Genomic DNA, 132,741 nt, shown 5'->3' with positions numbered 1-132,741 from the left:
AACACTTAGAAACGCCAGGATCTGTGTTCTGTTGATCTGACCCCAGGCAAAACAAGGCTCTGGCTGGGGCTGTTTTACATCTGATCATAGCAGAAGAACAGCTCCCACACAGCCTTATTTGTAGCTTTTTATCTCACTGTCCAGCTAAGTCAATCAATTGCTGCAAACTGTGTTGTGCTGCAGGGTAAAGAATAATAGAGAAATATTCAGCCAAACTGTACAAATGTTCCTCCTGCTGGTGTGTGTCTGTATGGGAACAGCAGCCCAGCCCCTGCTTGCCAGGTAATGCCACTGGTCCTTGGCAAGGCTCTTACAGCTCTCCAGTTTCAGGGGGTAAAACATAACAAGAGCCATCATTCACCTCAGGAAGCATCCACGGAATAATTACTCCCTCCAAAACAATTATATCTGCAAAATGCTCCTTTTCCTCAGAGGGAAAATCCTCGTGGAGGCTGTTCCCAATTAAGGTTAATATATGCCTCTATTTCTTCAGGAGAAGGGTTGTTCTGGTCCCCACTGGAACCACTCAGAAACTTTAATGGTCTTTGAGGCCAGCCCAGTGACAATGTGTCTTCATTAGTGGTAGGAGTGCTCCCTTGCTTCAGTTTTGTCTGAGGTTTGGATGCTTATCCATCACACTGTGGCATGCTGGGGACAAGAAATTGGACATAAATTTATGGCAAGAACTGAGATTTCCTACAATTTGGCCGCGCCTCATGCCTGATTCAAGGGCTGCATGGAGGATGGCATTTTCAGTAACATTTGCTCTGGTGACACTGCTGGGACCAGCCCCTGCCTCCAGCTTCAGCGTGGCTGGGAAATCACAAAATCATGGGGTGGTTTTGGTTGGAAGAAACCTTAAAGCTCACCTCAGTCCACCCCATTGCCATGGGCAGGGACAACTTCCCATAGAGCAGGGAGCTCCAAAATGGGGCTGGGCAGCTCAGCACTGCTTCTGGACACACTCCAGCATCCCCAGCTGTCAGCTGGTGCCCTCTGGGCCACCACAGGAGCAGCACATTCTCCTGACTCATGGGCACACTGAAGTCATCCTCTGTTGAGTTTTGGGGGCTGGAACTGCCAAGGGAGGGGAAGGAAAATAATAATTATGCAGCAATCTTTCTTGCTTTATACCTCTGCAAAATAGCTTTGGGCTGATTTCTGTGTCAGTAGCCCCAAAACTACATCTAAGGGTCCTGGGACGAGCAGGGATTTTGTTGGGTTATTTTTTTAAATGGAATTATTGTTTAATTTCAATGCCATATTAAGCAAACAAACTGCCAGGCTGCTACCCTGCAGCAGAGTCACTCTTACCAATGCCTGGAAAATTTGAAGACAAATTTCCTCTGACTTTCATGGGCTCTTTTATCACCTCGTCCATGCTTTCATCACCCTGCTTATGTTTTCCTGTATATCCCATTACTGTTTACAACAAACAGGGTGCAGTTGTTACTATTGATCACCAGTCTTCTTTCTCTCACACACAGAGTTCTCTCCCTCTCCCTTTCATCATACAGTTGTCAATCTCTACTCTTACCCTGGTTTAGCTATTGTACAAGCTTTTCTTTCTATTTTCTATTATTCAGCAAATGACTCCTCTAGATTGAATCTGTGCTACAAAATATCTGCAATGTGCTGGTACCTGAAGTTCCCCCTAATTGTTCCAATGCTGTGGTTTCCAAAGCTTTGCTCTCTTGCCATGGCTGTCTGTGCAGCATTTCACACAGGATTGCAATTTACAGGATTGCTTTTCTCAGCTCCTCCAGCAGAGCAGAGTTTCCTTCCAAAATATCCATGGCTCCTCTCGGCATCCAGGTGCCTGTAGCACATTATAATGAATGGGGGAAATAAGTCACTTGTGAGCTGCAGACAGATGAAGGGGTTGTGCCAGCCTTTAAATCACCAGAGCATCTAAATGTTTGTTAAAAACAATAATAAGCACCCTCTCATCAAATGTAGTACTCAAAAACCTATTGGATTTTAATCAAATGAGAACAAAGGCAGCACACAGTGACTCCCATTCATCTCGAGGCATCTTAATTCTGGCTCCAAATATTGCTGAAAGTGAGATGAATGGGAACTGCTGACACCACTGGCAGAGTCAGCTCTTGGCTCCTGATCACTCTCAGAGCAGCTCAATCTCTAATGCCCACCCATCACAGGGTTTGAAGGGAAAGCCTGTGCCTTGGAGTAATAGAGACTTCAACTTCTTAATATAAATGTGCAGAATTGAGCCTCCATCTTCATCCAGCCTTAACTGTTTTGGTGTGTGCCTCTGTGCAATATTCCATAATACCTCCCTGGAAAGGGAGCCACCATGACCAGCCTGGTCCAGGTGCTCCCAGGACAGGGCTCATCCCTGCCCTCCTCATGTGCTGGGCTTTACACTGGGTCTCTCTGCAGTGGGACAAGATGAACATTGTAGGGCCCTTCCAAGTGAATTCATTCCATTCCATTCCATTCCATTCCATTCCATTCCATTCCATTCCATTCCATTCCATTCCATTCCATTCCATTCCACTCCATTCCATTTCCATTTCCATTCTGATAAACAAGGAGCTGCAACCATTTCTACACAAAACATCCCAGCTGGCCCTGAACACCCAACCGAGTCACGTCACACACTTCAAGAACTCTCTTACCTCCAGATCCACCTCTGCTGACTGTAATGGGTCTGGGCTCTCTGGGTGTGCAGCCTGCTCTGAAATACACCTGGGAGCTGGAGGGACATTTGCAATTTGGGATCTAGGTAGAATATGTTGAAGAACAACCAGGCAAAAATAACATTGAGGCTGCTTGGACCACGCTGCATCAGCACAAGAGGGATCCCACTGAGAATTCCACCCAGCTCCACCAGGATGGGATCGCACTCAGCACTTCCATCTGTCTGAGCAGTCATTTCCAAAGCCTCTGAGTTTCTCTGTGCTCAAATGAAAGCAACACTTGTGGACTATAAACCAGTAGTTGGATTTTACAATATCTGTGTTGCTTATCAAACTCCTGAACTCTGTGAGAAATATGAGAAACACATGTGAGAGTTGCTTGTGAATATACAATGAAATTGTTCCTTTCTGAGCAGCAGAGCTGCTTACCAAATAAATGAATAAAACAAAGTATTCCTTCTTAACATGGAACTTACATCTTTAATAAATATCAGCCTTATGTTCTCATGAGAATCTCTATTATACAACTCCCTTCACTGATTCATGTATTAATACCATTTTGTATTAAGCTGGTACATAATTGATGATATGGAAGTGTTTTCATATAACAACTCCTTCACTGCATAATATAACCCACTTATCATATTTTCAGCTCAAAATTCAGAAAGTTCACACATGCATTATACACTAAAATGAACACATTAACTGTATAAAAGTACAGTATATCATTTGCAAATTGCATGCAAACCAAAGTAAATATACAGTACTAAATGCTGACTTTGATACAGCTCATGTTGAAAGGCATAAATCAGCTAATAGAAAAAAAAAATTTTGAGCTCAGTTGAATGGAAAAATCCCCTGCAGGAAACAAGACCCAGCCTGGTGATTTGGGTGCAACCTGTGTCCTGTATGGCTGTGATTAACACGTGTTACCCATTCAGAGACAGGACTTTCCCCCAGAAAACCAGTCCTGTCTTTCAGTACCACTCACTAGAAGCAGGTGAAATCCCCAAAGAAATTTGACCTTTAGGTTTAGGACATTATTGGTTTGTTTTGTATTCTTTGGCCTGCATTTGTTTAACAGGATTTAGCCATACTTCAATATCTAATATGGTAAAATTACCTAAGGCTCAGAAGGTTGCTCTGTTTTATAAAACCTGTTTAAAACGAAGCCCAGGAAGACAGGGAAGGAAACCTCCTTCCTGCCAAACAGCACAACAGGGCAGTGACAGCCCAGACCAGCAGTCCCTGTGTTTACTTACAAGCTTTCCATCCTGTGGAGCTCCTTTTACAGATGCTCAGGCAAAACCATGGATATTGGAGAGCTCTCTGGAATAAAGAAGGTGATGGTTTGCAGGGGGAGCACATGTCACTTCAGCCATACCAAACAGAGGGCGAGTTCATTTCTGGGCTGCTGCTGTGTCCCAGCCTGGCAAAGGGACACGTGAGATGCCACTGTGGGCTTGTGCCAGCACAGGACTGGCTCCCAGTTTTCAGACACAGTTCAATTCCCTGTTATCTCCACAAGGGGAAATGGCTTTAAACTGAAAGAGAACAGGTCAGGTTGGATATTGGGAAGAAATCCTTCACACTGAGGGTGGTGAGGCCCTGGCACAGGGTGCCCAGAGAAGCTGTGGCTGCTCCTGGATCCCTGGAAAGGTCCAAGGCCAGGCTGGATGGGTCTTGGACCAACCTGGGACAGTGGAAGGGGTCCCTGCCATGGCAGGGCGTGGGACAGGATGGTTTTTAAAACCTCTCTATGATTCTGTGCTGCACCATTAAAAATATAACAGTCCTGAATCTCCTGGCTCTCCCCCTCCATCCACCACAGCACTGACTCATCACTCCTCTGCTGTCAGAAAAGGTGCTCAGGACCCCGGGTTCCCTTCCAGCTCCCTTGGGCAGGTGAGAAGCCACACCACCCAACCTTTTACCTCCCTGCCCTCCAAGTGACCTCTCACTTCCCAGCCCCTGCCTCCTCTGGGCAGTGAAACAAGCCCTGCTCCAGCGACAGCGTGATCCATTATTAATCCAGCATCTCTGCATCTGGGACTCTGAGGCCAAGGCAGAAATAAAAAGACAGCAGCACAGGCAGGCTGGGAGTGCAATCAGAGCAGCGTTTGTAATTTAATAGAGCTACCTGGAGTAATGCTGTAATCTCAAACAGCCTTCCTAAGTTCTTCAGAGAGAGATTCCCTAAATCCTCAAATCAGCTACAAATATATAGTTGCATTACTACCATGGATTTAAATGCCTTTGAAGTCAATAGGGAGATTCATAGGGATTTTTTACAGGCTTATGTGTTACTTACATATATACACACACAGAGAAATACATATATATATATGTGTATATATATATAAATCTCCCTAGGGGTTTAATCTGGATTAAGAGTCCCTGAGGAACTCATAGCTGAGACCCTAAGGAAAGGCACAGTCAGAAAGCTCTCTGACTGTAGGGTTTTATTATAATGCCTTTTGAACATAGTTTTTATTCCATTAACCACCATCTTTCTTTCCTTTTGTCAAGGCAAGAATTGTCTCTATTCTGTAATGTAGACATCACCAGCTCAGAGTATGTTCCCAAGAAGGCCAATTTAAACACTGACAAGAAAATCACCCATTCCATTTGGACAGAGAAAAATTGTATTTCTCCAGCTGGAAAGGAAGAAAATCCTGCCATGTCATCTTAATCAGGTTTGCTGGACAAGTCAGGGAAAGATTGAGGCTTTGCCAAAATGAGGATCAAAATTATTGGAAAAAGTAAATGAGTTTTATTTGCTTGTATCATTGCACTAATTTTCCCAAGGCCCTGGTGCTGCCTTGGTGCAGAAGCAAGGGCAGCTGGATTCTTGCATTACCTGCACAGGTTCACGCCCAAAGCTGGGCTGGGTCACCCATTCCTTTTTCACCCCCTGCTTTTATCTTGCCCATTTTTCTCCCTTTCTGCCCCATGGCACTATTTCCCCCTCCTCACCCTGTACTGAGCAGTTCCTCCTCTGCCTCTCCTCAGCTCCTGCTGGTGCTGGGGATGGCCCCAGGTCAGAGCAGCCCCAGCCTCATCCCAGCTCTGCACAGGTTCCAGGCAGGGACAGCCACAAACCCCATGGAGCAGAACCCCGTGAGACACCAAAAGACAGAGGGCTCAACAGACAAAAGGCAGCAAGGCAAGAGGCAGGGTAAAAATAAACCCAGGTGTCCTTTGGAGGGCACAGATCAGATCAGAAGCCTCTGACATTTTAACTGACATCTCTGAAAGCTTTTCCAAACCAGAGAGCAACTTGCTGTGGAAGGGGGAAGTGTTCCAATGGGGAAACATCCTTTTTTTAAGTCAGTGAAAAGGATGGTATTATTAAACATTTTTGTTTCATACTAATTTGGGGATAAGGGATTAAAAGTAAATTAAAAGCCTGGTTTGCAGTACAAAGGCTGTTTCTCACCTCAGTGGTTCTGCCAGTTGGGAAGCAAATCTTTTCATACAAGTCCAGGGTGGGTTTAGCACACCAAGCCCTGCTGCTTGCTCTCAGCAGTGGCCAAAAATCCTGTGGGAAGCCACAGCACCAGCATGGACAAGGTCTGCCATCACTGCAGGATCTCAAAAAGCTCTGCTGGGAGTCACACAAGGCTTAACCCCCAGAATTAGGCACCACTGCCATACAAACACAGGGAAAGGGTAATATAAAAAATCAGCTGAAAATCCAAGTGTATTTCTTTAACCAGATAATTTAAAATTTTGGTCTATATTTCATTGTTTCAAAGCAGAAGGAAAAAAAAAAAGAAAAACAAAACAAAACTAAAGACAAACAACAGAAAGTGCAAATGTAGACCAAGAACAAAAGGCTGAGGTGTGTGTCTAGTGGATGAGTAAAGCATGAGTAAGGAGTAAGAAACCTCAAGCTTCTTTAAATGTCCTTCTATTGCTAATTAAAACACTGTGCAGAATTTCCCATGGGAAGAATTGTGGAACTTGAGCCTTGCAGCACAATTCTGATAGAGGGGTAGGACACAACTGCCTCCCCCTCCAATAAGATCCTCTCCCACATTTCTTTCCACCACGCTCTCTCAGTCCAGCTTCCCACACACCTCACCACACCGTCCACCCTTTCAGTGAAGAAATGTTTCCTCATATCCAATCTTAATCTTCTCTGCCATTTCTTCTTATCCTATTGCTTGTTCCTGGGAGAAGAAACTTCCCCCCAGCCTGCTACAATCTTCTTTTGGAGAGTGAGCAGGTCCTCCCTGAGGGTGCTTTTCCCCAGGGTTAACACCCCCAGCTCACTCAGCTGCTTCTCATAAGACTTTTTGGTACAATTTGCCCCAGGGATGTGTCATGTGCAGGATTCTGCAGGTCAGAATCATGGGGCACCTTTGCAATCCTCTCTCTCTGCTCCCAAAACCCTGACCCAGTGCAGCCCTCCTGGCACAGATCCTCTCCTTCCCCCCACAGCCCTGCTCACCAGTGGTTTCAATGCACAAATCCCAACCTCTGCACTTGCTGGAATAATCTCGTGTCATGTTCCCAGAGATCAGACAGGATTTATTCCTAGATGAAACTCAGCTGATAATAAAAAGCAAAGTGATTAATCCGCTCACACCAGCCATGCAACACCCAAAGCCCGTTACTCCTGCTGGCTGGAAGGAGATATTGGATTGAATCAGAAGGGTCTTTTAGCTCTGTCTTCTTGTTGGAGTTAGAAGCTGCATAAAAATGTGTAGCCAGGGTTTGTGTCCCTGCATCCACCACCTGACTGTTGGTGACTGAGCCTTTGCAGTAAGAACAGGAACAAAAGTCAGGATTCAAGTTCCCTCTGCTACACTTCCATTTAGTACCAAGATCCCAGGTCTAGAAATAAGGCCAGTCCTGATTAATCATGTAATTTTTTTTGTCTTGAATATTCATTAAACATCTCTTCCCTTTGGGCTCTGAGCTCTGTTTCATGCCTCTCCCTGGTTAATGGCTCACCAGCTCTCAGTCTCCCCCTCTCCCAAGCTGATGTCCCCCCCGCCTCCCTCCTTTGCCCCATCTTTCATCCTCCCCAACATGGACAGGCTGTTCCTGGGATCTTGGCACATCCCCACAGCCTTGCCACAGTCCCCAAGGGAGATCCCCATGCCCACAGGCTGGGCAGGATGCAAGGCAATACCCTGCAGCATTTACTGCTCTTCTGGTCATGAAAAAGCTGCACCATAATAGTTTGGGGGGCACAGATGCTTTGAAGATTGGTGTAGCTTCTAACACTTGTGGTTTTGTACCTCTGTGCTGAAAAAACTTTGATTTCTCCATAGGAATGGTTTAGATCTGTCAAAACCCTGTGTTTAGCTGCTGGTTTAACCAGCAGGGACTGGATTTTCTCTCCTTTTCTGTCAGAGGGTTTGATGAGAGAACTGGTATCAAGAGGATCAGCCAGAGAGTGATGATAATGCTTTTAGCATCTGAGCCAAAGCCCACTGCCTTCAGAGAAAGCCTTTTCATTGACTTCAGTGGAGTTTGATCAGCCTTGTGCCTCACACAGGACTGGGCAGGCTTTGCTTTGAACACAGCTTCAGCATCAGACACCAAAGTTTCCAAAGGCCACCAAGTGGCCTGGTCACAGAAGTTTGAGAACAGGCAAAGGAGAAAAGAATTATTCTTTTTCCCTGAGTTATTCTTTTTCAGTTCCTTAAACACCTTTCTCATGCCTCTCTCAATATATTTCTTTTTCAAGTATTCCCCAGCATCTCCTAAAGCATCCAAAAAGAAAAAAGACATCGACTCATTTTTAACAGATGTAAAACCCAAAAGATTTTGTATAAATAAACAAATAAATATAAGAGGAGTAAAGAAAGTGAACACAAAAAAAAAGACAATTAAATGCTTTGAGAGGTTGACAGGAAGGCATTAGTTGAACTCCTCTCTCACACAGCCTGAAATCTGCTAAATGCACAGAACGCAGTTCTGCCCGTCTCTATTTATTGCATTATGCATAAACTCTGCTATCTGGGGAGACGAGCAGATCCTGACACGCTGTGACAAGCTGCCAAAGTTCCTGCAAACAGGAGGTTCCTGAGCAGCCTCCCTGAACGAGGACAGCCCACACGTGCTGCTAATGAAGGAGCAACCCGCCTCCCTCGGCGCTCAGGAACGCGGCGACAAACGGGGATGGAAAAACCTGGCAGTGGGAGCAGCACTGGAGCAGAGGATGGGATCTTCCACACCTCTCAACAGCCATTGTTTCTGCTTGAAATCAGAAATTAAATGAGCAGTCACCATTGCTGCTGCCTGAAATCAGAAATTAAATGAGCAGTCACCATTGCTGCTGCCTGAAATCAGAAATTCAATGAGCAGTCACGAGCCTGCACCTGTGACCATCCAAGGGGTTAAACTCATTAAAATGCTGTTTGACTCCACGGTATTTTTTGGGGATGAGACCACAATTCCCTTCTTAGGTTTTCTGCCTCGTTACACACTAAAAACTGAAAGCTAATTAGCAGCTTGCATAAAATGCAGGAGGGATGAGGGAAGGTGTGACAGAGACAGGTGGCTGTCACCAGGGAATGTCTCTTCCCATAAATGCTGGTGCCCATTCACAGGCTCCAGGAAACCTTGTCCCTAAGAAAACAAATGCCAGCTGCAAAGCACGTGGTGTGTGCTCTGCTCCTCTTCAGCAGCTTCCCCTTTGCACCCCCAGTTAATTACAACTTTGAGGAATAGCAGCCTGTAATCATGGACGTGCAAACTCATTTCTCTTTAAATGAAACCTGGCTAACGGTTGAGTTTTACTGGAACAATTTTTAAACAAACAAGCTCTGAAAGTTAAAAGGAATCTTAAACTCCATTAAATAATACAGTTCCTTCACAGGGATTTCTCCTGGGAAGGGATGTCTTCGATTCAAGTGCCATGTTATGACAAGCATGACAGACTTGATAGCGATCTGTTCCAACTCATGACATTGCCTAAATTAGGTTAGATAGAATCTGTGCAGGCTTCCCAAGGAAAGCTCCTCTGGGTGAAAGCACTATTATTTTTATTAATGGTATTGAATTATGATTTTCTTCTCCTAGGAAATCATAAACTGTGTTGCTACACAGTACTACATCATGTAATGTATGTAGTACATGATTCCTTAGTAGGGGTGGAAACTGTCACATTTGCATACATTAGAGCCAGAGTTGTAATCAGAATGTGTTTTCCCGCTTCCTTCATTGAATATTTATGGATTTCTTTCCCACTTCCCCCTCTGCTGCACATGTCTCTCCTTGACCTGGTGTCTTGCTCCATCTCGTTCAGGCTGTGGAAGGGCTCGTGCAGAGCCTGGCTGCCTTTCAGGCTGCTCTGAGCCTCACCCACCTCCATGCACATGCAGCCCCAGCCTCAGCCATGTGGAAAGACAGATGGAGGCACAAAGCAGCTCCACTCCATTGCTGTGGGCTCAGGAGCACATCAGGCCGGGCAGCTGCTGGTGGCACCAAGGATGCTTGCAGGTAAACAAGGAGATTTTAAGGTTGTAGCAACACCTGAGCGAGCCTGGAAACACCACAGGGTAGAAAGGCACAGGGTGATGCCTTCAGTGCTGTGCCTCTGTGTTCAGTACATTCCATACAGTTATTTCCAAGGGCTCAGCTCTCTAAAGGTGCTCCTGAATCGCTGAGGCTTTACTCAGAAATCCTATTTAGCAGCCCACCAAGCAAACTCATGCCTGCATTCTTCCACAGCTTTGGTGGCTCACATCTTGAATTTAAAAAGAGTCATTCAAGTGCAAACACAGAAGACAGACTTAAAGGATTTGTTCTGAGCTCACATGAGCATACCTGTTTTCCCATCAAGACAGGAGACTGACACCCATCTGTAATTTGCAGAGGAGCTGGGGCCATCTGAGCAACCTGGACAAAGGAAAGCAGCAGGTACACAATGCCACATGTGAGCACTGAAACAAAGCAGCAAAGCTGGAAGACTATCAGGAAGATCAAGAAGCAGAAGAAATTCAAATTGCTTTTGAATGCTATGAAACAACAAGAAGTACATAACATTCTAAGAAAAATGCTTGGATCTCAAGTACACAAACCCACTCTTGGTCCATTTTGCTAAATACAGTGTCTGCACCTGGTGTGACAGCACATCTCCAGTCTCCCCTCCAGATACAGTCTGTGCAAGTGCCTGAGCTTAGGGGCAGAATGGGAGCTGGGTGAGATCCCTGGCTCCTGCTGGAGCACTCAGGTGCTGCCCAAGGCAGGATTTGGGATGTGCTCCCAAGCACATTGGTGCTGATCAAAACAGAGTAGACCTTCCTGATGTCCATCATGCTGGCAAGGCTCAGCCAGGTTAAGAGGAGGTTTCACACCATGTGTCAAAAACCATGTGTCAATAATGGGCTGCACATTCAGAACTGAATTATTGCCCCTGCCAGGAGGCTAGAGAGAAACCAAGAGCATTCCTTACAGGCTCAAACCAATTTAAGCTCAGGTTGCCAGAGTGACACGTTGTTATTTCTTAGCTGAGAGATGGTTCAAGGCAAACTTGAGCCCTGCAGGCAGCCTGTGGGCAGCCCAACACACAGCCAGGGGCTCCTGCGTGGGGCTGGAGCACTGCAGGCTGGAGGGCAGTGCCTCCAAAAGGACACAACAAGATCTCCGTGCTGCCACAGAGAAATAGTCTCTGCCCCAGAGAGGATTTATAGCTGGGCTGCCAGGGAAGAGCTGCCTTTAATGAAAAGGAGCAGAGAGGGTGGCTGCAGAGTGAGATTCATGAGGGAGTGCAGACAAGGAGGTGGCAGTGCATGGTAGTGCAAGGGTTTTAATACATGACCAAAGATGTACTCACAGCTGAAAGATGACCAAGTGGCTAAAAATGCAGGGAAACATATGGAACCAGTCCTCTGAGGAAGAAGGTTTTTCCTGGGATGAAATTAAAGAAATTTCCAAGTCCTCACAGTAAAGGGAAATGCAATGACAGGAGCATGGCACCTCTCTGCTTCTTAAAATTGCAGAAATAGCTCTGCAGAACTGGTCTTTGTGCTGAAGAGCAGTTGCAAAACTAAAAGGGAAAACAAACTTTAAAAAGGATGTTGCAATTCCTGTGCCATTGGGAAAGGCACAAAGCAAATAGCATCAGGTGGTTTTGAATTTGTGACAAGTTGATGGTAAAAAAAAATACGAAAAGCATCTTGAGATAACTTTAACCTCTCTCTTCCCACATGAGACACTAGTCACAATTATCTAATAATTATGTTACAGCCATTTGCCATTCTGGGAAGGACAGACACTGTCACTCAGCTGCTGCATTCATCCTGGAAAATCATTCATGCAATGGAAACAAGGAAGGACCTGGCTTTAAAATGCTATCCAAACTCACAGTGCCTAAAGCTGGAGGAATCACACACCACTGAGCAGACACAAGCCCTGAGTTCCCACCCAGTTCAGGTCAGATGCCCCTGCAATCCCAGGGTATAGAAAAATTTGCTATTGTATTGGATCATGGTTTTTCAGCTGTTAATCAGCAGACTGCAGTGCTGTTAATCTAAGATCTTTATGAAAACAACATTCTTTTCAAATAGAACTCTATATTTATGGCTGATAAGTGTCATTTGATCATTTTTGTAAAATTAAATTTAAGTTCATACTGCATGCTCTCCAAACTACTCTATAAAATTACACCTAAAGCAAAAATTATATAAATAATAGACAAACTGATACAGTCCTTAGCCCTTAAAAGTACTGCATGGGTATTATTTAACCATGATATATGCAAACAAAATGCAAATTAAATGGCAGTGGGTGTGGTATATATGCAAATTTCAAACCCTCCCCAGTCCCAATTTCCCCTTCATGAACTGCCTTACAGCTATAACTCAGAATTTATAAGCCTCTCAGTTTCTAATGCAATCTCTGTCATGGGAATGAAGCAAAAAGAATGGAAAAATGATACAAAGTCAACCTGCTGCCTTAGGCCCTCTTCCTACCCAGGGATTTGCCACCCAAGGAGAAATTGGCTTGCAGATGGCCAAGCAAGGTGAGGCACAGGAAGGTGTGGGACTCCTGAAAAACCCCGTGTGCAGTGGACACCTGGAGCTTTCTGTGTCACCCAGCAGGGAGCTGAGAACTTGAGGGCTGGAATTCACACATGGGCAGCACCATGGACAGAGAGCTGGAATTCATTCACACATGGGAAGCACCATGGACAGAGCTGGAATTCATTCACACATGGGCAGCACCATGGACAGAGAGCTGGAATTCATTCACACATGGGAAGCACCATGGACAGAGAGCTGGAATTCATTCACACATGGGCAGCACCATGGACAGAGAGCTGGAATTCATTCACACATGGGAAGCACCATGGACAGAGCTGGAATTCATTCACACATGGGCAGCACCATGGACAGAGAGCTGGAATTCATTCACACATGGGAAGCACCATGGACAGAGCTGGAATTCACACATGGAAGCACCATGGACAGAGAGCTGGAATTCATTCACACATGGGAAGCACCATGGGCAGAGAGCTGGAATTCACACATGGGAAGCACCATGGACAGAGCTGGAATTCACACATGGGAAGCACCATGGACAGAGCTGGAATTCACACATGGAAGCACCATGGACAGAGAGCTGGAATTCACACATGGAAGCACCATGGACAGAGAGCTGCCCTGCTGCTCCTTGCAGCAGCTCATGGGGATCCCTCACTGTGGTATTTGCTGGGTCTCTAGGACGAAGGATGAATTGATGAATTTGACTCTATGTTCTTAGAAGGCATAATTATATTATATTATATTATATTATATTATATTATATTATATTATATTATATTATATTATATTATATTATATTATATTATATTATATGCTATACTAAAGAATAGAGAAAGGATTCAGACAGAAGGCTAAAAGATACTAATGAAAACTCATGACTGACTCCTCAGAGACCAACACAGCTGGACTGTGATTGGTTATTAATGAAAAACAATTCACATGTTGGATAAACAATTTCCAACCACATTCCAAAGGAGCAAAACACAAAGAAGCAAACAGATAATTATTGTTTTCATTTTTCTCTGAGGCTGCTCAGCTTCCCAGGAGAAGAAATCCTGGTGAAAGGATTTTTCCAGAAAAAATGACAGTGACACCTGACCAAGGGGAAGCCCTGCAGCTGCTGTGCCCCTCACACCCTCAGCCCTCTCATTTCCACCACAAATATCTCACTTTCCCACGGCACAAATTGCTTTCATCAGCATCTCCCCATGGCTTCAATGCAATCTGTCTCCTTGTTTCCCAGCAATAATGTGAAATGACAAATTCCATGAAGAACTCTATCACACCTCTACCTAGAGGGGATATTTTTTATGTTGCTAAGGCCTAAGTGCCTGGATTTAATTTCTATAAAGACAGAGCCCAGGTGTTTGGACAGAAAATATTCTCCATTTCAAACCAAATTAATATTTTGGAGAGTCTTCACTGCTAAGGTGAGAACTGGCAGTAGAAATGACCTGTGCTTGGGGCACATAGGCCAGTATTTTTCTGGAGGAAACATGAAATTCATCCTTTTGGCTGACCCACCTGCCACTGACACAGGACATCATCACACTCACCCAGCACTGAAGGAGAAATGCCAACAGCTTGAGCTGAGCCCTGTACTTCAAACCCACACTGGTCCCAGAAGGAAATTTTCCATATGCTAGTCTGACAAAGCATTACAAGTGTTCTCCTCCATCTCTCCTAACACTTGAAGGCCTCCCTGCCTTTGACTCCCTTTAAAATTTTCTTTTCAAGCATTTATTTGAGCCTTCTCTCAAAGGCCGTGGGACTTTCACCCTGTGACAGCCTCACTGTGTTTTCCTCAACAGCTTTACAGTGGCCTTGTTTCCCTCCAGGGCCCTCACCAGGGAGCCAAGGCATCACATTTAGTTTCAAGAGACTCAGTAACAGAGGATCTGTCTGCCAGACAGACTCAGACTTAACAGATTTTTCCTTCACAGTTTCAAAAGCAATAGGACAAAGCAGCCCCTAAGTCTCTCCTTCACCTTGCTCCTATCTCACACTACAAAAGGAAGTTGGTTGTTTCTCATTCCTTTATTGGGCTCACTGCATTTGTCCTCAAGACCTTTCCCTGAGGACAAACCTAAGTACACACCTAAAGGACAGAAATGAAGGTTTTCCTCATCCCACTGATGGAGGACTTGGAGAGGGAGCAGAGCCAAACACACAAGGCAGGTCTGTAAGTCTGTCCAGTTCAGTTCCAGGACTCCCAGCTGTACCTCACCACTCACAGTCCTGGCCACTGAGTGGATTTGCTGACTGTTACTACATTTTCTGCTTTTATTAGACCTTCACAAGCCCCACAGACTTCACAGTCACAGCCATGTAGAAAGGAAACTTAGTATATAGAGCAGAAACAGGGCTCAGAGTACAGAGGACTAAATAATTAATTTTGGTTCTGAGAAAGTACCTCAAAGAAGCACAAATGAGAGCCTATTTTTTAGTTCAAACTCAGTGAGGGCAAACTTTCTGTTCCTGGAGACTGGGAAAGTTGCTTTTTCCCCTGTGAACACCTTTCAGAGATAGCACAGTTTCTCTGAGCCCAGAGTAGCCTGAAAATTTCTGCATGAGAAAAAGGTATTTGAAGAAGAAATCAAGGAAAAATGCAGCTTTGAGCACAACGTGCTTGAAGCCCCATCCACTGCAAATAGAACACCCTAATTTGTGACTGCAAACCTGGGAGTAACACGATGATCAAAGGCAGTGTCTGATAGTGCAGTACTTGTGACTTGTTCCTGTCTGTTCTGTTCCCACCTAATTATCCCCTCCTGAAGTGAATGGAAAATAGTTTAATCTGTTTTTACAAAGCTCTTTCCATCAAATTAGCCAGTGAGGTACATGATGCAGTAACTGCTGGTAAAACCTACACCTAGGAACAACCAAAGACAGAGAAACCATCTCTCAGTGTCTCGGTTTTTTATTTGACAAATTTAAATTTAAGGGGAGGTAAGGGAAAAGTGTGCAGGAAAAGGCTCAGCAGACAGCACCTTGCTCTGGCACACAGGTGCCAGGATGGTGGTGCACATACAACACACCAGCTCCTTTATCCCTATTGATAGAAACAAACAAACCAAAAAACCACAGCATCTCTTTCTCTCCCCAGTCCTCTCTCTGCCCACAGGAGCACAGGTTTTCCATTTCTGATGGTTAAACTCCACCAAGGCTGCTGTAACACAGGATGCTGTCCTCAGCCCTTCCAAAACTTCCTAAGGAATGCTCCCTCATACCAGGGATTACACAGCTCTGGTGAGAATCCCACAGCTCCTCAAGGATGGAGAGAGCAAGCAGTGTTTGGGTTAGCAGGGTTTCCCACCATTCAGGAGTGTCTCAGCCTGTCCTCTCCCTTGGAAGGAGCAGCTCCTACCCAAGGCATGGTCTCGTTGGAGCATGAGCAGCTCCAGCTCTGGGAGCTCTCATTAGCAGCCAGCTCTTGCTTTATCAGCTGCTGTTAGGCTGCACCTGTGCTTTGGTCTCCTGAGTCTGTCAGAGTGATAATCCACTTGACATCTCCTCAGTCTCCTGTACATTTTATGGTTTTATGGCTTATTCCTCTCTACCATCACTGTGTACGTGCACTTCGGGTGGGCTGACCTTCAGAGGCAAAAGCTGCTGTTGGATAACTACACCCATAAATCCAGCTCAGCCTCGTGTCCTGCTGATCCCTCTCCAAGCTGAGCCTAACCCAGGCCTGACTGAAACTCCTAGGAAACCTCTGGCACCAGACATTTTCTCCTTTATCCTCTCTTCATGCTTCTCTGACCAAGTAAGCTGTAGTGTTACTAAGCTTTCCATCTAAAAACAATCCTTCCTTATTTGGAAATAAATTTAAAGCAGTGAATTAGGTAATTATTGAAGACAGTTCCACAAGGGGACAGAAAAGGTTACCAGCCTGTTGCCCTGATCCCAACAGAGAACCACATCTTCTTAAACTATTCATGAAAGGCCTTCTTTAAGCTCTTTTGAGAGTTTTCAGGGGTGAACCCTGCTGCACTTGTATTTAGACACCATTTTTAAATTATTCACATGGTTTAATCCTTGCACAGGTTTTCATCTCAATTCTAGGTTCATAGAGTGAATCAAATCAAAGATCATTATATTTGAGGGGGTGCCAAGGGCTGGTGTTTGCTTTAAACAGGTGCATAAAATACACAAGACACTGTCAAAACAAGCTGGGAGTCTCTTTGTCTGCACTTTTCAATCTGAAAAGATTCCAAACTATACAGCACAAAACACACAAAGTTGGAAAGCAACCTGTGGGGAGAAATAATGAATAAAACAATTTGATGCATTTCCAATCTGACAAAACAAAGAAACATTCTGAGCAGCAGTTCTAAGGGATAAAAATAATCCAGCTTTTCATTATATGTGTTAATTTATTCTTTACATATTTTTAAAAAACACTGAATTTTTAACTTGGAAACCTGCTATTCCATCTCACTCTGAGTGACACTTGGGCAATACACAGAGAAGCACTGGTAGATCCAAGCACTGAGCATGGTGCATTTGCAGTTACTAGCAACACTTGCTAATTTAGCAAAGGGTGGGGCTTTGCTGAATAATTGGTTTTCCCAGCCACAGATGGCCATCTCCTTCCACCCACAGCTCTGGCCTTGGTGGCATTGGTGGGAGGAAGGGCTTTGAGCATTTGACTCTGTCACCTTACAACAGCAAATTCTTTGACCTATACTTTGATTTGTTAAACCAGTTGCACCCAGTTGAAAAAGAAATGCAAATCCTGCACAGAATCCAGCAGAGCAGAGAGAAGCCAATCCCACTAGGGCTCAGGAAATAGAAACCACCAGGATGGAGTTGCTGTGATAGCAGCGCCCTAAACCTTCTCAAATTGCCCAAAATATTTCTTCCAACTTCCCCATTTGCTGAATCAGTTCTGAGGACAGTTGCTCATTCTGCAACACCATTGAACAGAGCAGAAAGGGGGGAAGCCTGACTCTGTCAGGTGACTGCAAGATCAGGTGCCAATAAACCAAGTCAGACTAGGCAGGATTTCAATTTGGCTGCTCATGACTGCCTCGCTGAGACATGACTAAATGCTGTAGACTCTTGGAGAGACACCTCTCTCACCTTTGCTCCTTCTCATCACAAAGTCTGGGACACATTCCACACTCTGGGATACATTTTAGTACATACCAGATGAATGAAGAGGGGTTAACTGTTCCTCAGTTTCAGATGCAGAAAGTATTCCTGCATTGAATAATCAGATTTAAAAATAAACACATGAAGAAAACCCATACAGCAAGAAAATGAGATTATCAGCATCATGTTCTCCTCCAAAAAGAAAGACTTCTGACTCTCTTAATGAAATTATAGATCAGCTGCCTGCCACGACATGGAAACTTCATATGAAGACATTCAGCTGGCATGTTATTATCTGGATTTTCTTATGAGGTGAACATATTTTGCATCACATTTTTAATGCAAAATCTGAAATCTTATATTCTGGAAGCACTAGGAATTTCAGACTCTGTTGGAATTATTACCAACTAATGAGAGCAGAGATCAGAGGTTAAACTACACACCAGCATGGCTTAGAACAACTGAAACTGCTTTGCCTTTCAAAGAAGCCTCAACTTGTCCTAAGTGAGCAAACCAGTCAGAAAAAAAACATCACTGTGTATTTTCTTCTATTGTTTAGATGCCCCCACTCTGCCTATTCCCTTTATTCCTACCAAGAAGGTCACCCCACGAATCTGTAAGCCAGCAAAACAAAAAGTTGTGGAGAAGTGTCAGCTTATTAATCAAGTACATATGGCTCTCCCTGGAAAAGAAACTTCCACCTACAACCAAACTGATGTCTGTGTTTCTGTGCTCCAGAAAAGTTCTTTTTTTTTTTCCCAAAAAAAAAAGCCAGAATTCAAAATAAATATTCCAAAAGTCAAGTCTTCTAAGTCCTTCTCTCAATGATAAATAATTTCTTCAACCTTTTCAAAAGCTGATCCTTGACCTTGAAGATTCTGAGATGTGTTCTCCTCTTGATGCCTGCCTCCTCCCTGCCAGCTGGCTCACTTTGGCCAACATCCTGCCCAGAACAGGGCTGCAGCCCTTGAAACAGCACAGAGGGCTCTGCTGACACCCAGGTCTTGTTGTCACCACCTCCCTTCCACTCCTAAATTAGTCTGCAGCCTTTGATATAAAAATTGAAGAAACATTTCATAACAATAACACAATAACATAGCAATAATAGAAGTAGACAGTTCAACCCCAACACAGCTGCTGTCAGTGGTGCCCAGCAAACCTAAGCATGGGGACAGGCTCTGTTCTCCCATCCTTGAACAGCCCACAGACACCCATGTAACCCTTCTTCCTCTCTTTTAACTAGGAAGGATGGCTGGGAGAGATGGAGAAGGTGCTGCAGGCTTGCTTAGCAGCAGCCTGCAGAGGACAATGGCCTCATTCTCCACACTCTCAGCACACCAGAGCACCTCCAGGAGCTCAGCTCTTGGAGAGGAGCAGATGGCTTGAACTGCATCCAGGGAGGCTGAAGTGAATGAAGGCAAGCACAGCCAAAATGCAGGATGAGGGGAAGGATTTCTTTTAGCAGCTCATGGAAATGTCGTTTCCCCCTCTGTGGAAAAGCACACTGCTCACATTTGTCAGGGCTGTGCCTTGGGTCTGACACCTTGCAAAGTCTGGCTGCTTAGGTGGCATCAGTAATCCATGAATTTGTCACCTCTGGGCTGGATTATAATAACTCAATGTGTTTTGAAACTCAGTGTGGAAACTGTACACCAGCTCCAGCTGGTTGGGAATGGGGAACAACTGCTTGTTTGATGGCTTATGTTGCCAAGGGCATATCTGGTTTGTGCTCAAGTCTTTCCCATGGCTCCCAGCCAGTATCTGATGCCAGCTTAAGGCCCTGGTTCTATTTTTCAAAGCAATTAGTGTCTCAAGTTCCAACCACATCAAAGTTTGAATTCTCATCCATGAACCCCCATGGCATCTGTGAGATTTTGAGAGGTCTTAAAGCTCAGAACAAAACACCTAGGGGAGCTGTGAAGAAAATAAGGTGGGTTTTATCAATAGCTGTGGAGTATTTTTCTAGGGGGTATGAGGCAAGTCCTGACTCTGGTACACTTCAGGCATATTTCTTTAAAGTGGATTTACTTCCTGACCTAAATTCACAACCCAGATAACTGTTTCATGCCAAAACTCTTCCCAAAGCCCTCAACATATCAAATGCCACGAGTTCCTACTCCCATTTGGAAGAACTACAAAGCCCATTAGCTCACACTGCCACTGACCTTGCCCACAACATACAGATGCTCCAGCAGGTTAATACCCATAGAGAAAGTACAGCAAAGCAAGAGCAGCAAGAGTGTGCTGAATGCTTCAACCCATCCTTGACATTTTTTTAGATGACAGACCATACCAGAGAGGAAGTTAGAAATTATTTCTATTTGGTATAAACCTACCTTCTCACATCTGGCAGTTTTGCAGCTTCATCAGATGAATTCTTTTGTTCCATTCCTATTACAAATTACAGATAGATTTGGGAGGTTTGTTATTTACTCCTCCAGGTTAAGCACCTTGACAAGAATCCAGGGTGATGTTATCCTACCTAGCACACCAGCCTGCAGCCAGACTGATTTGTCTCCAGTATCACCTAGTGGAATTACCAGTTTGTTTCCTGTGAAAGCTTGGTTTTCCCCCTCTCCATAATTTTAAGAATTACAAAGGGATGTTCTTTTGCAGATGAACAGGATTTTATACATGGCATGTGTGTCAAGCAGACTTTAAAATGCAGTTTCTTCAGGAACTGTATTTTTTCTACATGGCTGTTTACCTCAATAATTCTCCTGCTGTTTTCCCTCCCTTCCCAGTGCATCCCTCTCCTCTTGAACTTCCTCAGCAACAAGTCCTGCTTGTGGTAGATGTGATTCTCTTGCTGTTCCCACCAACATCCATGACATCTCTTGTTAAAAAACAAACCCAGAGTAGCACAGGCAACTCCTCACATTCATCATATTCTGCCCTTACTCAGACAAGATTAAAGACCCCTCAGTAATTAAAGATGGAAGGGTGTCATTGAAAGGCACAGGGAAGCAGGGGAAGGTGAGTTATCCAAGCAACACATCCATGAGTCTCTTGTCTCTTCTGACCCCTTGTTCTGAAGGCTGTTTGTAAATCAAGATTAATGAGAAGAACAGCACTTAAGTGCACCTGATCATAAATCTGGGAGAGTTAGTACACTCTCTGACAAGATTAATATATTTTATATCTGACACTGTCTGTGAAACATTCTGTGCTCAATTTACTACCGTCTCAGACCTGAAAGTGGAGCACGGATTTCCTTGCAGAGCAAATTTCACTTTTTGCCAAGTGTTTCATTTGCAACTCTGTATCCATTTTCATTTCTCTTGAGGTTATTTTCATTATGAAATAAACTTTTAATATAATTCCAGTATAATTATACATAAACCAACATATTGGCAAAAAGCCACAGAAGAGTGCTGTTGGTTAGATCATTAAAACAATTTGGGAATTTTTTGAGGAAACATCAGAAAATGCCATTTCACCTAATTCAAAACATTGCAAATGAAGAATTGTTCAAAAATTTGTTAGCTGGAGAGAAAAAAAAATGTGTAACCTAAACTACTTTTCAATATACTTTTTTACTTGAAACAGACTGAATTTCACATAGACCTGCTTTCTTCCTTTGAAATTTATAATGATCAGCAAATACTTCATTTACATTTTAAAAAGTCTGAACTCAAACTGCAGTAATTGCAATTTACTGAAACAGGTTTTTTTCAACTAAGCCAGCTCCTCCCTTTAAATTCCCTCAGCTGATGAATAAGAATGGTTGAGATTTTGGGTTGCTGTCTTAATTTGAGATAACAGCACTTTTCAAATCTTGAATTTCTCAGCAGTTAAGAAACCATTCCCATGGTGCCATAACAGCCACAAGGACTCTACAATAAATTGTAGCAGATATTCAGATGTCCAGAAGTTCTTGAGCATGATCAGTGGACATGGTGATGATTAATTAGCTCCTCAAGTTCTCTTTGGTGGGCTGAGCACAGCTGGGATCAGCATCACACATTGCAGAGAGAATTGTTTTGGGCAAGGCCACACCAGCTGCAATGCCAGTGTGACACAACACAAAACAAGCAGAGGTAATGCCACCCAACTCATCCCTTGTAGCTGAAATATAATAGAGCAAGGAGAAATGGGATTCAGTCCAACTGAAGGAACTCCTCACCACTTGTTTCCTCCCAGAGCTGCCCCCAAGGTCCCAGTGAGTGAGCCCTAGTCATGAGGGGCTGGTGGCACATCTCCTCCCATGGCCATTCCCTCCTCCCAGGGCTGCACTCATGCAACCATGCCAGGAAATACCTCCTGTCCCCTGTTGAACCAAAATCAGACCTAGAGAATAACCAGAGGGCTCAGTTTTATTCCTCTGAAGAGCAACCAATGCACGTAGAACATCCATCTTCAGGATGCTCCTGCAATTCACACCACAGCTCCTGTGGCCTCCAGGCTGACACATGCCACAGGAAGAACACACCTGACACAAGGCAATTTCCCTCCCAAGGCTCATCCCTGTTCCCAGCTCCTGTCTTTAACCCTGTTTGATTCCCCTTTGCACAAGCAGCCCCGCTCTCACCAGTTCCTGCCCTCTGACACTGCATTCCTAAAGGCAGCACCCCACAAAAAGTTTGCTTCTCGTTATATTTCTTGATCTTCACTGCCACTGTCACCTCCTCCCACCACACCATATGTTTCCTCATCTCTTCCCTGCTGAGCAGTCTCTGGTCTCTGAAATCTGACAGCTGAAGTGACCTCCCCCTCCTGGTCCCCAGCCCTGTCTCAGCAGAAGTCAGGGACTGCAGTTGGCACACTCTGCTCTCCTCAGGAGCACACCTGCAAACAAGGGTAAAAGCACGACCTCATTCCACCCTTAATCAGCTCTCTCTCCTGATGCTGTGGGGGTTTTGGGACACAGAGGTCTTCTGTTATTTGGCTACAGAGTGTTTAAGCAGGTTCTCTCACCTGGTTGGGGTCACTGGGTGCTTCACAACACAGAATCTGCCCCCAGTATTACTGCAGACTATCCATTTCTAAAGCCTTGTTGTCACATTTTTCTCACCAGCACCACAGAAGAGCTTCTGCCATAGTGTGTGAACTCTCAAAGAGATTCTCAAGAGACAAGGTCACAATTTCACCCATATACAAACCAGTTACTCCTGTTCGTGCTTCAGCTCCATAGCCAGGACTGAAATAAAGCAAAGTCAAGTTCCTAATCTTCCACAGTATAAAACACCCAGCAATCAGAGGCTTATTAGCAGATAATGATTTACTTTCTACCCACCAGTTATTTGAAAAGATCACCCACTCTCCCTGTCTGAAGTATCATCAGGGTTTCTCCAAAAGTCTACTCCATTTATCATTAGGGGGATTTACACTGTAAACAGGACAACTGCATTACTAAGTCTAATTACCCTGAGAAGACAAAGCACCGTGTGCCTACACATCACCCTGGAATTAGAAGTCCAGGTAGAACAGGAGAGAGGCTTTTAATTAAACAAAGTCAGTTTCCTCTCACGGAAAGCCTACAATTTAATTTAAGCACACACAGAGGAAGAACAGCAGGTCAAGCATCTTCCCCATCTCGTGAACCTGGAGCCTAGTGATTGCCACACACTGCAATCATTCCTACCCACCTGCCTCACATTTCTCTTCAGGAGTATTTCATTCTCTTCTTGGCTTTCTTTCCTTTAATTAGGAGTAAGGAAAAGGTTGTAGTGACTTCATAGCATGTCAGATTTAATCTGCATAAGACCCCACCACATGTTGGGGGGATGTGTGGCAGGAGTTTTTAATAAAGGATTACAGAATGCACCTGCTGTGGCTGAAATATTGTGAGCTTTTTTGAAGCTCTGGGAGGCCTGCATAGGGTCAGCTTTGACTTGAACATTTATTACTTATCAACCTTTGGCATTGGTATGGAGTCTGGAGCATGGTGATGATATCAGCTGATTTAAATTGCCAAAAAAAAAGTGCTCAGGTTGTTTGTACAAAACCAGAGAAGTGTTTGTCTTAATGCCTGCTGCAGAGATGGGTAGGATTCCTCTGCCCCAGACAACATTGTGTTTTTTTGCTCCCAAATGTCATCAGATAATGACTTTTATGCCAACAAGTTAATTGCAAAAGCAAAGCAATGAAAATATATACTGAACCACAGTCACGTATTTTCTACATTTGCTTCCAATTTAATGTAATGAACAGAGAGTTCTGTGAAGGAAGATTGCAGATGCCATGGAAAATAAATGCTGTTTCTGAGCAAAACCATCATGCAGCCAAATGAGCTGCCAGCTCCTCTCTTCTTGTGCCTCTTGCACTGTTCTCTTCTATCTTCTACAGGGTGGGGGGTCAGTCACCTTCTCCATGTGAAGGAGCCCAGCCCAGAGCTCCCCAGGACACACCTTTGGCCAGGTGGTGCAGGTGTGGGACAGGTATCCTCACTCCAGCCAGCTGCAGCAGCTCCACACTGCTCAGGCAGGTCCAGGATTGCTGGGACAGCACCTGCACACTTTCCTATGTGTTTGAGATGCCTCACACTTGAGATGCTCACACTTCCTTCCCATTTTCTGGTTTTGAGGTGATCTGAGCTAAGAAAATCCCGCTGTAGAGCACTGCTGGGATGTGCAGCTGCAGTGCCTGGTTCAGCAACTCTGGCACTCCGAGCAGAGCCAGGAACCAGCAGTTACACAGCCCACCTCCCCAGGGCTCAGAGCTGGACCAAGCACACCAGGAAACAGCCCCCTTTGGAGTGTCAGGTGTCTCCTTTTGGATAAATCACTTGTCAGCTCATCGCTCACAGCTGCCAGGGTGCACCAGACTATTTACTGCATCCCAGCCCTGTGGTTCTAATGGCTCACAAAAGAAGTGAGAGACATCCTGAAAATACACAGAGCACTGACAAGTGCTAATGGGGCTGCTCTCCTGCTTTAAAGCAATTCTATTAACACATTATGCTGCAACTGAGGGTAATTATTTCCAAGGGAAATGGCTCCATGACCCAGGATGGGCTCTCCTAATGGCGATTAAACTCACATGTGACTAATGCACAGAAGACATTAACTGAAGTTTGAGGATTTATTAAGATTTGCAGACACATCTCCAGGGCCACAGAAGACAGTCTGCTTGGGTTGCAGAAACCAAATACAAAGTAAGAAAAGTTGGCTCATAAAGCTGAATAAATTAATTTCAGATTTTTCATAATACTCTCAATTATAAAGGAATGCCTCTGCAAATCCAGCATTTTATTTAGTAAGCACATGAAAATGAAAGGGTTGTCACTCATAATATGTAATAAATGTAATAAAGTATTGCATTTCACCTTCAGTTAACACTAACCTACAAAAAGTGTTTGGACAACACTCTCAGGCCCATGGTGCGATTTCTGGGGCTGTCCTGTACAGGGCCAAGAGTTGGACTTCAATGATCCTTGTGGATCTCTTCCAACTCAGGTTATTCTATGATTCCACCAATAAAGATTAAGATAATTTAGAAAAATTAGAAAGGGGTTAAAAAAATGGTGTTTACATTGTTTCTCATCTAGCATTGTCTTTCTCTGCCTTCCTGCAATCTGATGGCAGCACAGCATTGTGCATTCAATCCCATTCAATCCCTGCCATGCATATAAGCAAAATACTGATAAATGGGATTCTCCCTGTTCCTTTGCAGCACCCAGCTGGCTAAGCCAGTGCTGGAGAAGAATGAAAACCAGCAGCTGATTCCTCTGCCACTGGAAAATCTCCACCTGTCTCCCCCCTGACACTGGCTCTCCATTACATGCCAGTCATGCTTTCACCTGCCCCTGATGCAAATCCATCCCAGCAGCAGCTATAAACAGGGCCAACAGAAAAGTGATAATGCAACTTCTGCTGTGCCATGCATGCTGCAGCTCAGAGTAACAGCCTTACCAGCAGCATGAAAGGAAACCCTTCCAGGGCCTTCCACAGTGAGCTCTGCCACCACAGACTGCTGAGAGGGTACCAGTGAGCCACCAGCCTCCCACACCTGTCAGGGTGGCTCTGCTGTGTCAGGATGGCAGCTGGTGGCAGCTACAGAGCAGTTGGCAAACCTTTAGCCCTTTAGAGGAAACCATTCTGCAGCACCTGTCTGTAAGAACCAAATGCTCTCATGGAGAGTTTCCCCGGCTGCACAATACTGTAAACGTTCCTGAAGAACAAATTGTGCTGTTTTGAAAGGATAAATGACTCTCATCTAATTCTGTCCATGCAAGAGCAGTGCAGGAGGCTTTAATGACTATCTCTCATTGCCTTTTGAATGTGTGTTTATGCACAGTTTGGATATAAGGAGTGGAAGGAAAAGGAGAACAGAAATGAGGAAAATTTAGATCTACATCTCAGGCTGAATGAGCATAGCAGCAGCTTTTACCACACAGCCAAATTTTCCACTGCCTGTAAAGCCTCACAGTAGCTGCACACAGTCAATATTTGATAGACAAGTTGGCTAAGCTCTTACATCTCACATTACCTGCTTGCTACACAGCAGACTGGCTTGTAGGCAGTTGGGCTGCAGGAATCCACATTTGGGAATCACCAGTCTGGCTTCCCCTTGGACCTGTGCCCTGGGGACAGGATGGGAACAGCCCTGGCTTCTTAGCTCCCACTGTCACAAGCAATAGAGCAGAGGGGGATAGAATTGCCTTCCAACATTGATGGAGAACCTTTGGGCTCCATCATTCATGCAGGATTTCTATGGATAAAGGTGCCCACCAGGATATCCACTGCATTTACCAACCTAGCTGCATTTATTCAACCAGTTTGGCACTGCTTGTGTGTCACAGCCTGCAGCTGGATCTCAAACACAATCTCCATGGTAGGACTCTGGCTAGGAGCAGCACCAAATCCAGCATTCCTCTCAAGCTGGTGACACTCTCTCCCAGCCTCCTGCCTGGGCAATCCCTGAAATCAGCTGAGAGCCAAATGCCAAAGGTGCAGAACTGGACATTGATGAACTTGACAGATTAAAAAAATTTAAAAAAAAATTTAAAGGAGTGACTTCATCAATCATCAAATATTGATTTGTCCTAGATCTGAGAATACAGGGAATCACACTCCAGAACATAATGTGCAGTGGGAAAAAAACATTAAGAAAGGAAATAGTTCATAATTTCACAGGCTATATATATGAATAGCAGATCTATCTATCTATCTATCTATCTATCTATCTATCTATCTATCTATCTACTTATCCAGCAAGTAAAACACAATTGGTAGGCTCAATAATGTCATTCCTTCATTAAAAGCATCTCTAGAATCTCCAAAGCAATCCTTGAATTGGGCCTCCCATAAGGGAAAAAAAAATATTGTTGGAGAATACAGAAAACATTCCTGCTTCTTTCAGCTTGTCTGACAGAACATAATTCTGCACACCTATGGATCAGCAGATCAATGATCCAGGAACATAACTCTGTTGAAATATTCCTGATGTGGTGAGCATTAATGGCTCAGAATAGGCCTATAGGGTCTCACCCATCAGTGCACCTGCAGCAATTCAGAAAACTGTAGCATCTCTGAAAGTGCCATCAGCCCATTAAACCACAGATCTACAGAAGTACCTCTCTCTAAAGGAGCAGCAAAATCTGATTTGATTTGGCAGACTCAAATAACCTCATCAGAGCTATAAACTAAAATATCTTCAAAGGTGCTTATGGGGGCTTTGGAGCGTGTTGAAAACCCCACACCTTTTGCATGCTGTGAATCCAGAACTCCAATGGGTAAACCAAGATTCCATTCATGAATTCATGTCAAAACAACACAGAAAAACCTCCCCCCATAGCCCAGCCAGCCTTCCCCATCCATCAGGGTCTCTCCCCAAAGGGAGAACATCCAAAAGGGATTGGATTTGTGCCATCACTGCTCAAGGGTACAGGGGGGAAAAGACACAACATTTAGAACTATACTCAATCCATATTTAAAGGTTTCCCTGCAAAAATGCTTACAGATATTTGGATAAAGCCTCTCTAAAATAGAAACTAAAATATTGATACATTAATCATAAATAAACATGTACCACAAATGCAGCTCTGTAAGAAGAGGCCTGAAAGGTATTGTAAACAGCTCAAAAAATTTCTCCTTGCATGAGCTCCAACACTCCAGATTTGTTTGTTGCTAGGCTTAATTTTCATTCATGTGAAAAAAAAAGGTTTTGCTAAAAGCATGCAAATATTCCTATGCTTCATAAAAGAAAGTTCCTTTTTTGACATGATTACCCTAACCTAATTAAAAACTGTGCTTGTCACATCTTGGAAAATTAACTGTCTTCACACAGGGTGAATGCTATCATTTCAAGAGGTCACAATAAATTACTTATAAACAAGAAAACAAAATTAATTCCTGATCTAAGCACCAAATTCTTTACAGACCTAATTAAAGAGCAAAACAGCATCCTGAAGTGACTCTGAACAGAAATCTGCAGAATAGAAATCTGTGTGTTTAAGGGAACAACTCAACACATTTGGGAAAGAGATGGAAAGCACCAAATGAATAATATAAAAGATGAGAGACAGGATTTTATGCAAATGTAATATGAATATCAATACACCCCAACACTAGAAGAGTGAGTGCATCATTATTGTGGAAACTGGGGAATTGGCTTTGTTGTCATTCAATGCCAAAAATCAGTGCTCAGTATCCTTTTCTCATGACACTGTTACAATTCATAAATTATTAACTGGAGTCTTTTGTAAAAAGTTCCTGTTTACAAGGTTACTCTGTAAGTTAAAATGTTTGTTTGCCCTCAGATCTCTACTGTAAAGCATCTGTGGGTAGATTTACATGATGAAGTTGACAGATTTGTATTTTGACAGTACATCTGTCATCCTCGCTTCCCGTGTCAAGGGGTCAGGTGTGCACTCGGTGTTATCAGGTGGCTCATTAGTGTCCTGTGGGATGTGCTACCTTGTCTGCTTTGCTTTAAGTGACAAAAACCGTTCTTTCTAGCCCTTGCTGCAGGAATTCACATCCCCTCTGCAATTGTTTGTGTTTTCCTGCTGTCAGAAGATTGGGTTCTTAGTACATGAACAGGGAGAACGTCTCTGGACACAGCACCATGTGGGGGCAGAGCTCAGTTCTTTCACACACCCCCTGATCCATCTGAGGGTGTGAGTGCCCCCATGGCCTCTTCTTTGCAAGGCCTGGAATCCACATTTTGACACTCAGTACAGCCACACTACATCTTGCACCATCCCTGTGTAAAAAATGCACATTAAGGAGAGCCAAGAAGCCCTGAGCTCACTGCTAACCCTGGGCAGGCACTCGTGCTCCCTGCAGGGGCAGCACCTAATCCTCAGGCTCTGAAAGCCATGGGCTACTGCAGGAGCAAGCAGTTTTCCCATGACTTTCCAAAGGCCCTGTAAAAGTTGTTGAAAGCAGCAGTACGTTGCTCTGCTCTTCCTGCACTATTCCTCACGGATTTGCTAATGCCTCCTGCTGACTGCAGGCACATCTTCAAAAGGCAGAGAGAGAACATCATTGTGCATTCATCTGCACCCCTGTGAACTCATCAGCTCCAGGAGTTCCACAGGAATCCCAGTGACAGCAGAGTTTAGTCCTGTGAATAGCAGGGCTGTTTTACAAAGCACCGATTTTATTTTGTTGGGAGTTAGAGTAATGCATTTTACATTGATTTTACCACTGTAGTAGATTACTTTGTGAGCTACTTAATTTAAAGGATAAGCAAACAGCTGACAATTTTGCTTGCAAATCACTTGTTCTGGTGAATTTTAAGCAATGGGAATATTTGTCGAAAAACGTGGTAAAGAAAAAATCATCGTGATTCTGTAAACTGGAAAATCACCCAGTGCATGATGAGCTTGGGTGGATCTGCAAAGTACTGTACAGCAGATAAATAGATTCTGTACCTAATTTTGTGCTGCCTTTTAGGCTCTTTTTCCACTGCTTTAATGTTCATCTCCTTCTCATGGTGGCTCATGGATGGCCTCGTAGATGTTCCTTTAAGTTGCATGAAAATTATTTTGCAATTTATTGTGGCTCTCTAAGGCCTCAGCCATATGAAGGCCACAGGTTAAGAGTCCTTGAAATGTCTTGAATAATACTTTGTATCAATAACAAGAAGTGTCTTGAGGTAAAGTTATCTTACCCATGTCACATTGCCACTCTTCTGGCACACTGAGAGCGTTTGTGGGGTTGGATGAACTTTGCCCCTCACAGATTTCTTTTCATGTCTGAGCCAACCATTCCCTGTAGTCAGAAGACCCAGTAACAAGTTTCCTGACTGGAAGGCATTTCTGTGAAAAGCCTCTCTGGTGGTTCAAAGTTTTTTAAAAAAATGGAAAAAAAGTACATCCACCCACAACCTTGAACTGCAAAGAACACAAGTCAGGATTCTATAGCCAAGAGCCATGAATGGGAGCCCCAAACCTTCACCCAGAGAGAGCACTAAAGAGCAGAAGGGATGCTGAATAACTATGATTTATACAATTTTGTGTAAATTCCTATACCAACCCATGCAACTTCATGGCAGCATGGATTGTGATCAAGTGAAGCTCAGCTCCAGTAAGCAAACAAAACATTTGTGTTCCTGTTTCTCTGCTGGAGGCTTCAATGCATAAACACTAAGCATGTAAGTGGGGCCAGTACTGCAAAATTTCATCCAAAAAGATAAAAAATTACATCCCAAAATTAAGAAGTCACTGCTAGTGCTGGATTATACAGTGTCCCTAAATAACCCAAATGAGGCAGATACAATGCAGGTTATGGCTGAGACAGAAAACTGAGAGAGTTAAGAGAACTTTAAATCAGCAACCTTCACAGCAGCCTGAGGTACCTCACTTTGCTTTATAACCACAAGGAAATATGGTACCTGCATTTCAGCTAAAGCCCAGTGTCCTGATAAGATCACTGCTTCACCACTTGTGATCTTAGACATCTTCCAAAATGGAAAACTTACATTGGCTAGAAGAGATTTATAAATCTCTGAGCTTCAGCCCAGAAAAGTCTACAGACTGAAGGTGCAAGCATTTTCTTCTCTGTTATGGAGTGGGACAGGAGAGTGAAAACAGAGCTGATTTTCCAGGTAAGTCTCCTTCATGCCTGCACCTTTTACAAGTCATTACATCTCAAAAGACCAGAAATATATATTCATTTCCAGAACCCATCTTGGGCTGGTAAAATGCAACAGTGGCTTTTCACAGGCTTGAGCCTCCACATTCAGAGCAGCCTTAGTGATTTTCCTGGCAACATTTCACTGACTGTCATTTTGCATAAATGATTGTAATAACAATATGCTACCAATAAAACATGCTACCAAAACTGCTCTTCTTTTGAGTGCATGTGATTTCTAGGTATTAATGGGAATGTCACACTCATACACACAGAGCACAGCAGAATGGCCCCTGAAGTGTTTTCACTCAATTTCTCCTGGTGGGTGACTTTGTCCTCATAACCATAATAAAGCTGTGGTACTTTATAAAATGCAAAAGGTCTCCTGAAGGTTGGTACATGTTGTTATTCTAACCCCCATTTGTGAAATTTCATGCAAATTACAAAAATCTGGTAACTGAGACGTATTCACACAGCAGAGATCTAGACTCTAAAATACAAGCTGTTAACTCTGCCCAGGCACTTTTTTTGTCTTTTTAAGTAACTTTAACAGCAAAAAACATAAAAGAAATTATTTGGAGATATGCTGCTTATTCATCAAGGCAAAGTCATCATTTAGAAAAAAAGCTCCAAGGTTTATCATTGTTTAGTTAATCCTGCTCTTGAAAATGAGGTTCTGAAACTCTAAGGTAACTGAAGTGAAAAACAGTACATACTTCATGTTTTCAGGTGTAGGATTCTCATTTCCAGGCAGGGAGAATCCCTGCAGCCTTAACCTTCAAAAAACCACCCTCCTGAACATAACCAATATATTCCAAATTCCAAGGTGAGCACATCCATTCTGAGTTTGTCCAGAATTATTACCCCAATGCATTGCTGAGAGACACTGTGCTGGAAAAAGCAGTTCTTTAAATGACAGTACTACAGTTTAGAGGTACTAATTTATCCCAAATATTTGTTACAGGATCATCTCTATCTCCATAGATATAAAGGCATCTATTGTTATGACAGAAATCTTAACTGTTCTCTTACCTCAGGGTCTTTTCAGTCTGCCAGCAAACTGTGAGTCTTCAAAGTAATTTTCTATTGTTGTAGGTTTGTTATAAACTAACCCTTGAGAAAATTTACAGCAAGTGTAAAAAATTTATCCAGTCTCTTTAGATCCAGATTTGAACAAAAATCCTTGAAGATAAGACTTAGAGGTAAATGGAAAATGGAAAAAATCTATCATGTATTTAACAGAGTTGTAGGATGCAAGGGAAACCTTGAAGGGAGTTGTATTATGATAATTTAATTTCTAGATAAATAAAATGCCATAGATCTAGTTTAATCTATATATTCAAGCATTTATTTTGATACCACAGATATTTCCTTATCTAACTGGAGAAGAGAAGGATGGTGGTAAGGAATGGCTGAGGGGTGAACAGTGGCACTTCCTGCCCAAAGTGAGACAGGATGGAGATGGAGCTCCTCACCAGTCAGTCCTGGCAGTGTTCAACACTCCCAAGAACCAGCAATGGCAGATGCCAAATAAAGCACATAATTCTGGCAATCTGTGTTAAAAAATATTCACCAAAACTGCAAGGAGGGCTACAAAGACAGGCAGAAGGGAGAAAAAAGGCCATAAAAAAGCCACAGTTATTTTATGCCTACTCAAATGTCACCTGGAGGTAAGGAAAGGCATCAGGGTCATCCTGATGAGGGACAAAAAGAACACAGTTAATAAATAAGATAAAGGTATAATCAGAAGATGAATCCATTCAGCTTGGATATTAATATATCACCAGAGAAGTGAGTGTCTGCAATAATCTTTGTTTGACACTGCATGGAAAGACACTGATTGCCACTTTCAGAGCAAGAGGATTTTTCTCTGAACCAGCACAGGAGAGTGTCTGTCCAAACAAAACCCTGGGTGTGATGAGCCACAGGATTTGGCCCCCAGAAGCTCAACAGTGGGAGCAGCCTGAGGCTGCAAGGAGCTGGTGAGGATTGCTGCTTACCAGAACTGTTCGTCCAGAACCAGCAGGGAGACACAAACTGCTCCAGAGAGAGCACACCAAGGATCTGAGGCACGGATCTCTCTCTTCCACTGGCAGAGCAGCTGGCACAGATTCCATTCTGCTGCCTCTCAGCAGCAGGGCAGAGCTGGTGTCAGATGCCAGACAACAGCACTGGAAGCAGCAGCAATGCTCCAAAAAGAGAGGCAGGCACACATCACAGCCCCAGCGCAACGAATCAGAAAAGGCTGTAAATCGACCCAAGATCCTCTGGAACAAAGCTCCTTTAGGAATAGAAAATCTCTGCCATGGGCTGGGCTTCTAGGAAGGCAAGTCATTCATTTGGGCCATATTTCATAATCCCATGCTACCAAATTTATGTTGTAGTTTCCCCCTATCCTCAGTGACAGCAAAAGCATCTTCCAGGGGCCATTTCAGGGTATGTGACATACTGCACCCCTTTGGGGTAGGACTCAATTACAGAAGTTCTGGTTTTGTTCTCAATTCCACCACAAATCCAGTATATGACCACTGGAAAGTAACTTGTTTTCTTTGTATTTACCTTCAAAAATAGACAACTTTTCTCTAAAACTCTTTTTTTTTTCCCATCTAGAACATCTCAGCAATGGTTTTAACTAAACATCACCATAGAACGCTTACCAAAATAAATAAATTCCAGTTACAGGTCAATACTGTACAAATAGCAAATGAAAAGGATCTTCCCTGATGACACCAGGAATATATATGCAGAGAAACAATAGAAATAGTAAAGGTAATTTTAAAATTTAATCAGAAAATCAAAACAACGGAAAAATATTGGGAATGTAGAGCTCATTAGGGCAAGCAGAGTCTATTAATTGTTCAGCTGTCCAAGCACAGAAGAGAAAATCTCTTGTTTGCTTATCACTGAGTACAATGACCACTATGATCCCAGCTGTAATCAAATACACAATTGAAAGTGACCTAAACCAAGGAAATCAAAACCAAAAAAAACACAGGGCCAGATCCTTCCACCACTGACTCTGGTGGAATTAACTGGCTGAATGCTCCCACTCACTCCAGCAAATCAGAAGTTAATAATTATGATGACCCTGAACAGCTTCCCACTGCTGATGGGACCTTTCCCCTACACTAGAGAGCTTATGTACAATCACTTACATAAGTACTAGACAGCTTTTTTTTTTTTCCCCACCTTTCAGTCTATATAAAAATTGGATGTGCATTGTTACCCCAATATTTACATAAAGCATAACAATGACTTCTGTCTCTGGGTCACCAGCAGTTCATCTGCACCACTGCACTTCAGCCTGCTGCAATGTCAGGGGAAGCAGACTGGCTACAGCTTCACCTCTACCCTCTATTCTATTTATGAAGACTGATGACAAAAAATCTCTAACAGGCAAATAAGAAAAAGAGCATGAAATGCATCTACAATAATAGGGAACAATTATGTGTCTCAAAATGTCACCACTTGGAAATTCAGTCTGTCAAGGAACTGGACATTTAATTATTATAATCATTCTAAACAAGAACTAATTGAAACTGAAAATTTACTTTTATCTAGAATTTTGCTTATGAATTTTAAGTATGTTACCTATTAGGATATAACCAAAGCAATGAAAATCCAAACAAATTACTCCCCTTCCAGTAAGCCTTCCTTATGCAGTACAAGCCTGCTTTCCTTTTTTTGAGGCATCTCAATGAATATTTCTAGCTAATGGCTAAATTCTTTCTCATATCTAGATTCAAAGAGGCAAGGAATATGTATACTTTGCTATTCCCCTAGAGAATGGATTTATTTTAGGACAAGAAAAATTATGCCTGCTTTCAAATTTTATCTCTTCCTCATGCTTTCCTGCCATCACTTATGAATGTAAAGGTTAAACTACCTAGAACTATCTAAGGAAATAAATCTAATTGCACAGCTATAACCAAAGTTTGCCCTACAATAATTGCTACTAATTCTATAAGTTCCATCTTTTCACCTTCATACCACCTTGATAGGTTCTAAATTACAGTTGAAAATACACTAAGACATAATTTACTAACACAGTCCCATCGATTCACTGGGATCAGCTTTGTATTTTTATGTTGTACTGTATGCAAGAAACACCTCAGACAAATCCATAGAATCATAGAGGTTGAAAAGACCTTAGACATCATCTGTACCAGTTCTAACATCAGCATTTTCTTTCTATGATCCCCTAAGTTACATTCATGACCTAAACTCATTTAAAACAATTTTACATATCTTTGTGTCATTAGGAAAGTCTTATCCTTGGTGCACCATGAGAAGCTCAAGTGTGTTCTTCCACTGGTTTCGGCCAGGTCTCAGATCCTTGGGAATCCAAGGTGCATTTCAGGTAGAATCAAATCTCCCTGTTTCTTCTTGTGAGATTGTAATGTACCACTGAACAGCAAAATCCAGGTTCAGGAGCTGCAGCCACAGTTGAAAAGTTGAAAGCCACAGTTGCTGTCCCTTTTTCCCAACTCCTTTGCGAGTTCAAAGGGTGAAGGCAATAACAGCATGACAAAAAAGGGTCTCTGTGTGACAACCAAGGAACAGTTCCATGTGCCATAATTCTGGGAGTGGCCCTCTGGTTTAGCCTTGGCTACCGTGTTACCTATAAAAGAAGAGGAAAGAGTTACTTACACAGAATTGACCAAAAAAAGGATTATATCAAGTGCATTGTTACTGCAAGAGAACTGTGCACATGAATAGACAATAAATGAACTTGCCCCAGCCACACCTTTATATCAGAGAAGCAGAATCTCCAAAGAAATGTCAATTACATGTTATTTGACAGCATGAGGGGGATTTGCAGATAAAGAAATGGCAGTTCACCATTAAATTTGCCACCAACCTCTCCTGAACATCTGTTTTACTTTGCTTCATGTCATTCCCAACACCAATGCCTCCAGCACAAGTGTAGGATTTACATCCCAAAGGGCCATTCATGCAAACTGCTGCCCATTTCCCAGGGGTCCATCCTATGGGAGGGAATCAGGGAGCAGGCAGCACACGGGAATAAATTGTTCTTGCAGCAGAAATCTCCCCCAGGCAGCAGAACTCCCACAGGACCCTGGAGGGGCTGCAGGGACATGCTCAAGCTTTGATGTACACACAGGGCACAGCTCTGGCTGCACAGTGAGGAGGGTCCTGCTGGATTTCCTGTCCTGGAAATGGATGAGAACAGGCAGCTGGAAGGAGGAAAGCTTTGTCAGCTCTGCTCTGCAGTGCCTACATGTGTCACAAAACTAAACAGGCACTCAGCATAGAGAAGTTTTTATTTCCCTCCCTGAGGGAACTGACGGAAGATGCGAATTCCTCAGATTTGCACATTTTAACTGTCCCACTCAGACACTAACTGTTCATCTAAACACTGAGTCGTGTCAGCAGTCTCCTCTGCTTCAAATATTTTAGTCACCCTTTTTTTGCTTATTTTCATGGAATAAGAAGATAGAGGACTTAAAGTTGATTAAATGACATTTCCTCTTTCAGTGTATAATTAACCTGTGGAAGCCACTGTCCCACGTAGCACTGATCCCAGGGTCTTAAGAAGCTTTAAAAATTGATTACAAATTTAAATGGTAATGAGATGATCTCTGGTGCATAACACAGAAAAAGAATTAGTATGGAATGGATCTCAACTATTGTGTTTTAGACATAAGGCAACTATTAAACTGGAAAAAAATCATGGATGCATACACTTTCTGTAATTGTCCCAAAGGGTTTTGATGTGTTTGATTTGAGCATTCCATTGCTGAGGCTCACAGGTGGCTGAACAATGTGGGCTATGGGTCTGACAGTTGAAATAGCTCTCTTTGTGTAAAATTTTAATAACATACCTAAGAAATATTTTGTTTATTGATCTGAGACAAATCTTTGGTTCATTTCAAAATAAAAATATGTTACACCATCTTCCCTTTTCCCTGTGACAAGGGAACTTGTCTTTCCATTCTAGTTTCCTTACAGCTGTCCAGAGGAAGGAAGAGGCAGCTGCATGAATGAGGATCTGACAATTCAGACATCAGTGCCAACATAAAAGTCTTTGTTCTGCCCCCCACCCCTTGGGTATCTGTCCAAGGCATCAAGGATAATTAACCCTCACTCGAGGATAATTAACCTGACTCACTCTTCTCCAATAAAGCCCTTTTGGTATAAACTGTCAGCTCTCTTCTGGTATGTCCAGAGATGAAGTTGCCTTGTACAACATCTAGAACTCGTGCTCACCAGTCTCACCCTTCAGTGAGCACCCTTCAGGATGCTACAAGGCTACGCCTGATCTACAAATGAGTAGTTAAAAATCAGCTCTGGGAAAAAACTGAAAGGCTGAGGGTGATCTTTATCTTGCAGTAACTGAGTGCCAGTTATCCACATTGATTCCAGAGTTTGCAGACTAAATTCCAGGTGTAGTGTCCACCACAGGAGATCAGCAGGACCCAGGCATGCTATAGACTACATCTTTGGCACTTGATAAATATCACTGGCCATAGAGTCATAGAAAGGTTTGGGTTGAAAAGGTTCTTGAAGGTCTTCTAGTTCTAACCCCCCTGCCACGAGCAGGGATGCCACTTCCTTTGTGCAATGTCTACAGACCACCAGTGCCACACCACAGCTGCCCAAAACATCCAATTTCCTCTCATCCATGCAGAAATTAGTGCAGTTTTCACTCCTCAGAGCAGCCTTCACTAAACAACATTTGGTGACAGTATTGCTTATTAACTCAGACTGTAAGCTAATGAAGAACATTCTTTCCCAGCTAGAAGAGGCTGTAAAGGGAAAAGCTGAGCATATGTCTCTCCTTGCTATTGCCTGCTAAAGACTCCTGGTTTATGATGTATTTAGACATGCAGTTTGCTGTGACTTGTTGAACCTCAATGCACTGAACTCATTTTAAATTGCCAAGCAGACAGAGGACATGATATTTTCTCTCCATTAATTAAGAAATAAGATGACATAGCAAAGGGTTGGTTTAAAAAAAAAAACAAATCAGGCCAGCTACAGGGTCTGTAATTAGAAATATTCTGAACCAGCCTGACTTCTAGTGATGCTCAGTGTCATCAGTGCAGGTTCCCAACAACTCCCAAGCCAGACTAGTACTTTCAAAAGATAAAAGGCTGTCCAGCACAGGAATCTAAGTTTATGTGACAGTGGTAAAGATCTTGGATCCCTGTACTCAGCCTGCAAATTGAAGAATTGCTTGTGGAACATGATTATCCCTCTAGCACTGAGCACAATGAAACAATTTCTTTGGCTCACTGCAGACTGAATCAGGACCATTTTCAGTGTGACTGCAGGAGTGAAGGGGCAGCTCTGACCTAGTATTTCCTCTCTGAGAGCAACTAATTAATCACAGCTTTCCAAAACTTTGAGAAGGCCAAGACTGGTGCTCACACCCACAGATACAATGCAATAAGACCAATCAGCAGACTGGCACCTTTAAGTATAGGTGATCTCTGTACTTGCCTTTGTGGTTTTGACTTTATTTCCACTGCTGCAAGACCAACCTGAATAGTCTGGTAGTACTTTACAGTCCTCTCCATCCAAACAGGGGTTCATGTGACACCACCACTTCTGCAGGACAATGGAAGCTAAAAAACAAAGAAGCAGGAAAGAGAAACAATATCTTTTTTATCACTGTTGGGTTTTTTTGCAGGGAGGTTGTCTGTGCCATGTTCAATTAGTTGATTTCAAAAGATAAAATCAACAATGACTGGTTTAATAGTTAATTGCATGGAGTGTGTTTGAGGTTAAAAAGTGGCTGAACACTTCACCAGCTCTCCAGAAGGGTAAATGCCATATCCAAGTGAGAAAGAGGCAGGCACCACCAGAGACTGATTCCAACATTTGAATTGACCTCTGGAAGTGCCTTTCCATCTCCACAGACTACAAAAATGACTTTTCTCCTTCATTTGCATGCTTCAGTCAAGAACCTGCTGTAAGGGAGAATGAAGCTGAGGCTTCTTGTTTAATCCATACATGTATATGGGAGATTGGACAGAGAAATCCCAGTTTCTTCCTGCACTGGATGAGAAAATAGAATTGCACAGAGATGTAAACCCCAGAGGTGTGTCAGCAAATACTGCAGGTAAGAATGGGGAAACCTCTGGCAAGCACTAGAATATTGACTAAAAATCCATTTGCAGTCACACTGCCACTCCTGCAATATGTTTTGGAAGGCCACAGTTGTACACCTTAACTGGGCAAATTTATTAATTCTCTAACCTTAAGCCAATTTCTATTAAGACCATGCCTATTATTTTTAGAAATGTAGTCATGACCTTATAAACCTGCTGTTAACAACAGCACAAACACCTGCATGCATTTCTCAGTTTTGCTTTGTTCATGGCACTCATCAAATCCCAGAAAATTGTTATGAAATATATCAGTATACAATCCTACATAATCTATATTGGATTTCAAAATAAAATATGGCTTAAGATGTGGATTCAGCTAGTCTGCATTATGCTACTATGTGCACAAACTATTGAATCATATGCCTTAAAAGATAACACACTCAGATGAGATGAACAAAAATAATGGAGTCTACTTCTTGTAAAGCACTTTTTTCCCTTTTAATTTCAAGACATATTTGTTCTTCTGCAACCTTTAAATTGGGGTGTCAAGCAGGCAAGCTGACATCAGGATATTGCTGAAATGTTCATTCAATTACTTTTGTTTTGCACTTTTACTGAAAAGCATTATGAAAAAACACACTTCTGGAACACTGCTTTGGCTTTTATAGACTAAATATTTCAGTCATATAATATTACAAAAAAAATGTATGAACTTTCACCAGTCATCTGGGTCTCAGATCATTTGCATGCTTCAGTCAAGAACTTGAGTGATTGTGGACAAAAAATGGGTGAAACCTGACTGTGCTTCCTGGGAGGTGAGAGATCATTTCTGATAAGGTCAGTAAAGGTGGAGTGAAAAACACCCAGAGAAGATGGCAGCACCCAACAGGGCTCGGGGCACAGAGAAAAACAAAAAACAAGGGGGTGTGGGATGGAAGGAAGCACCATGATCCTTCCTGGAGCAGTGGGAATGAGGAATGGCAAGTCACAGGTCTGCTGGGGCAAGCAGGGCTGGGTGATTTCAGCTGGGAACACCAGGGACCAACCACAGCAGTGATCAACAGATAAACAGCAGAGACATTGCTGCCCTATTGCAAATTGTCACCACTACTGGATAAGGACTGAAGTTCAATAAAAATTAAGAAAAGCTACAAGCCAGTTGCTTTATAAATTTTTGTTTTGTTTTTGTTTTGTTGGAAAAATAATTATGTTATTTGGGTGTATCCTTTCCTTTAAACTCCGGGCAAATGAAACAAGCCTGCATTCAGGACAAAGGTGCTGGGAAAAGCCCCTAAATGTCTGTATGAGTCTGTAGTATGCAAAATGAAGACTCAAACAATTTCTTGCTTTCACAGTGTAGGAGTCTACTGAAGGGTATGTACAGAGTGGGAGAAAACACATCAGATCCTGAGGCTGAGGAAAGGGAGTTTCAGCTTCTGTGCTGCAGCAACTCACTCCAGTCCCAGATGCTGGCAAAAATAAGCAAAGCCTGCTAAAGCATTACCCTAAGGAGTGAGGGGGAATCAAAGGCTTCCACTTGAAAAGTCAAAATCTTACATTCATAATATTTTGTTGCACCTAATTGCAGCTATACTTGAATAAAAAAACCAGCTGTTAAAATCCTTCAGCAACTGTTGACTGAATCAAACTTCTGCAATATTTATATATTTCTGCCATAGAATGACAGTGTCACCTTTGCTGTCTTTGAGTTTAAAATAATGCCTGACTTCTACTATCTGTTACATGTAAAAGTATTTCTGCTATTTGATGTCACCTAAAAATGCAGAAGACACTTCTGATTTAACAAAAAAACTCCCTAAGAAAATGCACTGTTAAACTTAACTGTATTGCTGAATTATAAAGCATAAAAACACTGGGCATCTAAAAATTTTTTTTAAATCTACTTTTTAAAAATACCTGTTTTGACAGCTTCGTAATAGGTAAAAAAAAAATCAAAAAACAGATTCACGTTTACACAGAACACAGATTTACATAGAACATATTTACATTCACATAGAACACAGTTCTATGTCTGACACTAAATATTTCTGAATATAAGATTAGAATTGGACTTAGGAGCTTTTTGTTTTACATTTAAGTGAACCGGTTGCAATTTTGTGTGCAAAAGAATAAAAATGGGATCTTGCTTATGAATTAATGAAATGAGGGATTTTGGTAACTTTAATATTAAGAAAAAGTCTGTCTTAACATGAGCAGCAACCTCTACAAAAAATAGGCAAATTAAATGGTGAAATATTGATCTAGAGAAAAGCTCTCCATGTCAGATGTCCCAGCTCCATCTGCATTCCCAGTCTCAGGATTGCATTTATTATCCAGTGAATTTTCAGCCAAGCTACTAAGTCTTAAGACATCTGGAAGAGTTAATATCATAAGCTTGAATTTCTTGGCTTATGCTGCTTTCAAACTAGTTTTAGAGGAGAATTCTTCTGCGGGAAAAAATTAAGAAGTTTTATTGGCACAGACATGAAATGGACCAGCACATATATTAAGAGGATTAATTACACCAAGATTTATGCACAGGCTCATTATCATCAACACACAGAGATGTCTCTAAAATTAACAAAAGGAAGGATTACGCTTTTTTGAGGCAGTGGGAAGTCAGACATCAAGGAGAATAAACTCAAGCAATCTTAAGGAGGCAGGAGTGAGCAGAGGCTCTCACTATTGGAATATTTACCAATATAGCTGGACAGGATGTGACTGAGCTTGTCTGGCCCTTGGTGCTGAACCAAATAATGGCACTGTGGTGTTTCACCCCACAGACACCTTTGGCTGGCTGGGTGTGTGGTGTTTCACCCCACAGACACTTTTGCCTGGCTGGGTGTGTGGTGTTTCACCCCACAGACACCTTTGGCCGGCTGGGTGTGTGGTGTTTCACCCCACAGACACTTTTGGCCGGCTGGGTGTGTGGTGTTTCACCCCACAGACACTTTTGGCCGGTTGGGTGTGTGGTGTTTCACCCCACAGACACCTTTGGCCGGCTGGGTGTGTGGTGTTTCACCCCACAGACACTTTGGACTGCCTGGGTGCTGCAGCTGGGCACGTGGGGACAAGTCCAGGCCTGCAGGAGCTCTGGTGGTGCTGGGATGGAGCCTCCTCCCTTAAGAGGGTCTGCTCCTCAGGTTTTCCCCTGACAGAGAAGCTTTAAGGCAATGGTGAAGGAAAGGAGTCGGTTCTGATGGAGGGTTTGGATCCAGAGCTTTATTCTGGCCCAGAGGCCTCTGAATCCAGCACCAGCTCCAACAGAACTCTCCTTTGAACACCGGGGAGAGGGGCAGGGAAGGGGTAGGGAGCCACCAACCAGGTACAGGAGGGGAGGTCTCAAGGGACAAAGGACACCTGGATGGCCCAATGCCCCCCAGGGGTAGAGAGCATCCTCTGATTCTGCCAATCACTCAATGCCCTTCTGGAATTCCAGGACTGACAGACAGCGCTGGGAGGGGTCAGGGTGGGGAAAGGAGATGGGATTGACACACCTGGGAGGGAATCTTCAGGGGAGGGACCCGAGGTTCTGAGGTAAAGCCTGAAATCACAAGGCCACTCTCACCTTCCACACAGGAGGGCTGAGCCCGCGTGGTGCCAGCCACCTGGCCCGGGAAGCAGGAGCACTTCACGGTCTGGGAGCGCTCCTCGATCCGGTTCTTGTTGCAGCACCGGTGCACGGCCACCACCTCACACGTCCCCTGCTTCACCTGGTGCTGCCCTAACAGTCCCAGAGGTAAGGCATGGAGAGAAAAAACACATCAGTGCCTGTGAGAAACCATCAAAACAGGATGACTGTCGTGGTAGGGAGGAATGATGAGGAGGACTTCATCTTATTAGAAGGTGAAGCTTTCTAGAAGCTTTCTCCATGGCCTCAGGTCAAATGCAGTGTTCTCTTGGGAGTCAGTGTCTGCCAGCACAGAAAGCCTAAAATTCTCAGCAGCCAGGGTTCCAACAGGATCTGGATCATTCCCTGAGTTTATATACTGTTCTTATGAAATTAGTTTTTATAAGTAGTTTTCCAATCTATCTTCCCTCATCCTTACAAAACCAGACCAGGTTGGAGCAATCAGTTAAATGATGATGACAAAAAGAGCACACTCATCTTCCTTTGCTTTCCTGACATCCATCAGGTTTTATATTTAGATCTTTCCCTTCATAAATGGACACAGTGGATAGGATAATATTTAATACAAGAGAGACATCTGAAACAGTAGGGAAACTTTTGACACATCCACATGTAAGCACTGCTTGCTATGCTTGTCATCACAGACAGGCTGAGAACAAGGTAGGCTGTAAAGCTGTCAGAGATAGTCAAGTTTTGTCCAAAAGAAAAAAAAAAAACCTACCCAAACTGTATGGATTTCTTCAGTTCCCTCCCAGACCATTCTGAACAAACCTCTGATAAATATTGTGTCCTCCTGCTTTTCTCATGAGTCACTGTCCCCTATTTCTCCAAGATGATTTTTCTCCTACCTTTCTCTTCCTTGCTCCTGCCTTCACATCTCACCTCAGTGCTCCTTGCAGCTGATCATTTTCTTCCACTGCCAAACTTCCTCTCCATCCTGCCTAAACCTCCTCTCAGAAACTCCACTTCACAAGCCCCTCAGCTCCTTGCATAAAGTCATTTCCATGTCCTCACTCTCCTGAGCAGCCCTCAAGTGCTTCATCTTGCATTTGTCGTGTCTTATTTAGAGTAGAGCCTTGGATGACTCTTATCTGTGTTTGTAAAGCACCTTGTAAATTAACAGCACTACAGAGCAGGGTGAGTTATTTCATAAGAGAGACAGAGACAACACTGAGAATAACAAAAATAGTCACCATCAAAGCAGCACAAAGCATGAGAAGAGAGACAGATATTGGTGTAGGGGTGGCTGAAATCAAAGGCACAGAGAATAAAGAAATGCAGGGGGAAGGCAGAGAACTCTCCACAAGCAGACAATCCTCCAAGTGCCAAACCTCGGAGTTATCCTGCTTCCTCCTCCTCAACTCCATGTTTGCCCTGTTTGGAGATTTTTGTTTGGATATTTTGGGGTTTTTTGGTTTGTTAGAGTATCTGCTGCTAACTAACATCAGGCACACCTTCACAAATGAAATTTTCCTGAGGGATAAAGATCACTGTAACTTTTGTGCAGAAAATGTTATGACTTGATTAGTGTGAGATCTTAACTTTCAAAAAGAGTTAGCAATGCAATTTAGACATGTAGGGGGGTTCTTAAAAAAAAGTATTAAATACATACATATAACTTTTTTAAAAAGTTGGCTTGGCAGTGTTCCTTGCTGTGTATGTTTTGGTTTCACAAGTATTTCAAGCACAGCTGAAATACTTGTGAAAACTCTTCACTGCTTGAATTTTGTTGCCAAATTTGTATTCATAACAACCTCAATGGACAAGAAACTATGCATATTCAGTTTTGGAGTGGAAATGTGGTGTTCTACTTGAGCACTCAACTTTTTAAAAAATTATATCTACACAGAGCTTTTTGGGTTTTCTTTCCTTTTTTTTTCCCTGAGGACAAAGCTACACTACTTTTAAGCAAAATGTGCTACAGTAGAAAAATGTATAAGGTATTTTACAGCAAGTTGGCAAAATGCTGAAGACAACATAAAAGTATCTTAAAGAGCCACTGTAATAAGTTTATTGGCAGACTCTCACTTTTCATGCAAGTACCTAATAATAAACATGGAATAAATGAAAACAGCTACTAGTCAGGAGAACAGCAGCTTCTCTGTAACTCAATATGCAAAACACACAAAAAAGAAAGCAAATTTCTCACTTCATCCCAAAGTTCTTCATGTCAGGTATTTTGTTCCTCAAAATACCTGACATGACAATGCTTGGAGAAAAGGTGGCACAAGTTCTGACAGAAAAGATTTTCTAAAATGAGATTGTTATTTAAGAGAGGTTGTTAATTTATTTATAAAATAAATTTAATATTTAATTATCTGGTTTTTTAGTGCTATAGGTTGAATCAAAACTCTTTGGAGTAAACAGGAGAAAATTTCCATTGGTTTCCTACAGTGCCCACTGTGGTGGTCCTACATTCACTGGAATCAACAGCAGAGTTTCTATTCACTTCAGGAGAGCAAGGTCAGAGTCTGCTTGGTCTCTTGAGAATGAGATTTTATAAAGGAAGCAATAAAAAGCAAACATTTTGAGCTGCTCAGGCCACATATTTGTGTTTGCCATGTATCTCATCTGAAAAACCAAGTGGTTAGGCCTTGTCCTTAGGCAAAGTCACAATTCACCAGACATCAGATGCTGAGACAAGAGAAGAAGCCTTTTTTCCAGAAGGTACATCATAAGGATGGACAAGATCCAGCTTTGTTTAGGAATTTACTTGGAATAAACTTCCTCCCCAAGAGGGATTTCAATTCTACACAAAGAGGAGAAAACATTAATGCAGTGTTGAGACAGCTCTGTGCTGAGAGCAGTGGTTTTAAGGTTAAGGCCCTTGTATATCTGGGAGGGTGAAACCTCTGTTTCAACCCTCTGGGATCATCACTTGGGCTTCCTGTGCTTCTCAAGCTCTCAAAGTAAAATTGACCCACCAAACTCATCTTTGTCTCAATCCTAATCCCTGCATCATCCTTCAGGTGTATTTCCTCACAATGAAATTGGAGTAGAAAATGCTTTAGGAAATGCTTTGCAGCCCCTTCTTCCCCAAAAGGGCCCAATCTGCTTTAATTAGGAATGCTCTTTAAGCACAAGGTTTGGATGCAGCCAGTGAGACTCACCTTTCAGAAGGACCATCAATGGTCTGATAAATACACAGCACTTTCAAGCAGGCTGCTGGGACTTAGGAGGATATTTGAAACCTGTTGCCATGCAGTTCTAGCAGAAGTGTAAAATGAAATGAAACATAGTAGAACTGGAAGATGAAATGCTGTTAGACAAGGCTGCTCCCCAAACTGGCTCTGCCTGGATCCAGCTGCCCTGCAGCACAGCCTTCTCCCTTTCTCCTCACTGCCCTCTGCTCAGCACCAACCCAAACCTGGGCTATTTCAATTCCTGTCAGACACAGAGCAGCTGATGGGCAGCAAATGCAGCCTTCTCAAAGTGGCTGCCCATGGCCCAGCCTGCAGGGCAGAGCTCAGGGAGGAGGTGGCAGCTTCCTCAGTGGCTTTTCATGTCCTCTCTCTGCCATGCAGACACTGGCATGCATGGCACGGCTCTGTTTTGGCAGCCGGTCCCTTGGCAGGGCTGTGTGAGCACAGGGTGAGTACAGGGTGAGCTCTCTCCTCCTTGCTGTGACACTTGGGCTGGCAGGGATGACACAGTGACCTCGGCCAGCCCATGCTGCCTGTGCCATCACCTGGCAATGATGTGTTTGATGAAAATCCTTTTGCTGGGATTTTTCTCCTGAGAAGCCTCAGAACAGAAATGGAACCAATAACAATCTGCTGGCTGTGGAGTGTGGGCTGGAGATGGTTTAGCAACAGGGGCATCTTGGATTAGTGTCCTGTGCATTGTTTCTACTTGATGACCAATCATGGTCCAGCTGTGTCAGGGCTGTGAGAAGTCCCAGGTTTTTATTATTCATTCCTTTCCAGCTTTCTGATGTCTCCTTGCTCTTTTAGTATAGTTCTAATATCTCATTTTCTTTTAATATAATAGAGATCATAAAATAATATTTCAGCCTTCTGAAAGGTGGAGTCAAAATTCTCGTCTCTTCCCTTGTGCTGGGGACCCTCAAACACCACCACAATCAGCGGCCGAGTGGGTTTGTGCGAGCCTCTCAGGAACCCTCGGCCGGTCCTGAGTCGGCAGACACCGGGGGGGGAGGGCGGCAGCCCCGACACGGCCGACAGCGGGGAGACACTCTGTGTGTGCCCCGAGGGTACTGAGGGCACCTGGGCTGGGGGGAGACACTCTCTGTGTGTGCCCTGAGGGTACTGAGGGCACCTGGGCTGGGGGGAGACACTCTCTGTGTGTGCCCCGAGGGTACTGAGGGCACCTGGGCTGGGGGGACACACTCTGTGTGTGCCCCGAGGGTGCTGAGGGCACCTGGGCTGGCAGGGAGACACTCTCTGTGTGTGCCCCGAGGGTGCTGAGGGCACCTGGGCTGGCAGGGAGACACTCTGTGTGTGCCCCGAGGGTACTGAGGGCACCTGGGCTGGGGGGAGACACTCTCTGTGTGTGCCCCGAGGGTGCTGAGGGCACCTGGGCTGGCAGGGAGACACTCTCTGTGTGTGCCCCGAGGGTACTGAGGGCACCTGGGCTGGGGGGAGACACTCTCTGTGTGTGCCCCGAGGGTACTGAGGGCACCTGGGCTGGCAGGGAGACACTCTCTGTGTGTGCCCCGAGGGTACTGAGGGCACCTGGGCTGGGGGGAGACACTCTCTGTGCCCCGAGGGTGCTGAGGGCACCTGGGCCCACAGCGGGGAGACACTCTCTGTGTGTGCCCCGAGGGTGCTGAGGGCACCTGGGCTGGGGGGAGACACTCTCTGTGCCCTGAGGGTACTGAGGGCACCTGGGCTGACAGGGAGACACTCTCTGTGTGTGCCCCGAGGGTACTGAGGGCACCTGGGCTGGGGGGAGACACTCTCTGTGTGTGCCCCGAGGGTACTGAGGGCACCTGGGCTGGTCCCCTGTGCAGCACAAGAGACACCAGAGACATCGGTAGAAGAGAAAGGGCCGACTCTTAGCAGGGGTTAACCCAAGGCTTTATTAGGATCCCAAAGGAGCTCCTGCACCTCAGGGGCCTCCTGCCGAGAGCCCTGGGAGATGTGCCAAGGTCACATTTAAAGGGAGGTGGAAACCAAAAGTAGATAACATCCTACCAACCATTAAGTGACCCTAAGGGATGGATGCTGGGGGATAGACATATAGGACAGCGTATGGGGCAAGGCTTGGGGGGCTGACCCCTCGCCTCTGGCTGATCACTCGATGACTTGGACTGAAACTTCTGCATGGAGGGGATGGGATCTGAGTGATTGACAGAGAGCCAGGGTGGGGTTTGGGGATGATCTCATCCCGGGAGAGGGATAACACAGGTAAAGGGAGGGGGGTACAGTTTGGGATGAACCATTTGGGAAAAATATGGGGATACAAAACAAAATGACTTCAAAGTATTACAAAGTATAAAAATGCACTACAGCAGGTTTGCGCAGCACCAAATAAAACGTAATAAAATGCTTTAAAAATAGAAAGATTAAAAATAAAAATTAAATAAAATTAAAATAACAAAATTAATTTAAAATAAACGAAAAACAAAATAAAAACTGTAAAATGCTGTAAAGTGCTGTAAAAGTTCCATAAAAGGTAGTGCCGTAATCCAAGACCCTCAAACATCACCACAATCACCAGCTTGAGTGGGTCTGGGCAACACCAAATAAAATAAAAAAGCTTTAAAAATAATAAAATTAAAAAAAAAAATAAAATAAAATAAAAGTTTTAAAAATAGAAAAATTAAAATAAAAAAATAAAATAAAAGCTTTTAAAATAGAAAAATTAAAAATGAAATTAAATAAAAAATGAAATTAAAAAATAAAATTAAAAGCTTTAAAAATAGAAAAATTGAAAATAAAAATTAAATAAAAAATAAAATTAAAAAAATAAACAGCTTAAAAAATAGAAAAATTAAAAATAAGAATTAAATAAAAAATAAAATTACAAAAATAAAAAGCTTTAAAAATAGGTAAATTAAAAATAAAAATTAAATAAAAAGTGAAAATAAAAAAATAAAATAAAAAGCTTTAAAAATAGAAAAATTAAAAATTAAAAATAAAATAAAATAAAATAAAAGCTTTAAAAATAGAAAAATTAAAAATAAAAATTAAATAAAAAGTGAAATTAAAAAAATAAAATAATAAGCTTTAAAAATAGAAAAATTAAAAATTAAAAAAATAAAATAAAAAGCTTTAAAATTAGATAAATTAAAAAAAAAGCTTAAATAAAAAATGAAATTAAAAAAATAAAAAGCTTTAAAAATAGATAAATTAAAAATAAAGATTAAAAAAATTAAAATAATAAAATAAAAAGCTTTAAAAATAGAAAAATTAAAAATAAAAACTAAATAAAAATAAAATTTAAAAATTAAAAAAATGCTTTAAAAATAAAACAATTAAAAGTAAAAATTAAATAAAAAAAAGAGAAAAATTAAATAAAATCTTTAAAAATAGAAAAGTTAAAAATACAAATTAAATTAAAAATAAAATTAGAAAAATAAAATAAAAAGCTTTAAAAATAAAACAATTAAAAATAAAAATAAAATCAAAAATAAAAAAGTTTAAAAATAGGTAAATTAAAAATAAATATTAAGTAAAAAAAATGTTAAAATAGAAGAAAATCTTTAAAAATAGAAAATTTAAAAATAAAGATTAAATAAAAAAATAAAAAAGTAAATGTTCCATAAAAGGTAATGCCGTAAAGCGCGACTGTCGTAAAAGGTGCCATAAAGCGCGACTGTCGCAAAACTGCCGTAAAGCGCGACTGTCGCAAAAGGTGCCGTAAAGCGCGACTGTCGCAAAACTGCCGTAAAGCGCGACTGTCGCAAAAGGTGCCGTAAAGCGCGACTGTCGTAAAAGGTGCCGTAAAGCGCGACTGTCGCAAAAGGTGCCGTAAAGCGCGACTGTCGTAAAAGGTGCCGTAAATCGCGACTGTCGTAAAAGGTGCCGTAAAGCGCGACTGTCGCAAAAGGTGCCGTAAAGCGCGACTGTCGCAAAACTGCCGTAAAGCGCGACTGCCGCAAAAGGTGCCGTAAAGCGCGACTGTCGTAAAAGGTGCCGTAAAGCGCGACTGTCGCAAAACTGCCGTAAAGCGCGACTGTCGCAAAAGGTGCCGTAAATCGCGACTGTCGTAAAAGGTGCCGTAAAGCGCGACTGTCGCAAAAGGTGCCGTAAAGCGCGACTGTCGTAAAAGGTGCTGTAAAGCGCGACTGTCGTAAAAGGTGCCGTAAAGCGCGACTGTCGTAAAAGGTGCCGTAAAGCGCGACTGTCGTAAAACTGCCGTAAAGCGCGACTGTCGCAAAAGGTGCCGTAAAGCGCGACTGTCGCAAAAGGTGCCGTAAAGCGCGACTGTCGTAAAAGGTGCCGTAAAGCGCGACTGTCGTAAAAGGTGCCGTAAAGCGCGACTGTCGCAAAACTGCCGTAAAGCGCGACTGTCGCAAAAGGTGCCGTAAAGCGCGACTGTCGTAAAAGGTGCCGTAAAGCGCGACTGTCGCAAAACTGCCGTAAAGCGCGACTGTCGTAAAAGGTGCCGTAAAGCGCGACTGTCGCAAAAGGTGCCGTAAAGCGCGACTGTCGTAAAAGGTGCCGTGAATCGCGACTGTCGTAAAAGGTGCCGTAAAGCGCGACTGTCGCAAAAGGTGCCGTAAAGCGCGACTGTCGCAAAACTGCCGTAAAGCGCGACTGTCGCAAACGGTGCCGTAAAGCGCGACTGTCGTAAAAGGTGCCGTAAAGCGCGACTGTCGCAAAAGGTGCCGTAAAGCGCGACTGTCGTAAAAGGTGCCGTAAATCGCGACTGTCGTAAAAGGTGCCGTAAAGCGCGACTGTCGCAAAAGGTGCCGTAAAGCGCGACTGTCGCAAAACTGCCGTAAAGCGCGACTGTCGTAAAAGGTGCCGTAAAGCGCGACTGTCGTAAAAGGTGCCGTAAAGCGTGGATGTTGCGCTTTACGGCACTACCTTTTATGGACCTTTAATGGTACTTTACAGCACTTTACGGATTTTATTTTGTTTTTAATTATTTTTAATTAATTTTATTTTTTAATTTTATTTTTATTTAATTTGTATTTTTAATTTTTCTTTTTTTACAGCTTTTTTATTTTTTTAATTTTATTTTTATCTTTAATTTTTTGTTTTAATTTTTTTATTTTTAAAGCTTTTTATTTATTTTTTAAATTTTATTTTTATTTAATTTTTAGTTTTGATTTTTTTATTTTTAAAGCATTTATTTTATTTTTTATTTTTATTTAATTTTTTTATTTTTCTATTTTTAAAGCATTTTTTATTTTTTAATTTTATTTTTTATTTAATTTTTATTTTTGGTTTTTCTATTTTTAAGCAGTTTATTTTTTTACTTTTTTAAATTTAATTTTTAGTTTTGGTTTTTCTATTTTTAAAGCTTTTTATTTTTTTAATTTTATTTTTATCTTTAATTTTTAGTTTTAATTTTTCTATTTCTTTTATTTTTTTAATTTTATTTTTTATTTAGTTTTTAGTTTTGATTTTTTTATTTTTAAAGCATTTATTTTATTTTTTTTATTTCATTTTTTGTTTTAATTTTTTTATTTTTAAAGCTTTTTATTTATTTTTTAAATTTTATTTTTGTTTAATTTTTAGTTTTGATTTTTTTATTTTTAAAGCATTTATTTTATTTTTTATTTTTATTTAATTTTTTTATTTTTCTATTTTTAAAGGTTTTTTTATTTTTTAATTTTATTTTTTATTTAATTTTTAGTTATAATTTTTCTATTTTTTAAGCATTTTTTATTTTTTAATTTTATTTTTTATTTAATTTTTAGTTTTGGTTTTTCTATTTTTAAAGCGGTTTATTTTTTTAATTTTTTAAATTTAATTTTTAGTTTTGGTTTTTCTATTTTTAAAGCTTTTTATTTTTTTAATTTTATTTTTATCTTTAATTTTTAGTTTTAATTTTTCTATTTCTTTTATTTTTTTAATTTTATTTTTTGTTTAGTTTTTAGTTTTGATTTTTTTATTTTTAAAGCATTTATTTTATTATTTATTTCATTTTTTGTTTTATTTTTTTTATTTTTAAAGCTTTTTATTTATTTTTTAAATTTTATTTTTCTTTAATTTTTAGTTTTGGTTTTTTATTTTTAAAGCTTTTTTTTTTTTCTATTTTTAAAGCTTTTTTTATTTTTTAATTTTATTTTTTATTTAATTTTTAGTTCTAATTTTTCTATTTTTAAAGCATTTTTTATTTTTTAATTTTATTTTTAATTTAATTTTTATTTTTGGTTTTTCTATTTTTAAAGCGGTTTATTTTTTTAATTTTTTAAATTTAATTTTTAGTTTTGGTTTTTCTATCATTAAAGCTTTTTATTTTTTTAATTTTATTTTTATCTTTAATTTTTAGTTTTAATTTTTCTATTTCTTTTATTTTTTTAATTTTAGTTTTTATTTAGTTTTTAGTTTTGATTTTTTTATTTTTAAAGCATTTATTTTATTATTTATTTCATTTTTTGTTTTATTTTTTTTATTTTTAAAGCTTTTTATTTATTTTTTAAATTTTATTTTTCTTTAATTTTTAGTTTTGGTTTTTTATTTTTAAAGCTTTTTTTTTTTTTTTTTTTCTATTTTTAAAGCGGTTTATTTTTTTTTTTTTAAATTTAATTTTTAGTTTTGGTTTTTCTATCATTAAAGCTTTTTATTTTTTTAATTTTATTTTTATCTTTAATTTTTAGTTTTAATTTTTCTATTTCTTTTATTTTTTTAATTTTAGTTTTTATTTAGTTTTTAGTTTTGATTTTTTTATTTTTAAAGCATTTATTTTATTTTTTATTTTTATTTTCTATTTCATTTTTTGTTTTAATTTTTTTATTTTTAAAGCTTTTATTTATTTTTTAAATTTTATTTTTCTTTAATTTTTAGTTTTGATTTTTTTTATTTTTAAAGCATTTATTTTATTTTTTATTTTTATTTAATTTTTTTTATTTTTCTATTTTTAAAGGTTTTTTTTATTTTTTAATTTTATTTTTTATTTAATTTTTAGTTATAATTTTTCTATTTTTAAAGCATTTTTTATTTTTTAATTTTTATTTAATTTTTATTTTTGGTTTTTCTATTTTTAAAGCGGTTTATTTTTTTAATTTTTTAAATTTAATTTTTAGTTTTGGTTTTTCTATTTTTAAAGCTTTTTATTTTTTTAATTTTATTTTTATCTTTAATTTTTAGTTTTAATTTTTCTATTTCTTTTATTTTTTTAATTTTATTTTTTATTTAGTTTTTAGTTTTGATTTTTTTATTTTTAAAGCATTTATTTTTTTATTTCATTTTTTGTTTTAATTTTTTTATTTTTAAACCTTTTTATTTATTTTTTAAATTTTATTTTTATTTAATTTTTAGTTTTGTTTTTTTATTTTTAAAGTATTTATTTTATTTTTTATTTTTATTTAATTTTTTTTTATTTTTCTATTTTTAAAGCTTTTTTTATTTTTTAATTTTATTTTTTATTTAATTTTTAGTTTTAATTTTTCTATTTTTAAAGCTTTCTTTATTTTTTAATTTTATTTTTTATTTAATTTTTAGTTTTAATTTTTCTATTTTTAAAGCATTTTTTTATTTTTAAAATTTTTTTTATTTAATTTTTAGTTTTAATTTTTCTATTTTTAAAGCATTTTTTTATTTTTTAAATTTTTTTTATTTAATTTTTAGTTATAAATTTTCTATTTTTAAAGCATTTTTTTATTTTTTAAATTTTCTTTTTTATTTAATTTTTAGGTTTGGTTTTTCAATATGTTTGGTTATCAATACGTAGCTGCACGGTTGTCTGTTTTCCACCTCAAATCCTGCTTCCCGTAGGTGAACAGTCCTGTTAAGCCAATACCGAAGGAAATCAAACACACTGGCCCTGAGCATACAGCCCCAAAAACCTGGGGCTGCCTTTCAATTATCTTGTTTGACTTTTGAAGCAGTGACAGTGGTGCCCTGAAGTGCCAGGAGTCAACAGACACACTGCTGTTTGCAGAAGCTGAGATTAAGATGCCTCCTGAAATCAGCCCTGGGTTTGGGAGCTGTTTTCCTCTCACATTCCTCTTTGGCAGCTCCACGAGCAGGTGAGGGAAGGTGTCCCCTCTCCATCTCCTGGCAGGAGTGGGTTTAAAACAGCACTGCCACACAAGGGAAGGCAGCACTCCCCTCCCTCAGCCCTCATGCACAGCTCTTATGGAGTACAGCACTAAAAAGCCCCAGACATCTGCATGCATCATTTGCATTAATTGGATTGCCCTTGTAATAGTCTTTCCCCTCCTACATGCTCACATCGATATTTCCTCCTGCTTGTTCACACACATCCTGACACTTTTTATGCTGTTGAGCACCATATGAATTTCTCCTTAATATTCAGACACATCTGTGAGCAGGTGCTGAACAAATGCTGAGGGTTAAAGTGGTGCCTTTCAGTCCTGTTTTTGCCAGTGCTCAGAAATCTAGAGGATAAACACTTGTTTGCAGAGTGGCTTTCACATTTAAGAAAACTCACAGAAAATCTTAACCAACCCTAACTCATTCTATTCCTCCCCAGATCTACTGAAACCTGTTGTATCTGCATTCAGGTGCCCAACAACAGCAAAAAGAAAGAATATAAGAATCCTCTCCTGCATGTTTTAATATTCATCTTGCACTAAATAAACCTTCACCTCAGGTTTAAAGTACACTTAACATGCAGCTGAGATTATACTGACAGAAACACTCAAGAAATGCCTTAAAATATTTTATAATTGATGGATTCTCTGGAAGCCAAGTCATTAGAAGAGCAGGGAGTGAAGAGTTTTCAAAATGTGAAGATCACAGTAAATTAATTCTATGCTGGACACATCAGGAAAGCCATTTCAGGGAGAAATGCAGTGAGAGAGAGGGAGAAAAGCTGTGGAGAGCAAAGCCCATAAATTCATAGCTCATCACCTGTAAACCTACTCAGATCTGTGACTTCAGGGCTGACAGTATTTGGGGTTGAAATTCGGTTACATCTTCCCTTTTACATAAGAAAATCCTCCAGAGGGAGAAACATTTTCATCAGCAGCAGCATCTCAGGAAAGTCTGTCACAGAGCACCCTCTGCATACTGAAGGGAGAGCATGGGCCAGCCAGGCACAGAGCAGGACAGGGGATGGACACTGAAAACCACACAGCTCTGTGTTTCCTCTTATTAGCAGTTTGGCACGTGTGTTTCTATCCATATCCTAATTTCTTTACAGCTTTTCTTCCCCAGAAACACCAGTGCTGCTCTGGTTCACTAAGGACACTTTCTCTGTCTCCCAGTACAGGGCACAGACACAATGGGACAGGGCTCCCCTGATGGAACAACCTCTAGAATTCTTCGTGCTGTGAATTTTGCTGCCTTTCATAATGAGAAACCTACGGATAACAGCAGCCCTCAGGTGCCCAGGTCTAGAATGCTTCTTAATGACCTCAAGAAGTGGCCACATGAAGGTCTGTGACTATTTCCTTGTCATCTGTAGGATTTTTATCCCAGAAGAATGTGTTGTGCAGAGCTGCAAGGCAGCCCCCCAGGATTTCAGAGAGCACAGACATCTCTGAAGAACAAGAAAGTACAAACCAGAAAATTATTGGGCTTGGACATTACTCACAACACTTGTGTTGGCTTGTAGAGATGAGTCAATAATCACTACTGAACTGTTTATTCTCAGTGGTATTCTTAAGTATTATTCTTAGTACTTGTTTTTTCAACAAACATATTTGACAAGGCCTTATTTTCACTTTCTTCATAGAAGCCAGAGGGCAGATACCAATTAATACTTCTAAAACTCTTTGAAATGCTCAAAAGAAAAGAGGGAAATACAATTATTGTTAATAAAATATCAAACATGGTAGTGATGCACTTCAAAACCACAGGGAACATATCAAAGAAAGAAGGAGGCTTTCAGAAGGTTGCTAACCAATTCTGTCCACATGCATTTCATCTCTGTGACTAATTCTGATCACTCCCAGGGAGTGCTGTCTCAATGCAATATACATGCAGGCAGCATGCCTCCACCAGAAATCCTGAACAAACGCCTCTTTCTTCTCCTTTCTTGGCTAAGAAACATAAGGAAAAGATAAACTTAAGGGGAGTTTTTATCTCTGTTTCATAATCTGCCACCTCTGATGAAGAGAGCTACTATGCTGTGGAGAGCAGCAAATCTGGAGTAGGATGAGCCCAGCTCAGCACATTCCTCAGAAAGCCTCAAAAGCAGCAAGCTTGGTCTGCACAAAATCAACTGCATCATTTATTTAAACAGTAAGAGGATGGATGTCAATAGGAGAATGAACAGCTATGGAACTAAATATTGCAGACAACATTAAGAGAAACAAATGAGTTTAGAAGTCAGCACTGATGCTGTTTGGAAGAGGAAAGCACTTTAAGAAGCTTGGTGCCAGTTCATTATCTGCCTTCATCTCATGCTGGCTTTTGCTTACAAATACATGGGCATAGGAAGCACACACCAGAAGGCAAATATTGTTAGAAAAACACAAACATTAGAGGAAATAACACTTGCTATTTTTCATATTCTTTGCCAAACATATTTACAAGAACCAATCCGGCTCACAGGGCAGGGTTTTTTGAGGGGTAAAAGTGGAAAAGGGCTGTTTCTAAAGATGACAACTCTTCTCAAGAAAAGAAGCTAAAAGTCACTTGGAAAGTAAAATTTACACACCATGTTAGAGGCTGAGAGAATCAGCAGAGCTTTCTCCCTACTACCATTCCATCAGCCACTGGATATTTTTCATAATTTCACATTCATGTCACAAGTTTCTATCTTAGATGCTCTCCTTCTAGGGTCTACAGTACAGATATAGGTATACACACACACTTTCTCAGAGATTGTCTCTGAATATACAAATCAGTCCAGTTCCACTTTTAAATTTCAACCTTTTCACTTATGGGCAGTAAGGGAGTGCTCAGAGATAGTCCAGAACTGCCCCAAAAGCTCAGTTCAGCTGTTCTAGGAATGAATAGACAAGAAATATCTTCCCATAATCTGCCCATGATAGTAGGCAAAGTAAGATGTAACACACACACAAAAAAAAATCAAACAAAAACAAAAAAAAAAAAAGAGGAAAAAGAATCCTGTTTGCTAACCATTACTCTTACAACCCTCAAATACACTGCAGGATTGTGATTCCTAGTGCTAACATCTGTAAGAAAAAAGCAAGCAAAGATACAGCCATTTAACAGATGGAGGAAAAAAGGATGGAGCCTCCACAATGTGCAGGTTCCAAACCAAAGAGTTTTTCTCCCAATTTATAAAGTTACAGATTTTGTTCTCATCAAGACATTTGTGCTTTTTTTCCTTGTGGGAACCAGCAGTGTGGTATGTGCAAAATCACAATCGAGATTTTAATTGGGGAATCAGAGAACCAGCCCTGAACCACTTTAACTTGTTTCAGGTGAGAAGAAACAAAAATGGGATAAAAAAACAAACAACTCTCAAAACAAGCACCTAAGTAGAAAGAAACCCCAGGGGTACAGTGGGAATACCTCTATATCAGAAAATAGGTGAGTGACCTCAAACCCTGAGACCCAAAGAGTTAATGAAATCATAACCCTTCAGAGCAGGTGGAGGAAGCTGCTGACACAGCTGGAGAGGATCATGTAGCACAGTGAATTCTGTGCTGAGTGTCAGAGGCCACATCCATATGGAGATTAAAGTCCCCTGGAATAAGTAGCACAGGTGACCTTAGATCAGACACAAGCACAGAGACTTCTCCAAGGGATGAAGCATTAAATCTGAGTGGTCAATAAATCAAAACAGCTGAGAAGGTGCTGGAAATGCAGAGGGGAGGAGGGAAAAACTGCTGCAAATGGGAAGGCGGATGAAGGGTGACCTGGAAGCAAAAACAAATTAAAGCATGAACGTCTCTATCTGCCAGGGGACTTGCTGAAGTCAATCAATGAGGTCTTGATTGCTGCCTTTCAGCTGGGCACCAATATTCATCAGCTTCAAGCACACACATCACTTGTACAGACAAAATCCAGGACTTAAAACCTCATAAGGCACCTCAGAGCAAAGCAGTGTTAATAATTTCCTACGGGCAGCTTCCTGCTGTGGGGCTATTTTAGGTGAGGCAGAGGAGAAAATGCAAAGGAAAGATTTGGTTTTCAATCATAACTTGTAGCAAATGAGCAACATTGTGCTCTCTAATACAGAAGAATTTCCCAGGTGTCCCATTAACATTCACTCCCACTATTACACGTGGAGCACTATTTTTCTCTCATTTGTTCCTTCCTTCACAAATTTATCATGAGAGAAATGAAAGAGAATAAAACCAGTTCCCTGGAGAGATTTCTGCTTGCCTGGAGAAAGCAGGTACACACACATCCATACAGGCCAGGCTTATGGTTACCACTTTGTAAGCAAAAATTTAATTTTCTGCCTCAAGTGAGAGCTGATTTCCTCTTACAAAAGGGTTGTTCTTGCCATAGGAAAGCAAAAATAGCATATTTGGGACCACAAACCGAGAAAGGCAGTCCCATCCACATCAATAATGAAGCCATCCTGCCCAAGGTGTCACTAACACGGCCCTTGCAGGCACCAGGAGCTCACTGCCATTTCCAGTTGCCCTCCACACCCAGTCTCAGGGCTGTGCTTGATGTCTCAGAGCAGCTTATTGCTGCTCATCTATGGCATGACAGAAGTTCATTTAATAGTATCATAATCTTTAAGAAATTAAAAAAAAAAAAAACAAGAACAAAAAATCAAAACCTTTTAAGTCTGTCTCATGCATGCAACAAAATATATTTTGAGGATTAAGCCTTGTGCCTTTCTGAGCATTCCTTCAGCACCTGAAATATCTAATGATCATTTCAGGCTTACTTGTGTAAAACAAACATTTGTAATCTACTAAATACCAGAGGTATTTTTAACCCAGTTCAAGGTCATTCATCAGAAAAGAATGATATTTGTTTAGAGAATATGAAACACTAATTGTCATCTAAGTCATTAGGTTCCGCAGATTAAGTAAATGGAAGCTGCCAGAAAGCAAAGTAGATGTTTGGAGAAAAAAGCATTCTCTTCATTTCAAGTGAAAATTGAATCTTTATTCTCATGTCCAAATAGAATCAGTAAAACTGGGGAGAGCAACAAGGAAAGATGCACTGCACTCCATTTCACTACTCAAAACAGCTCACACTCACAAGGCAAAAAGACCTTCTGCTTTTCTGGGGTTTATTTTTATCATGCAAAGGTATATTTCCCTCCTTAAATTACTTTGATGGGACTGTAGAATAATAGGACTTTGCCTGAATTTGATAGTTAGTCAGCAAATAAACAATTATTCATTAATTAACCCTCATTTGGCAATCTGTTCCAGAAAGATCTAGACATAACTGTTATCATTGGATGAACACTTCTGCTTGTCCTGTTTGACATTCTTAATTTAAAAGACGGGCTGTGAATCCCTCTTTCCACTAATTGCTCTGTGTTTATTAAAATCATGGAGCAGCATTTGTTGCCAGTAGAAGAACTGTCTTTTGCAGAAACCAGAACCAGCAGATAAGACTGAATGTGAATGATAGATTTCACTGCAGAAGTGGGATGGGGTTTTCATGTGATAGGCAAATCAGGCAAATGGAATTCTGAGGAATGTTACAAGCAATCAGACCAGTTAATGCACTGGGCACCAGGCCACCAGCTCCTCAGCTTCTCTTTAATCCCTGGGAAGAGCCCTCTGTCTTGATCACCACTGATTAATTATTTTCAAAGTTTGTCTCATTTTATATCAGCTGTAATGATTACCTTGGGTTTATCTGATGGAATAGACAAGGAAAGCATCACAGCAGTCCAAATATAAGATCCAGCTGCCAGTTAAGCAATAACAGGTCATAAAACTAAATGGAACTAATGCATTTTTAACTCTGAGTGGCATGAGGACTTCTAAGAGGTTTCAGCATGTACAGACTCTATCCAACCTGGCTGAACAGTTAATTGAACTTAAATTGTTTTAACTGCTAGATCCAGAAGTGCAAAGCATAAGTGAGGTTTCCAGAATGTCAAGAGACATTGTTTTAGTCAGCACTGTTGAAATATAGGGGATTTTCTTACATGGAAAAACCCCACTGCAGACTGCCCACCACTTCGTCTGCACTGTAACAGACACAATAAAATATAATCACACTGAAATAAAGTGAGAATCAGCCTGGTAACTGTTTCCCATAGGCCCACATTTAAACTCATGACCCCAACTTACACTGCTAATGACAGAACAGTAATTTAAAGGTCAGAATACAGAAGTGGTCAGTGTCTGTACATTTCCTTTTTCATACTGATGACTCTCTGTCAGAGCTTCACCATTAATACTTCTTTTTCTTTTCAAGATTCTGCAGCTCTCTTAAGCCTCTCAACTTTCACTTTTTAATCTTCTTTACCGAAGAATAAAAGTGCAAGACTAAAATTTTAAACATTCCAATTGCAGGCTATAACCCAAGAAAATCCCAGAAGGGTGCAGTTCAAGAGCCAAATGTGGAGATCTCTGCTCAGTCACTGGGCATGCACAAGTGGGTGCTGCCACAACACACAAACTGTGCTGATCTCTCACCTTATTTCCTCCATGCTATTTATATTATTAACCCTTTTATTTTATGCAGCAAAAAGTTGATTTTTAAGTCAGTGTACAGCTAGTTCTCCATAAATTTAGCTTTTTTTATTTGGCACCTAGCAACAATCAAGACATTTCACCCAGGTTTAAAATGTGAATTATTATAAAAAGGCTATTCAAATCAGTAAAGACAGAGTGTTAACAGACCCTTCTCAGAAATGAAAGAGCTATCAATTAAAGCATTATTTTTTTTGTTCCACATATCCCATTCCAAATATCTAAGAATCCAGCTCTTCTTCCATTCTTATTAAAATTGACAGTCCTTGACAACAATTCAGTAGATTTTCTATTTTAATTAAGCCATTCAGGTTGAAGTGAAAAGTTAAAACATAACTTTACAATGGCACAGAAGCAACCATATCCTGCAATACATACCACAAAAACAAACTGGAGAGTAGCACCAAAACCTCCCCCAACACCATGTCACAGCTTTGACAGAGACCACAACTCTGGGAGTTTGATCCTTGAATGAAATTTAATCCTCACTGCCATCCCTCAAAGGACTAAGAGAGCTCTTGACTCTTGCAGATTATTATATTTGGAAGGGGATTTTTGACCATGAGATGGAAATTTGCCCCCCAATAACTGAGCACATTTCTTCTGTGATGCAGCAGATGCAATAATAGCATTTTCCTGTGCCTGTAGGAAACCAGACAGACACTGGCTTAGCTCCAGGACACTTGACAAAGCATATTTGGATTAGAAGCTCAGAGGAGTTAGAATTGAAGAGGAAGTCTCAAATTCCCAAGGGCTTTTAAATGTCCCGTTCCTACGTTGGCAATGAAATCTATTTGAAATAACAGCAATTAGATGTTTAAATAGCAGGAGGACACTTGGATATTCTTCTAGATGTTGGCCAGAAAAGAAGTAAATCATGCATGTAATTCTGAAAAGGAGATTTACTTCATTCACCAGAGAAGAGAGGGATTGCTCTGTTTAGCAGGAACACTTGTCACAACTGGGCAAGTTGCAGAACCAATGTAGTGAAATTGTCTCTTGAAAGGGTCCCAGCCAGCTTGTCAGATTTGACAAAGTTGCATTCTTACCAGAAAACAACAGGCTTCCTCACCTGGGGAATTTTCCCTTGGCCCTAGTAAGACTATCAGCAAATGCAGAGATGAATTAGAATAGTCATTAAGGAGACAGAGCATAAAAAATGAGCCACAGGAAAGGTCAGAGCAACGAGGGTGAATGAAGAAGAGCACGTGCCCTGTCACCACCACTGCAGATGTGAAGGAAACAACCAAGGGAGAGAAGCAGATGTTCCTGTTAAAGCCTTGCAAATTTCATGGCTGCTTTCAAGGATAATGGAGCAGCCATAGGTGGCAGGAGAGGACATGTCATTACCTTCTGCAGTGCTGGTGAGGCTCCCCCAAGAGCCATTGACTTTAACAGCAATGCTCCACCATCTCCTGTCTGAGGAAGTTAAAGGTGACCTGGCACAGTTGTCATTAGTTTCACTCCTTCCTCAAGGATTGTACTCTAAATAAAGCAGTTGGGTTTTCCTCTTGAGGTCAGCATATTAAAAAGGGGAAACTATTACCAGGTTTTTTCTGATGGTATTCTCAAAAAAAAAATTCAACCCCCAGTTTGTGCAGAGGTTTTCTACCCTTAAAAATTGCATTGACTTTAACTCACTAGAAAACAGTTTCTGTCAGTGTGGCTTTTCTTGATCTCGAAACACACATTGCCTTGCAATATAAATTGTCAGAACAGTAGATAGCTTTGAAAATCCATGGACATTCTTAGATTATATTCAGTGTCCTTTTGATGCTTCCTTCAACTCAGTGCCTCAGCAGGGACAGGGTGGGAAGCAGCCATTTTTTGCAATAGCTGTTCCTACAGAGCAGCAGCAGCTCCATAAAGGCACATTCCTCTGCAAGACCCCTTGCTCGAAGGTCCTGAGGAGCCAAGAAAAGGTCAGTTTAATCTGTAGTGAATGCCAGCAGCAGGAGACAGTGAGAGCTGCATTAGTGGCACTGTCTGTGAGGAGCTGCCAGGTGCTCCCCAGCCCTGTACAGCACACATGCCCATGGAAAAAGATTCCCTTCCATTCACACCTGCTCAACTCCTGTTATTTTCAAAGCTTCTCAGGACGCTGTGTGGGGTTGGACAGCCTCCCTCACACTGTTCTTTGAGCCTTTAAACGTGAACTTCTGGCAGACTCTGCTTTAAACAGGAACTGCTGCGCTGCCTCCTGCTGCTGGGCTCCCTCCAGTGCCCATGCCAGAGCACTCGTGTCCAGCAGCATCTTCACTGCCCAGCAGGCAGCTCCCAGCAGCAGGAACCTGCCCAGAATCACATTAATCTCCCTCAGTCAGCACAATCCAAGAAGACAGCAGAAATTCTGTCTCCTATCTGGATAAGAGGGAAGGAGACAGCCAGAGAGAAAAGCACAGCCACGGCAATTTTTCTTCAGTGAATTTGTACTTATCAACAGCCCTGAGAGCTCCAGCTCGCTGCAAACCCAGCACCTGTCTGAGGGCACTTCCTGGCTTAGGAACAACCTTGAGGTGAAAGGCTCTGTATCTCATTACCAATCCATCAAGTCTTCTTGATCCTATGCGATTGCATCTTGTAATTATTTGCGGGCACCTCTTTTGAGCACAAGAAATTAAAAGATTTTCTTTATAGTGACTATCCACCTTCAGAGCATGCAAGCCTGGCCAGTTGAGATTAAACAATATAATTAACAGGTTGGTTTCTGCACTACCACTTACCTGAAGAGAACACAATTGTCAGCACATTGACAGTCCTGCCTAGCCCAGTGTAATTCTACCTTGGCAAACAGAACTTTCAAGGAAAATAACTCTCCCACCTGAACTTCTTGACTTTTCTTTTCTTTAATGAAATATTCTGAGTCTTGTAATGTAAAAATACCTACATTTCTGCATTTAATAAAAATATGAGTTTTTCTCAACAAATATTAAAAAATTGTATTGTTAGGGAACAGGCATGGTGGTATTCAACATGACAATGCAGAAATAGAATGGCTTTTCAAAAGTCTTTTGTTATTTCATATGTGATTAAGTGCCTGTAAGATTTCTGTTTAAATACTTCTAACAAAGTCAATTACTTTTTACTCCTGAATTATAGGTGAAATATGTAATAATTTTAATTGCAGTCTTCAACAAATTTCTTCTGAGAATGCAAAAATGGTGGTACAGAACCTAAGGTAAAATTTCCCCTTTATTTTTGGCCAAAGGCTAAGGGAGAGACAAAAAATGTGGGAGACTTAAAAGATTCTAAAATGAGTATAAAATCTTCCTGGGTTTAAAACAAGAAAATACAGCAAAAGACACATTCCACTGCGAATCAGTGACTGTGATAAGGCAGGATACATCTAGAATGAATATTTTAATTCATTCTGAAATCAGTGGCAGATGGCCTGAGGTTATCATAAATATGTACACTTTGGAAGTAGCCTTAGCTGAGAAGGGATCCAGCTTCAGCAACAAAAACCCCAGAAGAGCTCACTTACAAACAGGAAAACAGGCTTCTCACTATCCTGTTCCAAGCATTCTATGTTCTGTGAGGCTGCAAAATGATGATTTATCTTTAATCACAATTCAAAATTACACAGCAAACCAGACTGATGAGCTGACAATATACAGGCTCATAATTTGACCTGGCCATGTACAGAGTGCTCCTAACTCCAAGTTATACAAAGCACTGCTTCACAAGGCTCAGCACCAGAGAGAATTAGACCTTCAGATATTGGAAACCTCTGACACTTTACTTAGAATGTCCTGCTTTTACCTGAAGGAAATTTGCCATGCAAGTTTCCTGAAAAAGCACGGAAGCACCAGAAACCACATCCAGTGCCAGCACCCCCAGTTTCACATGGGGTGAGTAAATGGCAAAATTCAGCATCACCTGCTCCTCAGAGGCTCTTAACTCTCACACATCCCAGAGGCAAGAGCTGGACAACTGAACCATCACAAAGATGTGATTTCCCCAGGTACCAGGGCAACGCCAAGGAAGGGAACATCCACATGGGAGTCCCTGAGCAAACATTCTGCACTGGTGGTGGGTGGGACAGTGGCAGAAAAGTGAGATAATCATAAAATCATCAATTCATAGGCTTGGATTTGAAGGGACCTGGAAAATCAGTTCCAACCTGCTTGCCATGGGCAGGGACTCTTCTCTAGACCAGGTTGCTCCAAGCCCCATCCAGTCTGGCCTTGGACACTTCCAGGCATGGGGCAGCCACAGTTTCATTGGGCAACCACCCCCACAGCCAAGAATTTCTTCCCAATATCCCATCTAAAGCTGCTCTCTTTCAGTTTGAAGCCCTTCCCCCTTGTCTTGTCACTACAGGCCCTTGTAAATTAGTCTCATTAGCCTCTCTCCATCTCTCTCTCTTAGCCCCCTTCAGTCCTCACAAGGATTTCTCTGCTGTCTCTCCACAGAGCCCACAGTACAGGGTTCTGATGGAGCCAGCTGGCAAATGATTTCCAGAAAAGAACTTGGAGGAGTTTTCAAGTATTTCTTCCAAAATGACTGCAGCAGTGGGGCACCTGAAGGCCTGAACCACTGCATTTAGTGTAAATTTCACTCCTTACATAAGTTTTAGGTATAATTACCTTAAATATCAAGTACCTGAAATATCAATAGTAAAATCTCAGACCATCAACACCCTCCTTTAGTTAAAAGGCTGCTCTTTTTCACTCCTCTTGAAATCTATTGAGCCTGTGAGCCAGGGTGGATTTGTTCCCAGTGTGCCCCGGCTTCACATTTATTCTTTCACACAGGCAAGGCACTGAGAGCACTGAATTGCCACCTGTGGGTATCTTTTACAAGCCACTGAACAGCAGGGTGTGTCAAAAGAAGAACTCAGCTCCCTTCCTACTGAGAACCATTCCACTTTTCAGTTTGTGCTCATTAAATTCCACTAACTATTAGACATGAAATCAGACATGTTATTTGGCAACAAACCTGACATCTATTTACAATTGTCTAGGAAAAAAACCAGCATTATTTTGCCTTCAGGAATGCATTTTGCTCTCTAAGATTAAAAGGTGCAGTATTTTGAAAATCATAATTTATTTCTCCTTTTATTTATTTAAAATCACTGACATTTTATCAGGAACTTCAGTAATATATTGTTATTCAAAAAGCACTAAAGTTGGGTAAGAGAGAATAGGTTTCTATTTCTTCTAACATTCCTGTCAGTTCAAACCAGAATGATTTTTTTTTTAGTTAACTTTTTACATGTCCATCAAATTTCAGAAAAAATTCCGGTCAGTAGAGAAGAAAAATCTGTTAATCTACACCACATAAAACCTGAAAATACTGCAAGTGAAGAAACAGACATATTTGTGCATGAAACACCTTGTCAAAATTGGGACTATCCTCTTTAAAAGAGTTTCTCACCTCGTATTTCTCCTTCTCAGAGCTATGACTGATCGTGATGCACAGCCTAAAGCACAGGTGAGTTCCACAGGAGAGGTGGATGGCAATTACCAGGGTGAATAGATCCTGTGTTAGAGATCCAGCACGCTGCCAGTCCAACACATTAGCCCTTGTCAGCTCCTGAGTAACTTTAAGCATCTCTATAGGGGTGGATTGTTAGGTAGTTTATGTTAGTTTATGTTTTATGGCACACAGACAATTTGTGGGAGTCTGTTAGAAGTTGAAAGCAGCTTTGTTTGCAGGATTCTGTGAGTGGTTTCCTCAGATACCTTCACACTGCAAGGTGCTGCTGTCATGGGGGCTGAGCAGGGACCCTTTTCTCCCAGCTGACACCTCAGACCACACCACAACATGGAAAGTGATGAATTAAAGGACTGAGGGACAATCCTGGAGCAGAGGGTGACCAGTTTCTGGCTAGGGGCAGAGGGAAAACACAGGATTTGTGTTGTTTGCAGTAAGGAATCAGGTCTGGGTGTAAAGGTAAATGCAACATGGTCTGTGTCTTGTCTTCATCAGTACTGAACCAAGACAGGCAATTAGCCAAAATGAGAATGGACTCAGTGAAACTATTTGTTATTTGTTTATTATTCACTAACATCTGATAGAGACTCCACAGAAACAAAATCCCTTCCTGGAGGTCTTTGCCTTGCTTAGATCTCATTCCCCCAGAGACTGGAGATATCACTGATGCTATTTTAATCCACTAAGCTGCTGTTGCTTAGCTATGTTGCAATTCTTATAAAACTCTGCTCTGCACAAAGCAAAACCTTCTCTCTCCTGGCAAGAAGTCCTTGAACTTGAAGGTTTGAATCTCTAGCAAGTCAGACTGTGGCAAAATGACTAGTCATAATAACAGTACAGGATAATGCCTTACATTTCCAAATTTCAGGTTTTGCTGGACTGTATTAGTGCACATCCAGCAGCTCTTGTCACCAATAATTACTATCCCACAGCAACTACACTAAAGTACCCACCAATTAACTAATTTCATTTTGACAGTTTTAGAAGCAGAAGAGGAGAAATATTGATGTCTCCCAAGCACAGTCAGCAGCTGACACACATCTTCCTTCTATCCAAAGGAGCTGCTGTCAAATGAATTGCTTAAAAAGGTATTTGAGGTGGTTCTACAGAATGCAGCAAGGATGCACTGCAGAGTCTCCTGCAAGTATTCATTCTTGCTATTAAGATTGGTACAAATGAAAAATACTCCTTGGTGGCAAGAAATGACAACTTGAGAAAAGTAGTATTTATAGATGGCCAGTGTTTTAAAGGCTGAGTGAGTTTTTAGAATAGACATTTCTTCTAAGAAATAAAGCAAATCTTGACTTTTTCAGCAATATGCACTAAATATTTAATAAGGGATCCTGGAGCTCAGGAAGGTTTAAGACACTGTGTTAGAATATTGAACTAATAAGCTCCTCCAGAAAGCCTCTAAATACGTATAGTTAAACATTACCTAGTTTATTTTAATTATTTACACAGAGACTGAAGGAGGTTAATGTGACCCAGTGGACTTGTTTATGTTGAAAACTATTGCTCTCCTTACTCAAAAATCTGCATGCTGAGCTGCATCAGAGCACAGAGCTACAAGGGAGCCATAAGGAATGGAGGTTTACAGCTGCCTGCTAACACCAGGATGGGAGTGTTTGCACCAGGGCTGTGCCTGCACAGAGACACAGCCCATAAACAAAGTCAGGCCCATTAATTTTATTTACATCACTTGGAAAACTAATATACCTAAGTTAGAGGTATAGCTGAGAATGCCTTGGGTGATGGGGGATATTGCCCATTTCCAAAAGTCAGTTTTAGAAATATAAAAATCCCCATCATTAACTCTTCAGTTCACAAATCCTGATACCTAATGGTGCTTTCTTCAAACCATGGATGATACTTCACTTGGATCTCCAGCCTGGTCCTTCAGCTATGACAGGAGAGAAAGTTGCCTTCACTAAGCCACAGAAAACAAAGAAATAACCCAAACCACCCTGGAAAACTCAAGTGACAGAGGATAGGTACTAAATATTATGGAGAGAAAACCAGCTTTGCATACAAAAAGAAGGAGATGAGGGAAAGACAACTATCTATGGTCCCCACCAGGGAAGGGAGGGAATAATCCAGTTTTAAGATAAGACCCAGCATATTCACCTGGATAGCTCTTCTTTAGAAAGACTAAAAGCTAGTCTTGAATAAGTAAAAGGCTTGAGTTTCATTTTAACTGGTTATCTTCTTTATCAAAAGGAATCTCGTTCAACATTTGTTTTCATTTGTCCTTGGGAATGCTAGCACAGGCTGGGGCTTGTGTTCCTTTTTGCACATGGAATGCAAAATCATCCATCTCATTCACAGCATAAGCTGCCAGTGAGCAACATGGCTCAGCCCTGCAATGTCTGCTTCAGAGAAATGTTCAGAGCCATCACTTTGATTCTATAAACTGGTATTTTTAAATAAAGGTTGTTAGAGACTAAGGAGAAAAGCCACAGAGAGCAGAAGCCAGGGGACCCTTAGAGGATCAGTGGCAGGAGGAAGGCATTGGAGTTCATTGTGCTCATGGAGTCACATGCACTCAGAAGGGAACAGATAATGAAAATTTTGCATATGTGTTTCCTAGAAACAAAGAATCTTCTGTGCTAGAGCAATCCCACCAGCAGATCCATGCACAAAGCTCTGTGCTGCTCTACCATTGGAGATCTACTGGCTTTAAACTGCAGAATCCTGCCCAAAAGGATGGGAACCACCTACTTCAGCTTCACAAGAGATCTGCTCTGCCATCTCCACCCTTTCTCACCACCAGCACTTTCCTGGAGGTTATAACCATGACTCTGTTTTGTTTCTAATTCATTGCTCTGCCTGAGTGGAAGGTGTATTTTTAAACCTTCACAATTCCACAGTTATTCAATGTCCAGGACTTAAATAAGTTGGGGTTTGTGCTTTGGAGCTTTGCCCTCTAGAAAAACAGAACTTCATGAAAATTACTGATCTCACAGTAAAAACAGCCTGGTTTTCAAACAAAGCTGAGGTAAAACAATGCAAAACCTCCAAGTAACATCAACATCATCTTCAATCACCTAAAAATCTCAGTACTGGGGAAATCGATGGGGCAGAAACTCATCCACACAAAAAGAATATAATAATTAGTGATTCACATGTTTTATCTGAGAGTGAACCCAGGGGGTACCAGAGTCTTCTTTAACCCCAGTCCTGAATAAAAAACATTTAAGTCTTAATTTTGTTGGCTTATTTTTCCTTTTCTGCAGGAATTTCATTAGTGCTTTCCTTTAAAGCTCTCCCAAAACTCAGTTATGTGCCTGGAGAGCTTTTAAAGGAAAAGCTCTTACTCATTTAGCATCTCCCTCCAGCCCCTCCTAGCTCTAATTACAAGGTACAGATTAAAAATACAAATTAGTTGCATCATTGCATCCTTGGCCTTTTGGGAAAAAAAAAAAGGGGGGAAAAAAACCCCCAAAACACACACAACAACAACAACATAAGCAAAATGCCAAGGGAAAAAAAAAAGTGAAGTATCCAACCTAAGGTAAAATGTTAAAGTCAAGGAGCTTGTACTGGGAGAGGGGGGAAGAAAAGATGAAGTCCAATTTTAAAAAAATTTCAGTACAAAGCTCACATGCCTGTGGCAGTCTTGCTTCAGTACAAAGTTGTGCAGCATGCAGGTGACATAATTAGGTCACAGGGGGCAAGGCTTCTTGGAACTATTATATAAAGAAATCCATAAAAGTTCTCAAATTACACACCTTCCAGGTTTCAAGAAGGTTCAAAACAGCAGCTCTGCAAGCAACCTGGTGTGAGTCCTTCCTGGCAGTACAAAGCATTGCAGTTAAATGATCTGGCTAACTAGTTGCTTTCCATCATCATTCTGTTCTCAGCTTGCAGCTATTTATGGGATCCTGCTAAACATATTTTATAACTTTGTCACTGAACACAAAAAAACCACTAAAGAAATCAAAGGTGAGCTACTATTGGTGTTAGCCTGTCATTTGAGGATGAGGAATGACATTGTTCATGTAACAAATGTGATTAATAAGAGACTTGAAAAGTGGGATTTTCAAAGGAGTCTTAAGGGAGCACTGAAAACAATGACCTTTCCTGTTCAGCATTTGCTGATGATATCTAATGCTTGATATCTAATGCTTGATGTCTCAAAGGGATGATATCTAATAATCAAAATCTGATGGAACAGAAGCCAAGCGTGAGCTGGACACTGACACCTGAGAACAGCACAGGCTGTGCTGGGAGGGATGGACCCCAGTGTCTGGGTCACAGTCTGCACTCACACACCCTCTGCTGGCCCAGCACTCTCAAAAATAACTGAGAAGTCAGTGACAGGTGGAGGCAGTGTAAAATATCATCTCTCCTGCTCCTTTGGAACTTTCAGTCCTTCAGGGTTAAGAAGTGTTTGAAATTCAAGGTGCACACAGGGTTGCCCTTTAGGAAAGCATTGTGAAATACAGAGTCTCACTAAACTCAGCAAACCACAGTAATCTCCTGTTCTCTGCAGCAGTCCCAGTTCCATTTACTCTGAAGCATTTCATAATCAATTCAGAACATGCTGGACTGTTGGATTGACAAATATCAAAATAAGAGCAAATTGAAATGTAAAGAACTAAAGAGAAGAAATCACTTGCTTAGGACAGAAACAAAGTATTGTTCTTATCACCTGTAGCCCATCCCAACACTTGGAACAAGACACAACATCAGGATGAACTTAACAGCAGCCTGTCTATATATGTTACAAGTGCATAACTCATCTCTTGAATATATCATATCATTTCATAATGAATGTACATGACCAAATCCCAGGGCACTTCTAAGCTGTGGCCTTAAAACTTCCAAATTTCCCTAAAAACTCTCCAGTTTCATATGGATTATTTTATGCCTGCCAGCTAGAGCTGCTCTGTCCTCTCCATGGATATTCCATCTTCTGTCACCTGGAGCATGCACAGCACTCTCCCACAGGGCCAGGCACAGACCTAGATTAATAATGCTAAAGGAAGAGCTTCCCTGGATGGCACAATTAACGCAAAACTAAGGGATCTCTTGACTTTTAAAAAATTCTCCTTCAAAGCAATTTTTCCTTTCGGCTTTTAAGCCAACCAGATCAATCCAACAGCTGGGAGAGTCATGTAAATCAAACAGCCCCAATTTCCACAGTGCAGCATCAGATAATGCATTCAGCCAGTGCTGGTGTTGATAAGTTTGAAACAGTTTTGTGTCACTGTATCTGCAAGCAAGTTCAGAAGGAGGTGAACAAGTTGCCAAAATCTTGTTTCATTCCAGGATTAAGGGCTATAACAGAGGTCATGTCTGTACCAGCTCCAAGCTTGCTTTTTTTTTTCCCATATAGCAATTTTCCTCACTTCATTGTCTCCATATTCTTGCCTAAAACCATCATAAAGTCCTGTGGCTGGGATTAAGTCTCTTCTACATATCCAAAAGGAAATACTGTGGATTTACACTTAATAATTCAGCATTTATAGCCCTGCTGTTCTAGGGAAATAGTCTGTTCTGATCTCATATTTCCTGCTTGCAACAACCATCACTATCCTTATTGCAACCACTTAATGCCATATTCACACCCTAGTAAACACAAGTATTTTCTCTTAAACCTAGAAGCACCTCCAAAGAAAGCAGGTGTTGTCCAAAATAAAGATTTGTACAGTCAAGGGTCTCTCTTCAACATGAGAAAGTCCCACAAAAATTAAATTTCAAGTGATAGCAACATTTTGGGTATCTAGGTAGAGTCCAAACTTCAATGAACAAAACAGAGCTTTTCAGTTTTTAACATCTGGCCTCCTGCAACTAAATATTCAGAGTCAATGCTTTCTTTAAATTGCTCTTGGATAATTAGTAAATTCTGTAGCTGACAGCAAGATATTTTCTCTCAGAGTACGCAGTCCACACATGAATAGCTAAAAAATACATCAGTGACACTGAGGTGAACTGCCCACACTTTCATCCTAATAGATTGTTAGCCTTGGAGCTGAGCTGGATCTCATTTAAATACTAGCACACATATAAAGTGTTGCAGGTCCAAGCACTCAGCATTAAATCCTGGCATCTGGTTATGAAACATTTAGTTATTATGTACCTTTATAACATAAATGCTAAACATCTTGATGCTGTACGAGATGTTGCTACAAATTTTAAGAAACATAATTTACATTTTAAATAGACTCCAAAATTCAGATAACTGCTTCTAAGACGAGGATACCAACATGAGGAATGTGGGGCTGCTTAAGGTCAAACCTAATTACAAAGCCTGCTAAGATGAGGATCATTTTTTAAGCAGTGCAAAATTAAATTATTTGTCAGCGCTATCAGGCAGTAAATACCTGCCTGTTTTAATTGCTGTTGATACAGCCTAATAAAACTTGGAAAGGAAACGTTCAGGCTTAATTTAATTTCTCTTCCCAGGTCCAGATGTGCCTGGGAAGCAGCAGGCTGGGCTGGTCCTGGCTGCAGTGTCACCACACCAGGGACCTGTCCCCTCCTCGCTGCCTGACCCGGCCCCTGCTCCTGCAAAATCTGCAACAGCAGCGCACGGGTTGGACACTGAGCCAGCTAAACACCGAGCTGTGCCTCCCCTGGACACACAGAGGCAAACCAAAGATGAAGTGGGGCGAAAATCCCGTGGAAATGTGGGAGAGCATGTTCCCGGCGGGAGCGTGGCAGCGCTCAGCCCTGTCGCGCTGCTGCCATCCAGCGGGGCTCGGCACAGGCACCGGGCAGAGGATGGAGAACCAGCACGGGCACAGGGATGCTCCTGCTGCGCCTCCCGGCAATGCCCAGCAGCGCAGGCACCGGGCAGAGGATGGAGAACCAGCCACGGGCACAGGGATGCTCCTGCTGTGCCTCCCGACAATGCCCAGCACGGCCGAGGTTTGCAGGGAATGTAAAATAAGGCGTGAATAAGAAGCCTGTCACAGACATGCTTTATGGAAAATCCTTTCCCTAGAATTTTTTCTCCTGAGAAGCTGAGAGGCCTCAGGAACAAAATGTAACCAATGGTTATCTGCTGCTGTGCAATGCAACAGGTACATCTGGGATTGGTCCATGTTGGTTGTTTCTAATAATGGCCAATCACAGTCCAGCTGTCTCAGTCAGACTCTCGGTCAGTCACAAGTTTTTGTTATCATTCCTTTCCTTTCTTTGCTTTCAAGCCTTCTGATGAAATCCTTTCTTCTATTCTTTTAGTATAGTTTTAATATTTTATATATATCTATATATATATGTATATCTCATAAAATAATATATTAGCCTTCTGAAACATGGAGTCAGATTCCCGTCTCCTCCCTCTTCCTGGGACCCCTGTGAACACCACCACAGAAGCCTTTGTAAGAGTCTGCTCCTTCTGCACAAGGAACAAAGAGGCACCTCCTGCCCAGACTCACTCCTAGTGCTGCCTGGGAAATCACTCCATGGGCTCGATCCACTTCCACCCTGCAGATCTTGAGGTGTTTAAGATGCTGGAGCTGAGAGAGGAATGGTGACACAGAGCTTTGTAATGTGCAGGATCTTATCTATCTTCTATCTTATACCAGCACAAATTCCAAGTCTTCAGATCTAGAATTTCACTGCACTTAAAATGGAAGTTCAGCACATACCTTGCATAAACTCACCAGAAAAATCCTACTGGCTGTTAATCTGCTGTGATAGGTATCTAAATATCTTGTTAAATCTAGCTTTAAAAGCCTGTATCTGCCTTGTTTCAGTATTTGGGAGCTCAGAATACATGTAGAGCAACATGAGACTTTGATATTCTGCTATCTACTTATCATCTCCTCAAAGATAACAGACAAGCTAAGAATTTGTAAATGATAGCATAACATTTCCATTACCAACATCATTACTTGTGGATGATGAAGCAGAGACAGTGACAACAATTTAAAGCCAACACAAATTGTCAGGGTACTGTCTACAGGGCAATTTATGAAGAAGATAAATTTCTGATGCTAATAGGAGACAACAGCAAGACATCAATGGCACAGACTCCTCCAAATCAAGGAGAATGGGAGGGAAGCAGGGGGAAAGTTGGCTGACTTGGGACCAGGAAAGAGGAAAAGACAAAGATTTCCTCAGCAGTTTAGCTGCACAATCAGTGCTCTGCTCTGTGAGACTCTGAGATGATGCTGAGACAGAGGAACAAGTGTCAGTCTCTGTATTTTTCAGACCTTCATATTTCCTGTAAAATTGCTACAAGAAACAGAAAATGATCATTTATCCACTTTTAATATAACTCATCTTTAAATCCCACTACACAGAATTCTCCCAAAGAGCAGCAGTGGTGTAGCAGCCAACAAAGAAGGGGATGATGCTTTATTTTTGGTGTATGGGGGAAACAGGTGAACTGTGACTGCTAAACCAGTACCTAATATTAAACTACACCACTGGCAGAATGGGAGACTCATAATCCACATTTCATCTGGTTTGATTATCTTGGGGTTTTTATAACAGCTTGAAAGCCTGACATGTTATCCTCCCTGTCCAGTCAACTTGCCAGAAAAGCAGGGGCACAACCAGAACTCCTCCAGTCTCCAGAAAGTCCTGAGTGCTATAAAAATCACTCTACTGGAATCACAGGCAGAAGCCAGGGCTGCCCTGTGATTACTGCACCAAGTCAGCTTTTACAGAGACTCTGCAAGGGTATCTGCTTTGATTTACTGCTCAGTTCAGCTCTGAGCAAGACACCCAGCCCAGGACACTCCCAGTGATTAATTTCAGGAGGACTCATTTAGGGTAGATGTGTTCTGTCAGTAAGGAGATATCCTTGATTTGCCTCTGTAACAAAATACAATAAATCCATTTACCTGTTAAACAAGCTAACTGGAGCGTTAAAGCCCTGATCATTCACACATCCCTACAAACAAGACTTGCACAGCACCTAACATGAAGAATAAACTCAGCTTTGGACATTTCTACCATGTTACTTCTCAAATGCATTTTAAACTTTAGCACTTTTTTGGATACAGGACCGCATGCTTAACTGAAAATGTACAATATATTATTTGATTCTAGCCAAGAGGTTATGTAACCATTAGTGCAGACCTATTTATCTCCCTCTCATTTCATCATTCAGAAATTTAAATGTGATTTTTGAATTTCAATTGGCCTATCAAGTGCTCAATGACATCATGAGATCCTGTCTCCACTGAAAGGGATTTCTGCCTTTCTTCTTCCCTAAGATTCACATCCTGTTCACTCTATCCTGCAGTCCTTTCACAAAGCAGATAGCTTAAATCATCAGATTTATACAAAAAAGACTAAGCAACTCTCATTGCCCCAGAGAGCCCTTTGCAATTGGATTTTTACACACATTCTCACTGAAGCATGGTGTTTACCTTGTGATTTTCATATCAATTTCTTTTCATATTCAGAATTACTTTGTTTAATGCTTTCTTTACAGTGTGTTATAACATCACTGATCCCTTCTCTGCTGGAGGCCAGTACCTGCTGCCCCTCAGCTCCAGGTTCCTCGGTGTCACCTGTGCTTCACACTGCATGAAACCAGGATCAGCCAGTGGGTACACAGCCCCTGTGCTCTCACCTCCCTCACCTGAGACACCAGGAGCCCATTTCTTCTCTCCCCATCCCCACAGCCGAGTAGCAAACCAGTTCCTAATCACCATGCTAATATAAGAGCAGTGGCAATTAGCAATATCCTCTCAGTACAACCATCTGCTGAGGCTGCCACAAACCAGACATCTTCCCTTTGCTTGTCCCCTGACTGAATTCATCACTGCACAACAGGCAGCTTTCCCCTGGTCAAGCAGTGACCCTGCTAATAATATTTATCATCTAACAGATCTCAGATTGAAAGGTCATGTCATATTTCACCAAAAATATATAGTGAGCAAAACCTAATAAATAAGAATAAATGTCCTTTCTTTGCAGTGCCTTTTGACCAACTCAGCTAACAGACTCTGGACTGAGAAATGCTGGAACTAAGTTTGGGAAGGAGCTCCCCAGTCACTTGCCAGCTCTGGCAGGTGGTACCTGTGCTGACCAGCACAGTGCAGTGATGGTGTTCAAGTGTGGTGTTTGCATAAATCACAGCCCAGCCGCCAAGTCCCAGGCAGGACAATCCAAACCTGACCCCTGGCTCAGTTCTTCAGCTGAGACCTGCTGGTTCCCAAGACATGGAAGTGTTCACCATGCACACAAGGGTTTCATCCCCCATCTCTTAATGATGATTTTTGCTTTACAATCATCTCTTAAATGAGAATGATCACACTTGTCATGTAAAGCAGGTCACGTTGCTGACAAACACCTTCTATTGCTTTGGCCTGGCTGCCAGAGGAGAGATCACTGTTTATTTAGGCTGCAGGATTTGGGGCAAAGACCCTTCTCTTTTTTGGAGGGATGATACAGAGAAAATGCTGAATCACCTTTATTCCCTGATAAACTGCTCCTTCTGCAGCCATAGCTCTTTTTAATGCTGCTTTGATGCTGTTCTGGCTACAGCCAAAAGAAAAATGGAAATGATTTTGCAAAAAACCCTACTCAGGTCTTGGGTTTGATCCAGAATTCAGTCAATCCAAATCCCTTGATACCAGGGAAGGGTCAGGAAAATTCTTTCAAGTCACTGCTGGATTAGATTTGCTGCCCCAGAAGAGGACATGTTTTCAGAGTAAACTCTCTTTTCTCTCTAGCTTGGCACAAACTATCATGTGATACAGTCTGATAAAAGGATGTTTCATTACATTAGCATAGCAGACTTATTTGTCAGTTGCAGACTAATTATCTTGGCTCCTTGTTTGGGGACTGTGGCATCCCTTGCAGTAAATTGCATTTTGCTGAGGGCAGCAATTTTACTCAATTTCTAAAGAGTGTCAACACAAAGTTGAGGGGTCTTTTGTATTTCCAAATAAAATATTAAAAATAGTGTGTGGTAGGGGGAGAAAAATAGCCCATCTGTCACAGTATTTCTGAATGAAGTATCAAACTATTGCTTTTTTCTATATAATTCAAACAACATTGAACATAGATCTGATAATAAAACCCATTATATTGCCTCCATATTTCTGAAACCTTGGAAGAGGAACAAAGGCTGAAAAATTAACTCTATGCAAGTAAATTATTAAACTCAGTTGTCAGCAGCCATTCCTAAAAACAGACAGAGTTGGACACCCAGCCAAGCAATTGACAATCCTTGCAGAGCAATCAGACTTTCTTTTAACAACATGCATTTACAAACACTGAAAATAAAATTATCAGCTACGTTTTTTTTCCTCAGTGACACAACAGCACTAACTTCAATAGAGTGCCTGCAGAGAACAGCAAGGACCTCTTTCTGCATTCACACTCTTTCAGATGAGAAATTTCAGTTGACTTAGTTTTGGTTGGGTTTTTTTTTGCTTTATTTTTTCCAGCTGGAAGAATACCAGCATCTGCTGATAGAATTCACTGGACAGAAATCATCAGCACAGCCACAATTCATGCCAGACACATTGCTGGGGTGAGTTAAGCCAACTGACATCATATGCTCTTTTCTCAAGTTATATTCTGACTTGATTTTAACATTTTCAATAAATTTTGTTTCTAAAGACAAATCTGAGAAAATTTAGTAACAAGTGTCAGTGCTGACACAGAGTCTTAAGATCTTTCTGTTTGATCTCCTCTGAAAAGGGCATCTCCTCATCATGGCAAGTCAGGAGAGATTTTGGGTCCCTTTCAGAGACAATCAGGGACACCATGAACAAGGAAGATCAGTGTCTGCTCCCTATCAGCCTTATTTCCTGTTATGCAGAAGGAAATCTCCTGGGAAAAGAATGGAAGCTGTAGAAGATGGGATTTACAGAGCACAAAAGATATTTTAATGTTTTCCACCCAATCTGAAAATAAAATAAACCCAAAAGTTGGGTTCATTTATGAAATGTGCACCTTGGTACATTTTGATTTTTGCTTTACAATCATAATTTTGTTTTTGCTATCAGGCAAAACCAGGCAACATGATGCAACACCCTACAAACAGCTGTTAACACACCCTAGGTCTGCTAAACACAGAGCTTGCCATTCCACCCCAGCTGATTTGTGACTGTTTGTACAGAAAATAGACATCAAAATAAATCTGCTTATTCCAAAATATTCACTGCGTGTTAATATTCTACTTGAGGGAAACACAGGATGCAAGTAGGAAATAAAGCTAAGAGAAATCTTGCCTCACACTTACCTGGTCATTATTTCTCAAAATAACAACATAAATCAGAAGACTAGTGACCATTCATGGACTGCAAGGCATATGGATGATATCCATAAGGAGAAAAAATAAGTGGAAATAAAGAAAGGAAATAAATAAATAAATAAAGTCCAAACACTAAGCAACAGGACAGTTGATCCTAGAATTTTCCACTCATAACTTCTGGCATTTCTGGAGGTATTTTTAAAGATTGTCACCCTGGAAGATAATGAATGTCAGGTGTAGCTTCCATCTCCAGTGTGATGAGGAGAGATTACCCTGCTGAAGCCTACAAGACATCTTTAATCTCCTGATTTAGAATCCATTGTCTGCTATCAGTTGTCACTCTCCTGAAGGAATGCAAGAATGCTGCCAAACACTGAAAAACAGCTGCAGCAAAGGGCTACCAGCAGCAATCCCGAGGTGCTCTGCCAACAAAACACTTAAACGTTAGTAAAAAAAAAATTCCATCTCCAGGTTCTTCCATTATTAATTAAACTTTTTCTGGTTTCCAAGAAGAAGTGCTTGCTCAAAGATGTCCTTGAAACCAGGCATATCAGCACCACAAACTTTCAAAGTTACAGTTGAGGGGCAGCTCTCTGGAGGGCAGAGCACTGTGCTTGGCACCAGAGCAGAGCTGGGCACTCCTGGAGTGGGAGTGGAGCAGGCACAGGTGGGGCACGCTTGATGCTACAGCCAAGGATGCCAACACATCTCCTGCTCTTCAATACAAGGTGAATATTTTGTACCCACCCACAGCCAGGGCAAATGAAAGCCACCAGGGAGAGTCAGCCCTCCCTGGGCAGCCTCTGAACCACCCTTCACCAGGCAGCACAGACAAGAACAGACAGCCTAAATCACCAGAAACTGCTGCCCATTTCCGTGGGCATTAGTTCAAGCCTGGGCAGCCACCCATTTGGGATGAAAGGCCTTACAATTACACTGAAATGGGACTGTAATTTTGGGGCAGGCTCTGCCCTGCTGTCACAATTAATGCTAACTGGAAGGCTGTGGCAATTCAGCCCAGCCAGTGAGCACAAAGCTGGGGATCAATAGAAGAACAGACCCTAAAACAGTTTCCATCCTTCAAAAAGGCAGTGATTTGCCAATGGTGAATGCTGTGAGTGACTGGTTTTAGCTTTAATAAAATCATAACTATGAAGTTTAACTTTTCTGCTGAGACACATCCGGAGTGGGCTGGAAACTAAATCACAGAAGAATCAAACTCCCACTTCTGAGGGGTCAGGACTTCATCTCAAGCAGCTCTTTTAATCATTTCAGAGCAAGGAACTCGATGCAAGTCCTTTACATCTCAATCTCTTGCCTTCATCACTCTGGCATCCATCCTCCCAAGGACTCAGCAGGCTGACCTCCATGGAAACCCAGAACAGAGCTTTTTGTTGCATCACTTCACTCAAGTGAACACCAAGGACAAGATCTTTTCCATTCTATTTGTGGATTTACTCTTATCCAGCCATTTCTGTCTCACACTAGCACAAGACAATCCATTTGTAATGTAATATTTTTTTCTGTTATCAGATCTAAGTTTGGGAGAAGTAGATTTAATAGAAAAGACACGGAGTAAAGAAAGCTTTCCTGGTTAGAATTTTGGTCAATGGAATATAAAGATTAGCATTTACAGCAGGTGGCAGCTATGTAAAAAAAAATGATGGTGTAAATGTAAAATGACAATATTTTCACAAGCTTTCCCCTATGGCTTTAAAATAAGGTCACTTTGGTACTGCAGGAAAGAGCTTGGTATCAGCCTCCTGCTCTACAGTTTGACAAACTGGGCTTGACCATTTGTATTAAATGAGACTCTCTTTTTTTTATTACAGAATTTCCCTCCCACTTTTGAAACAATGACATTTGAAACACAAGCAGGCACATTTAAAAGTTTGTCTGTAATTCTCCCCCTCCCACCCCTCAGCTCCCAGGAATACACAAATATTTTCACATGCAATCACATTCCACACAGTTAAAGTGTGCATTCTTGGAAAATGACACCAGAAGCTACATTTTATACCATTAAAAAAAAAAAATCAACACTGAATTGTGACTGGTAACATAGATATGCATCTAGTTTGCTATGCATCTAATTTGAAGTCATTGTCAAAGTCTGTCATATATATCAAAAGCTCTCATTGTTATTTAGAAAAAAAATTGAAAATGGAAAATAAATATGTCTGACACTTTTTTCTCCACAAAAATAAGTACACCAGCAAACTTCACACAGAGAATTCTGCTCCTTTTTGTCTTAAAGGGAACCTATTTCTCAAGTGAATTGCCTTCCCTACCTTATTACTTGAAGAGATTACAGTCAGGGCTGTATATTGTAGCTACCCTGTATTTAGAAGCTGGGTAATAAACCACATAAATAGCACACTGAATAAAACATTAAGACATAAAAGGAGTTAAATAGAACAAAGGGCTAAAGCTTATTGTGCAGTAACCATGCCTGACCCGTGGAAATACAAAGGAATCATAATTCTAGTTAGCAAAATGCAGAGTTGGGATTTAAATCAGAGGAAGCCAGCGGTGGCTGAGTGCTGGAGCCCCTTCCACAGCCTTGCAGGGCCCTCTGGTGGAAACAGGAATCCATCTCACGGCTGCCCAACAGCACTGCCAGGAAAAATGATGCTCCAGCCCCAAAATAAAGGGAGAACGAGCAGCATGGGTTTTCCCTGTTTTCTTAAAAGCAGCAATATTTCTAATATAAAGCTGCATTTTTCAGCTCTCCTTTAAGGAGATTAAATCCTGGAGCCTGTGTAAGTAAGGAATTTTCCCTCTGACTCCAGTGAGAACAGGGTCTGTCTATAAAGCCCTGAAAGTAGAGAAGTCTTTAAAGTCATGAAAAACTGCAGTTGATGTGGAACATTCTAAATTTTAGACCCTTCAGCAAAGCTGGAAGCATTTCAGGTGTACATCATCACATAAAACAGTCTCAAAAAAGCCAGGCTGCAGCAGTAATGCATGGCAGAAACTGCTCAGCTGGCTGTGCCAGCTCAGGGTCTGCAGGGCCAGCCCTCACACGAGCTGACCTGACAAAATGTCTTTTCAATGCTTCTTCATTTGTGACTTTGAGCAGTGAGGTGGAAACAAACCTTTTCTGGTACTAAATGTATGTTGCTTCATCCAGAACAGCATGGAATTGGTCATTATATTGGTATTAGGTACTCAAGGGCCTGAAATACTGCCCATTTTTTTAAAAAAAGAAGTAAAATTGATGCTTATGCTTCCCTTAGTTATTGTCAGGGCAAAAGAAACTCTTCAGAAGGCATTCAGAGCAACAAAGTCAGATTAATATTCTCATGTTTCTTCTCCACACAGATAAACAAGGGGCTGCTAAAATAATCTGCACAAGCAGCATCTTCAATGATCTAATGGTGATGAGAAGGAAAATTTCTCCTCTGCCTATTGCCTCTGCCAGTCAGGGCAATCACTGTGCCCTTCATTGTTTTCCCAATGAAAAACAGGCTGCAGTCTCCAAGCTGGATTCAAGATCCAAACTGCTCCAAAGCAAGGCAGGATTGAACATCTCTTCTCTGACAGGTATTTCAGGGGATATTTGTGGGGAATATTTCACACAGCAAAAGAAAGAACCAGGTCTGTCTTACACTTCATTACAGGGACAAGCCTCCATTGTCAAAGGGATTTCTCAATGCCATTCTCTCCCACTTCTCAGGAGCAGAATGGCTGTTGGGTCCATAAGATCCAGTCTCTGTCCCTGCCTGAATAGGGCACACAGCTGCCAAATGTGATTTTTTCAGGCACCATCTAGCATGACCTGGGTCAATAATTGTCTTTCCCCAGATTAGGCTCCTTTAAAATGGCACTATTTTGAAAAGAAGTCGATTCCCACTTTTCATCTTAAATTCTCTTGTCTGCTCTTGGTTAATAAAAGTTTCTTAGCTGTAGTGAGTACACACTTATTTGAAAGGTGCTGATGATGTCAAGTACAACACTTAAACCACACTGATTGTCAGGAGCTGACACAAGCTGTTCTTCAAAACCAGCTCCTCTCAAAGCATCCCAGGCTGGGCCCCTGATGCCTCCCAGCTCAGCAGTACCTGTCAGGGGACAGCTGCTGGACCTAAAGGACAAATCCTTTGCTCAACCCAAGCCTTGGATTCATCCCTCTAATGTGCTTCAGGACATTTTACTTTGAAAAATGGGAATGCTGCCTATTGACTGCAAAAATTTTATCTCAATTGCTATCCAAGAACACGCTAATTTGTATGAAATAAATGAGGATAATTATTTGCTTTCCACAAAACAGGCTCTGCTAAAAGCTCTGAATTATTTGTTTTCCTGATGAACAAGGCAGCACCTTGCTCACATAATAGATTCCATCAGAGATTTGATTATCCATTAGAAGGACAATCTATGTGTTGTGTCAGGCAGCAAAGATAAGATGAGGCTGGGAAATGCAGGGCCCTTGAGAACAGACCCCTAAACCCTCTGTGGTGCCAAGAGTCAGATTCAGGGAGCTGGAGAATCAAAAATGGGATTGCTGCTTCATCTACCACATGGAATCAAAGAGGGATGGGGGTGACTTCAGCGTACAAAGGAGGCAAACTCACACTTGGGGAAGAACAGGACACCACAGTCTAAAAGGGTGCATGAAGGCTCCAGCTTCAAGGGGGTCCATTTGAAAAACAGCTCCACAGCTGGACCAAGCTACTGATGAGGAGCAGAACCCTCTGTTAGCTCACCAGAAAAATCACAGCACACAAACATAAAGTCAAGCAACTTGACTGTGTTCGTGGTACCTCTTTGACAAGGTGGAAGGAATTCCATGCGTCAATTTAAGGGATGCTCTCAAGCATTCTGAAATTTCATGTAAAAAATACTGTCATGATTTACAGAATACACTGTGTTCATCATACAAACCCACAACACAAGATCACTGCTGCCTTATTACAGGTATTTCCCTTAGGTACACAAGGAAAGTGCATCTTGAAAGGACAAAAATAACATTTCTTCTGACAAGACCACTCCCCAAATGACAAAAGCTGCTCTTCTCCAGGTTTGTCTGCAGAGTCAGCTCTGAAATGCTCTGCTATTAACTTGTGACTGTGCACAGACCCCCTTCCTTCTTCATGGAAGGGCACAACTAATTCCCAGAGCAGCAACGTGGGTCATCCTCCCCATCTGCATTCACTGGAGTCACTCCTCAGGCTTTTGCCTCTCCATGCAGTTACTCTGCACAAAACGTGGCTGTGTTTTACAGCAAACTGGGTGCTGCATAGCCAGGGAAAGCAGAGCTGATGATGGGGGAAGGCAAGGAGGAGGTTTTGGGCTCTCAGAGACACAGCAGCCACGTGTGGGTCAGTCAGTCCTGCTTGCCAGTTCTGGAGATATTTTGGTGAGCACAGGAGGAGCCTTCGGCTCCTGCCTAGACAACCACTGGAAGCAGCCAGGAAAGAGATCAATAGTTTGTCTCTTCTGGAGGATGGAGCCTCTACCAAATGCATCCTCACTTCCCAGCCCTGAGGGGAGTGGATGCTAACATTAGACCTGGACCCGCAGGAGTCTGGCTCAGAGCTAAGGACATTGCATATGGATTTGAGGAGTAACACCTGATTTAGGGGCACATGACAGAGAGTAACACTTGCAGAAATCCTCAAGCCATGAAGCTGACTATGGTGCTGAGAACAGACCCATTGTGGGGTTTGCAGCCAGACTTTGGATCTCTCCTGAAGAGCAGCACTGACAGGGGGTATTTTGTTACCTTACCTCCCTCTCTAGTGGGATCAAAGGTGGCATAATCTCAGCACAGCTATCCCATTTTACTCAGGACTTGCACAGATGCCTTCACATTAGCACTGGTACATCTCCATCTCTTTCTGCTTTCAAGCTGATGTCTGCAAGATCCTATCAGAGATGTTGCTACAAAAATCCAATCTGGAAGTCAATCCAGCTTGTTCTGAGCTTTTTCTGGCATTTATAATATGATAACACATTGTGCCTGGTAGGTATTTCTCTACAATAGTACAGCCCCTTAAATGCAAGATATTTGTTTTCCTCATTATGCCAGTTTGGAAAAGGAGGAGAGTATCAGAGGCTGATCTAAGCACAGGTCAGAATTTGTGTCAGTCAGTGGAAGAACTGGCTAACATGAGTCTGAGGGCTTCGATTTATTGCCCACCACTGCTGTAAAGTCAGTTGATAACAACAGGATTAAGAGGGTGAAGATAAAGATACATTTCAGAATGTTTTTGGATAAGGATAAAGCAAAATGACACAAACAAATGCCAAAGACCTAGCAGTCATGAAGTCACTCCAAAAACCTCCTGGCAAGCTTCAGTACATAAATAACTAGAGAAAAGCCATGAAAATTTACAATAACTCTTTTTTTTTCCTTGTTGGTGGTGTATTTTTAACCTATTGCACTGATTATAACATGCTGTCAACAGCCTCATCAATTATCCATTGCTAGAAAGTGGGCTCTAACATGCTGCAAGTGGTATTAATTGGTCTCAGTAGCACATAATGAGTTTAAAAGCTCCTACCTGTGTGCCCCCGGGGATGGTGACTAGAGGCGGACAACAATTTACAGCAGACCATTAACACATAGAGCAGAAAGAGCCAGTCAGACAGAAGCATTGATTTGGCACAGAATCTCATCCTGGAGGCAGAAAAGGAAGCAGTTGAGTGAAAGAACAATGCAAGTAGGGAATAACATAAAAACGATGTGGGGAAGGAAAAGCTGAAGAATAACTGATGTGGGTTATTGCAAGGCAACACTCACAAAATCATATTCATTACTGGGTTGGGATCAATTCTTTGTTAAGGACATTTTATAATTAGAAGCAATGTCTATCACACATCACATTACCCACAAACACATGTTTGTAATAACACATTATGAGTGCCATGCAGTTCTATGAAACTGAGATAAGGGATGGGTTCTTTTGTCTTTTATCAAGATCCTGACACATTCAAATTTAAACATACACATTTATGAGTTGTGCTACTATTTTTAAACTGCACCTCCCCCGATGACAGAAAAAAAAAGTCATTTTTACTTAACACTTCTCAGGACATATTCACTAAATAAATATATAGTATAATAATTTACTGTAATATAACATATAATTTATCGTAGCCTTGCACAGTTCTGGGCTGGGTCTCCCCAGCACACAATATTTGGGAGATTTCCTGGAGATCACCTGGTTTGCTGAGGGTAAAACACTCATGAAGCAGCACCTCAGTCAAACGTGCAAGGACTCACTTCTCTGCCAGGGTGTTGGAAACTGCATTTCAGAAAATACTTGCTCTAAAGAAGGTGTTGTTACTCTTATTCATGTTACTCTTAGAACTAAGATTCCAAATCCTCCATCATTTTTCTGCAAATATCTTGAATTAAATCCCTCAATAGCTTATGTTATGCCATTCATCATACAGAATGGGAATCTAATCATCTTTTTAAACTGAGTTATGATGATTTATTGCTTGCATGATACATAAATGGGCATTATGTACTTAAGCCCTTAGATACTGTGTTCCACAATTTCAGCAAATTCTGCAAGCAGGAATACATCAAATTTATTAAAGGCAATTTATAGATTTGCATAAATTGAAGCAAATACTGTTTTCATGGCAGTGACGTGAGTCTGCAGCTAATCAGCATGCTGGGATTTGGGCAAGCCTGTCACGAGTTTATCTGCACCAAAAGGTCCTTTGGGAACTGCCTTTCCTCTGCAGATTCCAGTTCTGAGTCTTTTCCAAAACAAAATTATCTGTATATCTTGAAAATACCTAAGACTACTCAGCTAATCCAATGTTCAAGTGCTGAATTTAAAAAAAGAAATCCCAAGCAACACACACCTTAGACAGCTCTACTGTCCCAACAGGTGACACACTTGGGTGTTGTTTAAATTTGATAAACATCTAACAATGAAACCAAAACAGAGGCCTTGTTTTCTCTCTTAAAATTGCTCACACAATTTCCCTTTTCACGCTTTGCAGAACAATATTTTTTCTCTAATTGTAAATGCTGATAAAGCCCAAACAAATAAAAAAATGCACTTATTAATATCAAAAGTTAAGAGACCAGAAGCCTGCTGCAAGTAAATATATTTTAGCAACAAATTCTGGTTTACACTGTAGAAAGAAATACATTGGTGCAAACTCCAGCACCTTCAGCCTACAATTTGTTATTTTTTTCAATTACATAAAGACTGCAAAGAAACCAGCTCATCATGTCTATGGATTTCAGAGAATGAAAATTATATGTGAAGAAGCCACACTTTAAGCACTGATTTGGCAAGAGGGTACCTTTGCTGGCTTTAAGAAGATGCTCTGTTTTGAGCCCAATATATTTCCACGCTGAATGCAGGAACAAACACCTTGCTGGCCTTTTACAGCTGTATGTAGGAGACTTCTGTGAGCATGAATCAAGCCCAGAAGATAAAGACATCACTGCTCCTCACCCATCCAATAAGTGCCCTCTTCTGGAGCACTCCCAGGCTAATTCAGAGCAGCTGAACCAAATTCACCTCTTGCATGCAGCTGAACCCATAATGTCACTGCAGCTAATGGGATTGAGTCACTGTGAAACCAGCATAAATGTCACTATTGCTGTTGGTCCAATGTTAGCCTAAGAAAACTGCCTGGTAAGTTCTAAAATTACTGTACCATTCTAGATTTTAGTCATCCAAATCTTTCCCAGCTGACTGAACTTCTTTTTTATTTTTTTTTTAGGAGAGAGCTGAATTTAACCTTAGTTTTCTTGGCCTCTCCATGAGAAACAAACAGGTTGCAGCTCATGAACAGGATGTCATCATCTGCTCAGCTTCCAACCCCATCCTTCTGTTGCTCTAAATGCAAACACTCAGATCTCATCCAAGCATCACCCCATCTCTGGTGTCACTCTGATGTATCACCATGAAGACACAAACCTTCCTCCAGGTTTCCTGTGGAATTAAACACCCCAGCTCAGGCATTCTGAACCTGTCATTTCTGGCAGGAGGTGGTGGAAGGGGCAGGTGTGGTGATGGACAGGTCCCAAATCATGCATCATATGCTCAACAGCTGCTGTTCCAGCACTCTGGAGGACCCAGGTGCTCCCACCATTCCCAGTGCAGCAGCAAAACTGGTCTCAGTGGAAATAGTCTTGTACTGACCTATTTTCAAAAGCCTTCCCCAGCTGAGTTTGACTCTTTTGAGACATTAGAGAAGGAATGTGAAACCAGGGCTCATCAGGTTAACAGGGTAACCTCAGCCCTGAGTAAGAACATTCAATTCCAGGAATAAGTGTATCACCACAAAGCATCCACTCGGTCATATCCAAACTGAAAGGCTGCTAAAAGCATCCAGTACCATCCAAAGGACACATCTGCAGGCTTTAGTCTGCCTTGCAGGTAGACAGGACACAAGTTTTCAGCCTGCTAATGTACAGAAATACAAGAGGATCTTTGAAAAGGCAGAGAAAAAATGAAATTTGGCAGACAGATGCAGCAAGGGGTGCTGAGCCCTTCAGCGTCAGTGGGCTGCTGCTTTCAGAAATGTCAAGCCTTCATTCTCTATTGGATTCAAGTGGATATTGTTGCTAACCAGAACAGAGAATCTTCAGTGTCATTTGAAAGATAAAAAGTGCTCTTACCTTGGGGACTTTGCAAGAATTTTGTTCCAGTCAAACACAATTATTTCAGTGTGTTTTTCATAGTTATTCCAGATTCCCATTTGCAGCAGCAAATAAGCCTTTCTGCATCTCAGAATTTTTTCATTCACTTCGGGGACCTAGAAAGAAAGCCACATTACACTGCAATTAACGTCTGCAAAGGTGCTGTAAAACACATCTTTGTTACCAAAATCTTAGTTTCACAGTGCCATCTACAGTGCAATCTGGGGCAAAAGGCAGCAGTTTTATTTCTCTTTTCTTTCTGAGAGCACAGAGAAGCTGTGGTGAGGCAGCTCTGAGGTATCACTGCATTAACCAAAGGCAGAATTTGCTGTACATGGGGTTGCAAACAGAATGTGAGCAGCTCTCTGGGGTCTTACCACCCAGCTGCTGGGAAAGCCAAAAGGTCTAAGGCTGCACCACAGTGCAAACACATTTCCACATGGTTCCACGAAGCCTCCGAGAGTGTGAAGCAGAGATTATTAAAGATAGTGAGGAAAATCTGTCTCTGTCTCCATAAAGATCTGGCCCAGGCCCTGTGCCTGCCTCAGCAGAGATGGTCACATCCACAGCAGAGTGTCTGGAATTGTGTATTATTGCACCCTCTGACCCTGCTGCCTCTCCTGGCTTCCAGCATCCCCTCTCACACCACCCAGCCCACCTACACCTACAGCCCACCTGGTAAGTTCTAAAATCACCATACCATTTCAGATTTTCGTCATCCAAAAAGGTTTTCCAGGTTACTGAACTTTTTTTTTTCTTTTTTTTTTTTCAGGACAGAGCTGAATTGCTGAATTTAACCTTAGTTTTCTTGGCCTCACCATGAGAAACACACAGGTTACAGCTCAAGCTGTAACCCAGGAGTTACACTTTGAAATCTCCACATGGAAGCACTTCTGCAGCAGCTCTGACACATGTTGTGCAGAATGAGGAGCTCAAACACTCCATTTTACAGACACTCAGGCCTCTTTGCCTTTGCTGTTTATATTTGTTCTCTCACTTCCATCCCTGGGCAAAACTTGACCTTCTGCTACTGAAAACATGACACAGAGCAATTTGTGAGAGTAATAATAATGTGGTCTTCACCTGGACAGCAATCACAACCTTTTCTTATCTTACCCCCTGGAGGGCAGAGCATGTCTGGGGTCATAAAAGCACATAAAAGTTCCTTTCAGAGCTCAGGACAGGAAGGCCCCTGGCTCAACACACTCATGGAATCACAGAACCTTCCAATCACAGGTTGGAAGGGACCTTAAAGCCCATGTTGTACCAAACCATGGGCAAGGACACCTTCCACTGGACCAGGCTGCTCAAAGCCCCATCCAACCTGGCCCTAACAACCCTTATTTGTTCAGAATGCCATGAGAAAATAGAGTAATTGCTGGAATTAAAGAGGTGCCAGGCTAGCAATCTACAATTAATCACATTTTGCTCTCTTTGCTTTCCAATGTGGAGTTCCAGGCCGAGCCAACACCAGCATTTCTATCAAATCAGTGGATATCAAAACAAAATGTAGGCAAAGAGTTGTCTTAAGAAAAAGCAGTACCATCCTGCATTCATCCTTTTTCCACAAATACACATAAAATAAAAAATAAAAATAAAACAACAGTGTGCCTCAAAAGACCTATTAAAAGAAGCAAACAAACAGGATTTTCAATATAGCATTGACTGACTGAAATGGTTGTGGGGTACATTTTTACCCATTTCATAATAGGACAGGTAGATAAATACACTCTTACAGTGCTCTTGTAGAAATCAATACTGCAGCACACTAACTTGGGGGTTAGTGCTTATCTGTTCCATAATTTTTATTAGAGAGGAAAATAAAACGCTGTGCAGATGCAGCTACAGGTAAATACAAACATCAGTGTAACCTGCTCTGTAAACACATGTTAAACACTGGTAAAAGGCAAGGGAGTATTGATTAGTCCAACTCATCCTAATTAAGTGGATGCAGTGAAAGTGACAGATGATACATCCACCTGCATATCTCCAGGCTTTCTAATGCCTTCCAGGCAGTGATATTTCTTTAAAAAATAGAGTTGTATTAGGGGAGACTAAGGCAAACTCCTGAAACCAGCTTCAGCTGGTTTATGTCAATAAAGGAGACAGATCAGAACAGAAACAAGAGGCTCACCTGGTTAAGAGCTGTAAAAGGAATTCCAGGCATTTGATGGCAAAAGCATGCTTGGTGTGTGTTCTCTGAACAGTGGGTTTAACTGCTGGCCCCTGTCTTGTCTCAGGGTGACACATTACTTTGGAAAACAGAGCTGCTTGTTTGTTTTTATACAGTGAGCTCTGCCCAGTGAGCAGCTGAACCCCACCTCCATCTCCAACGAAGATAGAGAAAAGAAGGAAGAGGGAATTGGAGAAGAGCTCCATTTTCAGTACTTATGCATGGACTGGCCATGAGCAACTCCTGCTTTGTCCAGGAGTTCCCCAGAGGCTACACCACTCCCCTGCGGTCAGTATTTAGGGCAAATGAAGATTGTGAGACCTGGGATCTGGAGGGAATTGCAATGGTCAGGTCTGCTGCACCTCAGTCCCAGCACAATCTGCTCTCTGTGCCTCTGCACTTGAGTAAAATGGGTATAAACAGGATTTCCCTGTGCCAGGGAGGAGTTTCAAGAACAGAAACAATAAAGGTCCAAAGTTATTTGAAAACATTATAGGCACTGTATAATTCCTTTGACAGATTGAATAAGAGAACACTTTAAATTAGGTACATTTCCTACCAATATTTACATGTTGTAAAATACTTTTTATGGCTACTTTCTGCGAAGAATAAATTACTAAACCATTTTGTGCCATCTTTTATAATAAGCTATTAAATAATTTAGAAAACCTCCTTTCATTAAATATTTAAAAGGCCTTAATTTCTCCATTCTGAATAATTCCTCACTTAAAATACAACTATGCATCTCTTAAAGTCTCCTCTTCTGTAAAGCAAGGGGTGAGAAGGAAAGAAATTTGGGGACCATGTACTGTTCAGGGGATTTGCCAGCCTGACTTTAACCCCAATGTCAGCCTGGCCAAACTCTTATCTCAAACTGAATAAAGGACAAAGGGAGAACAGACCAATATCTGACATTTCTTAGAGGAGGGGGGAAAAGATACACAGCAAGTACACTCTGTGTATTTGAAAACTGCTGCTGTTGAGGGGAGCTAGAGACAAAAGAGAGAATTAAAGCAAAGATCTGCACACTGGCTGACCAACCCAGAACACATTTTGGGGCTAAATCACTGCACACAGTTATTCAGTGACAGTACTAGGAGGGGTGTATAAAAGAGAGGAAGAGCAAATTTTACACAGGCAGGTATTGACAGGACAAGGGGAATGGTTTCAAATGAAAAGAGGAGAGATTTATATTAGATGTTATATAAAAGGTTTTCCTGTGAGGGTGGGGAGGCCCTGGCACAGGCTGCCCAGGGCTGCTGTGGCTGCCTCATCCCTGGAAGTGTGCAGGGCCAGGTTGGACAGGACTTGGAGTAACCTGGGACAATGGAAGGTGTCCCTGCCCATGGCAGGGGGTGGAATGGGATGGTCTTTGAGGGCTCTTCCAAACCAAACCATCCCTGGCTGTGTGCTGATGCTGCCCCATGGTGCAGGTGAGTGGTGTCCCTGTCAGGGTGCAGGGGTCACAGGTGACTGTCCCTGTCAGGATACAGGTGAGCAATGGCGCTGTAGGGGCGCAGGTGAGTGACATCTCTGTTGGAAGACAAGTCACTGATGTCCCTGTCAGGATACAGGTAGTGATGTCCTGTCGGGATACGGGTCACTGTCGGGACACAGATCACTGATGTCCCTATTGGGACACAGGTCACTGTCCCTGTGACGATACAGGTCACCAATCTCCCTGTCGGGACACAGGTCCCTGTCACGACACAGGTCTCTGCTGTCCCTGCCGTGGTGCCGGAGCCGCTGCCGGCGCTTCCCGAGGATCCATCGGGCCGGTGCTGCCCCCTGGCGGCTGCGCGCCTCTCTCCCTGCAGCCTCTCCCGCATGGCTGAACCGGGCCGGCCCCGCTCCCGGCCCCGCTCCCGGCCCCGCTCCCGGCCCCGCTCCCAGCCCCGCTCCCTGTCCCGGGCCAGCCCCGCTCCCTGCCCCGGGCCGGCCCCGCTCCCAGCCCCGCTCCCAGCCCCGGGCCGGCCCCGCTCCCTGCACCGGGCCAGTCCCGCTCCCTGTCCCGGGCCAGCCCCGCTCCCTGTCCCGGGCCAGCCCCGCTCCCTGTCCCGGGCCAGCCCTGCCGTCCGTGCAGCCCCGCTCCCCCTCGCTCCGCAGCTGTCCGGGACAATTAGCGCCCCTCATTAACCACACGAAGCCGTCGCTGTGGCAGGGTCCGGGCGCTGAGCTGCCCTCAGAGCCTGGGCACGGCAGGGACGCGCTGGCCTTCGGCCCACAGGGACAGCCCTGTCCTCCAGGTGCCCATCGGGCCTGGCAGTGGGTGGATACAGCGAATAACGCGGCTCACATTCTGCATTTGGTCCCTTAACCCTCACCCAGAAATCTCTGCATCAGCTCACGTAACTGCAGCTTGCTCTGAAGGCTTTGAGGGTCAGCAAATCCACCTCGGCCGAGTTATTCCACCAGTTAATTAACCTCACCTTAAGCACTGCACCTTCCAGCTTGTACCTCCCGGCACATTCCCGTTGTTTTCCCAGCTGGCACATCCCACCAGGATGTGTCAGGCCTTCAAAGGCCTCCGTTCTGCCAATCCTTACTCACAGCAAGTAGGGGTTGCACCAGGTAGGAAGGCACTGAGCAAACTGAGAGAGGGCTTAAAGTTACCCATGTAGTACAGTCACAGAATCACAGAATCACAGAGTCACAGAACTTTTTGGGTTGGATGGGACCTCAAAGCCCATCCTATTCCACCCCCTGCCATGGGCAGGGACACCTTCCACTATCCCAGGGTGCTCCCAGCTCCCTCCTGGTCTTGGACACTTCCAGGGATGGGGTAGCCACGGCTTCTCTGGGCACCCTGTGCCAGGGCCTCGTCACCATCACATTAAAGGATTTTTTCCTAATATCCAATCTAAACCTACTCTCTATTAGTTTGAATCTGTTCCCCCCTGTCCTGTCTCTTCATGCACTTGTAAAAAGTCGCTCTCCACCTTTCCTGTAGGCTCCCTTCAGGTATTGGAAAGTAGCACAAGACTAAGCTCAGAGTGCAAGAAAATAAAACTTTTGTTGGACCTATTCCTTCCTCCCTTTACTCCCAGAGTTGTGTCAGCTCTTCTGCTTCCCTACAGGAATCTCTGAGGGATGGAGGACTGGTCACATCGAGCTCCCCACGGCAAAGTGAAGTGAGAAGGCTCTTTGGACCACCCAAAAATTATCCAGGCGGGTATCCAAGAAACCACAGGGTCACTGCAGCAGTGCTCAGTGCTCTCAGACCCCAGCAGGCTCCCTGCACACTTCATGGGCAATTTTTGAACTGTTTTTTTATAACATCACGTCCCATTTACGACATCAGTCTCTGCTGGCAGCAGCTCAGTCTGTCACCCCTAGTCAGGCCTTTCCACAGGAATATTTCAAAGTCTCACTGAACAGGAGCTGGGGGTGGTGGGGAGGAAAAGAAAACAACGCCATTGAGAGCTAGAGGAAATAAACCCCACATCGTCCTGAGGAGGGAGAACTGAGCTGCTGTTATATCCACATAACAGGAGGTGTCAACCACACCAGCAGCCAGACCATGCACACACAGACAGACATCCTCTGTGCCATGGGTTTGGAGGGAACTAAGGCTGTCTTCAGCAGCACTTGGAGTTCTCTAGGGTAAATCTGTCCTCACCACCTCCTTTAAACATGAGAACAAACCTTTTGTCTCTTATGGGCATGTAAAGATAATGCCCTGAGAGGATATCCTGCAAAACATGCCTAAATCACCCGAATTTTCTATCCCAGACACCAGAGACTTCATTAGGTAATAGTGCCAGAGTCACAGTTGCCACTTGGGTGGATCATCTGTTGGAAAGCAGAGCTCAGGTCACACAGCAGCAGAAAGAGCAGAGCACAGGATCAGGAAAGAAATTCCAGCAAGGAGCAGAGGGCTGACTGCCAGAACACCCAAAGTCCAGGCAGAGTAAGGAAGAGTTTAAAATCAAAGCTGTTGCTTCCTCTGCTCTCTCAACACAGAGTGAGTTCTCATCTTTCCTCCAGGATAAAGTCCACCCAGACCAGGAGGACTGCTCAAGGGCCAGGTGCAGCTATTCTGTCAAGTGGAGGCAGAACAGACCCTTTTCTCCATACATTATTCATTATTCATCACCACCCCACTAAGGACCATTCTACCAAACTCCAGGAAAGGGAGTTATCACCATCAAGGTTTCATTTTCAAGGTTGCACAGACTTACCAATGTGGACAGCCAACACAGGAGATCTCATTACAGCACAGAATTTCAACTCTTTCAATTACCTTTATCAGAGAGAATTTTTCCTTGTGATTATCCAGGTTCCTTCAGTCCCTCTTTGCAGCTCAAAATCTTCTCCACCCCCCTGCACAAGTCCTGCTTAAGAGGTGTGCAGGCTTCAGGCACTTTGTTCAAGGGAGAGCAGGAATTACTCCAGCCCTGTTCAAAGAGGACACAGAGCAGAGACAGTGCCCTGCTCCACTCCCAGCTGCCCTCCCAGAAGCAGAGCAGTTCCCATCTAAAGCAGGCAGCACAGCAAAAAAAAAAACCAAACATGGAGAGAAATGTCTTTGAAGGAAATCTCTCCAGCAGAATGTTTCAGACACAACAAAAACACATTTTCCCCTACTGTAAACTTTGCCTGCCAGGTAGCAAAGCATTAAAGTTGTTCCACAGGGTATCTTGAGCCATAAAACACTGTTTTCTATACCCTGAGCTGATGGAGGAATTTAATTTCTCCCATGGAAGGCAAAGATAGCTGACCTGCTACAGAGCAGGTCACTCACCTTCCTTTCCTCTCACCAGGGACCCAGGTGAGCTGATGGTTATTTTGGTCACTCAGAGGAGGGAGGAAGGGATGGAAGGGATGGAGGAGGAAAATTCCTGTCCATTTGTGCCTCTGGATAATGCACTGGGAGGCCCCAGACCTACTCTGGGTGTGTGGTGGCCAGCCCAGGGCTCACATGCAAGAAGTAGGTAATTCCTAAGGCTGGCTGTTCAAATCAAAAACAAGAGGCAATCCAAGGGAAATAACATGAAAATTAAGAGAGTCAGCAAAGCAAGTGGTAAGAAAATGTGAAAATAACTCCTTGTTTAGTCAAGGAAAGAAAAAGTTAGTTGGGAGACATGTCAACTGTCTCCTTGAAGAGGCTTTCTTTAAAGGGCAGTATTTAAAGTGGTTCTCTGTAGCTACTGCAAATAGCATAAAAATAAATTCAGTGTCCTGCAAAGATTAATTGTGTGCATGGAGAGAAACTTTCTGTATCTAAGTAGGGGAAAGTAGTGGTACAAACTGCTCAAAATCTCATGGAGCCTGGTTCCTGGAGGTTTCTTCAAAGTGGATGAGCACTTGTGGGATGATCAAGGCTCCCTTCTCCATCCACAGGGCAGATTACATGTTTGCTCAGGATATGTAACAGGACAACATATCCTTTATGCCCTGGAGCAAAAAACAACAGTGGAACATAAATGTGAGGTAGTCAGTCACTGTTCAGTGTCATCCTCAATGCCCTGAATCAAGTCAGGGGTTACTGAAGGAAAATCCTGGCAGAAACAAACTGAAAATGCCTGTTGTTCATGTTGGGTTTTTCATGCAGGCAGAGTCAGGGTGTGTTGTATTTCAATATATTCTTGTGGTTCTTAGGGTCCTTATGCAAACAAATTTGGTTCTTTCTGGTTCTACTGCATTAGAATATTTTATTATCTTGTTATTCCCAAAAACACCTCACTCACAGGATGTGAGTGCTTCCCTAAGCTGTGTCAGGCCCTGACAGCAACAGGACCTGTCCATTTCTCTGTCACCAATGTCACCTGTGCCTGCTTTGGTTTCAATTCCCAAAAAGCTCCAAGAGGAAAGCACAGAACAGCCAGCTTTGCTTTTAGAACACAAGCATGTTTTATGAGCACTGAGTGCACGTTGGCTGATGAAGAATCCCCTCTGTCTGGGTATATGGGATAATTGTTCCACTTGGGACTCATTAGCTAATTATTTAAAGATTCTAAGGAAAAGCATTTCATAAATACAGCACTAAATTTCCAGAAGTGTAATTACAGGCTGAACACACATTTTTTTTAGCACCTGTGTTATCCACTACAAAACCCAATAGCAAAGTACCCTGTGCTGTGCTGTCCCTGCTCTCTGGCAGGTGTGGGGCAGGACAGGAAACTGCTAGGAAATTGAAAAGGAGCATTTTTGGTATTCCCATTCTGGTAACAAAAACAACACAGTCATCTTGGAGTGGTTTAAAATTCTGCCCCTAACATACAGAATCTCAATATTGAAGTACAAAACTTGCACAGGTGAGGGAAGCACAGACCAGGCAGCCATAACCCAGATTCTTGATCTGGATCAGCTTCTTACTCAATGTTAGAAAACATTGTTTGCTTATCAGTAACTTCCTCAAGTTACTCTGGGAAAAAAAAAAGAAAAAAAAAGCATTGCTCTACTAAGCAGGAGAATTCCAAAATAGGATTTCTGACCTACCACTTCAGGAATTGTTACTCAAAAGTAAAAGGTGTCACATCACACATTGACAAATCCCTCCAGCAGGTCCTGCCTTTCTGCTGGTAACCAGAAAAATTCCAAATCCCAATATGAGTACATAAAGCAACACTCCCAGCTATTTTCATTTCCAGACACACCAGGAACTGCATTCCCTTATGCAAGAACATTTCAGAAGTCCCATAAATTTTGCTCCTCACTTCCAGAAGGAATTTCCTCCACCCTTTCCTTCCTTTCCTCTTCCTGCCCAGTCCTTCATGCCTCCTTCCCTGTGAATCTCAGCCCTCTGTGTTTCTTGCTTTCACAGCCCCTCTCCCTGCCTCCTCGGGGAAGTTCTCCTGCTTGGCAGCAGCCCATGTGTGAATCCCCACAAAAGGGCTGGGAGGCAGGAGAAGAGACCCCCCTGAGGTACTTACTGATCAGTCATGAAACAGGTCTCCCATGGCAGGTTAATCATCTGCTGGATGCTGTTTTCATCCCTCCACAGGCTCAAGGAAGGCACACAGAGCTCTGGGTACTGTTGCAGTGGAAAAGGAGCAAACCTCTAAAAGTCCCAGACACCTTCCTGTGGCTGCACTACCAGGGGAGGAGAGCAGCAGCCACAAAAACCTGATACCTGCTCTTCAGAAACAGTAAGAGAGGTGATAACTGGTATTTCCTTCTCAAATATCTGGATTGTCAGAGGATCCTCCTTCCAGCCCCTGTCCCAGCTCAGGGAATGTGTTTCCATGCAGGAGGCTCAGCCAGTGCCTCTGGCTGAAGTATGACCCCAGCTATATGAGTAACACCAGGTCCTCTTCATGGCTAAGGCTGGAAACTTTCTTCTTTATGTGGGGTTTTTTTGTTGTTGGTTTTTTATTTTTTGGGGTTTTTTTTGGTTTTTTTTTTTTAATAATAATCCTTTTCACAAAGCTCAGAGAAGCCTGAACTTCAGACTTTCAGTTCCCAATCTGCCTATGATGGATTTTTTCTTTTCCTATTCTTCATTCATGCAAAAGCCTCTTCATGATCATGCAACCACGTGCATGATGGGAAGAGCAAGGGGGAGGGTTAGTGGTGTAATTTTGATTGTGCTTTGAAATGCTCAGGGCTGGAAATGAAGCATGAGATTCCCCCCACTTCCCCTGCCTCTCTTGAAGGCAATTATGATTGCCTTAAAGATGTGAGATCTGTTGAAAGTAACAAATCATTGATTGTTTATTTTCAGGGTAGACAACAATCAGCTTTTAATCAGCTTCTCATCACCGCTAGAGAGCTATTAACTCTCTTAAAAATAATTAGAAAACAGAAAAGAAAAATCTTCTCCAATTATTTTCATCCAGGAAACTGAGATTTTGTAGGAGAAAAAAAAAAAACACACCTCAAGACTCACAGAAAAAAAAAAAAAAAGCTACCATAGTGGCACATTAAATTCTCTCTTTCAGCAATGAGATATCGTTTGCCACAAGTTGGATTGTGCTTCCTGAGTTTGTATGAGGTTATGGATATTGGCACCTGAATAAGAAGCAGTATTTTCAGTCACCCTGGACAGACACTCAGATATTTCTGCTGAATATTTTTGTGTAAGGAAATGGATTGCAAGAGTCTTCCATTTCTCTGATTTCTGACTGTTCACAGAACCCTGGCTCTCAGATTCACACAGCACACTTTTTTTTTCCATTTTTGAGTAAATAGTCTGTGAATTTCTGTCCTGGGGGAAACAGTACTCAACCTTAACTACAGTAAAGAGAGCAACCTCCTAATTTCAATTATATTGCAATTAGCAACAGGCATGAAACATCTCAAATATCACTTTTTGTGATTTCAGATGGGCAACTGAATAGTCATTTCAGCTCATGTACAACTTACCAGAAGCTTTTCCTACCAAAAATGCCATTAAAATATCCCCCCAATGTGCCTCATTAACTACTACCACACAGAGTTTGATAGTACACTGCTTGTAACTCAAATGTAACTCAAATAAAATCAACCACGAGCACTTTGCAGGGTCCTGAGACAGCTGCTGCTGTCCTGCCCAGCAGGTATTTGCCTTTCAGGTGATGGCCAGGCAGTTCCTGGCTGTTCCTGGGGTGCAGTTACACAACAAGGAGCCTTTGGCAGGAGACTGGGGCACAGACAGGTTTTGTCACTGTCACATTGCAGGGAACCTGCCCTCCAAAAGAGTAATGGACTGCAAATCCTTTATGGACTCTAAGGGAGAGCTCTCTAAAGAGTGTGTGAGTGCTCAGCTAATTAAGTTCTCCCCCACCAGGACCCCAGTGGCTGTGTCTTTTTATTTTACTTTCTCTATTGCCCATTGGAGATGAATTGTGATTACTTTAAAAAGGGATTCCTCTTGTCCATTGATCAGTGCTGTACCCACTTGACCTACTAGTGTCTCTTTAAAGATTGATGAACTGGAACACAAAAGTGGAACTCTCTCAGTTTAACTGTTCCCACCTGAGCTCCCTGCCCTGTGAGAGAGGTTTTTAAAGAGGCCCATGGAGTGCTTGCACCATTGGTTCAAATTATTGCACACAGAATTTCCATGGCCTGGCAACAGGCAAGACAGCAAAGACAGTCACAGGACTAGTTTGCATTAAAAACTGCTTTCATTAAAAATGTGCTACATCTCAGGACTAGAGCAGGAATTTAAGTCTTCTGCTTCAGTACTGGTTCATTAATTAGATGAGAAACAGCAACACTAATTTACAGAAAAATATGGAAAAAATTACTTACTGGATTTATATTTTCCCCTCACCAACTGAAACTCCTCCTTGCAAATGACAAATGTTTTGGCTAAGATTATCAAGAGACACTGCAGGCAGCCAAACCTTCACTCACCAGAGGGTATCACCACATCCAAAAAGGAAGATATATATATATATTTAATTTATAGCTGTGCCTTGCACTAAACAAACCCCACGTTTTCACATAGCTATGTCCTGCCAATTTAGTCTAATACACCATTTTTTAATCATGGATGAAGCCCTGTCCGCCTCTATCCTCCCTTAAAATTGACAGACAATAGCAAAAATTCACTTCTCTGCTCACAGAAATTGTCTAGTGAGCCAAACCCAAAGGACATGTTCCAGAGAGTGCAAGCACCCTTATTTTACCTTCCTGCTCCTTTTTCTTCCTCTAGGCTGGTGGCTTTGAGCAAATAGAATAGCTACTTGGGCATTTATTTGTCCACCTTCTTTGAGATTGTATGATTTTGAGGAGTACTTGTGAGTATGAAGTGTCTTGTAGCAGCTGTGTGTCACAAAGACAGAAGAACCCACTTGGAACACTGATGTTGCTGCATAAACCAGAATAAATGGCCAGTGGAGGGTATGGTTTATCATTTTAAATTATTTTTACTCTCCAGCCAAAGACAGTTGGTTTCTTAAGCCATGATTTTATCCTTTCTAATTTGACTTCTCAATTGTACCAGAATTCTTAATTATTTCACTGCTTGCAACAGCACCATCCAATTTATCACCTGAGAACAGCAGCATAGCATAAATAATCTATTGCCTTTTTAACCTGAAGGTCTCAGCATTTAGTCTTCAAGAATATGAAAAATTTCTAATTTAATAATGGAATGTTCCTGTGAATGTCACCCTAAGTGGAAAGTATTGCTTTCTGAAGTTTCCTGTTCTCCTCTCAGGAGAAGTCAGCAGAGCTCTCTGAAGCTTAAGCCCAGCTTAAGCTCCATTCCAACAGCCTGGAAACAGCTGGAGGTTATCTGGGATCCCCTGGAGATCTCACCCTGGCCACTCATGTCCCGAGGTCCCAAAACTCAGAACCACAGCCAGGTCCTGGCTGTGTGTTGAACAGTGTTGAGCAAAAACCATGAGTGAAAGGGAAAATCCAGATGTTGCTCCCCTGGCACACAAGATCAGGAACAATCTCTGCTGTAAATTTCAATGATCTTGCAGTAGGAGCAAGATTTAAAAATAAAAATTTCTCTAAGATTTGCCATGAAATAAAAATACAGACTATTAATTTTCCTTGGCTCTTATTTACATCTTTGGTTCTGAAAGTCCTGTTTTGGACAGAAACACTGACTCCCATCCACTACTCCTAGCAGAGCAAGACCCACAGTGTGGCACAGTGTTTGTTACTCATCTCAGAGAACAAATATTATGTTTACCCAAGAACTGAAGAAAGATTAAATTAATAAAACAAGGTAAAACAAAGTCAAGCCTGAAGCACCAGAGTATCCCCAGCACTTTGCAGTTTGGCAGGGCATTGCTGGGTGGAGCAGAAAGAGTAAAATTTGCTGCCCAAATCACACTTTACTGTCAAACCATCCTGTGGGAGCTCTGCAGAGAGACATCCTGCTCAGATCATGTCCAAGCAATGCTTTACCAGAGATCTTACAAAGCCTCCCCAGCCCCTTCCCATTACAGGTATTGGCCCACCTACAAGCTGCCCCTTTATTCTCAGCACTCAGGACAGCCCTGAGTTAGGAGAATGCACAATCTGCCTTCTGTGAAGCATCTCTGTCCTAGCCTAGAAACCAAGCAGAGATGTCTAAAAAAGACAGAAATAACTGAACTCCACCCCAGCCATTGGACAATGCATTTGCCACAGAAAGGCAGTGGCCCAAGGGCCTGAGGCAGAAGCTCAGCCATGCTTGGCAAATGATGCATTTGTAGCTGCACTGAGATTGGAGATTCAAGCTGGAAAACCAGCAGGACCCGTGAGCCCCTCAGAATCCAAGCATGAGGACTGTGAATGCCTAATCCCAGGTGCAGAGCCGTGCACAGCATTACTCCCACCACAGAATCACCTGGGACTGGTGTGGGTGCCTGCTCCATTAATACGAGACTGAAAAACCCCCTGAGTGGGGGACACAGAGGAGCCCTTCCAGCAGCAGGCTGTTTGTCTCCTCCTTTAATAACAGCACATCTTAATAGAGCAGCTCCTCCTCCAGCTCCTCCTCTGCCCTGTGCACCCTGATGGTGCCTCCTGGATATTAAAAGCAGCGTTGGATGAGAGACGGAGGCCCCGAGCCGTCCCTTTTCTCATCATGTATAATTTGTAAAGCTAGTCAAAAAATAGCAAGCAATTTAGCCTGGAATTTCGCCAGCTGGGATATTCATAGCACATGTGATCAAACAGCAGAATTTGCCAGTCACTGGAAAAACAATCAGGCTCTGTAACCTGACTTCACCACCGAGGACAGAGCTGTAAACATCACTATTGATCAGGGCAGAGCTATTTTCATCAGGCTGCACTGCTCTGGACATTAAACATCTGCAGAGTCAACACCTACACTGCTGAAGTTAGGGCAAATAGCTCCAAGAATTTAACATTCTGAGACATGAGGGATTTCCAAAAGAATTAGCAGCCAAAGACACTATGAAATTACACTGGAAATTGGAGAAAAAGATATCATAAATGGATTTTATGTAAAACTCCGGGTTACGGTACAGCTTATTGACATATACAACAAATTAAAACAGCTAATTCATCTTACTACCTTCCACTGATAATTTTTTAATTAAGTTACTTATCTTTATCTACATATTTAAGAATGTAGGTCTTTCATTATTCATCTCTTAAAGAAAATCAATGTTGTCCTGATTTGCTACAGCTCAAACAAGGGAGCAGTATTATCTATGCTAGGACTCACTAATAGAAAAAAAATTTCATTAACTTTATTAGCAAGCCCTAAGAAAATGCTATTGAACACATTTTCATACTCCTAAAAGTCTGAAATATGAACCAAAAGCTTAATAGTGTTCAGTATGACTAAAAGAGGAATCATGATTTTTTTTTTAAATGCTTATAAAGATAAAAGGAAAAGGTACAAAATTACTGAAACAGTTTAATGAAATGTTTTAGAAAGTTCAGCTCTAATTCTGGATTATATTATAAAAACCACTAGCAAAAAAAGCTTTATATTCTCTGCTTTATTATTTATTAATTATTATTCTGTATTTTCTTTATTACTGAGACTGGAAGCTCATCTGTAGCACTCGTTAGATGCAGTGTCTAAGTGCCTATCCACCACACAGTTTTGAAATATTTGCACATCAAAACAGACTGTGGTTTTATACTTGGGATTCTAAAGCTTTATAAAAGGCACTGTGAAAGGAGTAAACTTTGAATCTCAATTTCTGGAGGAAACAGACTTTTTCTAGTCATCTAGAGTGTCCTTTTCTTCTCAAGGTGACCTTAAGTTTCAGATTTGTGAAACGCTTTCCCCTTGTGTTCAATCCTACAGTGTAATAAGTTTTAAAAATGACTATTTATCTTCTTTAATATATTAGTCATATACAGCAGGAGAAGCCTCCGTGGGGATTTTTGCTATCGGGTTTGCTCGAGCCCAAGTCAATGCTGATTTACAAAACATAACTTACCCTTAGTAACAAACAATCATGGATATATTTATTGGAATAACATCTTGCCATTCTCCTCCAGCAGTGTGTTTTGGTTTTCAGTTCCAGTGCTGCAGATTGGGGGATATTTACAGTGACCAAGGCAATTTGAAAGTAATGCTTTTATGTTGCCCATCTTATTACAATTTTACAAGCCTGAATTGCTGGCATTTGGCAAAACAAATAGATGGTTCTGAAAAATGTTAATGAAATGCAAATTAGCCAGGCAGGTGTAAGTTATATTTATGTCAGAGAAGTGAGAATTGGTGCATTGCTCAGAAACTGCCCATTGCAGAAGTTAAATTTAATGAAGTTTCATTTTTTTTAGATTTTGCCTTGCTAATCATGACCTCGGCTGCCTGCACCATGTAATGACAATAATGAATAAACATGCTGTGCTTATGAAGAACTAGAACCTAACAAGCTGATCAATTGTTAATTCTATAAAGTGACTAAAACGTGTCTCCACTATCAATAAGTAAATCAGCTTCTATTTGCAGTACTAATGCACCTTGTACATATCCTCCAGCTATCCTGCCCTTTTCTGTAATAATGTAATTATCAGTTTGGTCATATTTAAGTACAACCTGAATGAGATTTGAAGTTATTTTTGTCTTGAGGGTGGAAAAATAGCAGGAAAAATTGTTTGGGTATTTAAAGAGACACAATACATTTATTTGGAGGATGCAGATTTTCCACTTGCCCTCCAATTAGTTATAGAAAATTATTCGTTTGAAAGCCAATTATTTTACAGCATTGTTCTTAAATCATACAGGCTATTATCAGACAGATATTCCAGAGAAGAAGGCCTTTTTATTATTAAAGCCCTTTTGCTCTAAGCTTCTGTAACAAAGACTTTAAACAAAAGACAACAGTGCTCATTAACTGTAACAGAAGATGTTTCTTCTGTTGGGGGAAAAAAAAAGCATTTAAAATAAGACTAATTTGGCTTTATTCAGGCTTTATTTTTCCTCTTACATGGGAAAGCACAGAAGGTAGATCAGATCTTTAGCCATAATACAATTATGTACATTCCAAATATGCTAATTGCAGAGAGCTGACTGTCTCCACTACATTCCAAGCAAGATTTAGCAGTAATAGTTTATCCACTGCTGAAGAACATGTTCAAGAAAAAAGATGTTTAACACATGCAAAACCCAGGAGTTTTGCTTGAATTATCTGTTTTCCTTCTCATTCCTAGAGCTGTCTGCAAAGACGCTGGGAGGAAGCAGCTCCCTGTTCATCCACCTAAAACCATCCCCCAACCTCAGTCTGGGGTGCAGCCAGTCAGGAAACGTCACCTGGAGCATTTCACAGGTGAGTGATACACACTGGAGGGTGAGTAACTGTATTTAAAGTGGCTACCCTAATTGTATTTGAAGTGGCTGCCCCTTTTTCAGAGTTATAAACAGTAATTATTATTGATGTTTACAGATTCTGTGACTATTCTTCTGTTGTTAAACTGAAATATATGTCACAAAAATACATTAGAAACATTGCAAGGAGGAAATGTTCTGGAGGGAAATGCTCTTAAGTGTGTGGATAAGCTCAATATAGCAATTAACTTCTAACACTTCACCATGTGTCATTTCTCAGGTGGAAGGTTACACTCATTCTGTCCCACTTCACCCCAGATCCATCTCTCCATGACAATTTGGTGTAGAAAAGGAGGCATAGTCCCTTTTACCTGCTACTCTCTTAAATTAAAGAATCAGCACAGCTTTTTAAAAGGTATTTGATCCAACAAAGTTTTGTGCTTTCAGTGGTCCCTGAACAGAAACAGATCTGTTAGTAAACAAAAAGCAGAATTAATCATTTCAGCAGCACACCAAAAACACGGGGATAGTTTAGTACTAAAATAATTATTTTGCTTTTTCCTCCTTCAGTCCCAGTTAAGCCCATACACGACATAACTGGCAGGTATTTCCACAGCTAAACTCTTACTCCAGTAGTACTTTGCAGTTAAATAACCCAATTTCAATTACTCTGTGATGTGCTTCCAAACAATGAGATTAACTCAGAGGTTCAGAGGCACTGTTTAAGTGGGTAGTGTAACAGGAGTGCACACACATGACAGTCTCTCTGTATTCCACAAAACAACTGTTCCTTTCTGAGACTCAGTGGCCTGGTTTACGTGCAGGTCCTCTCACTGCTGTAGATCTGTGCTTGGGGAAATTTTCATAGCACTTGACTTCTAACCACAGTGCTTCAGAGGCACTAAACTGGCAGTGCTGAGCACAAACAGTGACACAGCCAGCACCAGAGAGCCAGGATCAGGCTTTTACCCCTGCCTGGACCCAAGCTGGGCCAATTCCAGTTGCATCCCAGTTTTCCTTGGGGAAGAAGCAATGCCCCAGAGCAAGGCAGCCACAACAATTCTGTCATTAAGACTACGAGGATTTCCTTCACACTCTCTTACTTTTGCTAGAAATAAAGCAAATGGCTGTCCTGAGTACAGCCCTGGCATTGCCACAGACCCTGGCACCGGCCAGAGGAGGAGATAACAGCAAAGAGGAAGAGATGAGCCCTCCTTCCTCCCTAGTAACTCTGCCTGCTGAGCATTTGCCAGGAAATGGGAAGGAAACCAGAAAGGAACATGGGCTCCTGAATGCCCAGTGAAGAGACCACCACCAGCAACCAGAGCTTTTCTGTTTTCTTTTCAGAATTATCCTAGAATCATGGAATGGTATGAGCTGAAAAGGACCTTAGAGTTCCAAACCCCACCCCAGCATGGGCAGGGACACCTTCCACTATCCCAGGCTGCTCCAAGCGCCATCCAGCCTGGTCTTGGACATTTCCAGGGATGGGGCAGCCTCAGCTTCTCTGGGCAACCTATGCCAGGGCTTCACCACCCTTACTGTGAAGAATTTCTTCTCAATATTCAAACTAAACCTGTTCTCTTTCATTTTAAAGCCATTCCCCTCTCCCTGTCACTATAAGTCCTTGTAAATTATAGGGAACAGAGTCCTACAGACTAATTTAAGCAGGGCACCTTCACCCCTCTGCTTGTGTCATAGAACCATACTTCCATTAAAGAACCCAACCACACCTGTTTAATAGTTTCAAGATAACAAGTTTCATTTAGGAGTCCAAGCTAAGTTAATTTTGCCAGGAAATTGTAATACGGATCCATTACATTAAATTCTGAAACGTGGCATTTCTCTTCCTGTCTCCAGCATTATTAGCATCTTACAGTGGCTTGAATTAAAAAAGAAACATTTATTTTATCACCCTGATACCAGCCTGCTGCAATATAACATTTTTGAAACAGGGAAATATCACAGCTTGGCATCATAAATTCAACACTGCAACAAGATAAATCCTTCCCATTAATGTAAACCACTGTACTTCCCAATATATCTGCATCTGCAACACACTTGTGTTTGCTGACTATCATAAACACACATAACTCTCAGTGAATAATGGAAGCAGCAGGAAAATCCGAGGGTAACTGCTCTCCAGACTGAAGCAGCCACAGCCTGGTCCTACAAACAGATTCACTCATGCAGGGATGTTCCTGCTTGTGCTCAACAGCATAAAATGCCATCGTCCTCACCACTGGAATCCACACATTACAGCAAAGGACATCAAGGCACTGCCACTCCTTAATTACACATGCACAGAATGGATGCTGGAAGCTTTATTAACTTACATTATATATAAATACCAGAGATGCACAGAGGAGAGGTTGGGTACCCTATCAATTAAGAATTTCTGGATTTCTCACTGAATATTTAAGATGACAATGAATTGACACAGAAAAAAAAAAAAAAAGGAAAAGAAGCTCACTTAATTTTGTTGAAAAGAAAAATCACTTAGTGCTTCCTACAACAACTCAATTTCCACCTTTTCCCCTTTACACTGAGATCAACACTGAAACTTCCTCCAAATGGGAATTTGGCACGCAGTTTAGGAAATGCAAACACATGAATTAATAACGTGAATTATGCAAATACGAACCTGAAATTTGCAATTTGTTTTAAAAAGCTGAAAGAACTCCTCTTAATTGGTTTATCCATGTCTAGGCATTACTCAAATGATTTTGGTTTAGCAGTTAGCAGCCTCTTGCAAGCTCAGAAAAAAAAGTCTACAAATGCTTTAAGAGCTAAAGCACTGAGTTCTGCTCTCTCCTCTATAAGGAGGAGGTTTGCTGCTCCCAGAGCCAGAAAGTCCAAGCTGATTCCACGTTCTCCAGTTCAAAGGGATGTAGCACATGACTGAGTCATGCTTGGCAAGAAGCTGGAGAACAAAAAAGGGGCAAGAGCTCTGCACTGAGGGTTGGGGAGTAAATTCTTTAACCGCCTTTTACCATCCTGTAACACCAAGGGTGGGATTGCTGCCCCTTAATGTATTTATCCTTGTTATACCTCACAGCACATGTAGCACAACTGCTGTGGAAGGAGGGAGCAAACTTGTACTCTTGTACTGGTGCTGTGCAGAGGGAAATATCCTTCTAGGAGAAAGACCTGACCCCAGCAGAGTTTTTATTCACAGATGTTCCCTGTAAAGTGTAACTGAAATTGAAACACCACAGAAAGGGGAATAAAAACAACGGGTCACCTTTGGAGTCACGGAGATACCCGGTGCTACTTTCCCTCATTTGAGCTTTACTCTGCCACTGTTGTACCAAGTCTGAGAAAATCAGCCTTTCAGCTCACAGCCTTTCCAAAATAACTGCTGGAAAATATAAAATAGAGCAAAACGGGTGAAATCCGCAGCCCTTTGTTCCTCCTCACAAGCCTCTTCAGAATAGCAAAGAGGCTTCGGAGCCAGAGCCTGACAGAATCCTGTCCTTGCAAGCACTCAGGATGCTCTGGCACTGCAAAGCAGCTCAGCCCCAGCTGCCTGACCCCAGGTGAGAGTGAGCTGTGATCTCCTGATCTGCAGGGCTGGCACCGGCTTCAAAGCAGCCGCCTGCGTGATGGTTATCACATTTTCAAAGGGGAAAAGAGATGCTGAAGGAGTTCTACTAGACCTTGAGAAAAGGAGTCCCAGGGCCATAAACTCTGAGAGAGAGACAAGGAAAATCCAATACTTCGGATGAAAAGTATTTGTATCGGAGAGATCTTTATTCTGAGTGTGCTTCCAAAATCCAGGACAAAACATTATGCTCAAGATTTTCCTCCATGGAAATGGAGGAATGGGGCTTAGGACTCAAAGGTATCTTGCTGCTCCATATTCATATTGATTAAAGGAATAAAAGATTGGTCTTAAAGAGTTATAAAATATTGGTAGTCCAAAGAAAACTATTTTTTGTACTCACAAATTCAAGTTTAGTTCTAGATTTAGAGCTCATTTTTTTCCATGGCCAGCCGAGGTAGGTGGAACTACAAAACCACAATAGATATCAAGATATCATAAGAAACTTGATTTTTCACAAGGCTGAGAATTAATTCCTTTCCATCAAGTATTTTACTATTTACTTCTCCATGTACAATTTTTTCCTAACACTGGAGGAGTACCAGCCAAATTCTGCCCTTTTCACTCTCAGCCCAGTCCTTAATTGGGAAGCTTTGCTGGAGAGAGGACAGCAGGTGCTGGCCTTCAATTAATAAAAGATTGGCATGGGGAGATCAGGGGCTGCTCCCAACTACCACCAACCAGTTGCCAATTCAGATCCAATCCAGAGCAATCACATCTGGAAGGCAGCACAGCTAACACCTGCACCTGAGCTGGGAGACCAGGAGAACTGGTGGATTCTCAGCAATTTATATAAAACTCAGGGAAGTCCAGGTGAATTTTTTTATGCAATTTAAATAATATTCCCCAATCACCAGAGCTGGAGCAGCCTTCTAAACATGCTTCTAAACAGCTGTAGAAAAGGGCCATGAGAAATGTGGCATGAACCCAGACAATCTCTGCACCCTGGAAAGGCTCTTCAGTGTTGGACTAAAGTCTATCACCAAGACTCTTGTTTCTTTTTGCCTGTGTTTTTCTTCAATAATTGGGAGATTTTAGCCATCAGAGTACGTCAAACCTGTACCTCCTACAAGCACTGAAGTCACTCAGACAAATATATCAAACATCAATATGAAACTAGAATGGAGAAAAAAAATAAATCTGCTACAGCATCATCTAAACATAAGACACTAAGTAATAGCATTTTAAAAAAATCTATTTCACACAGATGAAAATCATTACAGTTCTCTAGAGACCCTCTCTCCCTCTGCAACTCCCCATGTCATTTCCTAGCTGGTAAAAATGTGCCACAGGATATCAAAAGACGGTTACGTTCTTCTAATTTTAATATTCCTCTAATCCAATAATGGCTTGTTTACTGCTTTCTAATTTAAAGGTAATTCATTAGATGGATCCTGTCACGTCTTGTTGGCAATGAAGGCGTAAGGATCTTGCACAGAGCTCTGAGGCATGTCAGTCATATTGCTGATATTCTGTGTGGGTCCCTCAATGCAAAGGGCTATCGATGCAATGGCACTGATAAGGGACTCTGTGTGGTACCTGCATACAAAACACAACCAAAAATATTAAAAGACTTCAGGGGTGAAGTCTGGACCCAAAAATTTATGTTTTAGCATTGAGAATTCTAGCAAACAGAAATAGAAGTGATTTGAGTGCAAATATTTGTGATAGTCACAAAAGGGTCTTGCACAGCTTGTGGGGAAGCACCTGCCTGACCTGCAGGGGAATTGGATGAGTCTGCAGCAAATGAAGGTTAAGGAAACATTAGACAGAAGAGGCAGCCTGAACTTCAAAATGAACATTTCAGGAGCCAGACCATGCCAGGCAACATCTGTTGTGATTCTCCAAAAGCTACCCCGAGTTTTTGAGCAACCCTAAGACAAAGGGACAGGAGCTGAGGCCGAGGGCTTCAGACCTGCTGGACCTTGGAGGCACCAAGGTGAGGGTGAGAGCACGGCAGGAGCCATTGGCACAGCAGGGCAAGGCTCTTTCCTGCCTCACAGCCACAGCAGCATCCCCGGGGCTGCACAGAGCCCCTCCTCACCCCTCGGGGTCTGTGCCCACCTCCCCTCCGAGCAATCAGGCAGAGGAAAGCAATTCACTCCAGGTAACAGCACTGTGTGCTCCAACACGCTGCCCAGGCAGCTCTCCTGCCACAAGGGCTGGGAACTCTTTGGCTGTTTGCACTCTGCCAGCAACCAGCTCAGCCACACCAGCTCCCCCTGTGCCAGGGCACTGATATGCCCATTTTCGCTCCCCCTGTGCCAGGGCACTGATATGCCCATTTTCAATAATCTCATCCCAAGAAGTGAAACCTCTAGCCAACCAGACTAACCACACACTTAATGAATTGTTGACTGTCTCAGGGCAGGACACAAGGCTGAGAAAACGCAGTGACACCGTGCCAGGAAACCTCACCGTTTGCACAGACTGGCGTTTTTCCCCAGGAGCACGGCAGGATCACCAGTTTGGACGCCAGTTCGGGTCAGTACGTGTCCAAACCCATCCCCTCATTGGCTGTCGGTGATGTCATGCCCGTGCATTAATCCCCGGTGACTGCAGGTTTAACATCACACGTATCACCCCATCTCTGCTAACGACAATGACCACGCGCCTTGGAGGAAATTACTCGAGCAGAGAACAAAGCAACTTGTTGAAACAGGCAAAGTCGCATCTCTTAAGTGATTATTTCCAGCTTTTCTCTTGTCAGAGTGAAGTTGCTGGGGTCAGGAGATGGCACGTGCCTCGCTGAAAGGAGTGAGTATTGTTAGAGCTCTGTTTTAGAGAAAGTAAATCCTCCCACTCAAAAAGGTGGAAGTGCCGGTTGTGGCAAACCAACTGCTCTGGGAAATGAAAGTATCTCAGGAGCCATAAAAGATGTAGCTGAAATTATAAACACTTTTTAAAAGAAAAAAAAAGGGACATTTACAGAGCAGTCTTGACCCTTTGCTAGCGGCACCCTGGAGTAACGGGGGCAGTAAATGAATTTGGTGCGCACGCCCCAGTGCAGAGACAGACTGAACTCCAGGGCCGATCCCTGGAGTGTTCCGGACTGCCACTCTCGCAGCCGCTCTCCCGGAGCCTGCCCAGCCCCAGGGCTCGCTCCGCCGGTACCGCTGGCCCGGGGGTACCCGGCGTGGAGATCCCTCTGCCCCCGGCCGGGCGGCCCCCGGGGCCTCTCGGGGAGCAGATAAGCCCCTGTTAGCCCCACACTGCGCTCCGAAACACAAGTGACCGGGCAGCTGGAGCGATGCTTCTCTCCCGGCCGCCTCCCCCGGGTGCGCATCACGCACCCCCCGCCCGGGACGCGCAGCGCCCGGCCCCGACAGCCGGGGGAACCCGGCTCCAGCCCGGCCCGGCACCTCCCGGAGGGCAGCCCCAGCCCCAGCTCGGTGTTCCCGGCACCGAGCGCCAGCCCGAGCAGCCGGAGGGAGCCCCGGCCGCAGCCCAGCCCGAACCCCGCGGTGCCCCAGCCCCGCTCACCTGGCGGCCGCCTCGCCCGGGAGCGGCTGCGGAGGCAGGAGCAGCGTGCGGGGAAGGGGAAATCACCCCCGGGGGAGCGGGGACAGCACCCGGCGCTCAGGCTGCCAGGAGGATGCTCCGCACAGACTCCCGCACGTAGCGGCGCAGCGCCCAAAGTGGCTTTGGAACTCCCCTCCCACTCCTCCTCCTCCTCCTCAGAGCCTGGGGAGGAAGCACGGTGTTAGGGCTTCGGCGTCTCTCCCAGCTCGGCGGAGCATCCTCCCTTGGCTCTCCGCGGTCCCTGACCCCACCGGGAGCGCAGAGCCGGAGCTGCTCGGGAGAGCTGCCCTCTCCTCCCTCCCTCCCTCCGCACCGGGCAGAACGATCGCGCTGCCTTCCGGAGACACAGCCCTCGCTCAGCCCGGGTTTTAATCGCCTGACGGAGTCCTGACCTTATTTCAGCATCCGAGCGGTCGCTGCTCAGCCGAGGGAAGGCGCGGGAGATGTTTCCGTGCTCGCAGCCGGGCCGGAGTTCGCAGCATCTTTCGGAAACAGCTGCAACTTGAGAGGGGAGCGGGGGCTGAGGCCGTAACCTCCCCGCTCCTCTTATTGCATGTCCACAGTCCTGCGGGTTATCAATAAATCATCATCTTCACAAATTTGGTTTAAATGTTCAAAATGAAAGCCGGTGTTTCCCTGGCTACAAAGTCGGGGTCACTTTGCCTCTCCAGCAGCCACCGGCAAACGGAGTCTCCTCCTTGCTCTGCCACTGGCTCTGCACAACCTTTATCCCCCCACTTCACACCCTCAGATTCTCCCCTGGCTCTGCTGCTCACCTAAACAGTGACGTCCAAATAAACGCTTCGGGGGCTGTCAGCATTTAAATATGTGTAGAATGGAGTCTCATTTCTGTGAGAGAGGGCAGTGTCTCACCGTAGGTAAGCACCGGGCTCAGTGCAACAGTAGGTTGATCTCGGCTCTGTTACCTAAACCCTGGTGTGATACAAATCGTCATCCTTCTGGACAAACATTCCTTTAATTGGAAGAATCACTGAAAAAATGCCTTGTGGAGCAGAACAAGCTACTTTTATCACAGGAAAACCCTCGTTGGCTACTGTTGTGGAATGGCAAATTGCCTTTCCAGTTGTCTTTGTGCAAGTTCTCTAGTCCACATGTGAAAAGCAGTAAAAATCCCAGCAGCTTCAACACCACCGTTCACAGAAAATTAATAATCCAGAAGCAGACTCTCACATCCTGGAAAATTCACTTAGCCTGAAAGAAAGGGTCCAAATCCCCAGCCCTACCTCTCCCTCATCTCATGTTAGCACAATTCAGCTGTGCTCTTTTAATCAGCAGGACTTGCAATATAGTCAAGATAGGAGGGAACAAGCCCACAGCATGAGACCACATCTCTCCATCTCAATCCTTACCTGAGGAGCTTCTTTACCTGTCACCTTCTTGCCTACTGTTCCTGACACTTAACACCCCTCCAGACCTCTAGTGAGCCTAGAAAAGGGGAGAGAGAAAAGGCAGAAGCAGGAAGGAGCTCCAAGGTTGCATAAAGAAATGTGAGATGTAGATGTGGGTAAAAGGGAGGGAACTGGACGTACCGATGGGAAATGGAAAGATTTAGAGGACAGGAGACACAAATTAGCAGGAGGAAAGGTCTCATCTTGCTGTCTGGGGTACAGTTTGTTGAAAGTAGGCTGGTCAGGACATCAGACAGGGATTATGTGGGATCAACAACCCCCTGAGATGTGGATGGAGCAGTTTACCAGCTGTGGGTGCTTTATTGGGCTGCTGAGCCACAGGAGACAGCAGTTCACAGCTCTCCCTGGCCTGGTCCTGTCCTGTGCTCTTAATTCCATCCCATCTCTTACCCTCAGTTTTCCCATCCAGGCAGCAGAGACAGCCCCATTTCTAGCACTGGGCTGCTGTCAAAACGAATTAAGAGGTCCAAAGAGTACTTTGAAATGCAGATATTATGCTCACTAATTTTAATGTCTCCAAAGCGGCCCCCAGATATCTCTAAATCCCCAACATATCCCTGATCAATTCCTGTTTTGCATAGCAGGAGGGCAGAGGGACAGAGGCTTTAGTCCATCCCTTTCATGTTGTGTTCTGAGGGTCCCCCTGACCTTGCCTCAGCTCAGGTTCCAGTTTTTGTCTGATCCCACCCAAAGCCACATTTTGCTGGTGACACAGAACAAGCTCCATACATGCACAGCCTCCACACCTGATTATTAATTACTACCCAATTAGTAATAAATTACTACCCCCCCAGACAGCTATTTCCTCTGGCATGTCAATGCCCGGGCTCCAGCTCCCATCCCCTTCCCCTCCCTGGAGTTACACCCAAAATTTTGGCACCCCCTGTGCCCTGCAGGGCCCTCCCACAAAGCTTGGGCTCTGTGGGGCTGGACTGAATCTCCCCCTGTATTTTCCTTGCCTTTGCAGGTGCACAGGGAAGGAGCAGGACACAGGAGCTTCTGGTGCCCAGGCCTGTGATCAAATTATCTCTCCCTCTGTCACACATCCTAATCATCACAGCTGGCGGCCATGCCAACAATATTAACGCTGCTGAGTAGCTTTCAGTTTTGCAATTAGCAAGGTTTTCTGCTTCCCTCAAATAAAAAAATAGGCTGGTGCTTCTTAGCACTGCATAAATGATCCAGAGACATTCAGGGCCCACGTTCCTGCCTCGTTGAGATGAACCGACATTAGAAGTGCTGGAGATATTTTAAGTCTTCTGAAGATTAAAATGGTTACAAAGCTTATTATTTCTAAACATGTTTATCCTGCCTCTCTTTTTTGTTTGCAAAATTAGGCAAAGCACAGTTTAAACAAACAACTATTGTACTATTAAACATTGATTAAAGAAAAGGGTTCCATTTAAATTATTAAGTGGAAAGATAAAAAGCATCCCTTCTCTTTTGTACGCTACTTTATTCAGAAGTCAAACTTCTGTAGTCTCACTGAATGCTAATGAGCAGCATAATAATGCACAAGGGCAAGAGGGGGCTGAGTAATTAAAAACAGAGGCCAGAAATCAAAGGGCTTGAAATACACTTAAGAAAATAATTCAATTATACATTAGAAACCTGGGATAATCAAGACACATCCCACAGTTTCATTCATCATTATGCCCCAATTTTATATCTCTACAGCTTTGCTGTACACAGGAAGCAGCAATTGGGACTTTCATGTGTGATGCCTCAGCTGGAGAGACAAAGGCAACGTGCACTCAGGTCCCTTCCTCATCTCTGCTCCTTGAAAATGGCTTCACTTGAGTGAGTAGATTCTCACTTATCTGATTTAGGGAAATATTTTTCGTCACAAGATAATTCTGTGTTGGTTCTATATCCCTTTCTCTGTAGCTTTACAACTAATTAACACAAATCTCTGCACCCACCATTTTATCTGTCCTACAAATCCATCTCCCAGCACTCTCCTTGGCTCCTTCACCTCTTCCCATGGCTTCAGGCTTGCCTGGTCATCCACAAAAACCTCTGCCAAGCAACACAGTGGGTGGGTTTGTCCAGCAAACCATTTATTTAGCTGGGGTGGCATCAGGAGACTCTGAGGTTTTCACGCAACACAAGCTGGGTCAAAAAGTCCTGATGTAGCTTTGCAATGTCACTTTTATGGGCCAAGGAGTTCCAGCACAGCTCCTGGTCTCCAGGAGAGCAAAGCAGACTGTAACATTTATAAGGAATTCCAGTGCCATGTAATAGAACAAGGAAAAATGAGACAGTTTAGTCTTGTTCAGTGACTTTGGAGGATTTAAGTGATTTTGCCTTGTGCAGTCTGGATGTAATAAGCAATTATCAAACTTAGACTCATTGCACTGACTCCAGCTTAAAGCAGGGAACTGTAAGTGATGCATTGTCAGGCACCATGGAAAAAAACAGAAAAAGTGAAAACTGGAGTTTCTATCTGACAAAGAAGAGCACTGTGTTCACAAGCTTTGCAGATGCACAAATTGTTACCTCCTTTTGGTACATAATTAAGGCAATGACAGGAAAAAAACCCTTGGAAACAACCCAGAAAAGAAAAAAAAATCAGGAATTTTAGCAAAACCAGGAGTGAATTGCATATCATCTTCCTGAGAAATCAGAGTCTGTCTCATTAGAATTTTCAAAGGTTTAAGCATAGAGACAATGAGCTGTCTCTAATGAGCAATGGAGGCAAACCAGACACTGCTGTGCCCCACAAGGCCAGAGGAGCCCAGAGTCCAGCACAGGTCACAGCTTTGAACAGTGAGAAAGGGAAACAAGAACCTCAGGTCGAGTTTTCCAAAACTAGGAGTCTAAAAATGAAAGTTCTGACTAGGCAGATGGGGACTGTTTAGTGTAGTTCCAACTGAGCTTTGCTGCATCTTCCATTCAGGAAAAAATAAAAAGCTGCATGAGAAGGGCCAATTTCAACCAGTGTGTGACAGCAGCTGATGTGGTTGTCTCAAGATTTCCCCAGCCTCATCAGCCACATCTTCCTCTATAAGAAATAAAGCTCTTTTTGAGATTATTCAGCTTCTCCAACAAAAAAGATGCACACTCACTTGTTAAATAGGAGATCATTAAGACAAACAAACCAGCTCATAATGTCAGTGCAGCAGTTTTGCCAAAGGTGGAGAGGGAAATGTTAAGACAGACATTAGATTTCAACCTGCAGGGAGTTGGAGAGCAAAATATGCATTTTCCCTCATTTTTCTAATGAGGAATTAATTTTTAGAAGAGAAGACACAGCCCAACACGTTGCTAGATTTTGCAGAGGGAGGGACTGGAAGTGGGGAGCTGCAGCCAAGGGCAGAGCCTGAGCCACAGAGGAGCCCCAGTGCTCAAGATTCCTTCCTCAAGTTTGTGGTTGAAATACTCTAACAGATATCTTAGTGACATCCTTTTCCCAGAAACAGTCTGGGGCAGTAATTCTGACAGGACAAGTCAGCTGTAATGAATCTCTTTCCTCAGCACAGATGGGGCCTCGCTTTACTCACATGCATCGCTCCTTCCACTCCCTAAGACTACGTGGAGACAAGAGAAAGCAGCTCTGGCCTCTTATCTTACCTGCCTGAAACAATATAGTGGCAATCAATAAATGAACTACATTTTCTTTAAATATGCAATTACATGGAATAGATTATAGAAGTGACAACACCCAGAACAACTCCACAAACACAGAGCTGGGCTCTGATTTCTATCAATACCAGATGAAAGTCGTGTAGTTGCTCATTTACAGCTCAAAGCTGCATTATTTTCCCTAACTCAGGATCCATTGGTAGTCAGCTGAACACTCTAAAGCAGAAATACCAACTCATCTTGATACTCCTTCCACAGTAAATAATGATTTACAAAGGAGGGGGGGAATCTCCCTTCCCCTCCCTCTTTCAATTCATTAAGCTCAACTGTGATAACCAGTGAGGCATACAGGAAAGGGTTAGGTATCTCTGCCTCTGAATATTTAATTCAGGACTAAATGTAATGCACAGCATCTTTGCACCCTTGGGAGTTCAGCAGCCAATATGCCAATGAATATTTCCTGACAATAGTGATTCTTTCTGCACTTTGGAGGCATGAGTGACATTTGCTCACCACATATGTTACATTGGATGCTGAGGTCTACACTTGTGAGAAATTAATCAGAATCCATCTGTTTCCTTCTCATCCTGGACAATTTCATTACAACTTAACCAAAGATTATAGGATTCCCATGTCTGTGTCCCCAGGCCCCAGCCCAGTCTTGGTGTTTCTATACCAAATGATTAAAGCTGCTTAGTTTAAGTAAGGTCAGAATCAATCTTCCTTCCTGTAGGGAAAGGCATAATGCTCGTGGGCAGGGTCCAAAATCTGCTCTAAATTACATGTAGGTAAATCCAGAATATCCCTACAGAACCAAAGGGTGTTCAGATTTATCATGGAGCAGGTTGTGGACCTTGATCTACCAATACAAATTTCTGGTGGCTGATTTTGGTGGATATCAGGCTCAAAATGGCACAAAGTCAGTCACTGCAGGTTCTCTGTTACATTTTCATTTACCTGTCCAGGTGGTGAAGGGGGAGGGCTCAGCCTTTCTGTAGGGCTTAGAAATACCATGGCACTGTTGGGAAAAGAAAGTGCTTAAAGGGCTTAAAATACTGCCTGTACTTAGATGACTTAGAAAATTCTTAAAATACTGCCTGTACTTAGGTGGTTTAGAAAATTCTTGAAGTATTCCCTGTACTTAGGTGGCTGAGAAAATTATTTTGTATTTACTGGTATCTCTTTAATTCATTGGAGTAACAAGGGAGAGCTGGACAAAAAGGTTGCTTGGACCCTGATTTGTAATGCTGGCATTTGCACAATGATGGATGAAGAGCTTAAAAGTGGGGGATTCTAGGAGTTCTTTGGACAAGACACAAATGGCTTAACAAGCCCAGAAGCAGAAACATCCATGAGATTCTGGTACCAAATTACTCCGTGACAGTTCCAAACATGAGGCTTCCTGAATGACAGAGAAGCCAGAGCTGAGAACCAAAAAGAGAGGTTTCCATGAGAGAAACTGGGCAGAGAGACACAGAGTGAGGCGCCTGGGAAAGCCCAGTAAGGAGGAAAGGGAGCTCCAGTGCTAAGGAGCTGAGAGGCAGCTGTAGCACCAGGGGTCTGCAGTGCAGGGAGGCCAAATTTGATGCAGAGGGGCCAGGCTGAAGGATGCTGGCTGCACACAGCCATGGCAGGTCCCAAAACCTTTTTGCCACTTACCTGTGACTGTGGCAGACAGAGCTCAGGCAAAGGAACTCATCCAGCAGTGGGAGGTGGAAGCTGAAGGTGGGTGAGATGTGCAAAGCAAAACACCATCAGCAGCCTGAGGGGGAGGCAGGAGAAGCTCCCTGAGCTGCTGCCTCCCCCAGTGCTCCCAGCCATCATTCCAGCTGACTTGCAGATACCTGATAGTTATTTTTGAAATGAAGGTGTGCTCAGATCAGACTGTCACAGCCTGTCTGTGCAATCAGGAGTTACTTGATCAGGTGGTTTTTTGCTGTAACATAATCACAGCATAGCAGGGCTGGAAACGGGACCTCCATTCCAGCTCCAGGGCTGGATACTTCCTTGCCAATGAGATATTGACACATTGGGAGATAGCTGTAAAAGCAAAGGAAGATCTTGCATAAATTAACTTACGCTATTTATAGACATGGAGAGCAGCCTATCCATGGGACCATCTGCTAATCTATGTCCCATGGCAATTAAAGTCAACATTTCACTATATCTTCTCCATCAAGGGCTGAGATTATGCACTGAACTCCTTTTTTTAGTATAACACTAACCTTGCATCTGTGCTGTTTAGTGTCTCTTTCCTACTTTCCATGGCACTTTCCATGTCCATTCTCTGAGTGCCTGCTGCAAGAAAGAAAATCTCAGAAGGATGATTTTTATTCATTTATAAAGAGGGGGAATGGGTTCCTCATGTTTCTCAAGAACCCCTCTATTTTGATAACAAGAAAACAGACATTATGTACTAAATTAATGGATTTATATATTTGATACAAAGAGATCTTCACACAATCAAATTTTATCAATGCTTCTTGTTACAAACAAACCACATAGATTTTCAGAAGTAACTTATGATTTCGGACGTTTTTAATGTTCCTACCCAAGATGCTCCCAAAAATTACTAAAAACCTGAGAGCAGACCTCTTTTCTTCAAACCATCTCATTTTCTTCAAGGAAAGCTGGAAGCCTGAAAAGGATGGCATCCAAACATTCTGCTTTAGAAACTATGAAAAGACAAAATCCAACTGCAGTTACTGAACCACTTGTCCAGATTAGAGATACAGAGAATTTTCTGAACCAACTTGAAAGCTTGAGTCCTCCTGCCTCATTCTATCTTTTTATACACAACACATTTTTATTACTCCATGCAATTTTAATAATTTATACTGGCACCATCACTTTAGCAATTGCCTTCACTACATTTAGCAATAGGAGTTTCTATAACAGCAAGGAAGAAAATACATAAGATTTGATTAGCAGGAGGGTTTGCAGAAAGGCAACCTTACAGCAGGACTGAAGGGCTCCTGCTCAGGCCAAAGATATTCTTTTACAGAAATAATTACAGAAATGCATGTTTCATGGACACTAATACATTTGGTTAATTAAAATAATAATAATAAAGGCTTTTTTAGCTAGTGAATTGATCAATTACACAAATAAAAACTCCAGTAATGCTCCAGCTCTGTCACAGCTGATATTACAGAAAGCTTCTCTTTTCCAGCTGTGTGGGGATGTGTGTGAGGGAGGGAAAGAAATGGAAACATTAAGCAGAGACACAACCAATCCTGATCTCATGTTGGGCTGAAACCTCACTGCAGCCACAAGACAATCAGAATTATGTGAGCACAGAGCTTTCCCCAGTCTGTGCTGGCTGAGCCCCTCTGTGGGGAATGATCACCTCCCAAATATCCCTTCCCTCTGCTCTCTCTGGTTTCCATCCCAGGATACAAAACCTGAGCTTTACATCCACAACTGTCCTCCCAAGGGTCCAAACTCTCTGCCCAAAGCCTAAAGGTTGTTATGCAAACTCCTAGAGGAGAAAACTGGTGTGATGCCTTCCCCCAGCACCTAAAAAGACACAACAGACCATTACTGGCTATGGATATAACACACAGAGTATACCAGGGCAGAGATGTAAGTATTTGTGGAGAGGCTTTAAAGCCATTGTTGTCCATTTTTGCACATTAAAACCCACAAAGAGTTTTATTTAGAGCACTAAATCCTTTCTTTTCTCTCTGGCTAGATTTTTTTACTGTTAAAATATTCATCATGCACTCCAAGAATCTCGATGCCAAGCATTTGTTTTATTTTTTTATAACCTTTTAAAGTAGTTTCTTTAAAATATCTTCAGGTGTACATATTGCTCTTAAAAAAACACTGAAAATAATGGTTAATTGTAAAACAGAAAAGAGAGAAATGAGGTATCAGTCACTGCTGAAACCTCAGTACAACAAAGGGTGGATTCCACAAAGTTCAGTGCAAAGGGCATACAGAAAGGGCATTTTTTCAAAGCTGGAAGTTTTCTAAGTTAAATTTTTTCAGGTTTCACATAAGTAAATACAACTTTCTATTGCCAGTGGGGGTGGGGGATGGAGAAAGGCTTCTTTAAAGGGAATATTTGTGTCAAAGACTTACATTTACATTTCCCTTCAAATGAACAATATATTTTGTGAGCTGGGTGGCTGGCACCGAGAAAAATCAGTATTTCCTGCTTGAAAATTCCCCTCTAATCTTGCTGCCCTGGAGGCTGAGCCCAGCTCATCCTGTGGCTTTTGGGACAGTGGCAGATCAGGCACCTCGTGCCTGGTCAGACCCTTTGGGTGGAGCCCGGCAGAGCCCAGCTCAGAGCTGTGCTGCTCCTCAGCCAGGGCTGCTGCAAGTGATCCAATGCAGCCTGGCAGCTGTGAAGCTCGGTTACAGATGCCTGGGAAGAATTACCTTCAGCTTCCAGAACATTGCTTTGAATCTGAGGAGATGCAGAGGCCTCCCCTCCCCTCCCCGCGAGCCTCTGCTTTGTGCACGGAGTCAACCTCATTCTCAGCACCACCATTTGAACCATTATGTTCCCTTCTCTGTTCCCATCTGGGATTTAACTTCTTCCACATGGAAAAAAAAATGTATTTTTACTTTCCTTCTTTCTGTTTTTTCTCACAGAGGAAGGAGTCAGAGTGAGGCACAAACCTGGAAATTATCCCACAATTTCTCCAACTGCTTTGGCACCTCCTCCAGGAGCTCTCTGGCCACTGGTGCTCCTTGGAGAACACAACAGCATCTCCATGTGATTTCACAGAGAATTTGTGCCATTGCTTCTCTGTCCAGAGGGCTTTCATTCTGCATCTATATAAACACAGAAAGCAGAAGTTAATATTTACCAGTGATCATATCCAGGGAGCAAGGGATGTGCTTGTACATTGTTATTCCACCAGTTTTGTTTTCTCTCCCAGACACTGAGATTAATGAAAAAAAAGGCAAGGCTGCATTTGTAGACACTGACTACACTGTTACTGGGCACAGAACTTAACACTGAATGTCTGGGTCATTTAAAAAGTGGCCTGAATTCATGAGAAAAAGCATTTGGTTTATTTATGGACAACAGAGGGATTCACTGCATTGTAGGCTTCCCAAGCAAAATGCTCCAGTTAAGGCAAAGTAAAGACATCCCACAACTGGGGAGGGAGCTTATTCTTTTTCAGCAGATTGCTGGTTCTATGGCATATTAGGTATCATTAATGGATTAAATAACTTTTATGAAACATGACCTGCTATTTCCACAAACAAGTCTCTTAACTTTACCACAAATATTTCCTCCAAACTCTTTGATTTTTATTTAGTGTCTATCTAAAAGGCTAGAGACCCAGGCACTCCACTCAGTTGCACTGACATTATCTTTTAATTAGCAGAGGTCACTTAATGCTTTTAGTGCAATCAACAGTGGCTTTCTTTCCATGATCAACTACAAGAGCACCACAGTTAATGCAGACTGATTAAAACTTGAAAATCCTTTAGTGCAGAAGTATCTCAGGACAAATATAATCAAGCTACTGCCTGTAGATCATTTTCCTTGTCAGCTTTGATTGCAGCACCACCAGGAAGAGCAATCCAGGGGCTGTGGGTGAAAGGCCTCTCGTGTCCCATGGGTCTCACTGATAAAGCCATGGGTGAGATTAATCCCCTGGGTTATCTCCACCTGCATGTGTTGGACATCCATTGAGTGCTCCCAAAACCTTGTCTCAGTAGGGGGAAAACTAAAATTAGTGCTCACGCGTGGTTGATAAATGATAAGTAAAGCTCACACTGGAGAGATTTACACAACTCACTGCTTGGCACTACAACTGAAAACACACATGGAAAATAAGGACCAACCTTATTATGTCTTGCAAATGTAAGTCAGACTCCCTCAAATGAAGATGAAGCTGGGATCCTTGTCTGATTTCCATGGAGAAAGACCTACTGGGTATTTGGTAGCGAGGAATTGGTCTGAAGTGAACAAGTTTTTTGGGAGCAGGGACCATGTTCAGTTCAAGAGAGCAGCAAGGCTTCTATTTCAGAGTCACCTGCTAAGGGACAGATCATAAAAGGCAGACAGATTGAGCTATCGTCTCCAATATCTAATAATTTTGTTAATCCTTATTATTGTGACCCATGCACAAAGACAATTTTTCCAGGAAACCAATAGTAACCATTCCTTTTTAATCCCAGCATTATATCTACTATGGGGGTCACAAAGTCACTAAAATGAGAAGAGCTCTTCCTATGCCAGTTATAAATTAACCAAGGTTTCTCATCTTGGTAGCTTTTCATTGCAAGACAAGGAGCATATGTCAGAAGACATATCACAAACAACAAAACCAGGATGAGCCAGACCAAAAAAAAAAAATAGAGCAAGCATGTCCATTTAAAAAACAATTACACAGAGCTCCCTTGGAATGGCCATATACATCCCCAGACCCACCGCTTTCATCTCCTCTGCTGCATTTAGGTTATGAAAGGATTTAGTTTCCCAAGAAAAGAATTTGAGACACAAGGAAGGCAGGGCAATTTTAAATTAAACAGCATGACTATGGTAACATCTGCAATAGATTGGATGCCCTAAACACAGTGCAGGAGAGATCTGTCGTCTTATCTACGGTTTGGTAAATAATTTCTCCTACTTCAAGGGTCATTACATCTTCAGCTCTTTCTGTCACCTGTGATTCCACTGAGGGGCTGGAGAATAAAGTCTCTACAGGTGCTTGTGGTGCAAGTGAGCAGCTATAAATAACATCCTGGAGTTCTCTGTGCAGGGTATAAAAACCTCATTCCCAGCCTGACGCGCCTTCATTAGGCACCGAGTCCCAGCCCCACAGATCTCAGCATCTCCCAGCATTGGATTTGGCAGGTGGTCACTAAGCAGCAATATGAGCCATTAGGGAAAAGGTTTTTCTGCTCCCCCACATCCCCAAAGCCCCATAGCACTCTCCAGAGAGAACTGGGGCTTTGGGGTGGGAGGAAAGCCTGCCGAGTGGCTCCTTCCCAAAAGCGTGATCAGCACCAAAACCTCCCTCTCCGGTGCTAAAGCCTGAGCTCCTTAGTGGGGGATGACAGAGTGTGGGGTGGGAGCACATCCCACCATGGGGTTGCTGTCCCACATCTCTCCCCAGCTGCCCCTGGGCATTGGCTGCAGCCAAATGGAACTTGAGGCTCCCTGGGGCTGTGAGCTGCCCCAGAGCCACACACCAGGGCTCCAGTGCAGGCTGAGGGCAGCTAAAACAAACATCTGAGTCTGCCTGGAGTGCAGGGCTCCAGTGCAGGCTGAGGGCAGCTAAAACAAACCCCTCAGTCTGCCTGGAGACTGCTTCCATCGCTGGGAAAGAGATTTAAGGCTGGGGCTGGTGCAGCAGCATCTCCCTGCTGACCCCTGGAGAGACACAAGCTTGGTGCTGTACCAGCACAAAGAGGAGTCATGGGGAACATAAAGGCTCTGGAGGGGTTCTCATTGTAAGGGTGCTGGTTTTTGGAGAGTGCCAAAAATAAGAGTCACCCTAATTAAAGAGAAGGGGGGGAAATCCCAACCAGATTTCATGTACAAGCTATTAAAACTAAAAGAGCTGAGGAGAAGGTGAAGGGGCAGGCAGAGCTAGACACGTAAGCAATGCACAGAGACCTCATGGGACAAGGTTAGGACAGAAGTGACAGCTGGTCTGAAGAAATAGCATTTTAAGATCCAAAACTCTGTCAGGAAAATCCAACCCGTGCGGCCGATAGAGGAGTTCAATAAAAAATGGGCAGGCAGAGAAAGGACACAAGGTACATAAATACATGCTTATTCAATAAAGCAAGAAATGGAACAGCAAAATTGAGCAAACAAGGCTGCCTGGTGGTGGGAGACAGCCTGATTTATTTGCCTTGCTGAGACACAGCAGCGTGGAAAACATGGCAGGGAAACTGTGTTGTCTCGGTAGGAATTATTCAGCAAAGGAGGGTTAGGTCATGGCTAGAGCATCACAAAAAGCCTCTGCAAGCCAACTTTCCACAGGAAGAAAAATCACACAGACCATGCATAATTGATGCAGATGTACCAGGAGTGCTGAACACTCTGGGGACAGGGAGGAAAATTATTTAAAAGGGAAAAAAAAAGTCAACAAAGAGTTAATAATAAAGCAGGAGTGACTTCTAATTACCTGTACAGAACTGCCTACAGCCCGTGCCACAGTGACAAGCTGTTTCTTAGCAACTCAGAGGCACCTTTTGGAAGGGCTCCTTCCAAGGAGGGAAGCTCCCACCTTCTGGGGACCAAAGTTCAGCAGCGAACTCTGACTGCACCATTAGGTTTTAGGGGCTGTGGTACATTGCAGGGATGTATTTTACCTCCTGTAGGAAGAAAGCAGGCATCAAAACTAAAAGATCTGGGAATGTGGACAGGAATCAAGCAGCCCTGTAAAGGAGGATACTGAGCTAATGGGTTTGGCATGAGGGACACCCAGGAGTTCCTGGCAGAGGAGGGGTGCAGCATCACCTGAGTCAGCAGCACAGAGAAAGTGCAGATTCTCAGGGCCAGATGGTTTCACCCAAAAGCTCTGCAAGGAGAGAGCAACAGAGCTGCTAGTGCAGAGATCCTTTCCCATTAACCCCCTTCTTTGAGAAATGCTCAAGACAAATCCATTTCCCAGCCACAATTTTTTTTCCCTTGCCAAAAAAGCTGATTATTTTGGGAAGTCAGCAAAAGTTAGACACACCTTGCTGAACAACACATTTCTACAGAGCAAAACTGCACCTTTCTACAAGCAAATCTGAAAATAATATAAGAAACTCAAAAAAAAAAATCACATGATCTTTAAAATCATCTCAGGCACAGGCACTGGCAAGGGTCTGTTGATGAGCCAAAATATCCAGGAGAGAGGAAATATTGCATGGCTCAAGAACTGGTTAGGAGATAGGCATAGGTGGTTAATTTTTTAGTGGATCAAAGACCTGCATCACCATTGATGTTTAATAAATTAATGAGATGGAAAAGTACACAAAGAATAAATGTCAAGTAGCAGAGAGAAGCTAGGAAAATTGCAGGGGTCCAGAAAATATGCATGAGCAGACATATAGAAAAATAAACACACCCAGAGCAGCCCTACTCCTCCATAGACATGAGGATTTTAATTCACTGCCTCCAGTGATAATTAATAGTGAAAAAGAACAAAATTAAATGGAGCTGCTTACAACAGCATAAACTTTTCTCAGTGGAGTGCTGGCTGGGAGAGTGGTGAGCAGAAGTGTCCTCATCCCCAGTGCCATCAGACCCTTCCTCTCATGTAATCTCAGTGCCACTGAAATCTCTGGAGAGATGAGCTGAGGGTTTCTGTGTGGGCAGTGCCAGCCACCACCCCCCATCTCAGACTGGAGGCAAAAGTCCAAAGGAAAACCAAAAAATAACATCCAAAGCAAGCAGTTGGGGTCTGGTTAACTCCAAGAGTGACAGAATATACTGGAGGTTAATTGACACTTCCCCTCAAAGGAGAGAAACTTCGATTTCTCAGTAATGAGAAAAAGGAAAATTAAAAAAAAATTAAAATTATTTGGTTGTCAGGAATTTACAAGTGATGGAAAGATATTCTGGGGGAGAAAAAAGCTGCATGGAATGTCCTGTACTTACTTCTCAACATGTCAGTGTCCAGCAAGACCTTGCCCATGGTGAGATTTGCACAAGGACCTACACAGGATCTCCAGTTCCTTTTATCCTCCTTCATCTAAATGTTCAAGCACAAAATTTGGTCAGGCAGTGACTGTACTGATGCTTTGAGGAGAAGCCCTTCTCACCCAGCAGTGCTCTGATGTGCATTGCAGTGCAAATATTCTCCTGAAAGACACTTTAATAAAGTGCTCTATTAAAAATAATCTGCCAGCAGAAGAGTATTGACTGTGTAAATATGATATTGGAGAGCTGGGAGAAAGTAAATATGGGAACAAGCAAACACTGTTTTGTCAGGAGGGGGAAAACCCCCAAAGCCACAGAAATAAGCAAAATTGTTTATTATTTGCAAAACATGAGGTAGAAGTGTTTAGCCAAGCACTGAGTCAGTGGGATGTGGGATGTCCTCAGTCCCTCCTGCTGAACACAAGCTCCTGCCTTGCAGGGATTGTGCTTCCTCCTGCTGTCCCCAAAGTGACAGCAGCATCTTCAGCTGATGGCATTGCACAAAGCTGATACTAAATGCTTTCAAATCTGATCAAACGCTTTCAAATAAAATGGAACTTACATTAAATGGCCAGAAAGCTGTCAGTTCTGGTTTTTAGTCCTGGACTCTCTCCTGAGTTCCTGACTCAAAAAGAAAACATTGTGGCTATTAAGTAAGTAAAGCTGATTTACCACACAGCATTTGAAAGTGTTTTCTTTGAAGCATGCACTAACAGGTCAAATATTCCCAACTTTTTCTTTGTCTGGAATGGTAAGAACATGGAATAGATAATGTCCAGGGCATTTTAGCAACCAAGGCCATAAGAAGAAGGTTTGGAACATGTCTGCTCCTCTCAATTTAATTATCCTTTATTTCTTTTTCTTAAGGGAGTGTTGCAATACTCTAAACTGAACTATCTACCCAGTTTTCTTTTGTTAGGGAAAGGCAGTGCCAGGAGCATGACACCTTCCAGAGCCTCCACTTGGGATGCAGGCATTACCCCAGGAATCTGGGGGATCACACATTTGGCAGGATGCAGGCATTACCCCAGGAATCTGGGGGATCACACATTTGGCAGGATGCAGGCATTACCCCAGGAATTCAGGGATCACACATTTGGCAGGATGCAGGCATTACCCAAGGAATCTGGGGGATCACACATTTGGCAGGATGCAGGCATTACCCCAGGAATCTGGGGGATCACACACTTGGCAGCATTTCAAACGCCGCGTCCAGGGAGCAAACAGATTGCTGCAAGAATTCCAATCAAAGCCTCGCTCACACCTCACAATGCACAGACTCGTTTTTCAGCTGCAAATGTTCCTGTTGACAACTATCCAACTTTGTAATTAGTGACAAGACAGGGAATACTTGGCACTCCAGGTGCACCTCCATCCAAGGGGTCCCCTGGCTCTCACCAGACACTTCTGCAGGGTGGGATGTGATGCACAAATGGATTTTCAAAGAGTCCCAGGAGGGGGACTCCAGGTACCAGCAGAAGCAGGGTTCCACCACACCAAAAGTGTGAGCCACTGAGCCACTTTCCCTCCCAGGGGAGCTCTGAGGTCTCGAAACAGCACATGGGGCATCACTTCAGCACATCCTTGGGCTTTGCTGGAGCTGCAGCACTCCAGCTCTGGCTGCTCTGCTCCTTTCACTGCCCAGCCCCTCTCCCTGCTCCTCTCTGCTCCTCCCCAAGCAGGGGAGCTGGGATGGGTGCTCTTGTATTTGCAGGGTTCCCAGAGGAAGGAAGGAATGATGGATCTATGTTCTTAGAAGGCTAATTTATTATTTTATGATATTATATTCAAGAATACTATACTAAACTGTACTAAAGAATAGAGAAAGGATACTTAAGAAGGCTGGAAGATAATAATGAAAACTCATGACTCCTTCCAGAGTCTGGGCACAGCTTGGCCATGACTGGCCATTGAGTCAAAACAATTCACATGAAAGCAATGAAACAAGCGCCAGCTGGATGAACAATCTCCAACCACATTCCAAAGCAGCAAAACACAGGAGAAGCAAATCAGATAATGATTGTTTCCCTTTTTTTCTGAGGCTTCTCAGCTTCCCAGGAGCAAAACCCTGGGTGAAGGGATTTTTCCAGAAAATGTGACAGTGACAGGTGCAGGAGATGAGGGCTGGGGGATCAGCATCCCACCCTGCCCCTTCTCCTTCCCTGCTGGAAAGCTGCTGACAGGGATCCACAAATAACTGAGAGCATGAAGGTACCAGGGAGGAGGGTGTTCTGTAAAGCAGAACACAGGCTACTTAAATAATGAATTAAGAGGCATCAAAAATGCCTATGTAAAAGGACAGAGAGGGAAGGGATGATATTTTAGACTATGCTAGACCACAATGAATAAATTATAAGAAAGGCTGAATACTTTACTAAGTATAAAGATGTCTAGCAAAAGAAACCACTCTTTTCATCCCCCACTGGGTCCCAAATGAAGGCAGAGCGGAGTGGGCTCAGCTGGTCTGTGAGGTTTTCTTTCCATGTACATTTTCATCTGGACTGAGGCATTTCCATTTAACAGCATCCACGCTGTCTTTAAGCCTTTCACACCAGAGACAGGCTTGCTTATTTTTCTGACGCCGCTGAAGTTCTCCCAGTCATAACAAACTAAGAACACCCAGGCAGCGTGACAGAGATGAAGTGATGGGTAGGAGGCACATTTCATTGTGCTATCGAGGCCTGGCTGCAGTAATTGGTGAGGAAACAATTGGGAGCTGTCAGCTCACCACACACGCCCTGGTGCTGCTGACTGCTGTGCACAGAGCCCTGGATGGGTAATGAGTGATGGCCACTGTGGTCACCACTGCCCTCTCACTGTGCCAGGCTCCTCCCAGAGCCCTGAGCAGCAGAGCCAGCCCTCCCTGTCCCTCACAGCCCCCTCAGTCCCCTCCTGCCTGTCCCAAGGGCCAGGGCAGGTTGCTACACCTGACGCGTGAGCATGATGAGGATTTTAATTACCTGCAAGTTGCACAACGAATCAAATGCCAAACAGGCAGAGCTGCCCACACTTCACTGCACATTCAGGGTCTGTCCATGATCCTCACCTGACACAGATCCATGGAGAATGGCCAAGAGATGATGAACTGTACAGTCATTTACTGACCTTTTTTGTCCATGGCAGCCTTCCTCTTCCCACAGGATCTGCCCACCAGACAGTTCTGGTGTTAGTCACCATGGTGTTCTTCAGGTTAGAAAAGACCTTTTACATCATTGAGTCCAACCATTAACCCAGCAGGGCATCAGTGAAAGCAAAATGAGAGTTTAGGTGTTTCCTCACATATGACTCAACCCCCAAAGCTGATGAGGGACACCTTGCATCACATCAGCCTTGTTTCAGCACTTCCATCATGTTACAAACCTCACCTGCTTTCCACCCTTCTCGCATGGCAACACGAACAATTCCTACCCTGTATTAATGTTCACAGCTGGTTTTTATTTTGCTCAGCTGCTGAAAGCTGTGGATCAGATGTCAGGCAGACAAATCATCTCCCCTGGCTTGAGCCAAGGCAAAGGGATAATGCTGGACACCACAGCCCTCCCTGGGCAGCCAGAGCCCTCTGTCAGCTCAAAGCTTCCCAGAGCTGCAAAGAAAAGTCAACCAATCCCATCTTTAGTGACCAGCTGGGGGATAAATTTGGAAATGGGGCAATCTGCAAAACTCAAATATTTTTCTTTAAAAACAACTGTCTTCATGGTGGTTGCCTTTTAAAAATAAAGAGAATAACAATTCCATCATTTTTCAATATTTTCTTACTATTTTTCAAGTGTCTGTGGCTCATATTTCCATGGCACCAGGTGCATGTGCAAGTGATTAGGCCAGTGGAAGGTGCAGGATATATTGCATGGCTGGGTGATGTGCTGCATGAGTGAAAATCAAGACTTTGCAGCAAAACAGGAATTACATTAACTACTGAAAGGTGACAGTTTGGCACAAAGTGGTTTTGGAACAGAACATGGAGCAGGATTTTGTTACAAAAGATTACCTGGTTATTTTCCAACACCAACTAAAGAAAAGAAAAACTGAAGAAAAATACACCAATATTATGGAATCTTAATCATCCTAGGCTAAAAGCTAAAATCTCCATGGATTAATTTTTTGCTTCTACAAACAGGAACGAGGAAAAACAAAACCATGACTGCAGGAACAGTTGCTTTGTCGTCGGTGAGCAGGTTCTGCATGTGAAATGAGATTCCCTTTGCTCGTTGGGAAGGGCTCTAGTGACACCTACTGCACTCTGCTACAATAGGTGCAGAAAGCTCTCCTGCCCTACCTGGGCATTAGAATGCACCGGGACAGGGGGTCCCTGCAAGGCAAGGGGCATTTCCAGCCTGCAGGGACCCCCAGGCTGTCCCCTGCCAGAACGGCTCTGGGGCCGGGGTGACCTTCTGCAAGCACCGAGACACCAGCACAGCCCCAGCAGTGCCAGGGAGGGAGTGGGCAGAGCCAGCAGATTTCAGCTTCTGGAATGAGGATGATCAGTGTGGAATTGTGCAGTCTGCAAGTCAGAAAAGAGCTTTTGGATCGAGTCCAGCCTGTACCCCAGCATTGCCAGGGCCACAACCAAGCCATGTCCCCACGTGCCACACCTGTGTGTCTGTCCAGCCCCCAGGGATGGGGACTTCATCACTTCCCTGCACAACCCCTTCCAACATTTGACAAGTTTTGGTGAAAATTTTTCCCTAATATCCATTCTAATCTTCCACTGGCACAACTTAAAGCTGTTCCCTCTGCTCCTGTCCCTGTTCCCTGGGAGCAGAGCCTGACCCTCCTGTCAGGGACCTGTGCAGAACCAGAAGGTCCCCCCTGAGCCTCCTTTTCTCCATCAGTGATCAGCTAAATCAGCTTTTCTCCATCTCCATCAGCTTTACCAGTGATGATTGATTTGGTAAAATTTCGGTTTTTTCCTGTATGTTTTCTTTACTGAGACAGTTTCTATTCAACCTCGACTCTATTATCAGCTCAATCTAGAAAATAACTGATACATTCTCAACTTTCTCTTTTAAAATCCTGGTTGAACGTCATCCTTTGTTCAGTTTTCAACAAACCCAACCCTCAGACACCTGGCAACCAAAATTAACATTTCTGACACTCTTTTGTTCCCAGGTGATGGGGGAGCTGAGCTCCAGACAATTGATTTCTCACCCTCTACTCAAAAGCTCTATGCACTTTGTGTACTACATTAATAAGTACTTTTCTAAAGGCCAAAACAAGGTCTGATTTGAAAAAAAAAACCCAAGTCAAAAAGAACAATGCCACTGTAGAAGTTATACATATTCCAAACAAATTTTTTCTCAGTAATAGTGCAATTTACCTGTTTTTTTTCCTACTTCTCCTCCTTTTCGATTTGCCATGGAATGATTGAAAAGGGGAGGCAAATCAAGAAAACATAAAGGAATTAAGAGATAATTTGTTGTTTGAGTTTTATCAACCTATCCAAAAGATAATGGTAATAAGAAATATTTAATGTTATGCTACATATACTTATATATTATTTATTCTATTATATTGATGTACAAAGGTTATTTTTGTATTCTATATCATTATATTATTAAAAATATTTCAGTGTTCCAAGAGAGGACAGCAGCCAGTAAAAGATTACACTTGTGGATGTGCTGTCAGCTCTACCCAAGCCTGGCAACACCCCCTTCCATCCCCCCATGCCCTTTCCTTCATCTCTCCAGCACAAATCCCAGGTCACCACCCAGTTTTCCAGCCCTGTCCCTTCTCTCCAGCCCCCCTGGTCAGGGGTTCTGCTCCCCTCTCCTGGCTCAGACCCAAGGGAGTTCAGGCCCTTTCCTTTCCCCCTCCTGTACCTCCCTGCAGTTTGTGACATGGATATTTTCACTCCTCTCATTTTTGGCTCTGTCCCAACAAGGTTTCCACACATTTCACTTGATTTATAACCACATTCCCAGAAGGCTCCTGAGCTCCAAGCTTGCAAATGACTCTCTGCCTGTTTTACCCATCTGAAACCTTACACTTGTTCCTCTCTCATCCCCTGCGTGCCTCTCTCTCCCCTCAAACATAAAATGCTGCTTTCAGCTGTGCTGTTGGCACAGTTCAAACTGCAGGGTTTGGGTGAGGCAGCTGGGCTGGGCTGGGCTGAGCTGAGCCCTGGCACTGACCCAGGAGGGACCTGACCCCTTCTGAGCAGGGCTTGGAGTGGTGTCTTGGTTTGAAAAGCCAGGTGTCTGATAAGGAAGGCAGGAGCCTCTCTTGAAATGCAAAATGTAAACCCCCTCCCTCCAAATTAACATAATTTTAATTATTATAACTAATTATTATAATTTTGACATTGAGGGGCTCTCAGGCAAAGACATGGGAATAGGAATAACAGTTCTTTACTAGGAAAATTAAAAATACAAATGTAGTAGTACAAACATCAACAAGAAGCCTCTGATAGAGTCAGAATACAACCTGTGTGTCAGGGGGTGGCACAGCCCCATCCCATGGGGGCTCAGCGCTCCTGCAGTGCCAGCTGTGGCTCTGCTGGAGCAGGGATCCTGCACAAGGGGGGAGTTTTCCTCTGCAGCTCCAGGGCTGCTGGAGATGGGCCTGGGCTCCCTCTGGCCATGCAGGGCAGCAGAAGCTGCTCCTCTGGCAATGCACTGGGCAAAGGCTGCTGGAGTGTCCCAAACCTCAGATTGGATCCAGGTAGGAATGCTTGTGTCCTCCCCAGGGCGGAGCATCTCCCCATGGGATGGTGGAATTTGATCAGCCATGCAGGGACATTCACTGGCCAATTAACAAAAGATATGTCCTGGAGGGAGGATTGGTTGTGGGAGAGATTAAAAAACTGCCCCACCTGGTTTTTACAGGGGGCCCGTTAACAGCAGATAATGCCCCACTCTAACAGATAATAGAGCACACACCAATACACACCCCCAGCCACACCTCGCATTTGCAACCTGAGACAAGTGGCTCCCTGGAGCAGAGGCTAGACAAGATTAAGAGAAAAAAGCAGGTATTTACTAAAGGCCTTCAATAGCTGCACCTTGGGCAGGCAAAGCCTCAGAGAGGGGCTACACCCAAGATGGACGATGGCTCTTCAGACAATTTTAAGTTTGGTCCATTTACATATTTTACTCCCCAGTTTACTCCTCCCCAATTCACTTTTGGGTGTCCTTGAGCTTCAGGCCTAGGGGGATTGTTTTATCTGACCAAAATGTGAAGACAGTAGTTAACACTCTATATGGAGTTTAGAGTTATGCAGTACAGGATTTGAAAAATATAAAAGCTAAAACCCTAAGGCATCAGTAGCACCTGCACACCCAGGCCTGAGGTGAGGACCTGAAA

General features: G+C 42.6%; 1 protein-coding gene across 2 annotated transcripts; it reads right to left on the bottom strand.

The window, feature by feature from the left end:
- Positions 1–33,553: 33,553 nt before the first annotated feature.
- TAFA4 (TAFA chemokine like family member 4) lies at positions 33,554–111,679 on the bottom strand. Of its 2 annotated transcripts, none has more exons than XM_066557976.1 (6): positions 111,204–111,679; positions 87,364–87,500; positions 84,269–84,384; positions 42,436–42,591; positions 38,298–38,381; positions 33,554–35,410 (listed from the first exon to the last, which is right to left on the bottom strand). In XM_066557976.1, exons 2-6 carry the CDS (start codon positions 87,441–87,443, stop codon positions 35,217–35,219), a joined length of 630 nt encoding a protein of 209 aa, XP_066414073.1. In that variant the 5' UTR covers positions 87,444–87,500; positions 111,204–111,679; the 3' UTR covers positions 33,554–35,216. The 2 variants fall into 2 exon arrangements, with proteins under 2 accessions (XP_066414073.1, XP_066414074.1); XM_066557977.1 differs by having other exon boundaries at positions 35,299–35,410; positions 38,257–38,381; positions 111,204–111,671.
- Positions 111,680–132,741: the final 21,062 nt, after the last annotated feature.

The sequence above is a fragment of the Molothrus aeneus genome, chromosome 12 (assembly GCF_037042795.1).
Source record: "Molothrus aeneus isolate 106 chromosome 12, BPBGC_Maene_1.0, whole genome shotgun sequence".
Classification (NCBI taxonomy): Eukaryota; Metazoa; Chordata; class Aves; order Passeriformes; family Icteridae; genus Molothrus; species Molothrus aeneus.
Note: the sequence above shows the minus strand (reverse complement) of the source record. Positions and strands in the feature narration are given on the sequence as shown.

What these genes read in the sequence shown, in the direction of transcription:
- TAFA4 (XM_066557976.1), bottom strand. Translation starts at nt 87,443, where the DNA reads ATGGGAATCTGGAATAACTATGAAAAACACACTGAAATAATTGTGTTT. An exon ending in ATTCTTGCAAAGTCCCCAAG is followed by an intron (nt 84,385 to 87,363) that starts GTAAGAGCACTT and finishes TTCTGCCTCCAG; the next exon opens with GATGAGATTCTGTGCCAAAT. An exon ending in AGTACTACCAGACTATTCAG is followed by an intron (nt 35,411 to 38,297) that starts GTTGGTCTTGCA and finishes CTTCTTTTATAG; the next exon opens with GTAACACGGTAGCCAAGGCT.